Source organism: Denticeps clupeoides, chromosome 19 (assembly GCF_900700375.1).
Source record: "Denticeps clupeoides chromosome 19, fDenClu1.1, whole genome shotgun sequence".
NCBI lineage: Eukaryota > Metazoa > Chordata > Actinopteri > Clupeiformes > Denticipitidae > Denticeps > Denticeps clupeoides.
The window spans coordinates 955,269-1,082,277 of NC_041725.1; the positions used below are offsets into that span (position 1 = coordinate 955,269).

The 127,009-nt window shown below is 42.5% G+C and overlaps 4 protein-coding genes across 12 annotated transcripts; 1 reads left to right on the forward strand and 3 right to left on the reverse strand.

Moving 5' to 3' along the window:
* Nucleotides 1-1,477: 1,477 nt before the first annotated feature.
* grm5b (glutamate receptor, metabotropic 5b) lies at nucleotides 1,478-78,804 on the reverse strand. 4 transcript variants are annotated; one of them, XM_028962245.1, is made up of 9 exons: nucleotides 78,711-78,804; nucleotides 71,745-72,673; nucleotides 56,196-56,445; nucleotides 17,665-17,900; nucleotides 17,047-17,293; nucleotides 16,722-16,890; nucleotides 8,135-8,261; nucleotides 6,063-7,002; nucleotides 1,478-4,141 (listed from the first exon to the last, which is right to left on the reverse strand). In XM_028962245.1, the coding sequence occupies exons 2-9, from the start codon at nucleotides 72,454-72,456 to the stop codon at nucleotides 3,235-3,237; spliced, it is 3,588 nt and encodes a 1,195-aa protein (XP_028818078.1). In that variant the 5' UTR covers nucleotides 72,457-72,673; nucleotides 78,711-78,804; the 3' UTR covers nucleotides 1,478-3,234. The 4 variants fall into 4 exon arrangements, with proteins under 4 accessions (XP_028818078.1, XP_028818076.1, XP_028818079.1 ...); XM_028962243.1 differs by lacking the exon at nucleotides 78,711-78,804 and adding an exon at nucleotides 74,789-75,160; XM_028962246.1 differs by lacking the exon at nucleotides 78,711-78,804 and adding an exon at nucleotides 73,439-73,522.
* tyr (tyrosinase) lies at nucleotides 78,206-86,927 on the forward strand. Of its 2 annotated transcripts, none has more exons than XM_028962252.1 (5): nucleotides 78,206-79,121; nucleotides 82,377-82,593; nucleotides 83,017-83,164; nucleotides 84,292-84,473; nucleotides 86,464-86,927. In XM_028962252.1, exons 1-5 carry the CDS (start codon nucleotides 78,294-78,296, stop codon nucleotides 86,700-86,702), a joined length of 1,614 nt encoding a protein of 537 aa, XP_028818085.1. In that variant the 5' UTR covers nucleotides 78,206-78,293; the 3' UTR covers nucleotides 86,703-86,927. The 2 variants fall into 2 exon arrangements, with proteins under 2 accessions (XP_028818085.1, XP_028818087.1); XM_028962254.1 differs by lacking the exon at nucleotides 86,464-86,927 and adding an exon at nucleotides 83,264-83,285 and having other exon boundaries at nucleotides 84,292-84,414.
* Nucleotides 85,830-86,230, reverse strand: LOC114769334 (40S ribosomal protein S26-like). The gene has a single exon (XM_028962255.1). The coding sequence runs from the start codon at nucleotides 86,228-86,230 to the stop codon at nucleotides 85,886-85,888; it is 345 nt and encodes a 114-aa protein (XP_028818088.1). The 3' UTR covers nucleotides 85,830-85,885.
* Nucleotides 86,928-87,126: 199 nt separating the features above from the next.
* nox4 (NADPH oxidase 4) lies at nucleotides 87,127-116,649 on the reverse strand. Of its 5 annotated transcripts, none has more exons than XM_028962251.1 (18): nucleotides 116,439-116,612; nucleotides 116,209-116,304; nucleotides 115,408-115,518; nucleotides 115,190-115,274; nucleotides 114,627-114,724; nucleotides 114,466-114,493; nucleotides 114,269-114,341; nucleotides 112,481-112,561; nucleotides 112,035-112,203; nucleotides 111,784-111,846; nucleotides 111,254-111,316; nucleotides 110,385-110,445; nucleotides 109,198-109,276; nucleotides 108,162-108,281; nucleotides 107,571-107,679; nucleotides 92,801-92,869; nucleotides 89,015-89,115; nucleotides 87,127-87,878 (listed from the first exon to the last, which is right to left on the reverse strand). In XM_028962251.1, the coding sequence occupies exons 1-18, from the start codon at nucleotides 116,493-116,495 to the stop codon at nucleotides 87,758-87,760; spliced, it is 1,584 nt and encodes a 527-aa protein (XP_028818084.1). In that variant the 5' UTR covers nucleotides 116,496-116,612; the 3' UTR covers nucleotides 87,127-87,757. The 5 variants fall into 5 exon arrangements, with proteins under 5 accessions (XP_028818084.1, XP_028818080.1, XP_028818083.1 ...); XM_028962247.1 differs by having other exon boundaries at nucleotides 111,784-111,948; XM_028962250.1 differs by having other exon boundaries at nucleotides 111,784-111,948; nucleotides 116,435-116,547.
* Nucleotides 116,650-127,009: the final 10,360 nt, after the last annotated feature.

Genomic DNA, 127,009 nt, shown 5'->3' on the forward strand with positions numbered 1-127,009 from the left:
ATGTTTAGCTGGGGTGAGGGTGAGTGGAGATCTGCACAAAACCAGAGCACAGAGGGAAGGAGCAAACAAAAGGGGAAACCTGTCATCTAATTTGTGCCTTTTCCAGTGGATTTTTCAGCTACTGTAATGAACTTTCTGCATATTCAGTGTATAGATAATATTTTATATTCTCATAAAATTTGATTTAAGGGGGCGGACATTTGTTTAAGGGGTCATTGCCTCCTCTTGCCTCAGTATAGAGCTGGACCCATTTAAAAGGACTGAGACCATGATTCAGTATTATTGAAATATGAGATTGATTTGCTCTAAGCAGTGTGTCATTTTACATAAGAAAATAATTAAACTAAATTATTTCAGGTGAATTCCTTCACTTTCATCAATAATATCCTTTGATTCATGCATATTTTTTTAATTGGCCAATTTATGATATTCTATTATGGTTTTGATCAGTTCATTAAGTAATATTGTAATAATTAATAATTCTAATTAAATATCAATTCAAATTTACATGTAAAACAAACACCAATGATGATTTGAATTTTAAAGGCTTTTAGAAGGTTTTGTGATGCCCTGGTTCTTGTCCTGTTTTCGTTCTTCATTTTTACTAAGAATTAATTAAACCATCAATTTAACTAACCATTGTAAAAAGTTCAAAATCAACTGGAAAAGATTGCTGGAAGACATCATTGAAACAGACCCAAATAAAGTATTACCAAATATTTTTGAGCAAGGTTACAAAAAATTTCTTGAGCAAGGTTACAAAGCCATAACTACGTATTCCAGAAATATAAAAATTTCAGATGTAGGTCACAATTCAAGAATGTGAAAAATACTTTTTTTGAAGTCCTTTGAAATCCTTTGCTGGCTTGGTAATAACACAACTTATACATTTATTTTCCTCCCACTGATATTTTTTCAAATTGAAATTTAATTTCCACTTTAATTTCCATTGAGCTGTACATCTGCATCCAAAATATTCAAAAGCAGTATGCAAGGCAGGACTCTTTTTGTCCTCGAAGAGCAATCTCCCTCCTATTTGCTTTGAATGCAAGCCATGCTTGATGAAATGATTGGTCCTAGAAGGTTTGAGAGTAATTTCTTCTCAAAACCTGAAGCTGCAAACTCAGCAAAGCACCCTATTCTGTGCTTTATAAAGGGATTTAAAAATATTGCTTTACATTGGTGCATAACATTTAAAGGACATTTTTAATAATACAAATTACTCATCTCCAAATGTAGTGTCTAAAATCAGCCCCTCACTACACTTCCTGATAATTGTCCACCTTCATTGGTGTCTGAAATCCCTTACTTTGATCATATTCAGTTGGGTGGTAGTAGCCTAGTGGGTAACACACTCGCCTGTGAACCAGGAGACCCAGGTTCAAATCCCATTTACTACCATTGTGTCCCTGAGCAAGACACTTAACCCTAAGTTGCTCCAGGGAGACTGTCCCTGTAACTACTGATTGTAAGTCGCTCTGGATAAGGGCGTCTGATAAATGCTGTAAATGTAAATGTAAAATGTAATGATGGTTTATAAGGTTTATAGTACTATCCACTGCCTTCTTTCTATAGCGTATTACCATTTGCTCTCTGCATGATTTTAAGGAAATTATATTTTTCATCTATCATATTGCCCCAGCATGCAATTTTCATTGTGAAAGTTTGCAGCTATGTAGCCAAAACTAGTTGTATTATTAAACATATCCACCATCGTCAGTATTAAGCTAATTGTGTGTGTGTGGTCTTTTGGTATTTTGGTCTTGTAATAATATATAGCTAAATGTCACAGTCAGCAATGAGTAGTTACAAGGACACTCAGGGTCTTGCTCAGGGAAACAATGGAAGTAAGTACAGTTTGAACCTGTGACATTGTGATCTTCTGGTTCATAGCCAAAGAATAAGTAAAATAATACACTGGGGTTTGTTAATGGATAAATGAACCCTATCCCACTGACATAATCTATTAATATCTATAATATATTTTGTCACATTTTTCATCACTAAACATTTGAAATGCCTCACATTCAAGTAAACACAGTTATATATAAAACCACAATTGAAATTTACTGCTGGAATTCAGGGTTGAATTTATTAACTTTATTATTGAAACTGATCTTAGCATGCCCCTCTTATTTACATAATAAATTTCAATGACTAATATAAATATAGTTTTAACTGGCATCTTGGTGAAAGGATAGTATTGAATCCACTGCAATGTAATTCATTGTCAGTAGAGTACTTCCAAACATATCTACCTGCATCAATAGCCCTTCATAGCAAGAAGAACTAAGAAAAATTAACACAAAAACGATTACCTTTCTTTTAATTCACAGAAAGGACATTAAAAGTGATTTTATAACTCTGGATTTAACATTCCTCTGTACCAATTTTGATGTGTGACACACAACCCAACACACAACTCTGCATTTAGCAGAAAAGCATGTTCTCCAATTAAGGACCATGTGCCTGGGTAGCAGACTGGATTACAATTGATGTTTTAGGTTCTCTCAGGGAACTGACCTGCCCTGGCCAACACAATCACACAGAGGTACAATTAAAATTGATCCTGCTGTGGTAGTCCCATGGAAAACTATCATCCCCATCATCATCAGAAAGAAAATGCTATATAGTTAATGCAAAGACACATTCTCAATCTTAAACAAGCACACACACACACACACACACACACACACACACACACACACAAAAACACTCACACAATGAAAACACTCACACTGAAGCACAGTAAACTTCAAGCCCTTTTGGTGCATTGAATCTGGAGACAAAAAGCAGGTACACAGCAGGACTTAAATTAAAATGTGTGTGTAATTGTGTATCTCCATTTTTCCCAATTCACACAACACTATTTTAAGGCAACTACAGCAATAAACCAGCCAAGCTGAAATAAAAAGGTTTCTATTGTATTCTCTGTTTGAGGTTTGTCACAGGTATTATATTTAGCTGGATTCCTACATAGCTTCAGATTCATCTTTACTGGTAATCTTTATCAGAAGGTGACATCTGGAACACGATACATGACAGACATGATCCGATTCAACAGCTAGAAGTGGAAAGTTCAGATTCAGAAAGTAAGAAATCCTTTGTTCCAGCCTTTTTAACTAAATTGTTCAACCAGAAGTTTAAAACATCTGACCCTTAACTTAACTGCTGATTGTTTCCTATGAGCCATATATTCATCACTTCCCTCCCATCCCACTGTTTATCTGTCTTTCATAAGGAGGACGAGCTCTGGCTGTAGTGTCTGAGAGCCAGGCAGCCAAAGTGTGGCGAGCCTGGCAGTGTCATAGTGAGGGTAGGCTCTGGTGTGGGTGAATTGCTCCCTGACATCATTCCTCTCACATCATCTCGGAATGGTGATGGAGGTGTGAGGACTAGGAGCTCATCGACCTCTCCAGCCCTTCCTTCTAAATCCCCACTGCCACCTGTCTGAGGGGACTCCACTGCTGGGCTTGATGAAACCACCAGCCCTTTTGCCCTGGGCATTGGTGAGGTTTGAAGCCCATGAGCCCTGGAGGATGAATGGCTGACCACGGTTGACTCAACTGGTGGAATGGGAGGGATGTCGGCATAGGTGGTTATCTCCCGGGGCAGAAGATAAGCTGATGAAGCAGCCCCAATGGATGGGGAGGTTGATGACAGCATCATGCTGTTAAGCTCTGAGATATTAGCGGTGAAACGATTAACTACACAACTGATCTGCTCCATCAGAGATCCCTGTGAAGAGCTGCTGGTGGCAACAGTGGGGTCTGTGCTAGTTACTGAGATGGGTGCAGGTCCACTGGACCCTGAGGCTGCTTCTGGGGACATGAAAAGGGTCTTTGTGCTGCGTAGTGCTTGCTGGGTCACAGTGCTGATGGGTGGTGGTGTCTGTGGCCGATAGGTTGGTGGGTAATACTCCTCTGACTCAGTGACTTCATACAGCAACTTGCTTGAGGTATCTGGCGCGGTGTCAGTTGCTCCGCAATAGCGTCCCTCTGCCATTTTAGAGAAGGGCTTGATGATGGCCGTCTGATTGTTCTCCTTCTTCTTCATGTGGAATGACAGGCGCTGCCACAGATGGTTGCTGCGTGTATTACTATGTTCAGTCTGGGCCCAAGTCACTGATTTCCCATTGGAGCTGCAGAAAGAAAATGGGAAAATGAGAATTAAATTCCATGATTGTTGTGTTCAACTTCCATTCTTTCTTTTCACTCTAATCTCTATATCTGCATCTTTAATACGTCCTTTGGGCCATTGAGTGGTTTGGGTGCTCTGTGTTTGGTGTGTGTGTGTTTCCCTTTTAGGCTGTTTGCTGGGTGGAGTTAGGGAATTAATGGTTCCGCCTACCTATTTCCTCATCATCAGTATATCAATAAACTCATCAGGAGCATTAAAGGACAACTCCAGCCACCAGACGGGGGACCTTGTTGTGGAGCCGGAGGAGGATAGGGAGGAAAGTTTGGGAGTGTTGGAGAAAAGCTAAAGAAAAGCCTGTGTTACATGGTCAGTGTTGTGGTTTGGGGTTAGTTGTGGTTTTTTGTGTAAACTGTACATAGTCTCTCCTTTTGTGTGTGTGTTGTTCTCGCTGTCAGTTGTTGTTGTTATTTACAGCACTCTATGTTTTGGTTTGTTGTTCACTTCTCACTGTAAATAAATGCACAATATTTCACTTTGGCCTGGTACATCCCTCTCCTTCGTTGTCATGTTTCCCAACCCCTAGACAGGGACATGACATTCTCTCTTTCTCTGGTGTAGTGAGAGGTTAATCCGGCTGCCTTCCTGAGTGAAAAAACCTCAAGCAATCCATATTACATCATATTACAAGATATTAAACATATCTTGTCAGGCTAGATATTTTTCCATTACTATATATTTTTCCAGTCTATCCATTTGTGCACATTTTAACACCATATTTGATTTAGTAAGATCCTAAACTAAATAAATGCATGTTTTCCCCAATTTGATTTGGTTAATTATGATTAATATTATAATAATGTAATTTATAATTATGTAATACTAATGTAGTAACATCATATTATACCTGAAATACCTAGCACTGTAATAGTTACACTTTCAATAAGAAAATTCTAAGAATGTTATAGCTGGAGCAGATTCACTCACAATACAACATAAAACCAAAAAACAATGCAATAAAAATCAACCGAAAGAGCCCTGCTTCTTGTGTGTATCCTGTTTTTTACACACAGGAATTACTGGGCAAGCATTGGTCATTTTGGATGACTGATACCTCATGTGAGTCGTCAGAGCCAATAGAACTTTTTTTTTGTTTTTTGAAGTCTCTTTCTGAATTACAGAATGCAGAACTACAGCCACTTTTAGCCAGTCAAACAAGTCCCAAACAAGTCTTGTGACTTGTTTGGGACTTGCCATTTTGGTGTATGTATCTTACATGCAAATGAGGAGGTGAGAGGTGGGATGAGGAGGAGACTGTAGACGTGAGTGAGCATTTGTGGAAATTATGTCAACACCAAGCACAATGTTTAGTGCATGAATTGTGTTTCTGTTTCCTAGAAAAAGATCAAATTAACCCACTGGTTCTTCAGAGTCTCGCGTGACCAAACTAGAAAAATATATTTGTGCTATTTTTTACATTCAGTCACTGCAACTGCAATGCTTCACACGTTAAATAAAATCTCATAAAGTGAAGTTTCCATAATAGGGGACCTTTATCATAAACAATAGTGTCAGATTTCTTGGACATACTCCTACAGAGTTTTTTGCTGATTTATGTGCTTTGTGTTGGAGTTGTGTTATATTTAGGTAGAATTTGTTGGTTTGGACATCTGTTGGTTTGAAATTCTTCCCATTTTGGAGCACACATATGTTTGTACATGTTTAGCAGGCATTTAAACCATTTAAATAGCAGCAGTACTGGGACTCATTACTGATTGTGTTATATAAATAAAAACTACCTACAAACCTGATAACCATATCTATAAAACCAAGCACACCTCAGAAGAACCTGAGTATACCTTCATTAGACTCTTTCTATTACAATGCCACTACCACACTACCACATTTTGTATCACCACTCTCACCTGAGTGTTTCCCCAGATGATCCTCGTCGCTTCCATAGGTTCATGAGGCTGCTGGAACGGCTGGCGGCCGATGAGCTTTTACCATCACCGACGTGCATGCGCACCACTGTGGATGTAGTGAATGCACTGCGGACATTCCTCTCAGGCTTGGCAATGATGATATACACCTTTGGCACAAACATGCAGCCTAGTGCCACCGTGGCACTGAGGCTAACAGAGAAGCACATTGTGATGATCTTGTAGTTAGAGCCAAAGTAGATGGGCACAAATGCTAGCCAAATGACGCAGGTAGTGTACATGGTGAAGGCAATATACTTGGCCTCATTAAAGTTGGCAGGGACATTGCGTGTTTTAAAGGCATAGAAGGTACAGCTCATGATAAGCAGGCCATTGTAGCCCAGTGGTGCCACCACACCTAAGTTAGTGGTTTTACAGATGAGGTTGACCTCATGAATGGATGGATAATCATGGATAACAGAGGGTGGCTCCATGATGAAGAGTGTCACAATGATAGCCAATTGCAGTAGGATGAGGATGAAGGCAATAACCAGCTGTGCACAGGCACTCATGAAACGTGGCTTTCGTGTGCAGATCTTTTTCTTGCTACCAGCCAGGATTCGTGCAATACGATTGGTCTTGGTCACCAGGGCAGAGTAGCTCATGGCTGGGGATAGACCAATTCCAAGCCGCTGCAGGTAGCAGTGGATGGCATGGGGCTTGGCGATCAGGACAAATGTGGAAAGGTAGCCCAGGCAAATGCCCACTAGAATAATGTAGCAAAGTTCACGACTGGATGATTTCACCACTGGCGTGTCACGATACACGACAAAAATTGCCATGACAAAGAAGGTGGCCATCAATCCTAGGCAGGAGAAGACCACAGCTGCAATAGACTCTGGGTCACCCCAGTGCAGGAATTCCACAGGAATGGGGTCACAACCTGCAGGGAGATATTGTGCATTTTTATTGTGGCATTATTTTCAAAGGAAACAACAGCTATAGTATTTAATTTAGGGATATATGTAATGCCTAAAATAAACAATACAGTAAATAATATTTTTTCCGGATGAGTGTGTGGTGTGAAACAAGAGTACATAATGGTCTGGCTTTAAAAGAAGGTGTTGTGCAGTGTGGGTTGGGGGCTCCTCTTGAGGAAGGGGGTGGGTGGGCAAGCAACTGTGCTGGATCCAGTAGCCGGTAAGGAGGGGGCCTGGGTATGCCTCCAGAGATGCTGAGCACCACAGAACCTCCTGGGTGGCATGAGGGTTTAGTGTGGACGGGCAGGAAGAAGGGCCCAGCAGAGGCTGCATGTCGCCTGATGGCACAGCCCTGCAGGTGGCTAAGCAGTCACTGGGCGTTCCAGTACTGCCTCCGAGCATGCAAGGTTGTATGAGAGCTGGAGGCACCAGCAGGGACGTGCAGGGGCAGGGCCTGCACATTCTCAGAAGGCATCTGCGGCACGGTAAGTGGTCAGCGGAGGGTCTGGGACCGCCTCCCTGCACGGTGCAGGGAGTGATGCAGGAAGCATCAGAAGGGACAGCAGAGACAGGGCATGCATGTACCCTGTAGGTTCAACCCTAGTTCTTGTGTGCAGGTTGGAGGGACCAAGGGTCCGGGTCCTCTGGTGGGAGGAAGCACCACCTGCAGCAGCAGTGCCGGAGCCCTGTGGTTACCGCCGCCCACCCTGGATGTCCCGTTTCTGCACTTCCTTCCCCCACCAGCCCACGGACATGACAATAATGATGATAAACAGTGATAACACAGTGATAACACTACAGTAACGCAGATATGCTGCATACTGCAATTGTTGTTCTTCTCAGCAATTAAACCATGAAATGCATTTTAATGAAAATACACCCTTTTCAGATCCTCATTACAGACTGAACTCTGTTGCATTCATCACCCTATTAGTAAAAGTAAAACACCAGTCAGCCTTTACATTTTTCTTGTATGACACATTCTGTCTAATATATTGTGCTATTGTAACAACAGATTCAATGATATTCACCTCTCAGTATTTTGTTGAGGTTGAGACAGCACTAGAAGGCTTGAGTCTGTTTGTTTGTACTCACCCATCAGGTTATCAGTAGGCCAGGAGCCCAGCTGGCAGGCTCTGCATGTGTACTCATCATACACAAACTCATTTTCCTTACAGGGAGTGCAGGTCCAGCAACAGCTCACCTCACCTTTGCGAATTACCTGAAATGAACTTAAAATTCTCACATACACCCAAATTCTCACAAACAGCTATTACATCCCACACATCATACTGTAAATGTGCTTGCCAGTGTTGGGGAGTTACAAATGTAACTGTGTTATATAACTGAATTACAATTACATATTGAAAAAAACCATAATGATTACATTTTTGGTTACAGTTTAAAATTGAATACAAACCTTGCATACCGTGGTGGTATGGTGGTGTAGGAGCTATCATGGGAGTGGTATTTGTGTCAACCAATCAGTGCTCAGTGCCTATTAAAATATTGTTAGTTGAATCTGAGTCGCTGGTCCTGACATGGAAACTGTCTATTAGGGTGTTTGAACTAGACTGTCTGCTAGAGGGTTAAATTCAGTGTCTGCCATTAAAGTAAAGGGACAGGCAACAGTGTTTTTTTTTCCAGTCAGTGTCCGTCATTATGAAGTAAAGAGATATCAAATAAAGAAAGAAACACACTCCCAATAAATATAATTAAATAAAATTATTGCCATATAGAGCTTCAAAGTTAAATTATTTAGTGTTTTTGTTAAGCCTTTTTGCACTGTGATGCATTGTCATGTGACAAAAAAACAAAAAAACATTGAAGCATTTTGGTAACATCACAAAGCCCTACAGTCGATGATCCGTGATCCCTAGGAATTCAAGGTGGCAGTGCTCCAAGCACAAAAAGTGCTCCTTTTTGTGTTTTTTTGCTCTGTTAGTGTGTTATTTTACAAACTACTGCAAAGCCAAACTAAACTATAGCCATCTGTAATTATACAACATAACAGTCTGTCACGGATAAAACACGTCCAGCCCACCAGAGAGCGCCAGACCAGCCAGGGAGACAGCGACCCGTAAATGGAAGTGAGAGTGGGCAGCGCTGAGTATAAAAGCCAGGTGACCCAGAGGGGATGCTGCCCGCTCTTTGTTGAATTTATTCCCAGAGATGCTAGCCTTCCTTACCCATGACCGACTGATTATAACTTGTAACCAAGACCTTTGCCTGTCCCTGACCTCGAGCTTTGCCTGCCCCTTTTCTTGCAACGTTTGCCTGATGGATTTTGCCTTGTAACCACAACCTTTACCTGCCATTGATCTTGAGTTTGCCTGCCCCTCTTGCTAAGACGATCTCCCATGTTACCCCACCTTCCTGCCATCCCAGACGTCCTCCTAGCCAGGCTAAAGAAGCAGCCTTTCAAACCACCACTTCCCAGCATCTTCCTGACCAATGCTCATGCAGCTAGCATGCCGCACCGTAGCGACAGCTGGAAAGCAGGCTACAGCTGGAAAAAGCAGAGGTGAAGGTTTCAACACTAGGGCTGCACGATTTGGGGAAAAAGACATATTGCAATTACTGAGATCAATATTGCGATATGCGATTGCGATATGATAAAGGACACTTGCTTGTATATTAATGAAAAGTCGCATACAAATTACTAATAGTGAAATGTTTAATTTCAAAGTGAAACATACAAACTACTTATAACAACTTGAAATGCCCAGTGCTTTCAAAATACAATATTCTACTAAATAATCACAAAAAAGTCTTTAATTTAAAAAATATTACTGTTGAACGACAAACCCTGGTAAGGCTAAACAACTGTTTTGATTATATTTGGCCATTATATATTTTATTATATTAAATATTATATATTTACATATTTTGGCCACAAATACGGAAAACATGGACATCTCATTAGCAGAGGAACTAAATCACTTCTTTGCCCGTTTTGAGAGAAATGTAGACACCCCTATCATACAAACCACCCTGCCAATAGCCTCCTCTGAGCTCAGCCCACACACACTCACCCTCCAAGAACACCAGGCCACAATGTGTTCAGAGCAGTAAATCAGAGGAAAGCTGCTGGCCCTGACGGAATACCTGGGAGTGTGCACAAAGTCTGTGCCGACCAGCTGTCTCCTGTGTTCACCAGACTTTTCAACCTCACAAGCCAGTGTTCATCACTGCCTGAAAATTGGAACAATAGTCCCAGTCCCCAAATCCACCACCATCAGTGGCCTTAGGGACTACAAACCCCAGCTTTGACTCCCACCAGTTTGCCTATAAGGCATCCACTGTGTATGCAATTTTCATTGCCCTCCACTCTGCTCTGCATCACCTAGAGAATCCAAGGACTTCAGTAAGGATGCTCTTCATCTAGTCTAACTCAGATTTTAACACCATCATCCCAAAAGGTTCAGATCCATCAGGTGCAAAACCAACAAACTAAAGAATAGCTTCTACCCATGGGCAGTCAGAACTCTCAATGTGTGAGTGTGTGTGTCCTCCATACAGTAATTTCACTGCTGCTATTGACCCCCCGCACCCCATGTCTCTTGTACCTATATACTGTGTATGTACTGTTTTTATATAGTTTTTCTTTTTCTTATTTTCTTGCATCTTTGTGGTCTTGCCAGCTAATTTCATTTTCCAGGCGACTGTACAATGACAATAAAAAGTCTTGAAGTTGAAGTCTTAAAGTGACTCATCACAATCAATACAACAGCCTGTTTCAATATCAAAAATCAGGGAAGAGCCACCAAAGCATGTCCTAGACCGAGATACTCACACACATACAGTACCAACCATCTGAATGGTCACTATTGTTGTCTGTTCATCTCTCATTGCTACCCTGCAATCTGTCACCGCTTTACTGATCATTGCACAATCCATTTCATTGGAATATCTACACTGTAACTCATTATTTTATTTTTACTTACCATTGACCTTCTGCTACATACTGTATCAGTGCAATATCCACTCATTGTTTGCTGCACTATTTGGTGTGTTTGGCGTGAGCTGGTATTACTTCCAAGGACTTCCTGAATTACCTCGGAATTAAGAATCACCTAAATTCACCAAAAACATAAGTTATGGCACCCTCACTAATCCCCGGTGTAGTGTGTGATATGTACAGCTTGTCGAACTCCTGTGGAAATTTCACCTTTACAATATTGACACTGTGTCTTTACCTCGCTCTATTCAAACAAGAGATTCTAAAAGAAACAATATGCTGATACTGTGTCTGTTCCCAGGGCTGGGCGGGGTGTCTGTTTCAGCAATTTATTACCCATTACTATCATTCCCTCTGAACGTACCAACAGCACCTCCGATATAACAATAGGATTATTAAATGTTAGATCTCTCACACCTAAAACGCTCATTGTTAATGAAATTTGATATACTGTACCTGACCGAAACTTGGTTAAAACAAAATGAATTTGTAGCATTAAACAATTCTAGTCCTCCTGGTTGCAGATATTGTCATGGCCAACGCGCCTCCAGCCCGGCAGAGGACGCCGGACCAGCCTGGGAGACAACGACCCAAAAGAGGAAATGGAAGCGGGCGGCGAGGAGACACGCCCGCTCTTTGAATGAGATTACTCACCAGAGACGCTAGCTCGCCCAAGGTACTTCGCTCCACGAAATACGACCTTCGCCTGCCCCCGACTTCGAGAATTGCCTGACACCCTTGAAACCACGAACTTCCTGGCCACGACCTCTGCCTGTCCCTGAGCCTGCCTGATCCTTCGGTTAAGACGTGAATCCACGCTCCCCTGCCTTCCTCCCAACCAGTGCGTCCTCCCGTCCAATCCACGCTCCCGGACCATCCTGAAACCCGCTGTCTTCCGTCCTCGTTCCCGCAGTCTCTCCCTCGACGGCCAAGCGCCTCCGGTCCTCCCCCCAGCTCGTCCAGTGTTCTCTCCCGGTATGACGGCTTGTCCCCCCACACATAGTATGCCTGCAAGTGCGTCACCGAATTCCCTTTGTGACAGTAAGAGCGGGCAATCTCCTGATGCAGCAGACATAGGTTCCATGCAGGAGACACTGGACCAGCTGATCGCGTCCCTGCAGCTGCAGCACGCCACGATCCAGGACCAATGCGACATGCAGCTGCAGCAGCAGCGCGCGCTCATTCAGATTAGCTCCACGCTTGCTGATCTGTCGGCGCAAGTCCACTCGCTGCAGTCTCAATCTGGTGGTCCCGGTCCTCCAGTCTCCACTCCTGCGGCTGTGGCTCCCATGCCACTCCCACGTACGTCTGTCATTGTGGGCCTCGCACCGCCACCGCTTTACGATGGTAACCCCAAGAAATGTCGCGGTTTTATAACCCAGTGCCGTCTGCTTCTTCGGCTCCAAGCCACCCACCTCCCCGATGACGAAATGGCGGTCGCGTGCTGGAGTGGGTAACGCCGCTGGTAGAACGACATCACTGTGGCATCACTGCGACTCATGTCGCTACGGCAGGAAAATCGGAGCGTAAGTGATTACGCGATTGAATTCTGAACCCTGGCGAGCGACAGTGAGTGGACTGACGCCGCTCTCACCACCATGTTCTACCAAGGCCTTCGGGAGGCGGTGAAAGACGAGATGGTGAATCGCGATTGGGGAACCACGCTTGACAGTATAATCACGCTGGCCATGTCCATCAATCGACATCTCGCCGAGCGCGGCCAAGAAAGTCGTAACCACGCCCCTTTCCCTGGTACTCCCACAGCACGCTGGCCTGACGCTCCGACAACTCCGCCCCCCCTAGACCTTCTGCAATCTGAAATTATCTCAGATCATTTCCTCATCGCTTGCCTATGTCTCAGACACAATAAACTCAACTCCCTTCATTATAGAGACATACAGACAATTACATCAAGTACAGCGCAGAGGTTTATAAATATGCTACCAGATATATCAACACAACAACAACAACAACATTTATTTCTTATATAGCCCAAAATCACATGCAGTATGTCTCAATGGGCTTTGACAGGCCCTACAGTTGACACCCCCCACACTTAACCCTTCTGCACACAAGGAAAAACTCCACACACAAAAAACTCTAGGAGAGAGAAAAAAAGAAAGGAAGAAACCTTGGGAAGGAGTGATAAAGAGAGGGACCCCCTTCCAGGGTAGAGTGAGCCTGTAAATGGTGTCAGTGCAGGGTTGATGATATAATAATAAGTCCTACAGTTGTAGGGTTGGAGATGTCCAGGATGTAGTCAGTGTCATGGTCTAGATTACATGTCCATAATGATGTTACTGGTCCATTTGAAGATCCCTATAGCTGTAGTTGTAACGGTGGTGGTGGCTGTGGTGACCCTCTGGTTTGTTTCATGGTATGTCCTTGTTAAGCAGTTGTCAGACTGATCAACTCACCGTCAGACCCCGCTGAACTCGACCAAGCGACCAAATGTCTAGAATTAACATTGCATAGTATGTTAGATAATGTCGCTCCCCTCAAAAGGAAGATAGTAAAAGATAAAAAAATAATAACTTGGTATGAGGATCACATGTGCTCGCTTAAGAAGACTACCTGGAAATTAGAATGTAAATTTAAATTAAACGTATTCCGAATAGCATGGAAGGAGAGCCTCCTTAACTATAAGAAGGCTCTTAAATGTCTATTAAAGGCTTTTTAATAGACAAAAACAAAAATAATCCCAGATTTCTGTTTAACACTATAGCCAAGATAACTAGGAATAAGACAGAAACGGATACTACCACTCAATATTATCATAGTAGCGAAGATGAATTTCTTTAATACTAAAATAGTTATGAATAGAGACAAGATTAGAAGAAGAACAAAAATCTGATCTGATCGCAGCCTGATCTTGATCACAGTCAGCTTTCAAATTATAGACCGATATCCAACCTTCCGTTCATATAAATTTTTTTAGAAAAAGTCGTAGCCCAGCATCTGAGCGCATACCTAGTGAGTAACAATATCCATGAAGTATATCAATCAGGGTTTAGACCTCATCATAGCACGGAGACAGCGCTGGTTAAAGTGGCTAATGACCTGCTGTTGGCCTCTGATCAGGGCTGCATCTTGCTGCTTTTCCTGCTTGACCTGACTGCAGCGTTTGTCACTATCGATCACACTATTCTCCTTGCCAGGTTAGAGAATGTTGTTGGGATTAAGGGATAAGCCCTTGTATGGTTCAGATCATATCTGACCGATCAGTATCAGTTTGTGGACACCAATGGTGTTTCATCTTCACATTATAAAGTAGAGTTTGGTGTTCCACAAGGTTCTGTCCTAGGTCCGTTACTACATGTTACCTATAGGTGACGTCATCCGCAAACACGGCATTAGCTTTCATTGCTATGCTGACGACACACAACTGTATCTGTCAGCAATGCCAGATGAGAGGCAGCAGCTGAACAGAATAGAGAATTGTCTGAAGGAGATTAGACAGTGGATGCTCACCAACTTTCTTCTGTTAAACCCTGATAAAATGGAAGCTCTCGTAATTGGGTCTCAAGCAGCCAGACATAAGCTGGCTGACTATATCATAACTCTGGATAGCCTTTCTATCTCACCAAGTATTGAAGTAAAGGATCTAGGTGTTATTATTGATGCAGGTGAAGATAATGTCACTAGGATAGCATTCCTTCACCTTAGAAATATTGCAAAAACAAGAAATATCATTTCAATACACGATGCAGAAAGGTTGGTCCATGCCTTTATTACATCAAGGCTAGATTACTGCATTGCACTACTGTCTGGATGCTCTAGTAGGTGCATGAGTAAATTCCAGCTAGTACAGAATGCTGCAGTCAGAGTTCTAACTTTAACTGGGAAATTTGACCACATCACCCCAGCTTTACACTGGTTACCCATCAAATTTAGGATTGATTACAAAATCCTACTTTTGATCTATAAAGCCCTAAATGGTCTCGCCATGCAGTACCTGAGTGAACTTTTAGTTATTTACGACCCGCCAGCCAACCTTCAATCAACAGGTGCGGGGTCACTAATGGTATCCAAAGTACAGAAGGTCACAGCTGGGAGCAGATCCTTCTCCTATAGAGCTCCGCAGTTGTGAAACGACTTGCCAGTCACTGTCCGGGACTCAAGACACAGTCTTCTCTGGCCTTCTGTTAAACGCCTAGACACTCAGTTCACTTCACTCAGTTCACAGTGTCAATTATAAACTCCAGTTTATGACACAGTCACCTGGTTAGACACAGACAGTGTTAAATTCACCCTAGTTAGGTTGTCCTAGTTAGGGTACCAGGCCACTGTAGCACTAATATACCACTAATACCACATATTTCAGTATCAGTCGTACAATGCCACTGTTTGCCGCTGCTTCGGTTTGTTTTCTCTGAGACACTGAATCAAGCACACAGACTACTGGCAGACTCCAGTGAAGAGATCAACAGATAATTCCTGGTTCCTGACAACTGCTAAACGATGACTCAGCATAAAACCAACCAGAGGGTCACCACAGCCACCACCAAAACAACTAAAGCTTCACGGATTTTCAAATGGACCAGAGTAATGTACATCATGACACTGGACTACATTCTGGACTTCTTCACCTCTACAACTGTAGGACATTTTTTCTTATTGGACAATCACAAACCCTGCACTGACACCACTTGCAGGCTCACTCTACCCTGGAAGGAGGTCCCTCTCTGTATCACTCCTTCCCAAGGTTTCTTCCTTTCTTTTTTTCTCTCTCCTACATTTTTTTGTGTGTGGAGTTTTTCCTTGTGTTCAGAAGGGTCAACTGTGGGGGCTGTCAACTGTAGGGCTTGTCAAAGCACATTGAGACATACTATATGTGATTATGGGCTAAATAAGAAATAAATGTTGTTGTTGTTTATAACAACATATGTCATAGCCACCACCCCTCCACCAGGCCTGCAGGGGTGCAAACGGTTGCTGTCGTGTATAAAGACGTGGCAGCCATGTTGGACAATGTGAACTCATTGTTGAACATGTTCATGTTCACATTCACATCAAGCCAATTCTAATCATGACTAGCTTCATGCCGACTGATCTTGACTACTCTTTTGCATTCTGCTTGCCTGCTCCTGTTTGCTCCTGATGTCATCAACCCCTGGTTCCACCCCTTGCTCAATTCTGCTGCATCTGTCTCTGACAAATCACGACTCTCTGGTACCAACTGCTTCAATCCAACGATTCTCCAGCCAGCTGCTTTCCACTACAGTGATGCTGCTCACGCTCCCCATTCCCCTCCACTGCTTTGCAACAGTTCAAGCGCTGCCACACAGCCAGTCTTAGTCCCTGTGCTTCTTTTTCAGATTCCCATGCCTGTGTGCACAGACCTGGACTGTGATACTGTATGATCTTACAGTAAAACGAGGCCTGAAGTCTGATGTTGAGGTGGCAGTTATTATATTATCTTTATTTAATTGTTCAATTATAACAATGTTAATAGATGTATAATAGATGTAAAAGAGTTTGGAGTCAATGTTTAGTACTTCTGTTTATCTTCTTCTTTCTTTACCTTAAGGTTACAAACTTTTAAATGGTTAAAAGTTAAGAATATTAATTCATAATTTACAAAAGTTATCAAAAAGTAATCCAATGCAATTAGTTAAATTACGTTTACATTTTCACAGTAAACTTCCCAACACCGGTCCTTACAAGTATAACACATGTAATGACAGAAAGAAATAAGATAAAAATTAAAGCCACACACACCTTAATCTGGCCCTTGTCACATGGTTCACTGCAGATGGATTTTATTACAGAGTCTTTATTGGTCCAAATTTCTTCATCGTCCATCTTCAGGCCACTGCTGTCCCAACTACCAACGTTGATGTAGTCAAAATAATCTTTCCCCATCTTTTTAAAGTTCATTATCTCATACCTGCAGCAAATAGCACCTCCATCAGGAACAGGAGGATGAGTGTATAAATATATAAGCAGAAGAGACAGTGGATGGACAGATGGTTTGATGAAAAAACAGATGGATGGATTGATGCATATATGATGAATAGAATTTTAGTAGACTGTTCAGACGCACCGCCCTGGTGAATCTCCATTCTCATCAAACTGGATACCCTCACCGGAGACACCAGTAAAATTTGTCTTCATAAGGAAGTCAAGAAGTTTTGCACCATCAACAGGCCGCATTGCATCACAGAGGCCGGTGTATCCAGGACATAGTATCTGCTGCATGTTGTGCAGCCCATAGGCCATGGAGTAGATAGCATTTATCACAAAACCCATTTTTGTATCCTGAGCATACTGTTGCCGTAGTGAGTCACGCTCTGTCAGGCAAAAAAGCATCACAGACATCACAAACATCACAATCAACATTCAATTAAAACAGTGGTTTTACACAGACTGGTCTAAATTATTAAAAAAAGCTTTTTTGGTCATTCATTGGTATTTTGTATTTAACCTTCTGCGGATCCGGGACAACACTGTTGTGCCTCCACACTCTCACCCCCCTGAAATCAAACCATACCCATGGCCCAAAAACATAGTATGAACTGTACCGTGGGATGCCTGTACCTCTTTACATACATCTTTAAATTTTTTTTTATGATTTTATTATCTTTTTAAATGTGCCACTTATTTCATATTTAAAACATGACTTTTCATATTGTATGTTCAACTTTATACAGAGTATACTCACTGCTGCAAGTACGGTTGTATTTGGGGCTCTCCTGTGGGTGCCCCTTCAGTCTGCAGTGGAACCGATGCTGCCAGAACTCTGGAAACCAGGGGTTGCGCTGGTTGTTTTCAGGACGAAGCTTTAGGTAGTGTTCATCAAACCATTTTACATCTGCCGATTGCAGCTTAATGGTGATGCCTCCGGTAGCCTCCCGTGTATAGCCATCTGTGACATCATATCGGTCTGCCCAGCCATCACTGTGATAGGCACAAAACAGTTGAGACTTAGTGACATGGCAATGTAATTCTGAAGCTCTTTGTGTGTACAGTGCATCCAAAAAGTATTCACAGCAAATCACTTTTCAACATTTTGTTATGTTACTGCCTTATTCCAAAATGGGAAAGGTTACCTCCCTTTTCTAATGCTTTACCTGCCCAGAGAATTTTGCACCCCTCCCCTGAAAAATTTGCTCAACCGACTGTCATGACTTCAGTCCGCTGCTGTTGTGCATGCTTTAAACAGTAAATTAAAATCCATGTTAATAAACACTTGCTGAAAAAAAAATCCTGCGCAGCTTCCATACTACATTAAAACTGCCATCTTCTTCAAACTGTTCATCGGTTTATTTTTGTTACAATCGATTTCTAAAAATAATGCGGTAAAGATTCGGTGAAGTGGTTGTAATTAATGTAATTACATGCCGTTAGCAGCTTAGCAGAAACTTTCCTTAACTGACTAGGTTACATTAAATTTCAAATACAAGAGATCATATTCTTGTGACATTTTACCTCAGTTCAATTTTACACTGGCAAGCTTGGTACATGTGTACAGACAGGTTTAGTTCATGCTAGTTGATAGTAAATGGGCATATCAAATTATCAGCTGATTACTGTGAATGTGCTCATTTTAAAATGCTCTTGCCATTTTGGTTTACCTTTTGAGCATGACTCGAATGAATCAGTAATTTGTTCGACATTGTCACACCCGAGGTCGGAAGGAGTGGAATGACGGACGACGAGGTGAAAAAAGGCTGAAAACAGGGAGTAGGATACTCGGGTTCCACGCGTCGGAGATCAGCTCTTCAGACTTTTTTAGGGGAGCAGACGTGATCGATATTTCTCTGGCTGTCCTTTGCATAATGTTTCCCTGTCATTTCTGCATGTGCTACCCCTGCGACGCATGTGAAACACATGAGAATACACAGTCATGTTTCAAATAGTGTATTCCATTGCTGCATACGTAACTGTAACAGAAAGTTTAAAAAGCATGCAGGCTTGAAATCTCACGTGTACAGACACCATAAAAGATGTAAGTCAGAAACCACAATGTGCACTACACAGTCATTCGAATGTCATGTTGATTTGTGTGGTGCCAAAAGTTCTAGTTTACCAGACTTTATTTCTCATATCAAAATGCACATTAAAGAGGGTTGAAGAGTCACATGCCCTTTTATAACGTTTGCTTTTATATCTACATTTACCTGTCATTTATCTAGAAAACATAAAGACAATCAATCACCTGAAGCCCGCTGCTCACAGATTCAGGAGGATAAATTTCCATCTGATACACAGACTGATGAAGGTGAGAGCTGTGAGGAACCAGATGTAGATGATACATTGTTTTTAAGGAATCTTGCTCTGTTCTATTTGAAACTGCAAGCAAAATTATTGCTTCCAGCCTCAGTAATTCAGATAATCATTGAAGATATTCAGTCAATCCATGAAATCAACCTGTCTCATATGCTTTTCAAACTTCAGGAAAAGTTAGTTTCACTTGACGTTCCAGAGGCAATGATTAAAATGGTTCTTGAGGATCTTAAAGCTGAAGATCTTTTTATGACATGTAACAGTCATACCTTAAGATCAGATCACCGAAGAACAGTTTTCATTATGTTGAGCCGGTGCCTATTCGTCTAAGACAGAATGAAGCAGGAAAAGAGTGTTTTGCACAGTACATACCAGTTAAACAAACAATTGAATCTCTTCTTAACTGCAAGTCTGTAAGGGAACAGTACAGAGATGTGCACAGTCATGTCCCATTGAAGGGACATGACTGTGCACATGTGTGGGATGGTAAAAATGTAACTGCAAACATGCATAAAATAGACAAATCTGCCTTAGGCTTGATCTTATACCAAGACTCTTTTGAGGTTGTGAACCCTTTAGGGTCTGGCAAGAAAAAACATAAAATACTTGCTATGTACCTTACTTTGGAAGATCTGTGTCCATATAACAGATCAAGCACTGATCAAATGCAATTGGTGTTTCTCTGTAGAGAACAAGACTTCAAGTATTTTGGTGAAAAATTGATCATGAGGTGCTTAGTCGACGACCTAAAAGACCTTGAGACTACAGGTGTATGTTTTCCTGATGGAATGAATATTAAAGCAATTTTGTGGGCGACCGCTGGTGACAATTTAGGCTCACATAGCAAAGGTGGATTTGTGGAGAATTTCAGTGGAAGCACATACTTCTGCCGATACTATCAAATAGATAAAAAAACATTTCAGCAAGATCAACTTTCCAGGGCCACATTTCGTACAGTGCAGTCATACAAAGATCATGTTCAAAACTGTGCTGAGGGTTTGCCTCATAGTGGAGGCATCAAGTTCGACTCATCATTCAATAAGGTCTATTTCTATCATGTTTGTCAGCCAGGGTTGCCCCCACGCCTTGGACATGATTTGTTTGAAGGTGTTGTGTCATATGACATTACTTTATGTATACAACATCTTGTAAAAGTTGACAGACAGTTTACTTACCTGGAATTAAATCACAGGATCAGTCAGTTTAAGTTTCAGGGTAACAAAAACAGAGACAGACCTTGTGAAATTAACCCCAGAAGTGAGAAGGTTGGTGGCCACGCTGTACAAAACTGGTGTTTTTTGAGGATGCTGCCATTGTTGATTGGTGACAAAATTGAATCACCTGGTACAAAAGAAGTTTGCCAACAAATTTTACTGCTAAGGGTAATCGTTGCACTTGTTTGTTCACCAGCCATTTCCAATGGTCAGGTGGGGTATTTGAGAGTTTTGATTGACGAGTACCTACATTTTAGGAAACACATTTTTCCTGCCCACTGTCTCAGACCTAAACATCATTATCTTAGCCACTACCCTGACCTCATTATTCATTTGAAAGCAAGCATGTTTATTTCAAACAGTGTGTAAGAAAATTACATAACTTTAAAAATCTTTGCTTTACTCTTGCAGAAAGACATCAGCTTCTCCAGGCATTTCTTCATGCCAGTGAGTTCTTCCCTCCCACTACTCTAGCAGACAAGGCAACAGAGTTTGTAGTGAGTGACTACAATGGCGTAATTAGGGAAGCTGTGGCTGGATATGATTTTCAGCCTGAAAATACTACAGTTGCTCATGAGGCAACTGCTAAGGGAACAAACTACCAAAAAAAACATGTATGTTGTTATTCAGGAAACTGATGAAGGCATTATTGTGGGAAAGATTGTGATGACAGTCGTACAGAAAGCTTCAGTGTATTTCATTACTGAACTTTTCCAAACTTCCACTATCCATAACATGGGTGTTTACTGCTTGACAGCAAAAAATGGTTCCTACTCTTGTGTTAATCAGAATGACCTTCTGGATTATTATCCATTGTCCAAGTACACAGTCTTTGATATGTCCGTAATAGTTCTTCATCATTCCCTTCTCTTAATTTAGAGCAATGGTGGAAGAATTGAGGGCAATCATCCTCAGGGCTTTACCAACCAATGTTGAGAACATCACAGATCTTTTGATTGAGAGTCGGAAGTGGAATCCAAACATGATCTCCAATTTGTTCAAGAACATGACCTCAGTAGCATTCTACCAGCTATTAAAGTCAGAAAACTTCTCAGTGAATCCAAAGAATCCTTCTTTGTCAGATGGGTGCCCCTCACCATTGCCATGCTCTTCTAATTTGTCTGTCTCTACAGCAGTCTTGAATGCAGTAGGCCATCTACATCCTACAGTATATTAGGAAATCATGGCCTGACACCTTCAAAGTACCCTGGCAGCTCATGCCTGCAGAAATTCAGTCTGCTATTTCCTCTGGAAAAAGGCCTTCACAAGCAGCAAGATGACAAATTGTTAGGGTGCTTGCAGATGAAATGAAACAATTTGAGACAACCCCAACACATGCACAGTGTCTTACAATTTGTAAATCAAATGTCAGTCAATATGCCCATAGCTTTGCAGACCATCTTCATGAGGGACCAATTATAGGGGAAGGATACAGCTCACTTTTGGCCCAGGTCAAGACAAGAATTTAGAACCTCATTCGCACTACCAGATTCCGACAACACCGGTCATCAGTCCGTGGTGTTAAAAGAGGACCAACCGACACATATGGTTGTGTATGGTTTCAGCCTGCTTTTCCTTTAGAGGAAACGGAAGACTCAGTTGAGAATAAACGTCAAAAGCTTGAGGATACCTACTCTCGTGAAGGAACAAATGTGTGGGAGGAGCATTGTAGAGTTTTTTAAAACCAGGCCAACTAACTCAGAAGTTAAGGCAGTTCTTTCCAAGGAGGAAGCCATTGATTCAGCCCACCTCATTGTTCAACTCATAATGGCTCACTTTGCAGAGAATCAAGATGGGCTTATTATTCAAGAAAATTAAAGTTTTTCTTTATACACATTGTTATTATTTCTTACTATGAACAAATGTGCAGGAATCGTTCACTCAAATATGTTTTGTCATACTTATAGGATTTGATTGACTACAAATTAGGAAATTTTAATAAATAAATAGTTTGTCTACACAGTGCAAGAAAATAGTTACCTTCAAACTGCAAAGGCACCATTAAGTTAATCTGGCTTTCATGATTCATTGTCTTAAAGCAATCTAATTCCATATAACTGAGTGAACAACCAAAATAATTTTTTTTATGGTGCGTCTTTCATTTTGACCCCTATTCTGTGCACTGTAGAGACAAACAGATATTAAAATTTGGAAATATGTATTTTGTGACAATATTAACAAAAAGGAAAATAAACGTTTTTAGAAGTGTACATTTAAATAAGCTGTTCTTGTTTTAATAGGTACATTGTCGAATATTATTTTTTGGAGATGTTAATTTCTAATTCTTTATTAATAACTGGCCAACATTTAGGGGGAAGCCTGGTCTTTTTGTGCGAGACGGCATCCACCCCAACTGGGCGGGCGCCACTCAGTTGTCTAAAAACTTAGCTCATAGTCTTAGAATCAAAAAACAAAACTGACTCGCCAGAGCCGAGACCAGGTAGCAGACAGACTGGTTAAACCAAGCGTCTGCCATTTGCGTAGAGTCGCCACCCATCATGTACACTATTGACACTGTGTCTTTACCTCACTCTATTAAAACAAGAGATTCTACAAGAAACATTAATAATACAACTCATAAATATGCTGACACTGTGTCTGTTCCACAGGCTGGACGGGGTGTCTGTTTCAGCAACTTACTACCCGTTACTATCATTCCTTCTGAACGTACCACCAGCACCCCCGATATAAGAATAGGATTATTAAATGTTAGATCCCTTACACCTAAAACGCTCATTGTCAATGAAATTATTACAGATCAGGGGTTCGATGTACTGTGCCTGACCGAAACTTGGTTAAAACAAAACGAATTTGTAGCATTGAACGAGTCTAGTCCTCCTAAATTCATTCCATTGATTATTATTTATACACCCCCTGGACCTTATTCTGAGTTTCTTAGTGAATTTACAGATTTTGTCTCCAATTTAGTTGTATCTGTGGATAAAGCCCTAATTGTCGGCGACTTTAACATCCACTGTGATAAATTAGAAGACTCACTAAGAACAGCATTCCTGTCTTTATTAGACTCATTTGGAGTTAATCAACACATAACAGGAAGGTGGTAGTAGCCTAGTGGGTAACACACTTGCCTATGAACCAGAAGACCCGGGTTCGAATCCCACTTACTACCATTGTGTCCCTGAGCAAGACACTTAACCCTAAATTGCTAAATACTGATTGTAAGTCGCTCTGGATAAGGGCATCTGATAAATGCTGTAAATGTAAATGGTCACATGCTCGATCTTGTACTGACCTTCGGTTTAAATACAGAAGATATAGTTACTCTTCCGCAATCTGAAATGGTCTCAGATCATTTCCTCATCGCTTTTAAAATATGTCTCAGACACAACAAACTCAATCCCCCTCGTTATAGAGACAAACGGACAATTACATCAAGTGCGGCACAGAGGTTTATTAATACCTTACCAGATTTATCAACGCTAATAAACTCACCGTCAGACCCAGCTGAACTCGACCAAGTGACCAAATGTCTAGAATTAACACTGCGTAGTATGTTGGATATAGTTGCTCCCCTCAAAAGGAAGATAGTAAGAGATTTCATTCCTTGGTATAATGATCACACACGCTCGCTTAAGAAGACCACCCGGAAATTATAACGCAAATGGCGTCGAAGTAAATTAAACGTATTCCGAATAGCTTGGAAGGAGAGCCTACTTAACTATAAGAAGGCTCTTAGCACGGCTCAATCAACGTATCTCTCCTCGTTAATAGACAAAAACAAAAATAATCCCGGATTCCTGTTTAAAACTATAGTCAAACTAACCAGGAATAAGACAGAAACCAATACTACCACTCAATATCATCATAGTAGCGATGATTTTATGAATTTCTTTAATACTAAAATTGTCGCGAAAAGAGAGAAGATTAAAAGCACAACAAATAGCTCCACCGATATTTCCATGGAAAATAATCTTCTAATAGACGACCACCGATTAGAACGATTCAACCTTATTAAAGAGCATGAATTAATCAAATTAATCTCGTCGTCAAATCAATGTACTTGCGCTTTGGATCCGATTCCAACAAGGTTCTTTAAGCAAATAGCACCCGATATTATAAATTGTACCCTCAAAATTGTTAACTCATCGCTTAGCACCGGCCACATACCAAGTTCATTCAAGGTAGCAGTCATTAGACCCCTGATGAAAAAGCCGGATCTTGATCGCAGTCAGCTTTCAAATTATAGACCGATATCCAACCTTCCGTTTATATCAAAAATCTTAGAAAAAGTCGTAGCCCAGCAGCTGAGCGCATACCTAGACTGTAACAATATCCATGAAGTATATCAATCGGGATATAATAGCACTGAGACAGCGCTGGTTAAAGTGGTTAATGACCTGCTGTTGGCCTCTGATCAGGGACGCATCTCGCTGCTTGTCCTGCTTGATCTGAGTGCTGCGTTTGACAATATCGATCACGCTATTCTCCTTGCCAGGTTAGAGAATGTTATTGGGATTAAGGGAACAGCCCTTGAATGGTTCAGATCATATTTGACCAACCGATATCAGTTTGTGGACATCAATGGTGTTTCGTCTTCACATAGTAAAGTAGAGTTTGGTGTTCCACAAGGTTCTGTCATAGGTCCGTTACTTTTTTCCCTATACCTTTATGTGACGTCATCCGCAAACACAGTATTAGCTTTCATTGCTATGCTGATGACACACAGCTGTATCTGTCAGCAATACCAGAAAAAAGCAGCAGCTGAATAAAAATAGAGAATTGTCTGAAGGACATTATACAGTGGATGCTCACTAACTTTCTCCTGTTAAACCCTGACAAGACAGAAGCGCTTGTACTTGGGCCTCAAGCAGCCAGGCATAAGCTGGCTGACTACACCATAACCCTGGATAGCCTTTCAATATCACCACGTATTGAAGTAAAGGATCTAGGTGTCATCATTTATGCAGGTCTCTCATTCAATTCGCACATTGATAATGTCACTAGTATAGCATTCTTTCACCTTGGAAATATTGCGAAAATAAGAAATATCATTTCAATGCTTGATGCAGAAAAGTTGGTCCATGCATTTATTACATCAAGGTTAGATTACTGCAATGCATTACTGTCTGGATGCTCTAGTAGGTGCCTGAGTAAACTCCAGCTAGTACAGAATGCTGCAGCCAGAGTTCTAACTAGAAGCAGGAATTTTGACCACATCACCCCAGTCTTACAATCACTGCACTGGTTACCCATCAAATTTAGAATTGACTACAAAATCCTACTTTTGCTCTATAAAGCTCTAAATGGTCTCGCCCCGCAATACCTGAGTGAACTTTTGTTTCTTTACGAACCGCCACGCCCCCTTCGATAAATGGGTGCGGGGTCACTACTGGTACCAAAAGTGCAGAAGGTCACAGCTGGGAGCAGATCCTTCTCCCATAGAGCTCCGCAGTTGTGGAACGGCTTGCCTGTCAGTGTCCGGGACTCAGAGTCTCAGAGTTTAAATCCAATCTCAAAACCTGTTTTCTCTGGCTTTTTGTTAAAATCCTAGGCCCTCATTTCACTTCACTTTGACGCAGTGTCAATTATAAAGTCCAGTTTATCACAGAGTCCCCCTGTTAGACAAAGACACAGACAAAGTTAAATTCACCCTAGTTAGGCTGCCCTCTTTAGGGTACCGGGCCATTGTAGCACCAATATACCACTATAACCACATATTTCAGTATCTGTCGTACAGTGCAACCGTCTGCCGCTGCTTCTGTTTGTTTTTCTCCGAGACACGGAATCAAGCACCCAGACTACTGGCAGACCCCAGTGAAGAGACCAGCAAATAAATCCAGGATCCTGACAACTGCTTAACAAGGACATACCATGAAACAAACCAGAGGGTCACCACAGCCACCACTACCGTTAAAACTACAGCTTCAGGGATCTTCAACTGGACCAGTAACATCATTATGGACACGTAATCTAGACCATGACACTGACTACATCCTGGACTTCTCCAACCCTACAACTGTACGACTATTTATTATATCATCCCCAACCCTGCACTGACACCATTTGCAGGCTCACTCTACCCTGGAAGGGGGTCCCTCTCTGTATCACTCCTTCCCAAGGTTTCTTCCTTTCTTTTTTTTATCTCTCCTAGGGGTTTTTTTGTGTGGAGTTTTTCCTTGTGTGCAGAAGGGTCAAGTGTGGGGGGTGTCAACTGTAGGGCCTGTCAAAGCCCATTGAGACATACTGTATGTGATTTTGGGCTATATAAGAAATACATGTTGTTGTTGTTGTTGTTGTTATCTTTACCAATAGATGTCTGCCACTCCTGCTGACCTTGAGAAGACCTGTAATCTACCTGTGACTCCTCGATTGATCCTGCTTGGTAAGTATGTGAAATTTGATAGTGTCTTGTTGGCTAAAATATTGAAGTTTGTTGTCTTGGAAGACAATATTATATGCTTTTGTCAGGGCTTGCATAATTTTCTCACTGCCTTTTCTATGCTAGCTTTCCAAGAATGATAATTTATAACATAAATTGTACACACCTTTAAGGTCCAAGTGCTGCTTTGTTTTCACTGTATTACATCTTCAACCTGCAATATCAAGAGGAAGCAGCATGCACACTGGAATTCCTTCAAAGGTAAATTTATTTTTGTCTTTCAATACTATGGTAATAATGGTATTTTCTTTTAAATCTTGTTTTATTATTAGAGTTTTCAGACATTGATCACAGAAAGTCTTCCCTTATTTTTTTTCAGACGATTTGTTGGAATAAATCTGGAAAAAGGGGCCAAGGCTGCAAAAGGAAAAGTGACATCTAAAAAGACTGGGAAAACTGTTGTTTTTCATTTAATGTCAAGCTGAGGCATTTGTGTTTGTTTTCTTAAGCCATCTTTGTATTCCTCTGTTATGGGTGCTTATTTGTTGCACCATAGTTTATGCACTCATTTTATCTATTGACACAACAGCTTTAACAATGTTAAATTGAAATAAAAACAACTTTAAATAAAAAAAAAAACAATATGTTGGCCTTATTTTTTTCCACAAATATAAAATGCAGGGTATAATTTAAATTAACAGCTAAATACTGCTAAATAACAATTGCTAAATAACAGTTGAATGCTGTAGCTAACAAAACAGTATGTTGCTGCTAAATAACATTTGTATTCTTTTGCTAACAAAACAGCATCTTGCTGTTAATTTCAATAACAGTAACCCATTGTATTTTAACAGTGCAATGCTGGCAACCACAGCTGCCAGTAGATTACCCTTTTTTTTGACAGAATATTGTTTTACAGTGCACCTCTCTCCTCCTCATTATGATTTAAAACTACTGACACAAAAATGCCGTGTCCTGGGGATATCTCAATGTGGGACTGGCACAAAGTGGCTGTAATTCTGCACAAAGGCTTAATTTTGGAAAGAGACTTCATATACAGTATTAGGGGACACCTAATACAAAAAATGTCATGGGACCTTTAAAATGTTCTTCTACTATATCATAAAACAAATTGATTCAGAAAGTGCACATTGAGAGGATAGTGTCTGTTAGTTGTGCACAATTAATGGAATTTTAATCTCGATTTTTAAATCTCGATGATTAAATTAAGATGATCATAGGCGACATTTACATTTAAATAACCAACCACCAGGGGGCAAGCAAAAGCATAGACTGAGCGACAACCTCAAATTATGACAGAGTGAGACATGTGCTGCTTCGCACCTGCAAGAAAGTGTCCCTCATTTGGGGTGGAAAATTTTGGCAACCCTAATAGTATATATATTAGTGGTGGTCATAGATTAATTTTTTTAATCTAGATTAATCTCACTGTAATCTTGGAATTAATCTAGATTAATCTAGATTAATCTAGATTAAAATGGTTCATTTGAATTCTGCCAAAGGCATTCAGAATATGTGTGCTACCCAAATAATGAGACCAGGGTCTCATCTCCTGTTTCCAAAATGCATCACAAACTGCTTGAGAAAGCTGTTCTACTATGATAATTGGTGATGAAAATAAATTATGTTCAATATGATGTACTTGTGTTTACCAACTGTTCATTCAGTTAAATATCTGCTTCCATGTTACCACGTCACGTTTGATGTGGTCATTTCACAGTTCGAAGACTCGTTCTCGCCCAGTGCAATTCGGCTAGGTATACATCCACGCTAAAATATCAAGGTGAAAGTCATCATAGTGTAGCGGTTCTTCTGCTGCGTTGTGTAATTTTTTGATTTTGTTTCTTGAACCACAAATGATGAGCTGACACCCAAGAGATTTTCTGTGCAAAGTGTATTCTGTACAAAAAGCAAGGTTGCGTCAGAACATCGCGTCTTTCTGCACCTCTCTCTACAATATACAGTATTAAAAATACACAAAAAATACACAAAATATTCCTAATATGTACATTAATTAAAATGAAAGAAATAATATTTTGCACAAAAACCCCACGCACCTCTCACAACTCACGCCATGTGTTCTTCCATACTGACACCTAAATATATTTAGGGCACTATGATTTCCACAATGCAGAAAACGCAGACAGAATCGCAGAATCCAACAAATAAAACAGAATCTGCTATAAAACACCGAATTGTGTATAACTGCCATTAAACACTACATGTGTTTATGGTTGAGACGGTACTTTCGCACACCAACGCAATGTAAACAAGTGGTCAGCGATGGCTGTTTTGTAAGAACATATCTGACACTACTTACTTAATAATAATAATACACTACTTAATAAGTGTACCCAGGACTAAACTCAATTTTAGAGATCCTGCTTTTTCTGTAGCAGCATCCAAACTTTGGAATGAGCTGCCTCTAGAGATTCAACAGGCCTCTTCTCTATCAGTTTTTAAATCCCGTTTGAAATCCCTTTTTATTTATGTTTGAAATCCCATCTCTTCACCCAGGCTTTTGACACTACATCAACAACAACGACAATTATTTCTTATATAGTCCAAAACCACATACAGTATGTCTCAGCGGGTTTGACAGGCCCTACAGTTGACACCCCCCCACACTTGACCCTTCTGCACACAAGGAAAAACTCCTCAAAGGAAAAAGGAAACCTTGGGAAGGAGTGATAGAGAGAGGGACCCCCTTCCAGGGTACAGTGAGCCTGCAAGTGGTGTCAGTTCAGGAATTGTAATTGTCCAATAAGAGAAAAAGGCCTACATTTGAAGGTCTTATGAGATGTTTGATTTTTTTTTTTAACTTTTATTTTAGTATTTTAGTTGCTTAGAGATTATATGCTGTTTTAACTTTTAGCTGATTTTATGTATTTTATTTATCATGCATTTTATTTTGTTTTATGTGCTGGTACATTTTATTTATTTTTTATTTATTTTTCTAACTGAACTGTGACTTATTATTTATTTATTGCTGCTACACTATGTCTTCTATGTATCATGTTCTATGTTCTGTCTACGTGGGAGAGGTTTTCAAGTAAGAATTTCATTGTGCGCTGTACGCTGTACTTTGGACATATGACAATAAACTTCAACCTCAACCTCAACCTAATTTACCTACTGTACTCACTTACTGGGCCCTATATATTCCATAGTTAGTTCATTGTCTATAAAATTCCTCTGTTCCTTCATCTTTCATATAAAATATTTTTTCATAGTGACCTGCCTTCAGTCAACTCTTAAGCCAGAAAATGTTGACAGGCTGTTTTTCACCATACATCTGAAAGCCTTTTCACTTTTCAATAATAAATGCAATGTGTTTTACCTATAATAAGGAATAATCATGACTACAATACTGTGCAGCCCTAGTGTGTGTACATTGAACATAAATATGAAAACAGTGCTGTTTTGTACATGTGTGCACTATAGAACACACACACTGTTCTACTGGCCTTTTAAGCTGTAAAAAAATTACCCATTAGATACAAATTTTTAACTAGGTTAGTTAGTGTGTACACGAGAGAGGTAGATGCAGTCCATGTAGGTCAATGTGGGTTTACTGTGGGTGGTATTCGCTATTAAGACAGCACCAGTGAGGTAGAGAGGGTGCCATATGGGCAGAGAGAAAGTGTGAGAAAGATGTGTTGTGAAATCTAATGAAAGCAGTCTCCAGAGGCTCCTAAAGATGCTTTAGCAGGCTTACAAAAATTGAGTGTAACAGTCTTCCAAATCTGTCACAAATTGCACAAGGAGAGAGGACATAAGTAAGGAACTTATTTTAATTATAAAACAAACAAGTCATAGCCCCCAAAAGCCATAAAGCCATAAAGCAAAACACTGATGCAACCTGTACATGCACAATACATGGAAAAGATCAAGCTAGAACTAAGAAAACTAAAGGCATGTGTCACGGGTGGGCTGGACATGGCGATGAAGGAGGACGCATTCGCACGATTTCACACGACATGGGTTTAATACAAACTACACGAGACAAGGGAACATTAACATGCACAATGACCCGATGGTGAACAGACACGAACAGGATAGCTTTATACAATTATATAAATAGACAACAGGTGAACATGATCAGGGAACATTACACGAGACGAACATGAAACTCCGGTCCGAACTCTGGATCCGGAGTAACCCCTGCCGGTCCGGATCATAACAGTACCCCCCCTCAAAGGCACTACCTCTGGGAATGCCACACAAAACGGTCCATGAAAGGGGGGGGAAGTCCATAAGGACGAGTGGTGGCTGTCCTGCACCGGCGGCGTCAGGCCCGGGCCAAAGCACGGCTTGTCCGTGGGGGACCGGCATCCTGTTCGCTGTCCTCCGGTCAGTCTCCGGCACACCCCGCTGGAAAGCAGTGACAGCGGGCGTGTGGGGATGGTGCTCTGTGGCACCGCAGTGGCTCGGGATTCGAACTGGCAACCTTCTGATTACTGGGCCACTTCCTTAACTGCTAGGCCACCACTGCCCCAACATCTGGATATGTTCTGTTTGATTATGTGCATGCATAAAGAACACAGGATACAGACCATGGCAAGGATATTTCTGCCTTTACTTTAGTATTATCACTGTTTGGTCTTAGATTGTTATGCTCTGAAATTAAATGAAAATTCATAAATGTAAGTAGTTTTTGTAATATTTTTTTAGAGCAAAAACAGGTTTAACAATTTAGTTGAGTTTTATAATCCTAGACAGACAGAGACAGAGAAAGGCAGTTAGAATTGTATGCCTTATTAAGGTGCCATACTGTGTGACTTACTGTAAGGAATACTGAAGGAAATCCAAGGCTAATTTGTGGTTTGTAATGAGAGTGTGTCAGGGCACACATGTGAGCAAAATGTTGTGATGGATAGGACTGTAATTATTGTGCTGTAGGTTTTTAGCAAATACACATACACACATTGCATGACTGTATAGTAATATAAACCCCTACACACAGTATTTTGCAGAGGGCTATTTACTGTTATTAAGAATATATATTTTGATTTAGACTTAAGATAGTTACCATACCATACCATGTTTATTTATAAAGCACTTTAACACAACAAAGAAGCTGACCAAAGTGCCGTAAATTAAAATTTAAAAATAAAATGAAATAACCAGGGACAGAACAGACATGTACAAAAAGTTAATTAAAAATAAAAGATAACAGGACATTTCAGACAACACAGTAAAAATAGTTAAAATTGCATAAAACACTGTATAAGAACACCATATAAGAACCACCTCACACTGCGATAAAAGCCAGGGTGTAAAAGTGAGTTTTTAAATGAGGTTTAAACACAGTGATTGACGGAGCCTTCCTGACACTAATTGGTAGGTCATTCCATAGACGTGGGGTGGCCAATGCAAAGGCTTTAACACCTCAGAGCTTGTAATGGGACCACGGAACAGACATTAGTCTCTGGTCTGAACACCTGAAAGAATGGGGTGGAGTGTAGGAATGCAGCAGATCTGCCAAAGGGCTGGAGCTGAGCCATTCATTGATTTAAAAACAAATAAGAGAATTTTAAAACAAACTCTAAAACAGACAGGGAGCCAGTGTAGTGAAGCTAAGATCGGGGTTATGTGATCTTGCCTGTTTGTACCACTGAGAAAACTAATTGAAGGCGAGCTAGAGATGTCTGGCTGATCCCAAAAAGCAACAAATGACAGAAGTCAAAGCAAGACATAATGAAAGCATGAATAACTGTTTCCAAATTTAGTTTAGAAAGAACTGGCTTGAGTTTGGCCAGGTGTCTCAGCTGAAAAAGCACAATTTTACAATATTTGTCATGGCCAACGCGCCTCCAGCCCGTTAGAGGGCACCTCACCAGCCTGGGAGACGACGATCCGGAAGAGGAAATGGAAGCGGGCGGTGGCAAGTATAAAAGTGAGGTAACCCCAAGGAGACACGCCCGCTCTTTGTATGAGTTTACTCGCCAGAGACGCTAGCTCTCTCACCCACGACCTACGATAATAGTGATTTCCTGAAATACGACCTTCGCCTGCCCACGACTTCGAGAATTGCCTGGAAACCACGAAAGGAACCCCGACCGGAAATTCCTGGCTACAACCTCTACCTGCCCCTGACCTTGAACCTACCTGACCCATCGGTTAAGACAGGATTCCATGCTCCCCTACCGTCCTGCCGCCCAAGACCTACTCCCGTCCATTCCAAGATCCCGGACCATCCTGAAACCCGCCGTCTTCCGGTTCTCCTCTGCCCCGGTCCTTCCCAAAGATCCCGAACCAGCGCGTCCATTGCTTCCTCATTCCTCGCCGGCCAGGCGCCCTGGTCCTCCTGCCCCGCTCGCCCAGTATCCTCTACCGGTACGACGGCTTATCCCCACGCCCAAAGTATGTCTGCAAGTACGTCATCGAATTCCCCCTGTGACAATATTGTTAACCTGTGCATCCATTTGAGTCAATTTTAACACCTAGGTTCATAATCAATGATTTTTTTGGAAGGGGCTAGGAAAGCGAGGTTAACATGGGGGTCACCACTACCAAAAAGCATACATTCTGTCTTACTCTCATTTATGTCCAGGAAATTTAAGGTCATCCACCTCTTGACATCAGTCAGACAGTCAAGACAGTCAAGTTGGATAGATTCAAGATTGGCCTTGAAGCAAGAATAACATGATAAACTGTATCAAAAGCTGCTGTTAAATTTAGTCCCCAGAATCATTTTCTAAGAGATTGTCATAAAAGACTCTTAGCAGAGTCAATTCTGTACTGTGATGCAATTTAAACCTAGACTGAAAAACTTCCAGGATGGTTTTTTTGGTGAAAAAGGTCTGTAGGTGGACATGAACAATCTTAGAAATAAAAGGTAACTTTGAAATCAACCTAAAGCTTGTTTTTTAAACCTGTTTTTTAACAGGGGTTGAACAACAGCATAGTTAAGTGAATGTATAAATGAAGGCATGAGGTACAATTACACAACACGGTGAACAATTTAAAAGAAAATGCACAAAACATGAACAGAAAGACAAAAATTGAACAGAAGTAATTTCTCAAGCATTTCTCTTAACTGAAAGGGAACAACATGAAAGCATAAATGTAGGGGCATACACAACAGACAATCAACAAATGAGAAAGCATGGGAATGAGAAAGCATGGGAGCTTCAAACAAAGTGTAATTGGGACCTGTTTAGTCCTGTAAATTAAGGTTGTAGATACCGGAGCCCATCCCAGGACACTGGGCACAACTAGGGCAGGGCACCAGCCCACCACATATTTAGCATTTACATTTACATTTACAGCATTTATCAGACGCCCTTATCCAGAGCGACTCACAATCAGTAATTACAGGGACAGTCTCCCTGGAGCAACTTAAGGTTAAGTGTCTTGCTCAGGGACACAATGGTAGTAAGTGGGATTTGAACCCGGGTCTTCTGGTTCACAGGCGAGTGTCTTACCCACTAGGCTACTACCACCTTCTAGCACCCATGGGGTGTTAGCACCCATGGGGAAGCTAATAAGGGCTGGTGCACAGATTTTACAGGATATTACATTTACAGGATATTACAGTTTGTTCATAAAATTATCTACTGAACTTCCAAAAAACAATTCCTACTTATTAGATTGCTTTCACTTTGTTGGACTAAGCAATGACTACTCCAGAGTGAAATGAGTTCCATAGTGTTCAGTGCTGGGCCCTTTGTTATTCTGATACTACACGTTGCCTCTCAGACCCTTTATTCATAGTGTTGCATTCATTCATGGGTCACATTGTCATGTCAGCAGGAGGCACGCAAGACCACCAAGTCGCCATGAAGGCACAGAAGAAGAGGATGTCAAAATGATTGATGACCTGTCAATATGAAACAAAAATGTTTTGATGGATTATGTCTTCTCCCTCTCCACTCATCCCTTCCCCTTTCCTTCCCTTTCCTTCCCACCACTCTCCATTTCCTCTCATACCTCCCCCTCCCCTCTGACAATCTCCATCACCTATGGTGGTGTGTGTGATTGTGTGTGTCAATAACTCTAAACCATGGCTGAAAAACTGAATGGAGAACCATCCGGTGCTGATGAAGACTGCGGTTGGGTCGACAAAGTGGCTGACTGCCTGGGAGAGGAGAATTTGACATACATGCCATACATTGTCAGAGGACAATCCGCCACTGCAAACCCTGGATGAGGAGCCCCCAGTGGTGGTGGCACATTCGTGTCAGGACTTAAATCCATGGGATGGTGATGAATTGGATTGTTTGGCACTGAAGACTTTTAAACTCATAAAGGCTTGTATCCTCCAAAGCATCATTGGTCGATTGCTACAGGAGAGCTGTTACGCCTGCATGGTGGATAACCCGAGTCAGACTCAGCATCCTTTTCCCTATGAACCGGAAGCGTATTTTTACATGTCCAACATTTTGCAAATGAGTGCAAATTCAAGGACAGTGTTTGTCGTGCCTGTAATAAAGTGGGACATAGAACTGTTCAACAGCCCAGAGCAACAGCGAATCATCTGGAAGGTACAGTAGATCAAATGAATAGGGATTAGTGGTTGTTTTCCTGAACCATACTATGCTGCACTGGGAAGTAAATGGAAAATCCATTACTTTCAACATTAATTCAGGAGCGACTACTTCTGTCATTAGTGAAGAAACCAACAAATTAACATGGGGAGCTTATCCTCCTAAGATCAAGTATTCAAAATTTTACCTCAGGACATACACAGGTCAGTCCATTCCACACTTGGGAGTGTCATATGTGGATATGCGTACTGGAGATCAGAAAGCTTGCTTGGGTGAGATTTGCTGAGAACAGTTAAGCTGTATTGGCAGGAAATTAAATATGTGCATTCAGTGCAGAAATTTTCTGATGTTTTTCGGGATGAGTTGGGCATGTTGACCCAAATGCCACCCCATGTTTTTTCAAACCCAGACCTTATGCTATGAAGACCAAAGTACAGGAAGAATTGGAAAGGTTGCAGTGACTTGGCATCATTAAACCAGTACAGTTCTCCAGGTGGGCAGCACCTATTGTGCCAGTTTTGAAACCAGACAAAACTGTGAGAATCTGTGGAGACTACAAACTCACCAGAGGAAAGTCAATTTTTCAGAGGACTATGAACACAGTGTTAAAAGGACTTCACCATGTGGCAGTGTATCTGGATGATATATTAAACACAGGAACTACAGAGGAATTTATGGTAAATTTGGAGAAAGTGTTTGAAGAGATTTGAAGAGATTCAGCAGGTGGATTATGACTCAAGAAGGAAAAGTGTGTTTTCTTGCACCAAGCGTGACTAGGTCATGAGATCACTGCAGATGGAAGTAGAGGGCAAAGTCAAGGCAATCAGAGATGCCCCAAGCCCGAAATGCTAAGTTTTTACCGGACCTGTCCAAGGTGCTGTCGCCTTTGTACAACTTGTTTAGGAATGACACGGCATGACACTGGCAGTCAGAGAAGTGAAAACACTGCTACACTCAGACAGATTGTTATTTCATTTTCATCCAGATAGAGAATTTACTTTGGCATGTGATGCATCTCCTTATAGCATGGGAGCAGTCCTGGCTCACAAGATGAAAGATGTATGGCTGCATAATTTGGAAATGTTTGTGAACTTTACCAGAATGCTGGTAAAGTTAAAGTGATAAAGTGTAGGTCGAGGTTGCCAATCTAGTGGAGAATCTGTGTAGTTCATGTTATATAAGTGAGAGGTGATTTCCGGTTGTGTTGTGTTGAAGTTCCTTGTTCAAGCCTGTTCTGTAAAAAAGCTATAGTCAAGTTTTATGCCAGAGTATGTGCAGAGTATGGCACTAATCAAATTCCAGTACCCAAGAACATGTGTGGCATTTGGAGAGGATGACAAAACCTTCTTTTTGAGCAAAAATATAATCGTCCAGACAACGTGTGTCACAATACGTGTGTGATATTACACAACCATTGCAGATATAGTCAAAGAGATCAACAGTCATACATTGGTACACAACGTTATATTTGCTTATGACTATATTACTAATAAGGCTTATGTTGATTCTGTTGAACCTGTTACCATAGTGATATCTGGGAACGTTTTTGACAGTTCCATTACAGTGGGACCGTTTGGGCAGTCAAATGACAAATATCCCGCCAACCTGTATGGTGGTGAATACTCCCTTTTTTTCTATACAGACATTATAGAATATATGGTGGTGGGTGACTATTTTGTAACCCTGCTACGATGTGTACATATAATCTGGAAAAACAAAGGGATTGTCATAATCAAGTATGACAGAGTACACTATGTATGTGTTTCAAAATCACGCATCAGCGATTTAGCGATAGAAGTGAAATCAGATCAGAACCTTGTCATACCATTTAAATACGTAAATGTGGTTACAAAACTCCATTTCAGATCCACAAATCAATTGTAAAGAAGGAACTATGAAGACGTTTAACCCTTACTCATCATAGCAGGGGTACAAAAAAGTTTCCCACCACCTGATATTCTATAATGTCTGTATAGACAAAAAGGGAGTATTCACCACCATACAGGTGTCAGGATTGGGTGCACCTGGAGATGCACCTGGAACCGTCAGAAACAACAGGTAAGAAGTGTAATTTCCCACATGTGAACAGACCTTTATACCCCTGGCCTACAGACCAATCAGACCAATCAGAACCTGTTGTTTCTGACATCAGAAACTATGCACAACAAAGGCACAGGAATGTCATGTCTCCAAGATGTCCCATCTTACAGGGTCATAGTATGTGTTATCTTATTTTGTTCTGTGTTCAGGACCTTGGATTATTTAATTTTGCACTCAGGATCCTTTTTGATTTACATGACATTTTGTCCATTTAAAATCCTTAGGCCCATACATACGGGGCAGTGGTGGCCTAGCGGTTAAGGAAGCGGCCCCGTAATCAGAAGGTTGCCGGTTCGAATCCCGATCCGCCAAGGTACCACTGAGGTGCCACTGAGCAAAAGCACTGTCCCCACACACTGCTCCCCGGGCGCCGGTCATGGCTGCCCACTGCTCACGCATCAGCGATTTAGCGATAGAAGTGAAATCAGATCAGAACCTTGTCATACCATTTAAATACGTAAATGTGGTTACAAAACTCCATTTCAGATCCACAAATCAATTGTAAAGAAGGAACTATGAAGACGTTTAACCCTTACTCATCATAGCAGGGGTACAAAAAAGTTTCCCACCACCTGATATTCTATAATGTCTGTATAGACAAAAAGGGAGTATTCACCACCATACAGGTGTCAGGATTGGGTGCACCTGGAGATGCACCTGGAACCGTCAGAAACAACAGGTAAGAAGTGTAATTTCCCACATGTGAACAGACCTTTATACCCCTGGCCTACAGACCAATCAGACCAATCAGAACCTGTTGTTTCTGACATCAGAAACTATGCACAACAAAGGCACAGGAATGTCATGTCTCCAAGATGTCCCATCTTACAGGGTCATAGTATGTGTTATCTTATTTTGTTCTGTGTTCAGGACCTTGGATTATTTAATTTTGCACTCAGGATCCTTTTTGATTTACATGACATTTTGTCCATTTAAAATCCTTAGGCCCATACATACGGGGCAGTGGTGGCCTAGCGGTTAAGGAAGCGGCCCCGTAATCAGAAGGTTGCCGGTTCGAATCCCGATCCGCCAAGGTACCACTGAGGTGCCACTGAGCAAAAGCACTGTCCCCACACACTGCTCCCCGGGCGCCGGTCATGGCTGCCCACTGCTCACTCAGGGTGATGGGTTAAATGCAGAGGACAAATTTCACTGTGTGCACCGTGTGCTGTGCTGCTGTGTATCACATGTGACAATCACTTCACTTTACATTATTATCCTCCAAGAGGCATTCCTACATACCGGTCAATTTGGCACATTAGCGAAAAGATGGATTGATCTAATATTTTGTTCTAATTTGGGGTTGGAGCAGGAGGCGTACCAATACTGATTAGGAAGGGTATGCTCTTTATTTCTCTTCTCAAGTTTTTTTGGACACTAACAACCAAAATCGTAGTCTCTGGAAAATACGCCTATACACACTGTTCAGACCATCTTGATTCATATTTACTCATTAAGTAGTGGTAAAGCGGTTGGCCCTGACAGCACCTGCTCCCCATTCTGATTTAGCATTTAGATTATGGCAGGAGAGGGGGGCATTGTGTTTTTTATTTCAAGACAATACCTTTGTCTGATTTTAGATGCTCAAAAAAAAACAGCAATATTCCTCAGACACATTTTTTTTAGATTTCTACAGTTTTTTTCTGCAAAAACCAATTCCCACATTTGTCTGACAATTAATTCTTGTTCAGATAATTAGATGGATCCATTGCATCGGGGCAATATATTTTTTAAAAATGATACTCAAGTAGATTCTCCATAGAAAGGACAAGACATGCCTGGGAGAAGGACCTTTTAATTCGGGATTCAAACCGACAACCTTCTGAATACGGGTCCATTTCCTTACCTGCTAGGCACCAACACTTCACATTGGAAAATCGAATATATTTTGACCAATTTCACATGCACTGTATGAAGCAGTAAACTGGTAAATGATCTGGAACAATATATGTGACCGAGTTCACTCGCAAGCAGTGGCACACTGACAGTACTGTGGTGAATGGGTTTAATTGCTAAAATAGTATAGGTGCACAGCAAATCATGTAATTCCATAGTCACTTAGATCTACATATCTAAAAAAAATACAGCAGTGTGAAACTGATCATCACAAAGTGGACAGAGGGGAAAAAATGTTATGGCTGATTTTTGTAAAATATTGGTGCATCCCACCCACAGCTCAGTGGAACTGTCCTTTACATGCACTGTCATGATCCGGTCCGGCAGGAGTTTCATGTAGTCTTGTGTAATGTTCCCTGGTTGTTATCACCTGTGTATGAATATAAAGCTGCCCTGTTCGTGTCTGTTCACCGTCAGGTCATGTTTCCCCTGTCCTGTGTACTATGTATTAAACTCCTGTCTTGTGACGTCGTGCGAATGCGTCCTCCTTCCTCGCCATGTCCAGTCATCGTGACATGAACATATATCACGCACACTTTATATCTCACTTAGTGTGTGTGTATTTCTGTAATGCAGAAAGAATCACAGCTACTCAGCAACAGGTTGATGTTCCTGTTACCACAGCAACAGCCATTGCGGGGGCTGGGATTTCAGACAGACATTGGTTAAGAGACAAGAGAACAGAACTGTGAAGCATTGGGAGAATTCTAAAAAAAATAAGGTCTCTTTTTTTTTTTTTTTTTACATATTTTTAAATAAACATATATACAAAATGCATTATTACCTATTTTCCTATATGTCTGGTCCCTACACAATCATAACTGCAATTTTGCTCTTGTTGTCCACATTTTTACATATGGTGTCTAAAAAGCCCAAATCTCTAAAATTATGTATATATGTATGCATTCATTATTGAATTCGAATGGATAAAATAGACACTTTTCATTGAACTGCAAGTCATGATTTAATGTTTGGTTTCTTGCCAATGTCTTTATCATTTCAATTAGATGTTTGAACAAAAAGGTTTACATTTCTGCTGCCTTGCTTGTAATTTTTTTGATTTATCATTTATTGTGTCAATACAGGCCATTGTTATTACATTTTGAAGTCTTTCTCTATTCAAATCTTGAGACTGAGAGCATTAAAAATGGTTCAGTCTTTCTCTCTCTCTCTCTCTCTCTCTCTCTTCCTGTCTCTCTTTCTGTCCATCTCTGCTGAGTCTGTTGGATTCTGATGAATGTGGAAATGAGCTATCACCATAGCAACTGCTGGCAGGATGCTTGTGAGTTTTAGACAGATTCACACCAAACTGTTTTTTGTGCACTATGTCTGTGTCTTTGATTGGCTCTGCATTCAGAAACCTGTGCTTGAACCTGTTTCATTTATTTTAGACTGGCAAAATTATGCAATTGTGTGTGTGTGTGTGTGTGTGTGTGTGTGTGTGTGTGTATATATATATATATATATATATATTTTTTTTTTTTTTTTTTGTTCTGTCATTTATTTTCAAAATCAAAATTTTGCAGGAAATAATCAAACTCAATACAACTATACCAATACTACTATAATTATCCAGACAATTTAAAATATATTATAATAAGACTGTCAGTAAGTCGGTTATAATGCTCAATACACAGGAAGATGAGCGTCTCCAGTTGTTCAATGGAGTAAAAACTGTAACGTCGAGGAATAATGCATGGTTCCCAGAATGTTGTTAGATAACTTATGCTTGTTAAGTGCATCAACGGTTCAAATAAAGATGGAGTTGTTCCAATTGGTAGAGCCATCTACTCCTTCTGACACCATAAGATTCTACATTGGTGTATGAAGTGGGATCCTGGGTGATGTGTGCCCAGAAAAAACGTCTGCAGAAAGCATAGCCAAGTCTTCGTGACCTTGATGGCTGGGTCAGGGAGGAATTGGACAAGCATGCGAGCTCTGTGGTGGTGCCAGGAGAAGCAAAGCACATCCTGAGGAGCAAAAAGCGATCCTGCCCACTGGGTGCATGCGTATATATTTAGTGCAACACCAGATCGACACAGGTGGGGCTGTTCCTGTTCGCCTCCAACTCCACCGGCTGCCACTGGTGAAGCGACAGGTGTCGGAGGAGAAGGTCCGAGAGATGGCAGAGGCAGGCATTATTGAACCATCATGCAGTCCATGGGCCGCACCGGCAGTCCTGGTAAAAAAGAAGGATGGTGGTTGACGGTTTAGTGTCGACTATCGGCACCTTAATGCCGTCACTCGGACCGACTCCGACCCACTACCCCGCATAGACGATGCCCTTGACATGATGGCGGGATCCAGGTGGTTTTCCTCATTAGATTTGCACAGTGGGTACTGGCTCTGGAGGCAAAGGAAAAAACAGCTTTTACACTAGGGAGGGGGCTTTGGCAGTTCCATGTCATGCCGTTCGGACTGTGCAACGCCCCCACAACACTCAAGATGCTGATGGAGCGGGTGCTAGCTGACATGCTCCCGAACCACTGCATTGTCTACTTAGACGACTTGCTGCCAACTTTCAGGTGGCTTTATACAATCTGAAATTGGTATTCATTGCTATTTGTGTGGCAGGCCTAGGATTAAACCCGGCAAAGTGCAAACTACTTTGTCAGAGTGTTAAATTGCTGGGTCATGTGGTGGATGGCAATGGCATTGAGACCGTCCCTGAAAAAGTGACAGCGGTACGGGACTGGCCAGACCCGAAGACGGCAGCCGAAGTGTAGAGTTTCCTCTGCCTCGTCTCATACTACAGGCATTTCGTGAAGGGGTTCGTGGATACGGCAGCACCAATGCACGGCAGAGTGCGCAGCATTCAAGAAGCTGAAACGGGCACTGACCACTGACCACTGACCATGGAGGGAGAGGAGAAGGTGGTGGTCTATTACAGCAGACGGTTAAGTAAGACGGAACAAAATTATTGTGTGACATGCAGAGATCTGTTAGCCGTAAATACTTTCACCACTACGTATATGGAGTTAATTTCACACTACGCACCGACCATGCGGCATTGACGTGGCTGATGAATTTTAGAGAAAAGGAAGGCCAAGTGGCCTCAGCAATACACTCAAGCGCCTGCACTAGCGATTCCAATGGCTGAGTTGCAGATGAGACATGGAGTTATTTGTTCACTGCTGTGATGACTCTGGCAACCCAGCTGGTGATTCTGATAGCAGAACATCAAAAAGATCAGGACAAGCACTTGCCGCTTGTGTTGTGGGCGTGCCCAGATTCCACTGGATTTAAATCCAGATTCTACTGGATTTACCCCTGCAATGCTCTTGTTTGGCTGGGAAATTCAAACTGTGGTGGACCTGGTGTTTCACTTGCAACCAAAGTCAGAAATTTAGACGGCATCGGTCCCAGGGTATGTGCAGGAGCTACGCTGACGATTGGAAGCAGTCCATCACCTGACTCGGAATCACCAACAGGCCGCCAGCGGTAGGCAGAAATGTGCCTATGACACCCGGTGCCAGAGAACACCCCTGGAGGAGATGTACAATCCCAAAAGCAAAAAGGCACTCTGCCCCAAATTGTGCAGGCAATGGCAGGGGCCGTGTACGATCTTAAAGAAATTATCAGAGGTGGTGTACCGGGTGTGAACCGGACCTGGACAACGCAGTGTTGTCGTACATCGTGATCGGTTGGCGCCCTACCAGGCCAGAGTACTGGTTGTCAACTCTGTACCAAACACCCCCCCCCCCCCAGCAGCGATGACACTGGAGGCAGGAACAGGGAGTAGAAACGCGGCCGGCAGACTTGTCAGACTTTGTACTGGACTGAATGAACCCTTTTCGGAGCATACAGGTTGGACAATGGAGAAAGATTCATTGTTTCAGTTAAGAAAAAAAAATATTACTGTGGATGGGATAGTGGGTCACCGGGACGCTGACCCTTGAAGGGGGGGCTATGTAACGTCGAGGAATTATGCACTACGTGCCCGGCTTAAGCTAGGGCCGCTAGTTGGAGAGTTACCCATTGTCTTGAAGAAGACATGTTGCTTTAGTGGGCTTGGGGGAATGTGTGTTGTGAAGTTGTTAGGTGACTTACGCTTAATAAGTGCATCTACGGTTCAAATAAACATGGATTTGTTCCAATTGACCGAGCCATCTACTCCTTCTGATACCCGGTGCTGCAATACAGTATAGGACTTTGCTGTAATATTTAGTAAAGAATTATTATATTGCTCAGAGACACTGTATATTTTGCAGTCTTATTAAAATAAGGAAGCGGCCCTGTAATCCCTGAGGTTGTCACTCCCTGGCAGAACAACAACAACAACAACATTTATTTATTATATAGCCCAAAATCACATACAGTATGTCGCAATGTGTCACAACCATGCGGGCATGACGAGGCAGGTGAACGGAGAGGAGGACAGAGAGGTGACGAGGAAGGAAGGACGCAATCGCTGACATCATGAAACCGGGGTTTAATGAGTGAAGCACAAGACAGGGGAGACATCCGAGACACTGGTGAACATGGAACATAACTTCAAAGATCTGACAGCAAACAGAAACGAACAGGGCAGCTTTATACAATTGACACAGGTGAAAACGATTAGGGAACATTTCACATGACAACAATGAAACCCCTTTCAGACAGATTCATGACACAATGGGCTTTAACAAGCCCTACAGTTGACACCCCCCACACTTGATCCTTTTGCACACAAGGAAAAACTCCACACAAAAAAAACTCTAGGAGAGAGAAAAAAAAGAAAAGAAGAAACCTTGGGAAGGAGTGATACAGAGAGGGACCCCCTTCCAGGGTTTAGTGTGTGAGTTGTACTTCGTGGGTGTCACCGGTCTAACAAACCAGCAGAAGATCAATACCATTCTGCAACGACTATAAGGACCGGCACTGGAATGGGGTGGGGCACTTTGGAGGCGGGGTGGCGAAGAGGTAAGGTAGTGTTCGACCGGCCGGAGCAGGGGCGGTCCGTGGGACAGCGCCTCCACACTATCCGGCAAGGCAGATCTCTTGCGAGCGAGTACACCCCATGTTTCCGGGTCCTGGCAGCGGAGAGCGGTTGGGGAGAGGACACCTTGTTGACAATATTCCGGGCCGGCTAAGCTTAGTTCTTTTACAATTGTACAATTTACAATTGGAGATGGCGTGTCGGGATGCTGGTCGTGGCCTGGATGACGTAATCACGCTCGCCATCTCCCTAGAGAACTACCTCCTAGACAGGCACGTTAGGAGCTCCCTCCAACGCTCTCCAGTGGCTGGTGGATCAGGAGATGTGGGCTTTCATGCCGGAGATCACCATCCGCAGGGGCGCCAGGCTGCTGAGAGAATGGTGCAGGAGCTAAGCGGGTTTTTAAAAGGTACTGCCAGTACAATCAACACAATTGAGTACTTTGTGTGGACAGAATACGCCCAGAACTCCTTGCGTCACTCCATCCCGAGCCTGACTCCTTTCCAGTGCCTGCTCGGGTGTCAGCCTGCTCTATGTCCCTGGATGAGGAGCAGTTAGAGGTCGCTCGTGTAGACGAGTGGTTCCGGCGGGCAGAGCAGGTCTGGGAAGGGGCACATACTGCCTTGTGGTCAGCGGTTCACTGCTTTAAAGTCCAAGCTGACTGTCAGCAGTTAGCAGCCCCATGTCATTTAAACTGAAACTCCCCCTCAGATATTCACATTCACCCTGTGTTTTATGTTTCCCTACTTTCACTAGGGGGCGCCTGCTTGACGCGGACGTGACAACCCCAGTTTCATGTTTCCCTACTTTCACTAGGGGACACCTGCTTGGAGAGATTGGATGGGCGTAAAATCCAAAACCGAGTTATTTATGGAAGTGCACAAGGTGATGCAGGAGGTGAGCATTGACAGAACGGTTGACCAGATCAAAACAAGGCGGAAAATTCTGAAGACTGCGTACCCCAGCTCAAAGAAACAAAACAGTAAAATTGTCTCCAGTCCAGAAAATTTTCCATTTTTGGAGGCTATGGAAGAATTGCTTGGAGGTCGACCACTGGCCAATGTCTGCCGTGTTGACGTGGGATTTAAGCCTGAGGAGAGCTTGGGAAACGTCACCGGTAGGTATAATAGTTTTAGCCTAGTAGTAGTAGTAGCAGAAGAGAGAGAGATTGAGATTAATTTTGTGAAACGGTGGTGGTAATGTCAAGCTAGTGCTAGCAAAAGCACTAGCAGCAAAGTAGTAGCCCTACTGTTATGAAAACCCTTAAAGAACACACAAGAACTCTGCCTCACCTTAAAGAGCACAAAAGTTCAGAATAATGTTCAGAAACGTCTTTGTACTTGACACATAGGTTAGTCCTATGCTAGGAAAACAAAAGTCTTCAGCCAAGGCCGTGTTCGTTTTTTTTTTACCTTGATTTACTAGGCTATAACAGCCTGACTAGGCTATAACAGCCTGACTATCAAAAACCATTGACTTCAACGAGATTACTTCTGGATTTCTAGACTAAGGCTATCATACACACAATACAAATAAAAACATATTAACTCAGTATATCTTGTTATAAACTGATCCCAAGCTGTGTCACAGGGTGAGCCACTGTACAAGTTAGCCACAAACTCCATGCTACATCCACAGATATGATATGAGTTTGTAAGTATAGTGTAGTCTGAGGCATCATTGCAAGAATACCTTGGATAATCCCAGTTTAAGACTTTTAAACTTATCTGTCTGAAATTCCAGACAACTATAACTAATGTGTGCATGCATGCAGGGTGGTAGTAGCCTAGCGGGTAACACACTTGCCTATGAACCAGAAGACCCAGGTTCAAATCCCACTTACTACCATTGTGTCCCTGAGCAAGACACTTAACCCTAAGTTGCTCCTGGGGGACTGTCCCTGTAACTACTGATTGTAAATCGCTCTGGATAAGGGCGTCTGCTAAATGCTGTAAATGTAAATGTAATGCATGAGAGCGAGTGTGAGCATGCCAACTTTTCTAGACAGTTGTATGGTTTAGCCTATAATTAAGAATAATTATAAAGCATATCATTATAATTAACTGGGATGCCACAATATTTAACCGCAATCACGTCCTGATTATGATGGGTGTTCCCATCACTCAAGTGATTCGGATGAAGACCGTTGAAAACCTTATCTAATACTTATGTTTATTGATCATAACAGGTATGACCAATAATTCATGTATGTATTATTTAAATATATATTTATTGACTTGATGTTGTAATGCACTATTGTATGTGTGCTATTTAAGTATTTATTTATTGACTTGGTGTTGGACATTTTCGATTGTCCAATAAAAGTGCTTTGTATTATTATTAGCCATGTTCCAATGTATTTGCACAGATTTTACACACTCACCTTACAACAGATGTAGTGGGTATTGCAAACTGTTGGTGTTCTGAGTGTTGTAGACCACATGAAGTGAGAAACTTCTTTCCAAATAACTTTTAATATTTTTGATGGCAAACGTCATCAGAATAAGAAAAAAAATTGGCATGAACCAAAGCTGAACAATTATAAATGCCAACAAATAACTATTGGCTACTATGTTAACGCAGATTCCCTGTGCGAAGTGGAAGGTGAGTGGCCATATACAGTGGTCTTCCTGATTTCTTAATCTTTTGCATGTTTGTCACACTTAAATGTTTCTGCTCATCAGACTGTGTCAGGATTGACTGCAGCTGTGCTAATCACTGGTGGCCAATCCTGACAGCGCTTAAATACCCTTGTTTTCCGCCCCTTCAGAAGGGACTGCATTTTCGTGGACGTTAGTGCACGTATAGTATGTGAATGTGTATTTTCAGTTCTGGCAATTGCCACACGCCTGCAGGCAAGTTTATGTTCTTTAATTAAGTTAATTTGCTTTCGGCCACTGCGCCATTGTTTCTTTGTGTTTAGTGTTTGTTTATTAATAAAACCCCATTCCCAGCATGTCCTGCTTCTGCGCTTCCTTCCCCCGTAAGTCCGCAGTCGTGAGAGAATGCAGTCCCTCCACCCAAAAGCGCAGAGGTAATAAGAAGCAGAGGAGAAGAAACACCGCGAAGGACGCAGCCCGGCGCGGCGAACGCGGACGCCAGGGGAGAGGCGCGCCGCCCGTTCTGGTGGAGCGTTTTCTCCCCGAGAAGCCGTGGTACGCGGCGCCGCGTGATGACGTCACCCCCGGGAAACTCCGTGAAACGCGGAAGCGACAACGTCGGCGGGTGAATAGGCGGAGCGAGGACGTTGGCGTCGGCAGCAGCGAGGAAGTGACGTGGGCAGCGAGCGCAGAGGATGCGACCCCCACGATCTTCGCCATGTCGAGCCAAGAAGTCTGCGCTCTGCTGGCAAGGCTCCCCGTGGACTGGGACGACACGGACGACGACGAAAGCACGGGAGACGAGAGTTGGGCTCCGCCCATCGCGCCCGTCCATGATCGTCGCGAGGTCCGTGGGAACCCACGTCACTTCCAGGGGGGTGAGAAGCGACAACGGCGGTGTCCCTCCAGCGAGGAGGTGGGCAGGCTCCAGCCCGAATGGCTAGAGTACTGTCCATGGGAGTTGATCGTACCCTGGGTCCAGGATGTCCGCAGGGTGGACGACCCTCGGAGTCACAGGTGGGAGGACACGGATGATGTGAGCGACAATGACGTGGATTTTCGTTGGGCGGTCGGGGCCGGGATGGCTCCGCCCAGCGCGCGCGTCCGAGATTGTCGCAACATCCGTGAAGATCCATGTGACTTCCGAGGGTACGAGGTCGACACGGACTACGACGAGGATCTTGCCGATTGGGCAGTCGGTGCCAGGATTGCCCATTGTGCCAGTCCAGGATCGTCACGAGGTTCGTGGAAACCAACATCACACCCAGAGGTGCAACAACAGCGAGGAAGAAGACAGCGATGCGGGGGTAAGCTGGTGGAACAGGGTGACAGGAGATCGCCAGCCAGCAACTGCACTGCCGGGACTGCCTCGCAGGGAAGACGCCCTTCCAGCTCCGGTCGCCGACCCGCCTTCCCTCTGCCCGGACATTCCCCAGCTGATCGGCAGCGCAGCACCAGCGCCCCCGCATGCTGGAAAAGACGTCCACCACCCCCCACACCACACACCTACCACCATCTCCACCAACGAGCCCAGCCCCGTATGGGACAGCCCAAGGGTCCCGGGACCCTGCAGTGGGGCAGCAGACACAAATGAGATCACCACCATCCTCACGTGTCTGACTGGATCAGCATGGGGCTGGGGCGCAGCCCTCTGGCAGCAGGGAGAGACCGACAGAAGGAGTTTTCGGGACTTCCAGCAGAGACTGAGCACGGAGTTTGATCGGCCTGAGCCAGGGATCGAACTCTGCCCCTCCATCACATCCAGCACCAGTCAGGATCCGGGGCAAGAAGACCCAGCACTGGTGGGCGACGAGAAGGTCGCTCCCCCCGAGATCCTGGCTGTGCCCCCTGAGGAGGTCCCGGAGAGCCCAGAGAGGGAGCCAGACGACCCTCTCTTCTGTCTGTCTCTGTCTGTGTGTGTGTGCGTGGTATATGTGTCTGTATGTCACTTCCCCTCTTTGTGTCCACCAGATGGCGACCCAGCAGCAGAGCCGAACCCCAGGGAGGGAGTTCCCAGCCTGACTGCACCGGTCCAAGGCGAGGTGGACGAGCCCCGAGGTACCTTTAAGTCCAGCCGGGGGGGGGGGTGCAGTTCGGGTTAGGGGCTCCTCCTGAGGGGAGGGTAGGTGGGGAAGCGATTGAGCTGGGTCCTCCGGTAGCCGGTGAGGAGGGCGGGCCAGGTACTGGCCTGCGTCCGCCTCCAGAGGGGTGGAGCGCCATAGAGCCCCCGGGTAGGCATGAGGACCCAGCTGGGACAGGCAGGAGGGCCTGCTTGTCCCAATGGACGCAGAAGGGGCTAGCCAGATGGTCTGGCAATGCCCCCCCCTTGGCACCAGGGCTGTGCAGCGAGAGGGGCTGCATAGTCCCAGAAGGCACCAGCCTGGGGCGACTGGAACAGTCGCCGGAGGCTCCAGGACAATCTCCCTGTGCAGTGCAGGGGGTGACACAAGACGTGTCAGAGAGGACGTGTGGAGACAGGGCCAACACGTACCCAGATGGATCGTACCCAGGAGCCCTGTGGTTGCCGCCGCTTTCGGCCACCGCGCCATTGTTTCTTTGTGTTTAATGTTTGTTTATTAATAAATCCCCATTCCCAGCATGTCCTGCTTCCTTCCCCCGTAAGTCCGCAGTCGTGACAGACTGTTAACTATTGGTCAAAGATAACATAATTGAACACAAAATGCAGTTTTTAAATTAAAGTTTATCCAAATCTACATGGCCCTGTGTGAAAAAGTGATTGCCCCCTTGTGAAAAAATAACTTAACTGTGGTTTATCACACCTGAGTTCCATTTCTGTAGTCACCCCAAGGCCTGATTACTGTCACACCTGTTTCAATCAAGAAATCACTTAAATAGGACCTACCTGACACAGAGAAGTAGACCAAAAGCACCTCAAAAGCTAGACATCATGCCAAGCTCCAAAGAGATTCAGGAACAAATGAGAACAAAAGTAATTGAGATCTATCAGTCTGGTAAAGGTTATAAAGCCATTTCTAAAGCTTTGGGACTCCAGTAAACCACAGTGAGAGCCATTATCCACAAATGGCAAAAACATGGAATAGTGGTGAACCTTCCCAGGAGTGGCCGGCCGACCAAAATTACCCCAAGAGTGCAGAGACAACTCATCCGAGAGGCCATCTAAAGAACTGCAGGCCTCACTTGCCTCAATTAAGGTCAGTGTTCACGACTCCACCATAAGAAAGAGACTGGGCAAAAAAAACATTAAGGCTCGTCTCAATTTTGCTAAAAAACATCTCAATGATCGGGTAAATTTTTACCCGATCATTGGGTAAATACCTTGTGGACCGACAAGACAAAAGCTGAACTTTTTGGAAGGTGTGTGTCCCGTTACATCTGTCCCGAACATCATACCAACAGTAAAATGTGGTGGTTGTGTGATGGTCTGGGGTTATTTTGCTGCTTCAGGACCTGGAAGGATTGCTGTGATAGATGGAACCATGAATTCTACTGTCTACCAAAAAATCCTGAAGGACAATGTCCGGCCATCTGTTCGTCAACTCAAGCTGAAGCAATCTTGGGTGCTGCAGCAGGACAATGACCCAAAACACACCAGCAAATCCACCTCTGAATGGCTGAAGAAAAACAAAATGAAGACTTTGGAGTTGCCTAGTCAAAGTCCTGACCTGAATCCTATTGAGATGTTGTGGCATGACCTTAAAAAGGCAGTTCATGCTAGAAAACCCTCAAATAAAGCTGAACAATTCTGCAAAGATGAGTGGGCCAAAATTCCTCCAGAGCGCTGTAAAAGACTTGTTGCAGTTGTTGCTGCTAAGGGTGGCCCAACCAGTTATTAGGTTGACTTCCATGTAGGTTTTCTCCCTAAATAATAAAAACCATAATTTAAAAACTGCATTTTGTGTTTACTTGTGTTATCTTTGACTAATAGTTAAATGTGTTTGATTATCAGAAACATTTTGTGTGACAAACATGCAAAAGAATAAGAAATCAGGAAGAGGGCAAATAGTTTTTCACACCACTGTATGTTGTCAGTGCTTCTCTTGTAAGTACTGAATGACTCCTGTTCTGGAGATAGACACAGGGTGTTCTTGTACCCCTTAGATAGCCAGTTGAGTAGGGGATATGCCAGGTCACCAGTAAGGAAGAGTGGTATTTTAATTTATCGAATTCAATGGCATGCTACACAAAAATGAGCAACTTAAACTGAATACATTACAGGGCATTTCATTTGTCTTACCGGCATCTGTCGTGAACAACAGCCTGCAGCACATAGGATGGCCAACCTTTACGGTTTACAAAGTCTCTATAACCGTCTGAAGGATGATGTATGGGAATATGGGTTCCGTCATTCAGTCCCATTACTTGGGGCATGTGATATGTTGCCTCAAACCTTTGTTTTATTAGAATAAATTTTTTTACCACCATCAATCAACTAGCCTGTCTGTTGTCTAGGCTACATATGTAGGCCTATAATTGGAAAGTTTGAGATTTCCACCGTTTATTGTTATATGTATTGTCATAAGGAGTTTTTATTGTCACATACAGTACATTGAAAGGTTAAGTGAAATTGCATTCTGTTAGCTGCATGGTGGTGGTTGTCACATCTAATCTAATCTTCCAAGTAAAATACAGATGAGCAAAAGGCTATGTAGGCCAACCTTCTGGCAATCTCCAGTGCTTCACGATCAGTTGGCACACAAATAAGTTGTCTTATTGGTCCTTCGTTCATGCTGATACAAAACTGGTACACAATTTTTTTACTGTAAAATTGATTGGCTACCACACAGTATTCAGCACAGCTTCCCAATTTATACAACACAATAGCCACTGGCATCACCAAAGTAATCGGCGCCACCACAGCACTTGTCAAAATAATGTATGATCGGATTAAATGGCTGGAACATGTAAATGTGGAACAAACACGGATCTCTTTATTTGACGCTCATGTAAACAGATAGGTTGGGTTCTTTAAATCTGATTAAATTCAATCAGATTGAAAAAAAAGTGTCCATGTAAATGCAGTAGTTCCAGAGACATTTGCACTTGTCTCTCATTGTCACGACTACGGACTTACAGGGGAAGGAAGCGCAGAGGTGTGACATGCTGGGAAGGGGGTTTTATTAATAAACAATAAAAAAAAAAATAAAAAATTTAACTTAAATAAAGAACATAAACTTGCCCGCAGGCGTGTGGCGATTGCCAGAACTCACAAACACACATTCACATACGTGCACTAGGTACACTAGTCCCTTCCGAAGGGGCGGAAATCTCTGGCTTTTAAGTGTTGTCAGCATTGGCCACAGGTGATAAGCCCAGCTGCAGTCAAACCTGACAGAGTCCCCCCTCCAAGGGCTTTGTCCTCGGAGGCCCAGCAGTACCATCAGCGGAAGCGGCAGGGCGGACGGCGGCAACCACAGGACACCTGCCCTGCTGTATCCTCCCCTTGGAGGACCCTGTCCCTCGGGCTGGCTCCCCGGCGTGGTCCCGCGTGGTGGCTCCGGACCCTAAGACCTGCACCAAAAAAATCAGGGCCGATCCATCCATGCGTTCGGGCCCTGTCTCCGCATGTCCCCTCTGACGCGTCTTGCATCCTTCCCTGCACCGTGCAGGGAGTGTGTCCCGGAGCCACCGGCGACTGTTCCAGGCACCCCAGGCTGATGCCTTCTCGGCACATGCAGTCCCTCTCACTGCACACCCCTGGTGCCAAGGGGGGGCATTGCCAGACCATCCGGCTAGCCCCTTCTGCGTCCGTTGGGACAAGCAGGCCCTCTTCCTGCCTGTCCCAGCTGGGTCCTCATGCCTACCAGGGGGCTCTATGGTGCTCCACCCCTCTGGAGGCATACGCAGGCCCATGCCTGGCCCCGCCCTCCTCACCGGCTACCGGAGGACCCAGCTCCATCGCTTCCCCACCTACCCTCCCCTCAGGAGGCATTCTGCTGGCATTCTGGACCCAGGGTGCAATCAACTCCCATGGGCAGTACTCTGGCCATTCGGGCTGGTGCCTGCCCACCTCCTCGCTGGAGGGACGCCACCGTTGTCGCTTCTCACCCCCCTGGAAGTGACGTGGGTCCCTTGCGATGATCGGCGGAGCCCGACTCGCGTCTCCAGTGCTTTTGTCGTCGTCCCAGTCCACGGGGAGTCTTGCCAGCAGAGCGCAGAGTTCCTGGCTCGACATGGCGAAGATCGTGGGGGTCGCATCCTCTGCGCTCGCTGCCCACGTCACATAGGGTGGTAGTAGCCTAGTGGGTAACACACTCGCCTATGAACCAGAAGACCCAGGTTCGAATCCCACTTACTACCATTGTGTCCCTGAGCAAGACACTTAACCCTAAATTGCTCCAGGGAGACTTGTCCCTGTAATTACTGATTGTAAGTTGCTCTGGATAAGGGCGTCTGATAAATGCTGTAAATGTAATGTAAATGACATTGTCGCTTCCGCGTTTCGCGTATTTTCCTGGGGGTGACGTCATCACGCGGCACCGCGTACCATGGTTTATCAAGGAGAAAACGCTCCACCAGAACGGGTGTTGCATCTCTCCCCTCCTTCGTGGCGTTTCTTCTCCTCTGCTTCTTTCCTCTGCGCTTTTGGGTGGAGTGATGGCATTCTGTCAGGACTACGGACTTACGGGGGAAGGAAGCGCAGAGGTGTGACATGCAGGGAAGGGGTTTTTATTAATAAACAATAAATAAACATCAACGCGGCTCGGTGGACGAAAACAATTTAACTTAAATAAAAAACATAAACTTGCCCGCAGGCGTGTGGCAATTGCCAGATCTCACACACACACATTCACATACGTGCACTAGATCCACTAAAATGCCGTCCCTTCCGAAGGGGCGGAAATCTCTGGCTTTTAAGCGTCGTCAGAATTGGCCACAGGTGATAAGCCCAGCTGCAGTCAATCCTGACACTCATCTTTTTTATGTAATGAAGCACAGGACAGTTGCAGTTGGATTTTAGACAATTGAATCAAAGACAATTGAATTTTTTTCCATGCAATATTTTTGGAATTCTGGAATTTCTAACAAACTGGATAGATTAATGAGTCCAGACAAATGAATACATTCTAAATGTAACCAGGTAACTATTTGACTGTATCTTTCAATTTTCTTATTTCATCCAGATGTTGGAAGTGTTTGTTGATAAGTGGAAATCAGATCACACAACTAACAAAAAAATTCATGTTTATGAAAATGAAGTTACATCATATGTACAAGGACATTAAAACAATGTCATATCTAAATGTGAAAGTGAAGTAATTGTCATTGTGAAACACAGCACAACAAATGGGGCACACAATGAAATGTGTCTTCTACTTTTAACCCATGGTCAGAAGAGGGCAACCATGAAAGGCACCCAGTCTGTCATTCATTGCATCTCTGCAGTCATCCACAACTTCCGTTTTGGTCTTGTTGTGATGGACTTGGAGACTATAACGTCATAAGTGCATTTGCTGATGTAGTTGTTCACTGAATGTTGTGTATTACTTCAAGTTAAAGCAGGTGTTGTCGCCATTGGTTGCAGCCTCCCTAAACATTTGCCAGTCAGTGCACTTAAAACAGTCTTGAAGTGCAGAATGGCCTCCTGCCAGCCAGGTTCTCACCTGCTTCAGTAAAAACAAAGACACAGCAGTCTATATTCCCGCTGGGTAGTCCGCTGTAGTTTGATGTAGTCCAGTTCATTGTCCAGGGAATGGACATTCGATAAAAGGACTGACTGGAGAGTCAGCTGACTAGGATTAGCATTTAGCCTAGCCCGGTTTCCCGGCATCAGGCGACCCCGGGGCCTGGAGGTCTTCTCTCCGCAGCAGTCAGAGTGTGCACAGTTGTTCATGTAAGTCATCCTCTTTGTCAGCAGGATGATGATGCTGGAAGAGTTTTTTCTGATTGAAAAGGCATGGACATTGTTTTCCCTGATACCCACGTGTCTTTTTCGGTGCGCAAAAAAAGAAACTCCATTGCGGAACTGGAGAGGCCGCTGCGAGCTACTGTCGTGCCGCCATCTTAAATGGAATAGTAATTGTTCGTTATAGAGGGAAGAAAGACATCAATGATCTTCTCAGCTGTCCTCACTATCCACTGCAGTGTCTTGCTGACCTCCATGGACTCTGTTGGAACCCCATCTGATAGTCACCTACTGGGACTACCTTGATGCTACTTTATAATACACAAGTGGACTGCAATAACCTTCTTCTGGATAAATTTCATTTACCATGTAATTCAGTGCTGAGGAGGATGGGTTCCCCTTGCTGAATATATTCCTTCTTCCTATCAGAGAAAGTTTTTTCCTTGCCACTGTTGCCACCGGGGCCTAGAGCACTGTTGTATTTGTTAGGCACTTTCTAAAAATGCCATATAAATAAAAAATAATTGATTGATCAGGCAAAGCCAAGCCATTACCAGAAAAAAGTCATATAAAGTCATAGGACATAAAAATTTGCTTTGTCAGACGTTACCAGAAAGCAGTCCTCCAAAGTCATACGGCAGAGTAGGCAGTGTTGTCATTTCACCTGCTGGGATAATGGTGTCCAAGTGGGTAAGGAAGTATTTGGGGTGCCTTTCGTGGCAACCGACTACTCACTAAGGGTGATGGGTTAAATGCAATTGTGTGCACTGTGTGCTGTGTTTGCTGTGTATCACAATGACAATCACTTCACTTTCATTTTAAAGCATCAAAGTAGGCTGTGAAACCAAGGTGGAGGACAGGTTGATTATAATAGTGATCATAGTGCTGGTTTGCCACAACTGAGGTTAAATAAGCAGAGGAACCCCAAACAAACATAAAAAACACGACGTCATGAGACAAACCGACACAAACAATGACCCGACGACAAACTGACACAAACAGGACAGCCTTATACAATTAAACACAGGTGATGACAATCAGGAAACATAACACAGGACCAACACGAACGTCTGGTCTGAACTCCTGTAATCAGTATTAATCAAATGTGATGGGTTACATAACTTTTATATAGTAAGTGAAATAACTACAGTACTATTACACTTTAAATGGAGTAATTTGTAATAGTAAGGCATTACATTTCTTAAGTAATATTCCCAACACAGCCTATAGGACCAGTAATATATTTCTATGCAGTCACATAGAATTTGTTATTAGATTAAATAATAGATTTCCATAAAATATTTTAAGGTCTGAAGTTATATCACTATGTGATACATAATGATTTTTTGGTGCTTTACAATTTCAGGGCGATTCCTCTGCTATTCCATATGTGGAGTCTGATACTACTCTCAGTAGTTCCACATTTTGTTTTATTTTGCAAATAGGCCCAAAACCCTTTGTGTTTCTCCATGTATCTGACCATTAAGGAATTTGAATACATTAACAGGTTCTTGCTTTTACAAAGCAGCATTTTTCTATGACTTAATGATGACTTACCTGCCAACCAACAGGAATTCACCAACAAGATTCTGGCGACGCATAGCCATGAGGATGCCTCGAACAGTCATGCCCTCACAGAAGCAGGCTACCACACGTGCCTTTGGCAGGTGGCTGCGTAATTTTATCAGGAGACGGTCAAAGTTGTGCTCGCCTGCATTGCTCCAGATCTTGTCAGAGTGGGCAATGCAGATCCCCTCCTTATGTGCCATTTCCTTAAAGGCTTCCATTCCACTCTCCCCATAGTTCCCTACAAACAGAGAGAGTGATGACACTGAAAAAGATGATACATAGGAAAAATAGACATTGTGGAGCCTATTTTGCACAAACGCAAAGAGCAATATGCTTAGTCATCAAAGACAGGAATATTTAAAAGACATACCAACACAAAATGTTCAGGCATTTTAGGGAATGTTTGCACATTTCATGTCAGGGGACCTTTCAATAGTGAATGGGCAAAGGAAATAAAATAAATAATAAAATAAGCAATAAAATAAATCATTATAAAATTAATATCTAAAATAATAACAACAGTTTAACCAATTTTCTCAAAAAAGATGTTAGAGATATGAATAATCGGTTACATAATTTCATATATTACTATCTTTGGGGCAGTGGTGGCCCAGTGGTTAAGGAACAGGCCCCGTAATCAGAAGGTTGCCAGTTCGAATCCCGATCCACCAGGTGATGGGACGGTGGCCGTTACACAAGCCCAATCTTAGACATAATTTTCCTTGTGTTCTAGGCTGCCTTCACGGTAATCCGCCATGCGATGCGACACGAGTGCAAAATTGAGGAAATGCAAAAGAAACAATAGATCGCCAGAACCCCCCAGCAGTGCCCCAGGAGAAATCACAAAGCAATACTATGGGCTTCTTCGTTTTCTGGGGGCTTGGCTGCTTCATTTCCAGACCCTGCACAGCGACACCTGAACCTGCACTCATCTGATACTCCAGCTGCAGAAGGTCCAGGGTCCAGAAGCTTGGAATCATGAATTTTGAACCACCACTGAGCAATGTACCGTCCCCACAAACTGCTCCCCAGGTGCCTCTCAGGGAATGGGTTAAATGCAGAGACAACATTTCACTGTGTGCTGTGTTGGGTTGTGTCAACATGTGACAACTAATCACTTTCACAATGGTACTAATTGGGGGTTGAACCTGTTGAACCCAGTAGAGGAGGTGTCTGATGTAGGGCTGAAATGATTATTCAAGTAACTCGAATGATTTGATTACAAAAATGTTCGAGGAAAATTCTTTGCCTCACAGCTTCATTTAATTCGTCACAAAAGTCCATCTATTATCGTATCACTCCGTCGGAGCTACGCAGTGCGGAGCTGATATGTGATTATGTGATCGAGATATGTGATTTAGTGAGTAAACGGATGGAAGCATGTTTTGTTCCTGGTACCTTTAAAACAGAGGTTGAAAAGGAAAAAGTGTGGATTATTTCAAAGAAGAATATCAAATCACTGCAAGTGTAATCAAAGAAGAGCCTGAGGGGTTTGATAATGCATCTGCTGCTAACTCCAAGGCCTGTGTATTTTAAATGACTGCAAGGAAAATCATAAGGTCTTGAGAAAATTGCCAGATTGGATCGTACACAAAATGGAGTAGGATTGTTGTAGAAGAACTTGACACATTAGGAACATATCCAGCCTTCGACCGCTTCACAGAGTTTGTTTTAAAGGAAGCTTGTATAGCCTGTAACCCCATCACCTCCACCTTCCTTTTAAATTCAAGAACAGCAGAGGAGAAGCTGCCTAAAAGGGCAAAGGCCTTTGGCACAAGTGTTTAATAAAAAAATACACATCAAAGAAGTGTGTCTTTATATAAGCCAAAGTTACCATGCCTCATATGTAAGGATGAATTGCATGGCATTGCTAAGTGCTCAGCCTTTGCTGTCAAATCGATGGAAGATAAAAGGGCATTTATACAAATGATATACATGTATTGTTCCTGTTTACTTGTCATCTGTGAATGAACCTGAAAAGGAAATTCTCACAAATGCTCTTCTTGACGTTTGTCTTGGAAGATCTTGTTAGAGAGTTCGAGGTAGAAGCTCAGTACAATGACAATCTGCAGTACAATCTGTAGACACTTAAAGCTAGCCAAAGTGTGGGAGGCTTACAAGTTAGAAGATTCTTTTCAGGAAATAATTCTGTTTCGGCAAGCATATACACGTGATTTTATTCTTGTTGATAAATCTTGTATACCAACAGCAGTTACAGCTATGCAGTGGTCTCATCTTAAATTAACTGCCAGCACTCCATGACTGTGATGTAGGACTGCTAATCGGATGTGACTGTCCTTCAGCATTAGCTCCCCTTGAGGTCATCATTGATCATGAAAATGAGCTGTTTGCACAGAAGACTGAGTTGGTATGGAGTATCATTGGAGCAGTAAACCCCCATCTGCATAGACAAGGAAACCACAGGTTTGTGCACAGAGTCACAGTGAAAGAAATTGCTGTTCCATCCACTACAGACATTTTGAGAGTTCTGGAGTCAGACTTCAGTGAAAGAAACTCAGAGGGCAAACTTGTCTCTCAAGATTATGTACACTTTAAATCCTTGATGCTTGGGGCTGTAAATGGAAGTGCACCCTCTTATATCAACACGCCCTCTCAGATCTGCAAAGACTAAAAATTCCCTCTTCATGGGGTCACCCCTGCCTGAACTCTACGGGACTGTCTGAATTCTAGGGTTGCAACTAACGATTATTTTAATATCTCAATTAATCTGTTGATTATTATTTTTTAATTGATCGGAGAATTGGATAAACAAAAATAAAAAAACAGAAATTGCCAACCCTTTATTCAAAAACAGAAATAAAATCTTGAACTAAAATGCACAAACATGTTGCTCCTTCAGCTGTTATAATAATAATAAAATTAAATTAAAAAAGGACTAACACAAAAAATACACACATGCATGCTTTACATCTGCCAAATATATAGACGTTTTTTTTATATATAAAGTAAATATAGTGCCACTTGAGCTGCCAGAACAATAAATAATTTATAAAAAAATAAAGAACAATACAAATCAATACTTGTTCTCTACACTACACTGCAGATGCACTCACTCACAGACACACACACTAACACACACACACTTACTTTCTCTCACTCCCTTTGTTCAGACACTGCCTGCCTCAGAAAACAGCTGCTCAGATGGTGTTGATGTGGCAGGGATGCAGAGGTAGGAAGTGAAGTGATTGTCATTGTGAAACACAGCACAGTGTTTTAATCATCACCCTTGGTGAGCATTTACATTTACAGCATTTATCAGACAACCTTATTCAGAGGGACTTACAGTCAGTAGTCGATTAATCTGTCGATTATTATTTTTTGATTAATCGTAGAATCAGATTTAAAAAAAAAAAAGAAGAAAAGCATTCATTTCCAAACCTTTATTCAAAAACAGAACCAAAATCTTTAGAAAGTGCACAAACATGTTGTTCCTTGAGCTGTTATAATAATAATAAAATAAAATAAAAATTGACTAACACAAAAAACATACACATGTATGCTTTACATCTGCCAAATATAGACTTTTTTTTTAAATAAAGTGCCACCTGAGCTGCCAGAATGATAAATAATTTATAAAAAAATAAAGAACAATACAAATCAGAAAATTTAACAGGATTTGTTTGAATGTCAGAACTTGTTCTCTACACTACACTACAGATGCACACACTCACAAACTCTCACACTGACACACACACACACACTGCAAAAAATGCTTTTCTAACTTAGTAGTTTTGTCCTGATTTCAGTCCAAATCTCTAAAAAATCTTAAATCAAGATAAATTTACTAGACACATGAAATAGTATAAGAAATTGTCTTGTTTTCTGAAAAAAAATCTCAAAATTAAGTGATTGTTTGCTTAAAACAAGTAAAATTATCTGCCAATGGGGTAAGAAAACTAATCTTAATGAGATATAATCTCAAACAGAAGTTTTAAGCATCACTTAATTTTCTCATGCCATTTTTCTTGTCTAGTAATCTTGAATTAAGATTTTTTAGATATTTGGACTGGAAACGAGAAAAAAATTAGTAGGTAAGAAAAACTTTTTTTGCAGTGTAGCTGTACATGACAACAGATTGAAAAATTAATGGTCCAAAAAAGGCTAGTGAATAAAAACATGTCTTTAGTCTTTTAATGCAAAGTAACTATAGCACCCCTGCTTTACTACTGTTATTAACGCGTTAACGCTAACTTGTCATGCTTGTCAAGCTGGATGACGGGTAAACATTTCCATTTCCATTTACAGCATTTATCAGACGCCCTTATCCAGAGCGACAATCAGTAGTTACAGGGACAGTCCCCCTGGAGACGCTTAGGGTTAAGTGTCTTGCTCAGGGACACAATAGACGAGTCATCCACGCGGAGACGCGGAGACAGTCCGAACGCTGTTTAATCCCCCCTCCACACCTATAGGTGGCGCTGTAAGTTCTCCTCTGCGGCTATTTAAACACCAGCACCAGGGACATTACGTTCTTCACTTCAAAACGGAACAAAAGTAGGATTCTGTAGCGACTTATCCTGCTGCTGAACTCCCTTCCTCCTCATCAAACACGCGTTTCAGGTGCTGGATCATTGCGGTGGTGCTCCCGTGCCGTGCCATGACGCTTTTGCATATTTTCACGCAGATTTCTCTGCCTCCGCCATGTATCTGTCCTCTACCTCCGCTTGTTTTTTTTTTGGGTTTTTTTTGCTCCACGCTGTCTATGAGTCGCCAAACTCTGCTAGCATCTGTGCGCGAGAGAGACCGAGTGTGTTCACTCCGCTCCACGCTCAAATAGTTTTTTTGTTTAATAATCGAACGTCTCCGCGTCGCGCGACATAGCCAACTCATAGCCAATTCGTTGCCAACTCTTTTAGTAATCGATTTTTATCGATTCAATCAATTCATTGTTGCAGCTCTAGCAGTCTTCCCTCAAATTTTTCCTTTACATATGTGTATGCTGCTTAATAAGAACCATAAATACTACAACTGATATATTGACTAGAGGTGTAATCCTTCTCTGGGTCTCATGATTCAATTAGATTACAATCATCAATGCCTCGATATTGATGCATCGTGATGCATCCCATACATTTTCTACATCAGGGCAATGTCAGCATTTACCTTGTAACAGTTAAATATAGTGATAGTTTTCACTATGCTGTGGGCAGAGTTAGTCTTCTGCCCCGGTCCTGATGCAGATATCATGATAGAAAGACGAAACATCCTGAAGCCATCTGTTTCAGACATCCATGGCGTCAGAGGAGCACAGACTAAACACTTGGGTTGGGCATCGAGAACCGGTTCCAACTTGGAACCGTGAAAAAAATAACGATGCCATCGGAATTGTTTATAACATTTGTTTTCGATTCCGATCATCGGTGCCAAACACACAAGTTTTGTTTTCCAGTGTGGCCACCATATTTCTGGAAGTGCTTGCCGCGCGCTTGTTCAGTTGCTGCTATGGAGCACGGTAAGTGCCGCTCAAAAGTGTGGCTTTATTTCAAACAAAAAAAAGCCTGGGTCGGCACAGTGCAACACATGTGACAAAATGATATCTTGCACGGGAGGATGCACTGCAAATATGACGAAACACCTACGCCTGCATGATATACAAATTAAGGAGTGTAGCGTGTTTGACATGCTGTGCAGGTCCACCGTCTCGTCCACCTTGGGCAACCCTGCGCTAACCAACGTTAGTAACGTTACCTCGTTACAACAATCAGGTAAGTTTAACAATAATGCGTTTGACCAAATTTGGTGAACAACAACGTTACTGAAATAACGGTGACACAATCTGTGCTGAACGTTCACGGATACAGCCTGAGAAGGCAGACATGCTCATATTTCTGAACAAGAACTGTTTTTAACGAATTAAGTTTATACATGTACAGAGAGTCCAGACCAGTTTGCAAGTTCTACATATATAAATCAGTTTTTTGGTCTGGTGTAGAGGCATTCCTAATTTTCTCCTGCATGGGCTGCAGCTCCTGCAACTCATATTGAATCAAAATAAAATTATCCTCTGTGACATGTTTTGACTCCAGCCCACAAAGCATCGGAATGAGAATCGAAAAGAACCGAAATCGAAATCAGAATCGTTCAAATCAAAACGATGCCCAACCCTACTAAACACAGACCGTTTTTCTGCTCATTGGAGAAAATCTAAAGCTGCTTTCAGACTGAATGCAGCAGCGAGCATGCTCGCCATGGGGCTCAGTGCAAAAGAATCTGCTTAGTTTTCTAAACTCCCTGTAAGACAATAGTCGTGTTGTAGTTCCCTGGACACTCAGAGATTGTTAAGATCCATTCCTCTATTCCCACTTTGTGTGTGTTTTTCGAATTGGCAGAAAGAACACTCAACCTCTTTGATTCTATTGGTCAAAAATGTTCAGAGAACATCGATGCAAAATCATCTACATCTGCATCAGGATGCATGGATTATACGATTTATTTCAACACCCCTAATATAGACAGTGTACTGTAAGAAGCAGCAGGGCACACCAGAACATGCAACACTGGAACAGATCCTTCTGAATTATGATTTCTTCCAGTTAGAAACAATCACAACCTATAGAGAGAACTTTTCTATAATAACACAAACATACATAAACTAAATAAGAAAACACATTCTCTCTTTCTCTCACTCCAGATTTCAGGTAGATGAAAAAGTACAGAGAGAGAAGTGTGAAAATAAATGTGAGTCAGAAAGAGGGAGAGGTGATAGTGAGACTGCAAAGTAATTTCAGGGTGGCTTCTGTCCTCACATGCTGCAGATGAGATACAGTATTATGCTCATGACACCCAGACACACACAAGCAACAAGTTTATCTTCTCTTTTAAATTCTATTTAAAGGCCAATTCTGACATAATTCATAACTACCTTCTTCTTCAATTAATGTGTTAACTTACAATTAATGATAAAATGGAATATGGAAAATGGAATGACAAAGTGATAGTTTAACCATCTCAATTATTAGCAATATTAAATATTTGTCTGAAGAACTAAATTTATTTTGCAATTAGAATTATAGTGGTTCACTCAAAACTGTACATATCTCAGTTCATGCCTACTCATCCAACCATATCTTCCAAAACATTACTCTGCTCTTCTGTATCTGATCTCCTCACCTGTCCGAAAACAAGTCTTTGTGTCATGGGTGCCTTTTTCCTGCATCTGTAAAATGTTCCTCATTAATATATTCTTACAGTGTTCAACAACCTGTCATGTTACTATAACTTGTAATGTAAATGTTATTATACAGGAGTAAGGCTCAAGATGGCAGTGCGCACGAATGCAGCTCTCTAATCATATGCCTGTTTTTATTTAGTTAATGTAAATCATTGTTTCCACTTAGTTTGACAGTATACCGTGTTCAGCCCAGAAGACATCCTAAGGTAGGTTTAAGATAGGTTTAAGGACTCTCCAAATATTTATGTAAGCAACTCTTGGTGCACCTCAATTGTGGCGAAATCAGATTAGCGCGTTCGGCTGTTAACCGAAAGGTTGGTGGTTCAAGCCCACCCAGGTACGAAAAGTGTCTTTGTTACCATAGGGGCAGTGTTGGCCTAGCGGTTAAGGAAGCGGCCCAGTGTTTTTTTTTGAGTGCAGTATTTTATTTCCACTGGGGACTGCTGTCATGTCAACCTCAAGTCTGTACTGCCTACATTCTACCAATTTGTAGACTTTCCATAATCTTCGTAAGGATGTGTGCAGTGATTGGTCTCCTTTCCAACAACAGTGAGACTGTATACAAGGAAGAGGTAGGGAACCTGGAGTGCTGGAGCCATGAAAATAATCTCATCCTAAACTCAAAAAAGACAAAGGAAAATATAATCCTAGATTTCAGGAAGGTGAGTAATGGTGGCAACTAAGGCAGCTACAGTCACGTAGGCGAGCTGACGGGGGATGGAAACGCAGAGTCGGGACATTCTGGAAACAAGGATTTATTATGAAATAGGAACAAAACCAGCACGATGGCCGAAAACAGGAAAGGGGAGAATAAAAACTAGCCCGCAGGCGTGTGGCGATCGCCAGAACTCAGAACATTTAACACACAGAACAGTTGTCTGGGTTCACGAACAAGGTCAAGTTCAAACATGAGTTCACAAAAATGCTGTCGCTGCAGAGGGGTGGAGTCACAGGCTTTTAAAAGCCATCCGGATAAGCTACAGATAGAAACTGCACCTGGAGCCAATTCTGACAGAGCCCCCCTCCAAGGGCTATGTCCTTGGAGCGGGCAACCACAGGGCTCCTGCCCTGCTGTGTCCTCCCACTGGCTGACCCGGACCCTTTGGCTGGCTCCCAGACGCGACCGTTCATGGCACCCCTGTTTGGTACCTTCTGGGATCATGCAGCCCCTCTCGCTGCACGTCCCCGCTGGCTGAGCGGCCAGCTTCCCGTCGTTCCTCCCTGCACCGCACAGGGAGGCAGTCCCAGAGCCTCCAGCGACCGTTCATGCACCCCTGTCTGGTGCCTGCTGGGATCATGCAGCCCCTCTCACTGTACGTCCCCCAGGACGTACAGTGCTGGTACATTCCCAGGCTGGTACATTCGCTGCACGTCCCTGGTGCCAGTGTGGGGGCTTTGCCAGACCATCCGGCTAGCCCCTTCTGCGTCCGTTGGGACAACCAGCCCCTCTTCCTGCCCCAGCCCCATGCTGACCCAGACGCGTGAGGATTGTGGTTATCTTGTCTGCGTCTGAAAGGGGAGAACAAAAACTAGCCCGCAGGCTTGTGGCGATGGCCAGAACTCAAAACAGTTGTCAGGGTTTATTTATTTATTTATTTTAATCAGATCAGATCGGATAAAAAAACAAAAATAAAAGCATTAATTTCCCTTAATTTCTGTTTTTTATTCAAAAACAGAACAAAAATCTTTAGAAAGTGCACATATTGCTCCTTGAGCTGTTATAATAATAATTAAATAAAAACGGACTAACACCATCAGTACACCAGCAATGGCCAAGAATTTCCTGAGGACACTGTGGAAGGCTCACCAACCCCAGAAACTGCTCACCAACTTCTTTAGTTGCACCATCATCTCAAACTGCATAACAGCATGGTACTCTAACTGCACATCAGAAAATAGCACAGAGAATAGACCTAGCACATCCCCTCCTCTGGGGGGATCCAGATGCAGAACGAAGAACATCATCAGAGATGAGGCACAAACACTCTTCACACTGCTGCTGTCTGGCAAGCGCCACAGGACTTTGTTCACATCCCGAACAGTTTCTAGCCCACCTTCATCAAATTGATTAATTCCCAACACACACTTACCTCTTAATTGGCCCCGGGACTTTTGCAAAGGCGCAAACACAGACCACATACACATGCTGTTACCCTGGACTTGTACATGGAGACACACCCACTCTGTACTTATTATTATTTGGTGTAAAGCTCTGGAGGTGGCAGCAAGTGCACGGTGGAGAGTGTTTACCCCAAGCCACTTTCCCACCAATCATCATTGGCCTCGCTAACATGTCTGTGTCATCCTAGTTGACCTGGATGATGTTGAGTTTGGAGATCTTGGCTCATCATTGCTGGCAGTGATGCAGGTGCTTGTTGTGCCATCACCTGCAGAAACATCATCAATGCTGACTTCCCATCTTGCCAGAACTTGTGCTCGCCCGTGATCGGCCATCTGCTTGCCCACGGGTTGACCCATTTCCAGGTGTTATAGACTGCGCTGGGGTCATTCCTCCACCACTCCTAGGGCCACTCTTCAAACCGCTGTGGTGGACCCTTGCTTCAGATGGGTGGCACCTCTCCTGCAGCTCGCAGATGTCATAAGTTCGCCACAGCTCGTCTCACCATGGTGCGACCTTCTCCTGGAGCCGGACCTACAGCACTAGTGTCCACTCTCTCACTGAACTGCGGAGCTTTTTCCTTGTCTTCTCCTCTGCTGACTTATTTGCTTGCTTCTGCGCTTTTTGGTTAGGTGGTTTGAGTCTGTCATCTCTCGGGCTGCAGGGGTGATGGAGGCGTAGAAGCCAGACATTGAGGTACAACAAAGAGATTTATTATATACAAAAAGGCAAACCCTAAACCAGGTACAATGGCCAAAAAAGGAACAGAACAAGCAAAAAGAAATGTAAACTCATAGGTGTGTGTCAATCTGACTGGATGGGACTCAAACACAAGATAAGAAGTTCAGATCCACATTAATGTTTGCCTGTTTCTTATGGTGTGACCATTTGAATGGTTTCATTTGTTTAATTCATCCATTTTGTTTAATGTTTTCACCAAAGAATCCACTGTTATGCAACATCTGAACTAGGGCTGCAACTATCAAATTTTTTTTTTATCGAGTATTCTGTCGAGTTTTTTTTTTATCGAGTAATCGGATAACTCATTCTTTTGTGTTTATAAACAACTCTATCAATAGTGTGTTATGCAGCATGAAAATCCTCTTAAAATGAGCAAATTCAAACTCAATACTTTTATTAGATCAAGGCTTAAAACCATTGGGTTACTGGCTCCACAACTAAGTCAATTTAATCAATCTTTCTGTGAAACATTCATGATGTACATGAAAAAAAAAAAAATGAAACAGGTTAGCATATTTGTCCTTAGTTTTATTTTAATTTAAAAAAGGAAAAAGGGGTGTACCCCCTGCTATAGCCCATCTGAGAATAAAGAGAAAAAAAAGTATAAAGGTACAAAATAGTAAAAAGAAAATATAAATAAACAATTCAGGTATTACTAATAATCCAACAATATAGTTCAGTTTCCAGTGTATCTAGATGAGGTAGGTAGAATGTTTGTCTTTGTGCAATGTTATGTGCAAAATAGAGAGAGAGAGAGAGAGAGAGAGAGAGATGAGGGATGGTAGTAGCCTAGTGGGTAACACATTTGCCTATGAACCAGAAGACTACAGAGTCACAGGTTCAAACCCCACTTAATACCAGTGTGTCCCTGAGCAAGACACTTAACCCTAAGTTGCTCCAGGTTGACTGTCCCTGTAACTACTGATTGTAAGTCGCTCTGGATAAGAGCGTCTGATAAATGGCGTAAATGAGACACATTGCATGTGTGTGCAATGCATGTGCAATGCCTGCACCGCTGTGATGTACAACAAATGCTATATGCTAATGAATTTTTGAGATGTAACCTATCAGTGTGTGTGCGTGTGTGTGCGTGTGTGTGCGTGTGTGTGTGTGTGTGTGTGTGTGAGCGTGTGTGAGCGGCGTGGGTGGGAGGGATGAATTACATGAATGAGATCTCATGCCTTATCATGCCTCGTCACTCATAACACAAATAATTAGAAATCATGTACGTTCTAAGAAGCGCTAAAATTAGTTAGCAATCATAAAAGTACGATACCTTGTAGACGCTCCGAGTCCACTTGGAGAATTGCGGTTTACGTGAGGATATTTTCGGTTAAGGTGCTATAGATTTGACGAAGTACTTTTATGGTAAGCCAGGTCTGTTTTTCAGTGTATACACCGCACTAAGTTGTCCTTGAGGCAAAGAATTTTCGCGTCAGGCAAAGAATTTTCCTCAAATATTTTTTGTGTTCAAATCATTCGAGTTATTTGAATAATCGTTTCAGCCCTAATCTGAACCAGCACAGGTGTTTAATATGTTTATTTTGGCTTGCCCTGTTAATTGTTGACAGTTTGATAAAATTCATGCAAGTGTAACCTAAATAGACTCTCATGGTATTGACCAGGGATTAAAAATGCTCAAACAATGAAAACAAAAATTGTTTTAAAAATTCTTAATGAAATGAAGAAAAACAGTGAAGTATATGATATGTACCTTGCATGCTCAAATGTGTAAAGCAGACCTAATATTCTATTAATGTTGACGCTGATGTACAAAAAGTAATTCACCACCAGGTACTGCAACAGAACAAAAAACTAATAATTTGGAATTGTTTCAAAGATGTATTAATTTTTGTATTACTACATACATATATAAGTATTTACTATTACTGTTCACATACTGTAATGGAATCCATTCAATACAAGTAAGGACTACAGTGGGTCTGGATTTAGGCTGCTGTCAAAGATATTGGCTCATCATTTTATGTTATGGTAGCACGGCGAAACAAGGCAGGTGGAAAGATGAATGCAAACATATGAGTACTATAAAAGGGGGTTTAAATGACATGACTTACAAGGACAGGTAGACAATCATGGACCCGCCAAGGATGGGAAACAACAAGCTGTCACAACCACGTGGCATGACGAAGCAGGTGAACAGAGACGATGACGAAACTGGACAAGGAAGAAGGACGCAATCGCACAACATCACGAAACTGGGGTTTAATAGGTGAAGAACAGGACAGGGGAGACATCCGAGACGTTGGTAACATATCAAAGAACTGACAGCGAACAGAAACAAGGACAGCTTTAAACATTCGACACAGGTGAAAACGATTAGGGAACATTACACATGACGACAGTAACCCCTTTTGGGCCGGATCATGACACAGGCAACCAGCAAAGAATCTAGTATCTTGGGATGACATCGACACACGCACCTCCGGGGTTGCAGGTCGACCGACCATGTTCTGCAACATGCAATTTGACAGTAAAGGCTAAGTTGAGCAGCATTCCTGTCATGTGGTCTCTTCCCACACTGACACAGCAGTGTCAGTACACCCTTATGACTGCCCGGTAAACCCAGTGAATATTTAGCTGTAGTAGCCATTATAATGAGAACAGACACGCAACAATAGTTTACACCCACTTTCAGCAGAACACTTGGAGACAATGCTTGGCAGAATTTTTTTAGTGTGAATGAGCAGCATTCCTGTCACACATGTCTGCATCTTCATTAACACAGAAGTAAAACTGATTATGTTTGAGTGATACATCTGGAAAGCAATTGCTGCAAAATTCGAAAAAAGTGCAAAACACAAATAAATCGCTCTGATTGGCCAAATTTGCATTAATTGTTGCAATCATAATATTGCTCATTCCTGGAGGGACAGATTATTATGATTGTGTTAATAATGTTATTCATGCCAGTGGGGTACATCCCACTGCCTAAGTTGCCATGATACGTTTTGTATGAAACAATAGATCCAAGGGTTCATTCACATTTTTACAAAAGAATTTCCTCTAATTTTTTTCACATATGTTCTCTGAAATTTCTGTGCATATTTGAAAAAAAAAATCTGTAACATTTACCAAAATATTGTTAAATTAAAATGACAACAAGCCTTAACCCTGAAAAGCTTAACTTAAATGATAAAAAAAAAATACAGAAATAAGCAAAAGGAATTAAAAGTAAGCATTACCACTAGTGCTGGGTGATTTCTCACGATCACAGACTTATTGTAGTGCGGAGGTTGGCCAACATGACTGTCCCAGCATGCTTGCCGCGTGCTATGACCACTATACTAAGAGGGAAAGGAAATGAGCAGGTGTGATGTAAATAGTTGAATGTTCCATGTTGAGATGTGTTTGAAAAAAACAGTTTGAAACTGTTTAGTGTAGGTGGGTGGTTAGGCATTGTCTCCATTTTGCGGTTCGAGAGAATAAGAGCAACCAAGTTCTCAGTATTCAGTAAGCAAAAACTGTATGTGTTATTATGTATAATATCCATCTACCCCGTTACACATAAAAACCTTTTATTCCAGCCAGAGGTTTTGCAAAAGCTCGTTATATTTTAAAATTTAAATGTGCACACAGCTACTTTGCCTTCACTAATTCCACACATAAGACTTTGCTATCAATCACCAGAGGCTAGTCTCCGTCTCACCCACTTATCCATTTTCCAAGACATTAAATGTTTATTTTTCTTATTACAAAACTTTGAGGACCTGGAAAATTCTCTTTTTAAATTCAATGTCTTTTCCATGTTTTGAGACCATCAGTTCCATATTTGTCATTATGTTGAAACAAATTGGTGTTTCCCATTGGTATTGGCACATTCCAATGTGTGATTCGATCAGCTGAAACCCATTGAGACATACTGTATATGATTTTGGGCAATATAAGAAATAAATGTTGTTGTTGTTGTTGTTGAACGCATCATCTGTACCAAGCTGCCTGACCTTCAATCAATCTACAGCTGGACCAGGGCCATGAAGATATTGAAGGATCTCAGTCACCCCAACAATGGTCTGTTCTCTCTGCTGCGATCAGGTAAGCGCTTCTGCTCCCTGAAGTCCAACACAGATAGAATTAGTAGGAGCTTCTTCCTGCAGGCTATACGAGCTCTCAACAACAACAACACTACATAGAACAGAACTGTAATACACTCCAGCACCTTCAACCACTTCTGGACTCTATCCCTCCAGAATCTTGCACAAATTTCACTTTACACATTTGCACACCTTCAACCTACCTGTTACACATATTTTATGTTAAAAGCATAAAAGTGTAATATTTGGTTATGTTTGCAATATTTGCATATTGGTTCACTGTATACTTGCAATATTTGCAATATTGGGGTCTATAGCAATCACTAAAGCATTTCACTGCATATCATACCATGTATGACTGTGTATGTGACAAATAAAGTTTGAATTAGATATGCAACACTTAAGTAAATGACATTTCATCTCACAGCAGTGGGACCAGCCAGAGAAAATGTTCACACTTACCATACTCTCAGGACAAAAAAAACAGAGGAAATGGAGAGAAGAGCAAGGAGGTGATAACTGAAGAGAGAGTTTACATTTTTAAAAGCTCTTGAGCCAGATTAAGCATTAAATGATGTTAGAGAAGAGGTGAGTACTTTTCAGATATACCTTATCACCCAGCTCAACTCATTCAATACAGAACTCTAACACTGAGTGCAATCAACATGACTAATCAAAAAGACCCGGTACTTTGGTATCATAATAAAGTTTCTTGATTAACTATTTAATGCTCCTATAGCATTTAAAACAGGATATAATAGTGGACTGTTTTTACACACCAATTTCCTGGTGGAAAAGAAATATGAGTACACTACCTCAACTACCAGAGTTTGCCAAGAATTATCTGTGTATTGCTGCATCAAGCAATATGAATGAGACGAGTTTTCAGTACTGCAGGGTACATTGTAAGCCTGAGACGCTCAAGACTGACTCAGAAACACGTTTGTTATGTTAGTGTTTCTTTCAGAAAATCTGGAAATTGCAAAACAAAAAAGAATTTGGGGTGAAAATCTAAGCACAGAGTTAGTGGAATTGTAAAATTTATTTTTGTAAACATGTTCTTTTCAATGCTTGTCATTTATTTAGTTATTTAATTACTCAAATGTTTAAAATGCCTTGGCTTTGTTTTAGTTTAATAATATTAAAGTATTGTTCAGTCATGATATAGTTTATAAATAAGAAGACTGTGTTATTCAGTCATGTTTGTTTAATTATTGTTTGTTATTAATAAAAACAGCTTGTCGTTCAATTCATGTTTTTGTGTTTTGCTTTGCTAGCGAAAATGGTACTGTGGATTTTCACTGGTATTGGTACCAAATACTGAAATTAAGGTACCGTGACAACACTAATGACTAAAAAAGGTCCCAAAGGTACTGATTTTGCAATCCTGTGATGAAAAATGCCCATGTATGTGTTTGAGATGGGCTGCTCACCTTCAGTGTGTATAGCTGAGACGTAGGTCCAGTTGTATCTCTTGACAATGTCCACCATGGCCCTGGCCTGCTGGGCATCAGATGGTACTACTCTCATGAAGTACTTGTACAGGGATTTGTCACTCAGGTCCATGCTGGTGGCAGAGTAAGCTATCTGGGGTATGTTAAACAGCTGCAGGAGGTTCTGCACCTGAATGGCCACCGAACTGGAGCCAGGCCCGATCAGGCCCACAATAGGCTTCTTCCCTCTCATGGGTGTTGTCCCAGCCTCAGAGCAGCGAATCCCTCCGCCTCCAGCCCCTGCCTGCATCCCACCACCTATTCCCCATTCGTCTGGATCATCTGCAGCAACGAGGGAATCACGGATGAACTCTATGCTCTGCTCAAGCGCAACAGCAGAGTGCCAACAGGAGTCGCGGATCTCACAGCCCAAAGAAACGTTGGGCAAAATATGTGGGTCAGCATTAATTCGGTCCAATGTCAGCATCATGGCTTCCACGCGCTGGATCCCATATTGTTCTCGGACCGCTCCACACTTCCGTTCATGCACCTTGTCAGCTGGTGGCTGATGGTGCACAGAAAACAGTGCACCAATGATGATGTCACCTGGAATGTGTGCCACCACACGCCGCTCACTGGACTGTGCCGCTGTCACCACTGGCAACAGGCAAATCCACAAAGCAGTGCAGTGAAGGGCCAGAAAAAAGAACATGGCCGTGTTGATTTAAAAACAAATGTTTTCAGTAAAATCAGTGCGGACACACTGGCATAGTCAGGAATGTGGTGAGGATGGTGTTAGAGAAGCTGGATCATTCTGAAGCAAAGAAAGCTATCACTGCACCACAGACCACAAAGAGATCTTGGAAATAGGTGGGAAGATTCCTGGTCCACAGATGAAGGGAGATCACCAAGTTGACAGACATCATAACCTGTGGATAAAAAAGGTTTGTTAAAATTGATGATGAACACTGACACTGCAGATATTTTCACATGCATCTACACATAAGCATCACCATAATTTAAAAAATGCAGTCTGTGTTTAGTAATTTGTGGATCTCAATTAACCTTTTTCATGGAGGTTATGCAAATAATCCATGACTACAAATACGGATCTTATGAGAACTGCTATTTTAATCATCCTAAAATACACAAAAGCCAGTATTACTGTATTTTGATCGCGTTCATGAAAATGCTTCTGTGACAACGTGGACCGAGGCAGACACTGACTAACGGTAGAATGACAATGAACCCCGCGGGGAATTATCAAAATATTCCAGCCAAGTAGCAGAGCAAGCAGTAGGCTCACCAGGAGGATGAACATGCGGAACGTGAAACATAAAAAGGTCTGTTCCCATATGGCTGGATGTCGGTCTCTACGGAGGTGCCAACATACAGTACACACATACAAACCGTGCACACACACGCACGCACACTTCCGTGCAGTACGGATTGAGGTACCTAACCGGTAAGGTGTTCGTTTTGACACGAATGACCTTGTCGTTCCGCGAACCACTCGGAACCTTGCCCGGAACGCGCTTCAAACCGCCACGAGCTGTCCGTGGTGCTGAAAGTCCGCCGCTGCGTAGCCTCAAAAGATCTCGGGATATTTCCAGCAGGTTCACTCCGATCACATTCGACCCATAAATTAACCTACTGTCTCACAGCGCTGCAGACGCGTCCGCCCTCCCACCCACCACAGCGCGCCTGAAGACGTCTAAGCGCCACCGGCATCGATTAAAGCATGAATCAAACTGGGGCTGAATTGAGGAGATTTAAGGATCCCTCTGGTCTCCTGTCCCGTGCGTTTTCACAATGCCAGTCACGGTACTCTGCCCACTGATAATGCTCATGCAGAATGGTCGTTCTCTTGTCATGCGGCAACACTACTGATGCTGCTGCTGCTGCTGCTTTCCATTCTGCAAGCAGGCACTCCAGGCGGCACCCTCAGACCTGTCAAAATTCACATTTCGATCGATCACTCTGTCTGTCCACACAAGAGACACGTGTCGCAAATTGAGGATTGACAGGGACATATAAATGAGCGCACATTTTACCAATGATATATTATTATCTAATGTTTAAAAATAATATTTAACATTTTAAATATCACTTAGAGGTGTCAGTAACGTAATAACAACTTGATTGTATTTAGTTTGTGTCCATCTGAATCAACGTGCTCTTGATTCCGTAAAAGTTGATTCCAAACATGTTTAACCAATATGACATTTAAAACTATATGAAACATATATAACGTTACTGTACCTAGTTGGTATGACTCAAGAATCGGCAATATACGTAAATGTTACAAATATTCATTAGAAATATGTAAAACATAAAACGTCTGTCTGTCGTTGTTCATTCGTAAGTTCCCTTGACAACAAAATGAACTTAAATTTTAATGAACAAATTAATGTACAGGGCGTCGATTGCTCCATTAGCGTAAACATAAGTATGGCATCAATGAAACACCAAAAGCACTCCCACTAGAGGCCATCCAGTCTTGAACACCACCTTGTGTCATCCTCAGCAAGGGGCCTGCATGTGGATTTGGAATTTTTATTGTAGACGCAGACTGGAACTGTAGGACTACAGAGGCTCCTAATAAAATTCAAAGTGCATTTTCTCTTGCTGAGAGAAGCAGGAGCTACAAATATTTCCACGCGTGATGATGATTTATTTATGTATTGTTATTATTTGTATTATGGTTTTAGTTCAAGTACAAGATGCAAAATGAGATATGACAACTAGCGATGGCTGATTCGGCAGCTGCATTTCGGCTTTCAGGCGATGCTCATTCCAGCACGCAAACCAGCGCCAAATAGAATTGCGTGAAATGGCTCTGGCCCAATTTTAGGAATCAGCGGTGGGCGGTTCCCAAACTTCCCAGGTTCAGCATCACCTCAGGTCCTGCGCAGCTCACTTTCATCTGCCACTGAAGTAGTGTCACTGACCACGAGAGACTGGATATAGGGTTAGTTATTTGGCAGTGTTGTTTGTATAACTACGCGCGAGCACGCCAAGGCTACATTCAAATTGTAACGTACCGTAAGCAGTTTGATGATGGTTTTCCTGTCCGTGTGCAGAAGAGGTTAATAATCCACTTTTTACTATAGTCCTTCTCGCGCCTGGCGACGTTCTATGTCTTCCTCTCTCGCACGCCCACGCTCGCCGTTCATCTGGCGCATGAGCAGAGGGGTACGGGGGGGGGGGGTCTTCGTGCCTTAACGTCATGGGATCGGTGGACAGTTTGATCCGCGGATCGTTAGCGTTTTGCTCCGCCTAACGAGGCAGACAGTAGGTCCGGCCGGGATTAATATGCCCGGTAAATGTAGGCAGGATTAAGAGTCCATTAAAAGGCGGGACTGTGCTCACGTATCAAATCCCCTACATGTCTACACCCAACTGCCATCTCTACATGAAAGCAAAGGGGCAGCTTTATAAAACCGTATGTAGTTCAAAGCAAACCCTTTACAGTTTCTTAAATACTGACTAAATTGCACAAGAATAAATACATTGTCAAAGTTATCAGAAAAAAAGATGAATTCCTATTATGTAAATAGTCATTCTGAAATGCAGAAATCTCAGCATTAGCTAATGCATTCCAGGGTCATGTCGCTATGGCAACCACTGCCAGCTGCCACAGAAGGGATGTAATGGCAGCATCACACACAGGGTATATCTGCACTCTCAAAATGTACGAGTCTTATCCAGTGATAAACTTCCATAAATGTAAATGTAAACCGCAGGACCCTACTGCAGATATTGCTCTCTTCCCATCCATAACGTACATTTACCACATACATAAGGGACATTTACCGCATCAGGAAAGCCACCAGCATTGTGAAGGACTCTACGCATCCTACACATGCACTCTCCAACCCTCCTACCATCCGGCATTCAGGCCCTCACTGCCAGACTCTGCAACAGCTTCATCCCACAAGCCATCAGACACCTGAACACTCAGGGACTCACCCCTCTGGAGTGACACACTCACACACACACTTGCACTACCTCAGTTATATTTTAATATTATCTACATGTAATATAGTCTATTAATGCACAATTCTATTTTGCACTGCAATATTTGCACTATTTTACTTTGCACATCTATTATTCATTTGACCTGTTTAGCGCTGTCTGTCTCATTGTTGTCTACATTATTTTCTTGTGAAATGTTATTCCTGCTCTGCCTGTGTCCTCTGTTTGCACTTTATGTTACCCAGTTTGTCTGTGTCGCACACGTACACTTTATGTCAGTATGTAACTTTGTCTAATCGTTCAAATGTTACACGTAGCACTAGGTTCCAGAGAAATATTATTTCGTTTCACTATGTACTGTCTAACATGTATATAGCTGAAATGACAATTAAACTTCAACTTCAAACTTCAACTTCAAGAGTTTATTCATTACCACAAACCCAGACTTCCCTCAAAGTAATTCACATTCACTTTCAAATACATACAGAATGGAGCGTGTGCCCTGCGTAGGATGACTGAAGTGTCTGTGTCTGATGATTCAGTCTCTTGTCAGTGAGTGTAGATATGCTGGAATAAAGAGATTTACCAGACCACCAGCAGACATTTATCTTTCTCTCCCATGCAGCTTGCAGCACCAAATTAATTGCAATGAGGTGCACTGAAGGTTGAACCTCTGTTTATATGGCCAGTGTTTTTGCTGAACTAGTGCCCTAGGCAAACTTGATCTCTATCACCCCCTAATCCATCTGCTGCCCACCCAGTCAGCAGCAGAACAGTCATTAACTATTTGACTAATTTTACATTAAAGTGTGAAAGTGAAAGTGAAGTGATTGTCACTTGTGATACACAGCAGCACAGGTGCACACAGTGAAATTTGTCCTCTGCATTTAACCCATCACGCTGAGTGAGCAGGGTGGGCAGCCATGACAGGTGCCCGGGGAGCAGTGTGTGGGGTGTTTTGCTCAATGGCACCTCAGTGGTACCTTGGTGGATCGGGATTTGACCAGCAACCTTCTGATTACGGGGCCGCTTCCTTAGTTAGCAGTGGGCAGACATGAAAAGTGCTTAGGGAGCAGTGCGTGGGGATGGTACCTTGATCAAGGGGACCTCAGTGGCCCCTTTGTATGCCCCTTGTGATCAGATCACAAATACAAATCCTGCCAACGTTAACCCCCACCCATTTAAAACTCAGAAATCACCTATTTTAGCCACAAGGGGGTCACCTTGCCCCATCATTATACCGTACAGTGGCCATTAAACATTAAACATTGTTTTACATTAATCTAGACACGAAACCTTTCAAATTTGTTAAATATTAACAAAATTTTAGATTAGTTTAAAAGTGCATCTATTGGAATGAGAAAAAAATTATTACACAAATGACAGCTATGGTTTATTCTTTTCAGTGCAGTAATGGCCAATGAGAAGATTTAAGCATTTAACATTTATTGTCATTTCATTAATAGCAGAATGGAAAAACTGACAAATTGGCTTTTTATTTATAATTTTGGCATTGTAATGTTTGGAAACCTCCTCTGCATGTATACTAAGTGTATATTGAAATATTATTGAAGAGTAGGCAGAAAAGAGTGAAAAAGGCTGTGGTAATCCTGTGACGCTCATCGCTATGTTCCCCTCAGGGATTAGCTCTACCTCGTGCGCTAGAGCAGGAACATGTGATGGGCTTATGAGCCAGGCTTCCCAAAGCACACACAGGGCAGCACATGACAAAAGGGTTCATCTCCATTGCTTCCATTTCCATTACTTCACTGTAAACAACAAATATGTTCATTTCCATCCACTATGTTAAACTGGAATGCTTTAATTCTGTTCAGCTGTTCTGTTCAGTCAGGAGAGCAACTAGTGTTTGGTTTTAAAATAGTTAAATGTGAATAACAGTTAAATAGTATGAATTAAATCCTATATCTGTTAATGTTGTGATTATCACAATAATGCACAGCTGTTGAGCTAGTTGGGTTGTGACAGGTCAGTGAAATTTATAGACCAGTGTGTAACTTGATTCTGAATACATGAGTACAAGAAATTAGGTGCGTATATAAGGGTAGCTATTTATGATATATGAGTTCGAGTAATGTGTATCAACCATGATAGATATGCAAAAATAAAAGTGTGAGCCACCCATTCCTCAGATGAAATTGAGTTGGACCTGAATGAAAAGCAATGAAAAGATGATCAGATTTTGCAGGGTAGTTATGTTAATCGCGTTAACGCGACCCGCGGGACGAATCAGCACGCTTTTCATTTAGCTCGTGTCCGTTTCATTAGACCTCAGGATGGCCTGCTTCGGCACGGCTCCTTATTGCTGGTGTTGAAAAGCAGGAGCAATTAGCAACGCATTAGTCCCGCAGTCTCGCTTCATTAATATGCGCGCATTCCAAGAGATCTTGAGGGTGGGGGTGATCTCGGGACGGAATAAGAGTGCATGTGACGAGCCTCACGACATGGTGTGTGTAAGGGTGGGGGGTTAGGAAAGGAGGGGTATATACTCATTTCTAATAAATTTCCCTCGTCGTATAATTTGCGCCAACTGTCTGCCCATCAGCAGCGGAGATGTTGCGCCTCGTCCTTCTCGCGGCCTCCGCGTTCTCCATCATCCCGCTCTCTCGCCAGCAGTTCCCCCGACCCTGCGCCACAGTGGAGGCTCTCGGTACTAAAGAGTGCTGCCCGCCCTGGCCGGGGGACGGCTCGGCCTGCGGGGCGAGATCGGGCCGCGGTTTCTGTCAGGACGTGAGGGTGTCCGACCTGCCCAATGGACCCCAGTACCCGTACAACCGGAAGGACGACCGGGAGCTCTGGCCGCTCGTCTTCTACAACCGCACATGCCAGTGCGCGGGGAACTTCATGGGCTACGCGTGCGGGGAGTGCAAGTTCGGCTACTTCGGGGCCAACTGTGCCGAGAGGCGCGAGTCGGTGCGCAGGAACATTTTTCAGCTGTCGGTGATGGAGCGGCAGAAGTTCATCTCCTACCTGAACCTGGCCAAGACCACCGTCAGCCCGGAATACGTCATCGCCACGGGCACGTTCGCGCAGATGAACAACGGCACGGCTCCCATGTTCAACAACGTCAGCGTGTACGACCTGTTCGTGTGGATGCACTACTACGTGTCGCACGACACCCTGCTCGGCGGGCCCGGTAACGTGTGGCAGGACATCGACTTCGCGCACGAGGCGGCGGCCTTCCTGCCCTGGCACCGCGTTTTCCTGCTGCTCTGGGAGCACGAGATCCGAAAGCTGACGGGCGACTTCAACTTCACCATCCCCTACTGGGACTGGAGGGATGCGCCGGACTGCCAGGTGTGCACCGACGAGCTGATGGGCGGCCGGAGCCCCCTGAACCCCGATCTCATCAGCCCTGCGTCCGTCTTCTCCTCCTGGAGGGTGAGTATGAGCAAATAGCAAATGAGTAAACTCTGCACTGTAAAACATTATGAAATGTACTGAAGAAATGACTGACTGATAATAAAATAATAAGTTGATCTGAATAACAATGCCAAAAATAACAAAGTAACAACCACTGAATGCTGATTCAGATTAAAAGCCCCTCTGCTAAAGTTAAAAAGAAAGTGTTTGTCTGAGCTCTTGAGTTAAACTGTCCAGATCACATGAGTAAAACCGAAATTAGTCAGCTCTCCATTCTATATGCTGACATAAGAATGTATGAATTATTTCAAGCACTGTCAGGGGTTATAATATACGCATCCTAATTTAGAAGCTCCTTATGGCAAATTTCCAAAAAATCTGAAATTTAAACCAAATCCATTATCACTCATATACAGGGAAGTGCATGTTTACTTGTAGCAAACATTGTTACATTGCTTGTTGAATTGCTTTTGTTCAGTAGCCACTCTGAGGCTGTGGGTCCCTGAGGCTCCACTGAGCCCAATCCAGATACATAAGAGGTGTGGCAGTTCTAGCACAAAGCTCCTTTAATAAAAGGTTGCCCATGTGATGCTTGTGCCTGTAGAGAAGATTGTGGGTGGGCTAGGCCCAGAGGATGAATTGCCCATAAAATTCAGTTCAGGCTAAATTTTTTAAGAAATATGTAGTATCTGCAATGGAAAAAATGTTTGACCTTATGCAAAGGAGAAGGATTTACTATTATTTACATTTACAGCATTTAGAGTGACTTAAAATCAGTAGTTACAGGGTTATCCAATCAGGGTTAAGTGTCTTGCTCAGGGACAAAATGGTATGATACGAAGTGTGTAATTTGTTGAAGACAAATTAAGATCACATACACATTGAGAAATACATTCAAAATCACAATGAAAATCAAGGGTAAAAATTTATAAGAAATTATGAACTGGCAACTTTTGGACAGTAACATGGACTGTATATCTCTGTTACTCAGAAAAAGTGATACTGGTCCTGCTGTTGCTTCAATGTGTGGCCACCTGCTGATGTCTCTACCATGGTCTTCTAGACTGTGATGGGAGATATACCATATACTTCTAATGAAGGCAAACATGGATGTGCCATTCTGGAACTGGATTACTTGTGCAATCTAAACGGGTTACAGGTACAGCTTCATCGTACTAGGAGGGAAAAGGGCACTAGTCAGTCAATGGGAGCATGTTGCAAAAAACCTTTATGTTTATTATGAATGAAAGATTGAATGACACTAATTGTTCGTTGATTTAGGGCCATCTTCCAGCCTGAGACTGAGGCTCAGGGCCTGCCTGGAAACTGGTGTAGCGCAGTCAATTAACATACAGCAGGTGTCAGATGCAGGGACCAGGCCATTGGCTGAAAAAGAGACAGAGACTAGCTTTTGAGTCCTCTGAAGGGGACATGGCCATGGAGAAACTGGGCAGCTGGTTGTGGACCAGTTCAACCAAAGCAGATGGCTGAAACAGATGGTCAGGCTGTTGGAGCAGTAGCATCTTAGGTATATTTCCAGGTCTTGGCTCAATATATCGGTCTGGCTGTTTGTCTGAGAATAATAAAGGGATGACAGTTGAATGGTCAGCCATATATGTTACAAGGAGTGTCCTGAAGTGGACAGTGACCTGAAATGCCTGGTTAGAGAGCAATTCCTCTAGGAAACCATGGTCTCAGATGTCAGGTCTCTGTGCATGAAGTTAGAGGTATTCACAAGTCTGCAAATGTTCAGTATAACCAGAGTATGATCTGACATGAGTGGCAACCGTGTCTTGATTAGGCACACAGGGCATGTTGCAGATGGTTTACTCAGGCAGAGGGTCTGTGGTTTAAATCTTAACTTAATAAAAAAGTGGACCTTACAATACCTTGTGAAAATTCTGAAAGTGTGACTGTAACAATATCAACATTTATTTCTTATATAACCCAAAATCACATACAGTGGGTTTTGAAAGGCCCTACAGTTGACACGCACACTTGACCCTTTCTGCAAGAAAAACTCCATTAACTCCATTGGGAAGGAGTGAGTCAGAGAGGGACCCCCTTCCAGTTTAGAGTGAGCCTGCAATTGTCATCAGTGCAGGGTTGGTATTGATTTGTCCAAGAAAAAATAGTCCAACCGTTGTGGTGGAAGGAAAGTCAAAAGTTCTGGTACAGTTGTGGTACATTTGAGCAATACTGGCCCAATGTGACTACTGTACTTGGTTGTATCATAGGCTGTAATTCAGCATAAAAAGTAGACATGGAAGAGGGCCACTAATAGAGGCACAGTGATCCCTCCACACTCACTGATAGAAAGTAAAAGTCATGGTTGGAAGTACTTTGTGTTTGAGAGTTGATAAACATTTGGCAATGTGTGGAACTGTATTTGTGTGTGTACATCTTGTGCTGTTATTTTTTTTAAGATAACAGTTTACAGTTCTGGATAAAATAAGAATGTAAAAACTGCCTTTTTGTTTCCATGGTAGCTATTTCATGTTTGTTATTTGTTTGAATTTCAATACACAAATGATGTTGATTATCAGCTCAAACAGATTTCACAAAAGTAAAGTTTCAGATCTATTTAATCCTGGTTTGATGGTATTATATGATATAATAGCGGGTATAAACATGGGACAGAATCCCATCAGTGTGGAAATTGGGAAAAGAAAATCATGTGGTTTGATCATGTGGTCTAAAATGGCCTTAAAATGGTCATATGCTGGATATGCCATGTGACCTTTGAAGATTTATACAGAATATCATTATCATTGATCATCATTATATTACCATAACCCTTCACTCGAATATCAGATATTATTCTTCACTATTTTTACACAAATTACATAAAGGGATGAGTTCTAGAAAATCTCAGGAGACCATTCTTACCCACAGCTGCGCAGTTTTAACAACTTTTCAGTGGTGGTATTCTGAAGACAAAATTTGTGAAATTCTTTTTAGTATGGCTCCTAATCATGGGAACATTAGTACTAGCAGAGAAAAGTGATGTTTGCAGTAACATTCTGTGTTTTTGTGTGTTCATAATCTGTGTGTGTATGTTAATCCTTTGATTATCCATGCTTTAATGCTGCTGTGTGTTTGACAGTGTTTTTGTATGTGCAAATGTGTATTAAGGGCTTATGCATGTATTAATGCTCTGGGAACTTGTGGATTTTAAGACAAATGTCTGTGTGTTATTTGTATATACAATCTGTACATCTTTGTGTGTTCTGGTGGTATGTGGATGTGTCCATGATAATTTGATGTGTGTAGGTGATCTGTACACAACCAGAAGACTACAACAGTCGGGAGGTGCTGTGTAATGGCACATCAGAGGGACCTCTGCTGCGCAACCCCGGCAACCATGACCCAAACCGCACAAGACACTTACCCACATCAGCAGATGTTGACTTTGTGCTCAGCCTGTCTGATTATGAGACTGGCCCTATGGATCGCAGTTCCAACATGAGCTTCCGGAATGCTTTGGAGGGTAAGAGATGCTCAGATAATGCTTAGTACTTCTAAGAGTTAAACTGCACTTTTTAGCAATCTCAGCTGGGCTATGTGCCATCAAATCATTTATCAGCATCTGAAAACGGTATGTAACTATGCAGCCAGCTCAAGGCTGAGATTGATTTGAAAAGCATATTGAAGTAATTCATATTGCAAGTCCTGAAACCTTCAGAGATATGAACTACAGGCATTAGAGTGTCTAGTGTCCATCTGTTTTCTGACTTGCTTCATCATTTCTCAAATTAAAAAAGCTGGCCAATCTTTTGCTATGATAATTGGACTATTGTGTGTGAAGTTATGTAGTGATGGGAAGGAAATAACAGAACAGCTTCTAAAAAAACAGAGCAAGCAGGTCTAACACATAGGGGCACATGGTAATTGACATGTTCTGCATTTGTAGGCTTTGCAAGTCCAGAGACAGGTGAAGCCATTCTAGGTCAGAGCACAATGCACAATGCTCTTCACATCTTTATGAATGGATCAATGAGCAACGTACAGGGATCGGCTAATGATCCAATATTCCTGCTGCACCATGCGTTCATTGACAGGTAAAAATACACACACAGGTTTAATTACCCACTGTACACACAGGGATAAGACTATAATGTATATTCTATGTATTCTCTATTCTGTGGTGGCTGACACAGTTGGATCCTTCTCTTTTTAAAGGTGAGTAGACCGGTAGGGTTTGCAGCATTTTCTCAGGACTACGAAGATGTCTTGTGTGCTTGAGTCAGAGCATTTCATTAATTACTGGTTATTGTGATATTACATTTTATTGTCAGAGCAACATTCCATAGAAATATTGTGAAAGCCAAGCATAGTAAGTATTGCACTATGCCGTTTGTTTTGTCGTAGTCCAAATCTGATGGTTTTCATTTTCAGACCTTAATCTCACTAGCACACACACAAATTACAAATATAGAACATAGAATATAAATAATTAAGTTTAATAAACATAGGACATGCTGGAGCCAGGAAAAAATAATTTTGAATTGATAATTCAAAAAAATGTATCAGGCATTTTGATAATTTGAAATACAATTGTATCAAACTGTTAAAAAAGTGCTGTTGTAACTCAAATTGCACCTGATAATTTGAACTGCCAACATAGTCTGTGAAACAGATAAAGCCATCTTGATTAAGTGTGTAATATATAGAATAAAATTGTATTAATGAATACATGTATTTGTTTATTTATTTATTAATTAATAATTTCATAAATATTTGCACACCTATATAATACGCTCTTATCTAGACATCACACACTTTTTTGATTACCATTACACATTTAATGGCCTCACACAGGAATGTCCTCCATGTGCTTATATGTACTGCATGAAAAGTAGCTTGAGATAAATTCATTAAATATATTAAAAGAGACTCCATTTTCACCTCTATGAACAGATTGTGTGGGAATATTTTAAAATTGTTGGGTGACTATCAATGCATTATTGAGCAGGTGTCTTTTTAATTAGTTTTTTTGTGAATTAATTATTGTACTGTATTATACTTCTCATAATAATATTTGATATAATTATAATTAATATGTCATAGCAGTGGCTATTCAGTGGGTTCTTCCTTTTCATGGAAGGGTACAAATTTCCTTACAACTTCTTTGTTTCTGTTTTGTGTTCAATAACATTTGTAAATTGTGTGTCTGCTCTCTCTGCAGTATTTTTGAACAGTGGCTGCGTAGGCACGAACCGCCCCGCTCCATCTACCCCAGCACCAATGCACCCATTGGGCACAACGACGGGTACAACATGGTGCCTTTTATTCCCCTGTTCCTTAATGGGGAATACTTTCGCTCGTCGAAGGCTCTAGGTTATGAATACTCTTACCTCCTTGACCCCAGTGAGTTTGCCTGACACCCTTCTCAATGCAGCATTAGCTGGCATGTCATTAACATCTTACCTCCCAAAGCTGTGTGGACATAAGACATATGATCTAGTACCTTCAGATTAATATCAGTGTGATTAACACTACTATTACCACAATGTTATCCAAGTAAAAATATGTCACTTCATTTATGGAAGCCTGAATTGTAACTAGGACTTGCATACTTCCTAATCATTCATTTATTCAGTAATCAAGAAACAGTCACTCTCTCCTTTTGGGTAAGCAGTGATGTCTTGTCAACATGAAATTAAAGGAAGATAAAAATATATGACCTTTTCTGGAATATATTTCCATCAGTAGTGCTGAATTCTGGGATACCTATGAACTGACTAAGTTCATTATAACCACCATTATGATACACTGTGCAAATACAGTGGGTTGCAAAAGTATTCTGCCCCCTTGAACTTTTTGTCACATTACAGCCACAAACATGAATCTATTTTATTGGAATTCCACGTGAAAGACCAGTACAAAGTGGTGTACACTTCAGTGGAACAAAAAACATACATGATTCCAAACACTTTTTTACAAATAAATATCTGAAAAGTGGGGTGTGCGTATGCCCCGAGTCAATACTTTGTAGAACCACCTTTTGATGCATCGTTTGTGAACAGCAGTTTTTAGATCCTGCAACAGATTCTTGATTGGATTTAGATTTTGACTGGGCCATTCTAACACATTGTTGCCCTGGCTTTACATTTAGGGTCATTGTCCTGCTGGAAGGTGAACCTCCGCCCCAGTCTCAAGTCTTTTGCTGAATCCAAGAGGTTTTCTTCCAAGATTGCTCTGTATTTGGCACCATCCATCTGCTCATCAACTCTGACCAGCTTCCCTGTCTCTGCTGAAGAGAAGCACCCCCAGAGCATGATGCTGCCACCCCCACATTTGACAGTGAGGATGGTGTGTTCAGAGTGATGTGCGGTATTAGTTTTCCGCCACACATTGCGTTTTGCATTTTGGCCAAAAAGTTAAATTTTGGTCTCATCTGACCAGAGCACCTTCTTCCACATGTTTGCTGTGTCCTCCACATGGCTTGTGGCAAACTGCAAACGGGACTTCTTATGGTTTTCTTTTCACAATGGCTTTCTTCTTGCCACTCTTCCCTAAAGGCCAGCTTTGTGCAGTGCACGACTAAGTTGTCCTATGGACAGATTCTCAGACCTGAGCTGTAGATCTCTGCAGCTCGTTCAGAGTCACCATGGGCCTCTTGGCTGCATTTCTGATCAGCACTGTCCTTGTTCGGCCGCAACTGACTGTACTCAGACCAAAGGAGGCTGAATAATTACGCACACCCCACTTTTCTTTTTTTTTTTTTTTTATTTTATTCCATTTTATTTGTACACAAACGTACATAAATGGGAAAAGTTTCACATGGGCTTTGGAGGGGTTCGTGGTGCACCACCAGTTGGCCTGAAACGTGGCGGTGGGGTTCGGTCCTTGCGAGCCTCCCGAGAGCGGTTCCTCACCACTTTACTGTGGATGGCACAGCTGACACAGTAGTGCAGCTTCACGTAGAGCTTGGGCAGAACATAGGAGTCGAACACGCTGGCCTCGGAGATGTCCCGCACAGCGGGCTCCACGATGTTCCTGATCACAAACTTCTTGATGGCCTTGTCCTTGGGCACGCAGCGGGCGCAGTTCGTGCAGCGTATGGGCTGGACGTGTCCGCGGCCCTTCTTGGCGCAGCCGTTGTTCCTTCTCTTCTTGGTCATGTTGCTTCGGAGGCTGGAGGACACCCCACTTTTCAGTTATTTACTTGTAAAAAATGTTTGAAATCATGTATGACTTTCGTTCCACCACTTTGTATTGGTCTTTCACATGGAATTCTAATAAAATAAATTAATGTTTGTGGCTGTAATGTGACAAAATGTAGAAAAGTACTTTTGCAACCTATTGTACTTTGATAAGGTAAATAAACCAATAAACTATATATTTCTTTCTCTAGGTCAGAGGTTTGTTCAGGAGTTCCTGACTCCATATTTGGAGCAGGCTCAGCAGATCTGGCACTGGCTACTTGGAGCTGGAGTTCTGGGGGCAGTAATAGCTGGGATCATAGCAGCAATGGTTGCCCTGACATGTCGGCGACAGCAGCAGAAGAAGAGGAGAAGGGCATCATATGGAGAAAGACAGTCACTCCTCCACAGCAGTGAAGAGGCACCATCAGCCTACCAGACCAAACTTTAAAAATATATAGATATTGATGGTCACATCTACCAATAAGTGCCATACTGATCACCTCTGTCAAAATCAAAATTTAGTCATTAAACCTATTCCCTACATTACATGTGCCGCCAGCTCCAGGGAATCAATTCTTCCCAGATTAGGAAGCTTTGCTGGTGCTAGAAAAGCTGGTTACTGTCTTAATGTACAGTTTATTGTGCATTAAATCTGTATTCATGACCTACCAGAGAGATTTTTGCCATGTCGATTCTTCCAATTGAAGATTAGTAGAGCGCAAAAGACTTACTAACAATTTTTTAATCCCATCCATATGGTGCATAGTGTTTGGTGCAGGTGAGGGCAAACAAAACTTGAAGTTTGTTCATGGTGCCATAGTGTTTTTATGTAGCCAAATATGTTTTTAATATTTTCTCTGTCAGTCATCACATGATAGATACATTTTTATTAGCTTTTATGTAAATGTAAAGAACAGAAGTTGTAGAATTCTTAAATCTTGCTGCAAAGTAGTATGAATAACATTCAAAGCACCTACTAATACATATGGATAATTCCCAATATATGTTGAATTGCTGCATTTCACTCTCAATTTGTACCTGCCTCTAAAATATTCATATCCTGCAGTTAGATGCATTCATAAACAACTGCATAAAGAACTGCCTTTGGCTTTGGTCACAATACTGCAGCAGACATAATCTATATTTTGGGATTTCAGTGCATATTGCCCATTGAGAATTGGCATAAAAATGTGTGTGTTCTATCTGTTGTTTTGTCTGCCTTTTATACAGAGTGGGGAAGTCATGCAATTAAACAGGAAAATAAAAGAATAACATTCATGAAAACATAATATGAGCAACTTAAATATCAGTAAAACAAGAATACATTGGGCTCATGAGGTCATAACAGCACCTCACTGCTGTCCATTGTGTGATGGTTTGTTCTCCATATTTCTATGTTTGGCTCATCTGTGGGTAGCCCAAAGGGACAGCATTCAAGAAGCATCTCCCATTTGTCAGGACCGGGTGGGTGGCAGGGTGCGCCCTTAATGTTTCACTGATGGATCAGATGAAGGACTCCGTGTTAAACTCAAAGGTAACACCAGGATGAGGGTTGGAGTTACAGAGCGAGTGTAAGGCTCTGGACATTCCCTTAGGTCCACAGCAGAATACACCAATGCGTTTACTGAAACACACACAAGCACATTTATTGTAGTGTACACTAACACCCTTACATGTACACACAAAATTACAACAGTGCACACACATACTTACTAGCAATTATACACTTAGACACAAATAGCCCAAGTTCAGAACAGAATAAACCTCATATAATGGAACATACTAAGTATAATATAAAAGTATGACAATATATAAAACATAATTATTATTAATTAAGAACCCCTTTAACCAGAACAGATAAATGGTGTTTGTTGACAGGGATGACAAACACAGGGGTGGATGTTATAGAGGCAGAATTTGTTTATTGGACAATGAACATTTTTGGACAAAGAAAATCCAAAACAACCAAATCCATTTTTATTTTAGTCTAGTTTCAGTCAACTAAAAGTCTGAGCATTTCAGTTTTATTTTACTCAGAATTATCCATAGCTAATTTAGCCTAGTTTAATTCAAACTAATTTTAGAAAATTGTATTTTTTATAGACTCAACAATATTAATTCATACTAAAAACAACTGATTCAGGCAATGGCATAATACACAATAATGTAGATTTAATTCATTCATTCTATTAATTATTGACATTTTATATGGTTTATTTTTATACAACTGTTATATTCTCATTTTAGTATATTTTCTTCTAATTTCTAATCAATAAATATTGTTCTTGATCAGCCAATTAATTTACATGTTGTTATTTTGAATGGGGAACATATATATACATATATGTGGAATATACATATGATGTTTGGTGCCTGAGAAATCTCAAATGGCACATATGGTGTGACCAACGTGCCCAAATGGATAGTTTGGAAATTTCTCTAGTAATGGTCCCTGTTCCCTTTTTTAGCAAAATGTTTGATGCAGGTTTATTATTAGGATGTAATACTATGGGTTACTTAAGGAATATTGCTTCTATAGCCTCTCTCAGATGGGTAAATCACTGATATGTCAATTAAAAAAATGGCACAGGGCTGAACAAGTTAAAGAAAAGCTGTGATGCGTTGCTCCAAGTACCAGGGGTTTTCGAGCTCAAGAGTTTCAACTTTGACTGTTACACAGAATATGTAATATTGTATTAAAAAATACAAACAAAGTACAAACTGATGACACGGCTTCACACGCCTTGCCCCAAGACTCACTGGTTATTGCTTCTTCCAATCTCATCAAACAAGAGCTCCCATTGGGGCCGGCCAATGCGAAGCCTGGAGCTAAGTGGTTTATACCGCTCTTCACATAGGTGCTGCAAAAAAAAAAAACACAAGATAAATACATGGTAAAGCATAGAATTCACTAATACACTGACATGACATCCATGACACAGGTTAGTAGTTTGGGTCCACCCTATCATAAAATACTTACCTGCTGTAGCAATACTGGGAAAGCAGTAGCACATGGAGAAAAATAATGTACACATTAGTTTTCTTTATGTAGATGAACAAACCTTAAACTATACTTCAACCTTGTATGGATAAGGAGTAAGTCAGTCAAGTAAAGCTAGACCATAACCAATTCCTAGGATCCTTAATACCTGCCCTTCTCTTTTCAGTGTAATATACAGTGTAATCTCAGGCACTAATCAGACTCTTAAATAGCATTCATTTGTATGAAGATGGAGGATCAGACACACACCCAGTGCTTGGCCTAGCAGGTAAGGAAACCCATAATCAGAACATTGACAGTTGGAGTCCCAAACTGCCAAGGTGCCGCTGAGGTAGCACTGAGCCCAGGCCTGGCATTGTACGACTGATACTAAAATAAGTGGTTATAGTGGTATATTGGTGCTACAGTGGCCCGGTACCCTAACTAGGACAGCCTAACTAAGGTGAATTTAACAATGTCTGTGCTTAACAGGGGGACTGTGTGATAAAGTAGACTTAATAATTGACACTGTGTCTGGGGGTAGGCCAGAGAAAACAGATGTGTTTTCAGTTTAGATTTAAACACTGAGACTGAGTTTGAGTCCCGAACACTGACTGGCAAGCTGTTCCACAATTGCGGAGCTTTATAGGAGAAGGATGTGCTCCCAGCTGTGACCTTTTATACTCTGTTGATCGAAGGGGCATGGTGGGTCGTAAAATAACTAAAAGTTCACTAAGGTACTGCGGGGCGAGACCATTTAGAGCTGTATAGGTCAAAAGTAAGATTTTGATTTCAATCCTAAATTTGATGGGTAGCCAGTGCAGTGATTACATTAGATTCACTGCACTGGCTACCCATCAAATTTAGGATTGAAATCAAAATCTTACTTTTTACCTATACAGCCAGAAAGGCTACCCATCAAATTTAGGATTGAAATCAAAATCTGGGGTGATGTGGTCAAATTTCAGACAGCATTCAGACAGTAGTGCTTTGCGGTAATCTAGCCTTGATGTAATAAAGGCATGGACCAACTTTTCTGCATTGGGCATTGAAATGATATTTCTTATTTTTGCAATATTTATAAGGTGAAAGAATGCTATCCCAGTGATATTATCTACATGCGAATCGAATGAGAGACCTGCATCAATGAGGACACCTAGATCCTTTACTTCAGTACTTGGTGAGATAGAAAGGCTAGCCAGAGTTATGATGTAGTCAGCCAGCTTGAGACCCAAGTACGAGAGCTTCTGTCTTATCAGGGTTTAACAGAAGAAAGTTGGTGAGCATCCACTGTCTAATGTCCTTCAGACAATTCTCTATTCTGTTCAGCTGCTGCCTTTCATCTGGCATTGCTGATTGATACAACTGTGTGTCTTCAGCGTAGGAATGAAAGCTAATACCATGTTTGCGAATGATGTCACCTAAAGGTAACATGTATAAAGAAAATAGCAACAGACTTAGGACAGAATCTTGTGGAACACCAAACTCTACTTTACTATATCAAGACAAATCACCACTGATGTCCACAAACTGTCACCGATCAGTCAGATATGATCTGAACCATACAAGGGCTATTCCCTTAATCCCTTAAACAACATTCTCTAACCTGGCAAGGTGAATAGCGTGATCAATAGTGTCAAACGCTGCACTCAGGTCAAACAGGATAAGCAGCAAGATGCGGCCCTGATCAGAGGCCAACAGCAGGTCATTAACCACTTTAACCAGCGCTGTCTCAGTGCTACGATGAGGTCTAAATCTGAATTGATATACTTCATGGATGCTGTCTAGGTACACACTCAGCTGCTGGGCTATGACTTTTTCTAAAAATTTTTATATAAACGGAAGGTTGGATATCGGTCTGTAATTTGTAAGTCGCTTGGATAACGTTGTAAGTCGCTCTGGATAAGGGCGTCTGCCAAATGCCGTAAATGTAAATGTAAATGTAAATTTGAAAACTGACTGTGATCAAGATCAGGCTTTTTAATCAGGGGTCTAATGACTGCTACCTTGAACGAACTTGGTACGTGGCCGGTGCTAAGCGATGAGTTAATAATTTTACTGAGTGTACAGGTGCTGAAATAAGTATATAAGGGAAATTGGATTCAGAAGAGAAACATGACAGGCTAGACAGATAATACCGACAAAATGTGATGAAAAACCAATTGTATGATAGATTTAGCCTCTTTTCTGTTTTTTTTTTTGCCTTTTTTTTATTTTACAATATTTAACACAGGCCTTTGTACATTGATTCTAGTTACTGGGCAAGCTATTTTAATAACATATAGGACAAATAATAAGACACATTATCGGGTATCATGCACACCACAAAAGAAACACAAAAAAAAATACATACTCTCATTGGTTTTCACTTACACACTACTGTTCTGGCTATGGCTAAAGCAGTACCAAGATTCTCTGTCTGTCTCTTTTGCTCGTTCTCTCTTTTGGTGTACATTTTCTATCTTCAACTAATTAAAAGTCCTTAAAATTGGACCATCTCTTTGGTAGTAATTATGTGACTTCTGAAAAAGTGGAGGAGGATTCCAGTGGCAACCTATGATCAAAAGTAAATTCCATGCCAAGAGAGTTAAGGCAGTGCTGGAAAATACTGGTTTGGAAGTGGGTCTGTAATGTGTGGGGTGGCATTTCTTTGGGGGGAGCCATACAACTCTCCATGTGCTCGCCAGAGGGAGCCTGACTGCCAGTATGTACCAAGATGAAATCCTCAGGCCCCCAGTGAGAACATACGCTGGTGCGGTTGGACCCTGGGTTCCTCCTAATGTAAGACAATGCTAGACCTCATGTAGTTGGAGTGTGTCAGCAGTTCCTGCAAAACGAAGAACGAGCACTGGTGCTACGGACGAGCCTGCATGTTCCTGCATATGGGACATCATGTTTCAATCCATCCACCAATGGCACTTTGCTCCACAGACTGTCAAGGAGTTGGTGGATGCTTGAGTATAGGACTTGGAGGACCGTAAAGAGACTATATGCCACCTCATCAGGAGCATGCCCAGGCATTGTAGGGAGGCCACATATTCTACTGAGCCTCATTTTGACTTACTTTAAGGGCATTGCTCAAAGTTGGATCAGCCTGTATTATGTTTTTCCACTTTAACTTTGAGTGTGACTACAAATCTAGTCTAAACGTCTGTTCTGACTTTTTAAAAATATTTTTTCTTCATTAAAAAAAGTTCCTGTGTTTGTTTTTTCCTTCCCCTGTAGTATCAAAAATAGTAGCGAATACAATCCTTATTTGGTTTGAAATTTCGGGGGCGAGAAGTCCCATTCAAAAGTTCTTGTTGCCTTGTTGATGTTTGGGGCAGTGGTGGCCTAGCAGTTAAGAAAGTGACACCATAATCAGAAGGTTGCTGGTTCGAATCCCAAGCTGCCAAGGTGCCACTGAGGTGCCACTGAGCAAAAGCACCGTCCCTACACATTGCTCCCCGGGTGCCTGTCATGGCAGCCCACTGCTGTGATGGGTTAAATGTAGAGGGCACATTACGTTGTGTGCACCGTTTGCTGTGCTGCAGTGCATCACAATGACAATCACTTCACTTTCTTACCTGAAATTCTGTCTGAGTGCTGAGGTAGAGCTGGATGTTAAGATAATCTGGCCGATTCTCCTCCCAAAGCTAGGTAAGGAGAAGAGATATCAAGGTGATAATTTAGAATATAAAATGTTATTAATAATACTAATTTTATTAGTAGTTAGTAAAATTAACAATCAACACACATTAAGAACATTATGTAGTGCAGAGTTCTGCAGAGGCTGAAGGGAAAAGATTAAAAGTTTAAACAGGTCCCTTGACTGTGCCATCCGAACCCAATGACATCTACACAAGTTGATTGTTTTACCAAAAGGTTAATTGGAGGAAGAATTACCTAAAAATGCCAAATGGGTAAAATTGGTGTACATTGCTGAGAAAAAGTATTTGCCCCCTTTCTGATTTTTATTCATTTGCATGCTTGTCACATAAACATTTTTAATTATAGCTAAAGTAAACATAAAATGCCTTTATTTTGGGCCAAGCATTATTTGCAGCACAAGATGCTGCAAGGTGTTATGCACTAACCTATTTTATAAAAATACGGAACGTAGAAGGAAGAGGTAGATTCATGTTCTATTTGCACCACGCACGTCCATCCATTATAAAAAAGTGAGCATAAGTTGGCGGCAGAACCCGTGTTTTGCTATGGAACAAATAAAACTAATTTAAAATATGAATAAATACACTGATGAATGAAATGTACTTCTTTGCCCATTGATAAGGGTGTCGTTATATAAATAATATAATTGTAAAAAAGAAGAGTAAGATCCAAAACACACAAACCTCAGATGTCAGTATGTTTTTACAGTATACAGTGCATCCTAACATAACAACATTGCAAGGAGACCGGTCGACCAGGAAACTCAGAAGCCTTCTCCCATCCATTCAACAGGCAGGCTGGCCAGTATACTCTCTGCACGACAACACAGCAGTGCAGTACTTTAACCATTTTTTGTTTTTGTTTGCTCTCTGCACGACAACACAGCAGTGCAGTACTTTAACCATTTTTTGTTTTTGTTTGGAACCCACCCTCTCTTTGTTTCCAGTCAATAGGATTTTGGGCCTGCTTCGCTCCTCTCCATGGTCTGCCCCTTTGCCCCTCCTCCTTCTGGCCTTTGGACAGAAGCCCCCAAAAATTATTTCGACTGAGCACCTCTCCAGGCTGGAAAAGGGGGACGCTTTGGACCTGCCATTCCTGGTTTGGCAGAGTTTGATTGGCGCATTGGGAACTTGAACATTGGGAACTGGTTATCCTACCACTGCTATGCCGACAACACACAACTCATCTACATGCTGCTTCCAAAATCTCTGCATGTCCAAGACAGCCCATCACCAAAACTGAACTAATGTTCATTCCAGCAGATTCTTCACCACATCAGGATCTTGCTATTTACCTGGACAACTCACAGCTCTCTCCTTCTACAACAGCCCTTATCTGTCAACCCAGGCCACCCAGCTACTGGTTCAGTCAAACAAGGAGTAGCCTCATCCTACCTCACAGCCCTTATTACACCTCGCACTGCACCTTGTATACTCCGAGTCTCCAGTACTGCTCGCCTGGTCCCCCCATCGCTAAAGGTAAAAGGAAGACATTCATCTAGACTCTTCTCCATCTTGGCCCCTCAGTGGTGGAATGAACTTCCCCTTGAGGTCAGAACAGCTCAGTCACTGAGTATTTTCAAACGGCAGCTCAAGACCTTCCTCTCTAAAGAATATTTAGATTAACTTGTAACTTTCTTACTGTCGAACTTGTGTACAGAATCTACAACAGAGTTAATAAAAATGTTGTATTCATAGTTGGGGTCCTAATGAACCGGAACTGATCACTTCATCAATGGTAACTTGAAAGCACATTGTAAGTGGATTAAGGCTTCTGCCAAATGCCTTAAATGTAATTGTAAATGTATGTAAATGACACGCTATCACATGGGGTCAGGTCACCTGAGTTTGTCTCTGCTGTAGGAAGACATGAAGGGGTAGGGTGGAGACAGCGGCAAAGCCAGAAAATTTTCAGTGGGGTGGCCAGGAATTATCTGTGATAATTTCAGGGTGGCATACATGTGTCACAATGTATTTCCTTATTCATGCAGAAAAAGTAACAGAGAAGCTTACGCTATACAAATATAGCACAATTTATAGCTAATTGTACTGTTTATTATATATTATAATGTCACGGTGGGCTGGACATGGCGATGAAGGAGGACGCATCCAAATTCAAATTCAAATTCAAATTTTATTTGTCACATACACAGTCATACACGGTATGATGTGCAGTGAAATGCTTTCTGCAACTGCTACAGACCACAGTATTGCAAATGTTGCAAGTAAACAATGAACCAATATGCAAATATTGCAAACATAACCAAGTATTACACTTTTACGTCTATAACATAAAATATGTGTAACTGGTAGGGTGAAGGTGTGCAAATGAGTTACAGTTTTTACAATGTTTAAAGAAAGAGAGAAAGAGCCATAAAAGAAAGAGCAGTAAGGACCTAAAAAGCGCAGAGTCATTTTGTGCAAAGTGATTTTGTGCAAAGTGGTTTTGTGCAAAGTGGTTTTGTGCAAAAGAGTCCGGAGTGATTGGAGGTGAAAGTGCATGAGGTCTATGTACTGTTGTTGAGAGCATCCGCACGACTTCACACGACAGGGATTTAATACATAACACGAGACAGGGAAACATCAACACGCAATGACCCGACGGCGAACAGACACGAACAGGATAGCTTTATACAATTATATTGCCGGTCTGGATCATGACACAAAATTCCTGTTGCTTTGGATAAAAGCATAAATATAAATGTATAAGTGGTAACGCTATCAAGAAGATTGCCAGGGTCTTTCAGCTAACCTTTTTTTTTTGTATACCTTAAAAAAAAATAAAATTGTTGTTTTCAAAAACTGCTTCTCTCGAGGCTCTGTCGTAAATTCATGTCTGGGCTACCCCCAGCCACCCCACCCCTCCGCCACTGGGTGGGGGTGAGACAAAGATGCATAAACAGAAAGAAAACCGGGGATCCTCCGGCTCTTGATCTGCCAACCCTACACAACCTGGATGCACAGCTGAGGGAGGCTGGAGCTGAGGGTGACACTGGACCTGCTACTGGTATCAGAAGACTGGCTTACTTGACATCATGTAGAGGGAACCAACCAGGAAATTATGTCAATGAAGAAGGTGGAACCGGGTCGGTATATGAGGTGTGGAAGCGCTGACCACAAGCACAGAAGTCGCCACACCAGTATCAGACTTTACATATGCGGGGAGCTTTTCTTTTTGGTGATGAGGTTGGAGTGGAGGTGGGTGCACCCAGTAGTGGATTTTCGAACATGGGTCACACTCATTGCTATCTTCCATCTCCCACCTGTATTCCCACAGGTAATCATAAGTCTAGCCCTCATTATAAGACTCCAGCCAGCATAACATACTTGCTGCGCTGGCCTGGGAACAGGATGAACTCCAGCCTGCCCAGCAGCTCCAGCTTGCTGCATTGTCCTGTGAACAGAGTTACCTCCAGCCAGCCCAGTAGCTCTGACGTACTGTGCTGGATTGGGAAAAGGATTAACTCCAGCCAGCCCAGCAGCTCATACGGCCTGCGCTGGAATGGGAGCTGATGTGGGCATCGATGGATGTGGGCAAAATGTGCTCACACTGAGGAACTTGAAGACTGAGGTCTACCTGTTAGGAAGTCCAAGATCCAGCTGCATGGTGGGGAGATTATTCCCAGCATGTCCAACTTCATTAGCAGTTTCTGAGGGATGTTGAATGCTGAGCTGAAGCCAATAAACAGCATTGTGGCATTAGTGTATTTTTCCTCTAGGTGAGAGAAATGGCATCTTCTGAGTAGCGGTTTGGACGATATGCAAACTGATGTGTGTCAAGACTCTGTGGAAGTTGGGTCTACATGTGACTCTAGAAGTACTTCATAATGATTGATGTGAGTGCTATAGGCCAGTAATCATTGAGGCAGGACACAGTTGATTATTTTTGGCACTGGGAAGAGGCATGCAGGTACCACAGCTCAAATCAGTGCTGTGTTGAAGATATCAATGGCTAACTGCAGAAAAAACGAGCCATCTAAATCAGACCACAGTAAACATTGGTCTTCTCCTGAGCTGGAAGTTACTCCACAGTTGGACACTAATGAAAGTCTGTTGCTGGGTATGAGACAAATTCGATTCCAGTATTTCCGAAATTGTCCGAAGGCAGATAACGGTGGCTCTGGAAGTTTTTGACAGCAGGCTGGCTGCACAAGGAGAGACAATTGCTAATCTCAAACGTTTGATGATCATGATGGTAAGCTAACCGAGCTACAAGCTAATGTTAGCATACTAACAGCACAGAGATGTGAAGACCTGGAAAGTCGCTCCAGATGGAATAATGTTCGCTTGGTGGGACTGCCTGAGGGCCCACCAATGAAGTTTGTGGCCCAATTCCTGCAGGACCTACATGGACTGGGTGAGAAGCCTGTGCTGGATCGTGCCCACCGTACTTTAAGTCTCAGGCTCAAAGATGCCGAACCTCCGCGTCCACTCATTATTAGAGTGAACCTTTTTCCGGACTTTAAAGTGGCGAAGAAAAGAGCGGCATTCGCTAACGTGAAGAAGGAACTCCACTGCTGCACGAATATTACGTTTGGACTTCTCTACCCAGCTATGCTGCGTATTACACTGGAACACATAAGGAGGGACACATGTGGGTGTTTTTATAAATATTGAAACTTAGATTGTGTTTGTAGATATTTTGTGTGAAGATATACTGTGCCTCCTTTTAGGTATTGTGAATGTAAATTAATATGGCCGGTGTCTTCAAGTTGTAGGTTTATGTTTCCTTTACTAATCCAACTAACTTGTTGTTCAGTTTTAATATATTTATTTTTGTGCACGGTTATTGGATTTACAATTTGTCACTCTTCATTAGGAACGTCTTATAGTGATGGGCAGTTGGTTACTTGCACCATCCATGGATGTGCCAAGAAGATGGTGTGTTATGGGGTGGGTGGCGCGACTTCAGTTTTGGGAGAGGCTTCTGCTAGGTTGGGTGGGGCCTTGTTTCTTATTTCGTTTTTTTTTTCCTTTTTGCTTTATTATGCTTTTTTTAAATGTAATTGTTCACTCAGCTTACTTCACTTCCCACTTTATTGCGGAGATCTACTTTGAGATAACATTCCTCTTTTTTTTTTTATTTATGACCAAGGCTAATTCTGTATCGATGCCAGGTGGGGGCAACATTTTATTTACTCGTCTTAATTGTAGGGGACTTAACAATCCAAGATTTTTCATTCATTTTTTCATGTGGGTGCCCATGTAATATTTTTACAAGAAACACATCTCTAACCCTCAGACAATGTCAGACTTAAGAAAGTTTGGATCAATCAAACCTACCACTCTTCCTTTTCAGGGAAAGCAAGAGGAGTGGTCATACTACTGAATAAATCTGTTCCTTTTGTACATACAAGTGTAGTATCTGACCCTAATGGGAGATTTGTTATTGTTATTGGTCAAATTCATTATACTTGTGTGGATCTAATTAATTTATATGCCCCCAATTACAACGATGAGGGATTCTTCAAACGTCTCTTTCAATGATTCCCGATTTGTCTACACATTATCTAATATTAGGGGGTGACTTCAATTGCTGGCTGAATCCACACTTGGACCGCTCTTCTTCTGCAGTTTGTGCTTCTAGGTCGGCTAGGTTATTTTATCTTTTATGAAAGAATATGCGGTTTCAGATGTCTGGCGCTTCTTTAATCCTACTGAAGGTGAATACTTTTTTCCTCAAGTTCACCATACTTTTACACGTATTGATCTTTTCTTGGTGGATAATAGATTACTCGCATCTATATCAGACTGTAAATATGAAGCCATTGTCTTATCAGTCCAGGTGTCAGGATTGCCTGCAGCTGGGCTCCACACCGGAATGCAATCCTGACGCCCCATAAATGCCGGAAGTTTTCGCCCGTTCGGGGTCGCTGGCATTTTCGTGAACTTCAGTTGGTAACCCTGTTTGTAATTTGAGTTCTGGCAATCGCCACACGCCTACGGGTTAGTTTTAGTTTATCTGTATTTAAGTTAAATCGTTTTCGGCCACCGCGCCATTGTTTATTTGTATTTCTTTGTTTGTTAATAAAAACCCCTTCCCAGTATGTCAAACCTCTGCGCTTCCTTCCCTCGTAAGTCCGTAGTCGTGACAGAATGCCAGCGACCCACCCAAAAGCGCAGAGGTGGAAAGCAGAGGAGAAGAAACGCCGCGAAGGACGCAGCCCGGCGCGGCGAACGCGGACGCCAGGGGAGAGACGCGCCGCCCGTTCTGGTGGAGCGTTTTCTCCCCGAGAAGCCGTGGTACGCGGCGCCGCGTGATGACGTCACCCCCGGGAAACTCCGCGAAACCCGGAAGCGACAACGTCGGCGGGTGAGTGGGCGGAGCGAGGACGTTGGCGTCGGCAGCAGCGAGGAAGTGACTTGGGCAGCGAGCGCAGAAGATGCGACCCCCACGATCTTCGCCATGTCGAGCCAAGAACTCTGCGCTCTGCTGGCCAGGCTCCCCGTGGACTGGGACGACACGGACGACGACGAGAGCACGGGAGACGAGAGTTGGGCTCCGCCCATCGCGCCAGTCTGCGATCGTCGCAAGGTCCGTGGGGACCCACGTCACTTCCAGGGGGGTGAGAAGCGGCAACAACAACAACGGCGGCGTTCCTCCAGCGAGGAGGTGGGCAGCCTCCAGCCCGAATGGCCAGAGTACTGCCCATGGGAGCTTATCGCGCCATGGGTCCAGGATGTCCGCAGGGTGGACGACCCTCGGAGTCACCGGTGGGAGGACACGGATGACGAAAGCGATGATGACGTGGATTTTCGGTGGGCGGTCGGTGCCGGGATGGCTCCGCCCAGCGTGCGCGTCCGAGATCATCGCGGCGTCCGTGATGACCCATGTGACTTCCAGGGGTACGAGGTGGACACGGACGACGACCAGGATGACGCCGTTTGGGCAGTCGGTGCCGGGATGGCTCCGCCCATCGCGCCCATCCAGGAGCGTCACGAGGTCCGTGGAGACCCACGTCCCTCCCAGCAGTGTGAGGAAAGCTGGTGGAAGAGGGCGACGGGAGGTCGCCAGCCAGCAACTGCGCTGCCGGGACTGCCTCGCAGGGAATCCTCCATTCCTGCTCCAGTCGCCGACCCGCCTTCCCTCTGCCCGGACGTTCCCCAGCAAAATGGCAGCGCAGCACCAGCGCCCACACCTGCTGGAGAAGACGTCCACCCCCCTCCACACCACACACCTACCACCATCTCCAGCGACGTGCCCAGCCCAGTGTGGGACCGCCCAATTGTCCCGGGACCCTTCAGTGGGGCAGCAGACACAGACGAGATCACTACCATCCTCACGTGTCTGACTGGATCAGCATGGGGCTGGAGCACAACCCTCTGGCAGCAGGGAGAGACAGACAGGAGTTTTCGGGACTTCCAACAGAGACTGAGGGCGGAGTTTGATCGGCCTGAGCCAGGGATCGAACTCTGCCCCTCCACCACATCCAGTGCCAGTCAGGATCCGGGGCAAGAAGACCCAGCACTGGTGGGCGACGAGAAGGTCGCTCCTCCCGAGATCCTGGCTGTGCCCCCTGAGGAGGTCCCGGAGAGCCCAGAGAGGGAGCCAGACGACCCTCTCTTCTGTCTGTCTCTGTCTGTGTGTGTCTGTGTGGCATATGTGTCCGTATGTCGCCCCCACTTCCCCTCTTTGTGTCCACCAGATGGCAACCCAGCCGCGGAGCCGAACCCCAGGGAGGAGGTTCCTGACCCGAATGTGCTGGTCCAAGGCGAGGTGGACAAGCCCCAAGGTACCCCTAAGTCCAGCCGGGGGGGGTGCTCCCCCAAAGAATTTTTTGGGGGGGTGCAGTTCGGGTTGGGGACTCCTCCTGAGGGGAGGGGAGGTGGGGAAGCGATGGAGCTGGGTCCTCCGGTAGCCAGTGAGGAGGGCGGGCCAGGCATGGGCCTGCGTCTGCCTCCAGAGGGGTGGAGCGCCATAGAGCCCCCGGGTAGGCATGGGGACCCAGCTGGGACAGGCAGGAAGAGGGCCTGCTTGTCCCAACGGACGCAGAAGGGGCTAGCCGGATGGTCTGGCAATGCCCCCCCCTTGGCACCAGGGCCGTGCAGCGAGAGGGGCTGCATAGTCCCAGAAGGCACCAGCCTGGGGTGCCTGGAACAGTTGCCGGAGGCTCTGGGACAATCTCCCTGCGCGGTGCAGGGGGTGACTCTAGACGTGTCAGAGGGGACATGTGGAGACAGGGCCCACACGTACCCAGATGGATCGGCCCTGATTATTGTGTGCAGGTACGGGAGTCCGGGGCCGCCATGCGGGACCACGCCGGGGAGCCAGGCCGAGGGTCCGGGGCCGCCATGCGGGACCACGCCGGGGAGCCAGGCCGAGGGTCCGGGGCAGTCATGCGGGACCACGCCGGGGAGCCAGGCCGAGGGTCCGGGGCAGTCATGCGGGACCACGCCGGGGAGCCAGGCCGAGGGTCCGGGGCCGCCATGCGGGACCACGCCGGGGAGCCAGGCCGAGGGTCCGGGGCCGCCATGCGGGACCACGCCGGGGAGCCAGGCCGAGGGTCCGGGGCCGCCAAGCGGGACCACGCCGGGGAGCCAGGCCGAGGGTCCGGGGCCGCCAAGCGGGACCACGCCGGGGAGCCAGGCCGAGGGTCCGGGGCCGCCAAGCCTGACCCCGCCGGGGAGCCAGCCCGAGGCACCGGGGCCGCCACGCCTGACCACGCCGGGGAGCCAGCCCGAGGCACCGGGGCCGCCACGCCTGACCACGCCGGGGAGCCAGCCCGAGGGACCGGGGCCGCCACGCCTGACCACGCCGGGGAGCCAGCCCGAGGGACCGGGGCCGCCACGCCTGACCACGCCGGGGAGCCAGCCCGAGGGACCGGGGCCGCCACGCCTGACCACGCCGGGGAGCCAGCCCGAGGGACCGGGGCCGCCACGCCTGACCACGCCGGGGAGCCAGCCCGAAGGACCGGGTCCTCCAAGGGGAGGATACAGCAGGGCAGGAGCCCTGTGGTTGCCGCCGTCCGCCCCGCCGCCTCCACTGATGGTACTGTTGGGGCTCCGAGGACGTAGCCCTTGGAGGGGGGGCTCTGTCAGGATTGCCTGCAGCTGGGCTCCACACCGGAATGCAATCCTGACGCCCCATAAATGCCGGAAGTTTTCGCCCGTTCGGGGTCGCTGGCATTTTCGTGAACTTCAGTTGGTAACCCTGTTTGTAATTTGAGTTCTGGCAATCGCCACACGCCTACGGGTTAGTTTTAGTTTATCTGTATTTAAGTTAAATCGTTTTCGGCCACCGCGCCATTGTTTATTTGTATTTCTTTGTTTGTTAATAAAAACCCCTTCCCAGTATGTCAAACCTCTGCGCTTCCTTCCCTCGTAAGTCCGTAGTCGTGACACCAGGCATCAATCTCAATCTGAACAGAGTTTAATAAATTCATTTTACGACAGATTGACTCATTTGTTAGCTTCAGTAAAACCCCAGATATATCAGTCTGTTGTGGGAAACCCACAACAGGGGGGAGATTATCTCTTACTTAGGCTATGAGAAAAATTAGAAAGCGCAACCAGACTGAGTTGTTGCAGCATATTTCTAATTTGGATAATGAATATGCCATCAATCAATCCCCAGACTTATACAAGGAGCGTCTCTCTGTGCAAGCAGAGTATGACGCTCTTATGACACATCAAGCTGCAGAAAAGATACTTCAATCCAGATCTAACAATTATGAACATGGAGTGAAGGCACACCAGATACGTCAGACAGCAGCATCCCCTTAAATACTACATTTTCAAACAGTCTGATCGCCTGGATATTAACAAAGTCTTTAAGGAATTTTATATTTGTCTCTTTACCCCTCTGATCTTACATCTTCTCCTGCTGAGTCCAATCATTTTTTGGACAAACTGCATATTCCCTCCATAGACCAATCTGTTGCTGAGGATTTAGAGAAACCAATTACTATTGTAGAACTTAGATCGGCACTGATTTAAGCAGAAAATGTCCTGGACCTGACTGATTTCCTTGTGAATTTTATAGAAAGTTCTCGGATAAACTCACCCCATTATTACTAGACATGTGTCAGGATTGCCTGCAGCTGGGCTCCACACCTGACTCAAATCCTGACGCCCCATAAATGCCGGAAGTTTCTGCCCGTTCGGGGTCTCTGGCATTTTCGTGAACTCTCTGCACGAACTTGACCTGGTTTAGTTTTATGTGTTTTGAGTTCTGGCAATCGCCACACGCCTACGGGTTAGTTTCAGTTCTTTATTTACGTTAAACTGTTTTCGGCCACCGCGCCATTGTTTCTTTGAGTTTATTGTTTGTTTATAAATAAAACCCCTTCCCAGTATGTCAGACCTCTGCGCTTCCTTCCCCCGTAAGTCCGTAGTCGTGACAACATGTATAATGAATCTTAGACTTTCCTCAAACCCTTTCACAAGCTACCATCTCACTGCTTTTAAAAAAGGGCAAAGATCCTTTGTGTTGTTTGTCCTATCGGCCAATCGGCTTGTTGAATGCTGATTTTAAACTGTTATCAAAATTGTTTGCTTTAAGACTAGAATCTACCCTTCCGAGCATCATCTCTACAGACCATAAAATCGATTACCAAAAGAGTTGGCAACTAATCGATTCGTTATGTCGTGCGACGCGGAGACGTTTGATTATAAAAAAAAAAAACTTTATTTGAGCGCGGAGCGGAGTGAACACACTCGGTCTCTCTCGCGCACAGATGCTAGCAGAGTTTGCCGCCTCATAGACAGCGTGGAGCAAAAATAAAAACGAGCGGAGGTAGAGGACAGATACATGGCGGAGGCAGAGAAATCTGTGCGAAAATATGCAAAAGCGACATGGCACGGCACAGGAGCACCACGGCAATGATCCAGCACCTGAAACGCAAACATGTTGGAGTGTTTGAGGAGGAAGAAGGGAGTTCAGCAGCAGGATAAGTCGCTACAGAATCCTACTTTTGTTCCGTTTTGAAGTGAGGAACGTAATGTCCCTGGTGCTGGTGTTTAACTCGCCGCGGAGGAGAACTAGACAGGGATTTACAGCGCCACCTACAGGTGTGGAGGGGGGATGAAACAGCGTTCGGACTGTTCTCTGCGTCTCCGCGTGGACGACGGAGGGTGGTAGTAGCCTAGTGGGTAACACACTCGCCTATTGTGTCCCTGAGCAAGACACTTAACCCTAAGTTGCTCCAGGGGGACTGTCCCTGTAACTACTGATTGTCGCTCTGGATAAGGGCGTCTGATAAATGCTGTAAATGTAAATGTTTACCCGTCATCCAGCTTGACAAGCATGACAAATTAGCGTTAGCTCGTTAATAACAGTAGTAAAGCAGGGATGCTATAGTTATTTTGTATTAAAAGACTAAAGACATGTTTTTATTCACTAGCCTTTTTTGGACCATTAATTTTTCAATCTGTTGTCATATATAGCTACACTGCAAAAAAAGCTTTTCTTACCTAGTAATTTTGTCTCGTTTCCAGTCCAAATATCTAAAAAATCTTAAATCAAGAATACTAGACAAGAAAAATGGCATGAAAAAATTAAGTGATGCTTAAAACTTCTGTTTGAGATTATATCTCATTAAGATTAGTTTTCTTACCCCATTGGCAGATAAGTTTTAAGCAAACAATCACTTAATTTTGAGATGTTTTTTCAGAAGACAAGACAATTTCTTATGCTATTTCATGTGTCTAGTAAATGTATCTTGATTTAAGATTTTTTAGAGATTTGGACTGAAATCAGGACAAAGCTACTAAGTTAGAAAAGCATTTTTTGCAGTGTGTGTGTGTGTGTGTGTGTGTGTGTCAATGTGAGAGTTTGTGAGTGTGTGCGTCTGCGAGTGTGCACCTGCAGTGTAGAGAACAAGCTCTGACATTCCAAAAAATCCTGTTATTTTCTGATTTGTATTGTTCTTTATTTTTTATAAATTATTTATCGTTCTGTCAGCTCAGGTGGCACTTAATTAAAAAAATAGTCTATATTTGGCAGATGTAAAGCATACATGTGTATGTTTTTTGTGTTAGTCCATTTTTGTTTTATTTTATTATTATTATAACAGCTCAAGGAGCAACATGTTTGTGTACTTTCTAAAGATTTTGGTTCTGTTTTTGAATAAAGGGTTGGAAATGAATGCTTTTCTTGTTTTTTTTTGTTTTTTTTTTATATCAGATTCTACGATTAATCAAACAAATAATCGACAGATCAGTCGATTATTAAAATAATCGTTAGTTGCAGCCCTACTGTTTAATACAATTTATAACACTCCGGATCCCGAAGCTCAGGAGGCCCTCATATCACTGGATGCTGAAAAGGCTTTTTGATAGAGTGGAATAGCCCTATCTTTTTCATACACTGGGGAGGTTTGGTTTTAAAACAAACTTAATTTCATGGATTAGGATACTTTACTCCTCACCGCAAGCATCTGTTAGAACAAATAATAAATTTCCCCCTCTATCGTTCAACTAGGCAGGGTTGCCCCTTAAGTCCATTATTATTTGCACTTGCAGTTGATCCTCTTTCAATTGCACTTAGTTCTAACACTCAGATTACTGGAATTGTTAGGAAGGGGCGGGAGGTGAGAGTGTCCCTTTATGCAGATGATCTCTTGTTATATGTCTCTAACCTACTGGTCTCAATTCCTGCTGCTCTTACTACCCTTCAATCATTATCTCAGATTTCTGGTTATAACTTGAATTTGAATAAAAGTGAATTATTTCCCATTAGTATTGCTGCTGAGAATTACCCTCTTTATATCTCTTACCCTTCAAAATTGCCCATCATAACTTTACATATCTTGGTATCTGTGTCACCACTAAATTTAAGGATCTTTTAAAGGCAAATTTTGTTTCCTTGCTGTCTAAGGTTCGAGACAATTGTGAACGGTGATCCAATCCTTAATATTTCCATGACTTCACGTGTTAATATGGTAAAAATGAATATTATTTCAATGCATACCAATATTTCTGCTTCAGTCATTTTTTCAGAAAGTTGACACTGTGATCTCTGAGTTTATATGGAGTCAGAGACTACACAGGCAGTACTTACAAAGACCAAGAAAACTTGGTGGGTTAGCCTTACCACATTTTAGATTTTATTATTGGCATCTAATATTAGGATCCTCAAATACTGGATTCAGTCAGATGCTCAAATCAATTGGTTTGCAATAGAAGCAAATTCGGTCAAACTTGTACCTGTGCGTAGCTTTGCTCATCGTACTTTTCCCACATTTGCCAATCTACCCCCAGACTCTGTTTTAGATGACCGGTTTCTTATATTTATAACTCACATTAGAGAAGAGAATAGACTGTAGTGTCAGTCGGATGTGGTTAGCTTTTAGCCTAGATGGATCCCTTGCTTGCTTTCAACAAACTTCCAAGCGGCAACAACATCTTTGGCACTGTGATCTGCCTACTTGGAGCTCAGAGAATGTATCTCCAGTGTGTTGATTAAATGGTGATCTTCAATGTTGAGAAATTAATAACAACTGTTAAAAAAGTCTTTCTCCATGGTTCTGACTGTCATAACCAATTTTTATATAAATAATTTACGAAAAGCGCACTACAGCCTGTCCAGCAGCTCAGACTCGCTACGCTGGCCTGGGAACAGGGTTAACTCCAGCTTGGCCAGTCCGGGTGAACTGTCTGCAGGTTGCTGATGATGTTGTACCAGTTGTTACTGATGTAGATATTATTGATGTTGTGTGAACACAATAGAACACAGTACAGCACAGAGAATCAATGTGAACTGGATACAAGCAAGAGTATCTATACATATGCTAGGGACAGGGCAACTGGGAACTTAGGTTCACGTAAGTGAAAAAGAAGACATGTAAAGGAAATGGTGCCATCTGTTGGGCCAGTGGCACCATAACATGACATTAAAGTGAAGTGATTGTCACATGTGATAATCCACCTTTTCCACAGTCCTGGCATCTTTCTTTTGTGCATGCACAGTGCTACACTCAGCCTGGTTGCATGACACACAGCAACAACTAAAATCAAATTGGGGGATAACTGGCAATAAAGTCTTTCAAATTGCTGTGGGGGAAATTTTGCCGACTCTTCACTGCAGAATGGTTTAAATTTGGGTTTCCTGACCATGAACCACCTTTTCGAGGACATGCCACAGCATCTCAGATGGATTAAAGAGGTCAATACAAAAACATTCATTGTGCTAGAAGTTCTGCGCTTGATCTTTAGGTCACAAACTGATGGCCGAACATGGATTTTTTGTTAGAGAGAACAGTTCCATCAAACACAGCAAGTCGTCCAGATCCTGAATTAGCAAAGCAACACTACAACCCCAATGTTGGACTGTTAACACATTTTGTTTTTATCAGAACTGCACTGTTACTGTTAGGCCAGATATAACAGGATATACACCTTTCAAAATGTTTTGTTTTGTAAGGCAACAGAATATTGTTTCATTAGCCTTGGTGATCATCAAGATGTTTTTGACAAAAGTGAGATGCGCCTTTATGTTCTTTTTTTCTTTATTTAAGTGATCTCTTGATTCAACAGGTCTGGCAGTACTCCGTCTTGGGCATGGCTATTTACTTTTTCACATAGGGCCATGTATGGTTGGGTTTAGTTAATTCTTGGATTGTATTAGTCTAAAATTTAAATTTGTTTAATGATCTGAAACATTGAATTGTGACAAACATGAAAAAAAGAAATCAGGCAAAAGGCACAGCATTGTATGTGACTATGGATGGCTGTGCATTTTCATTACCTTATTGTGAAGGGTGCACAGCAGATCAGCAAACCAGTAGAAAGACTGTAAATCTTTGCAAGCCCAAACAAAGTACAGCCTTCTCAATTTATACTGCATCCAACCATCCCTACACACACAAACACACACACAAAAAGCACATTATCCTCTATTTATACGACGCCAAGTATGAAATACAAGGCAAAATATAACAACATTTCTAACCTTTATTTAAATAAGTGCAAAACAGAAACCAAACAGACATGGGAGCGAAAGTAAATCTGCAGCATATATGAACACATGAGAGTCAGGGACCAAGGAAGCTTAAGTCAATAAATAATTAAGAATTATTACTGACATAGGGGCACAATTAAATTACATACTGCCTCCAGCAGTATGCTGTTATACTGTTTTTTTGCTAGAAGTTTGCCTCCAGCCAACAATAGTTGTACCTGTCATGAAAAATAATAATCCTGTTCCAGCATTCTATGGAACTGTGTTTTTTTGCTACACATTTCAGATAAGAAATGATATCTCAGCAACATCTCAAAAACAAAGAGGATGGCATATGAATAGCATGCCACACACAGGACAATTACTGTAACCACTCACAGCAGAGCATGCAGTATGCAGGCGAATGGTGTGACACCAATCCCACCTGCGACACACACACTGATCTTGTAGTTGAACACCTCTTCTGATGGGCTGCCAAAAGGACCATCAACAAGTAGCCTAGAGTAGGACAAAAAAAAAAGACAAGTAGTGAGATTACAGCTCTGTTTGCAATACCATGTGGAAAGAAATTTCAGTAATATGAGTAAATTGGTTGTTTGATTTGCTAGTTTTTATCATTAGGACTTTTATTTTACCATTAACCATATGTTTGGTGATATTTGCTTTTATTTGCATATATGAATGCAATAAAACTTTGTCAAAGGTTCCACATGGTTCCTAGATTTATCAAGCTACCATTCACCATCAGCGCTACTCTATCACTCTCTATCTTCTTAAAAGCTAATCCATCTATTCAGAGAGCATCTTCACTCACTTGAACTAAAACCATTTCTTTTAAATCATCAAAATGAGCACCATGTCTACCAAGCTTGAATGTCAGTCCTCATCTTTAAATAAAAACATCTGTTAACAGTATGTGGATTTAGCCCTAAAAACACTATTCTTATTCTATAGCTAAAAGAATTAAATCTGAGTGTGACTGTTGATGTTGTGTGGGCTAGACATAATTTCCCATGACCTGGAAATACATCTGGGTCAAAGGACAAGAACATTTGACTTGAACATTATGTGTTTCGTTCCTCTCACTCCACTGCACTGAAAGAATTCCCCTCTGTCCTGAGGCTTACTCTCTCTCTCTCAATTTCACATAAACCAACTCGTAAATGTCACCTACTATGAAAATTTCACTTGTGAAATTAGTAGTAGTGTCCTTGGTCTTTGATCCTGCAGTGGCTAGAAATGGCAATATGTATAAAGTGTGCTTTGGCCATTCTGCTTTGACGTTCAGTGAGCGACATCTTGGACGATTTTACTTACTGACAATGTGTGATTGCTGTTATAGTATTAGTCCTCCTACTTTCTTACACTGGTCATCTATCACATTCTAAAACATGTTTAAAAAGCTAAATCTCACTTGGGATATCTGGTCTGGTGCACCATGGGAAGAACCTCAGACTGTGAGAATTCTGTTAGCAGCTGATGAGTCAGCAGTTCTGTGGTAAAGCAAAAAGACACACATTCACATACAGGGGTAGTCAAAAGAACATGCTGTGAAATTTGTGAGTTTCAGATTTTTTTCTCTTTAATTTGTCTAAACCCCAGACTAGCCACCCTTGCTGAAAGGCTAACACACTTCACCTTTAATCAGGTACATGTAGATCAGCAAGAAAAGGCTCAGGGCATAATTTTCTAGGTCTGCCAAGGAGTTTGAGTGTATGCCCTGTCTGTGATATGTGCTGCAGTATCCATCCATGCATTCCTGTGAATGGCCAGTTGTTTACATTTACATTTACATTTACAGCATTTATCAGACGCCCTTATCCAGAGCGACTTACAACCAGTAGTTACAGGGACAGTCCCCCTGGAGCAACTTAGGGTTAAGTGTCTTGCTCAGGGACACAATGGTAGTAAGGGGGATTCGAACCCGGGTCTTCTGGTTCATAGGCGAGTGTGTTAGCCAGTTGTTTATTCTGGGATCTTCCTAAAGAAATGCAGAGGACACTTCTCATTGTGTGCACTGTGTGCTGTGCTTGCTGTGTTTCACATTCGCTTCACTTTCATAGGCATAATTTTTGGAGGGGCCGGCAAAAAATCGAATCCAGCTTATCTAACCACCCCAATATAATCACATAATTCTGATTAATAAATATATCAATCATCTTACATTAATAACTTTTTTCATTCATATGTCAGGAAAAAAATTGCATGTTTAACCATCTGTTAATGTTACTCAACCCCTGCCAAATGCTTAGTATTGCCCAACCCCTTTGTTTTATGGCATTTTGTTGTGGAAAAAATTACATATTTTATGCCACTGTTTTATAAACCTCGCTTTGTAAGTGGTGAAATATGTCTGCTTGGTGTTTCATATAATCTAACCCACCCTGTTTGCCCATACTGAATCTACACTAGCCTCCCAAGCACCTCCCACTCCCATTTTACATCTTTGATCCTACCCAATCTGTTATTATGTTATTTTACTCAGTTCACCTGCCGTTGGTCATCATTCAACAAGGGATGTATACACTTAATGGCATAAAGGTTATGAATCTATAATGATGAGTGTGTAGGTGCACGCGTGGGGTGTGTTTGAAGACCCACCAGTCCAGTCACCCACCACACGGAGATGGACACAAAATGTCTCTTTCTTTTTCGTAGGACACTACAGTGTGCAAACAGACCAACAGACAAACACACACAGGAGGTAATTAGGTATTAGTTAGTGTAAATAATGGTACACATTCTGAAACACTATGTAACATAGCTTTTAGCAAAAATAACCCTGGCTGGGAAGATCAAACCTAGACAACACAAATTATTAATATTCATATCGGATGTTCATGTTACAACCAGAGTGCACCTAATATTCCACTATATAATGCTAAAATTGATGTGTGCTAAACCTGCACAAAATTAAAAGTGGCCATCCTTTTTGGACTAGATGTCATTAACACATTAGAAAATGCCTTGCATGGCATATTTCCTTCAATATTGTGCTCAATATTCCTTTCAATGGGAAACAACTAAAGCTATATTTGAATAAGATTATCATTATTGAATCATTCTAATCTGGCTTCAGACAACACCATATGACAGAAACAGGAATAGTTATCTACAGTTATCTACAAATGTCCAAGTGCATAATTTTACCTACATGTGACCTACTGAACACCATATGGTGCAGAAAAGATTTGACAATATTGCTGTGCTATGCAAACAAGAAAACAAATTATGAATAGGTAGTTCTTGTTAAATATGAAGTATGTTTTAGTTTTCTAGTGTTCTCCTTATTCTTGTGGATACAAATCTATGCACAATTATTTGTTTTCATAATTTAATACTAAAAAAGTAAAACTTTGTAGATGCTTTATTCATTAGATGTAATCTGGAAATACTTGTAGTTTTACTCTGATTATGGCTAATCAGAAATCCAGGATCAGTCCAACAACTGGGTGGATGGGTACACTTACCTTTGTTAAAGTAAAGGGGTGACTCTCAAATGATGACACACTCGAGCAGCTCAGCAGAATATACTGCAAAAAACAAAGACTTAAGGCATATTTTTATACACACTACAATATACAATGCAATACACTATCAATCCATGTCATCCATACCTATTTGTGCCCTAATTAGCCCAAAATCCCTTAGTCATTTATTATCAGTATGGAAAATACAGAAGAACACACAATCCAAAGAGAAAAGTTCAGAAATGAAAGTAAAAAGCTTTTGATAATAATCAGTTTGCACACACACACACACACACACACACACACACACACATATATGTGCGCAAACTGATTATTATCAAAAGCTTTTTACTTTATTTCCTCAAAATGCCCTGGCAACCTTGTAAGGTATATGAGGAATACCAGTAAACTAAAACTGGATTTGCATAAATACATCTCATAAATGTATTTCAGTAAAAGTGTGAATTTATTTTTCTCAACTTCACAAAGGTTCTCCTTCTTCCATTCAGTCAAGAGTGTGTGGCACTCACCTGACCTGGCCTGGCTTTGAATCCATTCTTCATCATACACACCTCAATAACATCACAGGGATGCTTGACAACAGAAACAATGGTAACCGGAATGCTGCTTTGAACATAACGACACAACCTCTCAGCACAGTACAAACAGAGAGGAGCCGACACCCACAACCATGTCTGCAAACATATTCATTAAACACACAAACACAAATTATGTACAGAAAAACAAAACAGCATATGGGTGACTTCACACTGATACAGACCACAGGAAAATGGGGTGAAAACCGAGCTTCTTCTCTGCAGAATGTCTCTGTCGCCCCCAAAGAGCTGTCTTTCTGATTGTCTCCTACTCCATCACTGAGGCTGGTATGATTGCTCTGTAAACATCCGGGTGGGTGCATGTCCACATTGCTCTGGTATTTAAGAGCCCCACTACAAGGCAGGAAGACACCCAGCAGTGAGAGCCATGTCAGCCATTCTAGCTGTGTGAAGAGTCTTAGAAAAGGCTTGTCAGGTGTGTAACAAATTCATTTACCTCAAGCTACCCTTACATAAAGACTGCCTGAATCCAGGAGCTATTATAAACAATGCAGGATCTTTCCAGAAGCTCTAAATTGATATGATGTCATTAGACCATATCAGGTAATATCTAATGGTAAAGGGCACAACCTGACTCTTTTTTGTGTGTGTGTGTGTGTGTTTTACTCACCCGACTACATGGAGCATCAGAATGATGTAGAAGATGATAAAGAGGTTGTGTGTATAAAAGAAAATCTCATAACTGCTCAGCCTATGAGAGAGACAGATACAGAGCCAAAACATGAAGAAAACATGAAGAAGAATACATGAAGAAGGATTGCGGGCATAAATGAGGCTTATATCATTTTCAATTAGTAATGCAAATGTACTTCCACCACATGTTTCAGCATGACAGTGGGCTGTGTGTTATTGTTCTTTTGAATATTTGGGTCAGATCACATTGGTTTTAGAACACTCCAGTTTTCTACTGAAATTCACTGAATGGCTTGAAATGGTATTACCAGAGGTTTAAAAAAATACTGAACAATTTTAAGGGAACAAAGTTCACAAGGCCAGGCTGTAGACAAAGCATCACACCAGGCCTGTCCTGAGACTAAACAACATTTAAATGACAGTACATGGACGTAGCTCAGCGTTCAGACAGGAGAATACAGTGCATTGGGAAAGTATTCACAGCACATCACTTAATGTTATGTTACAGCCTTATTCCAAAATTGATTAAATTCATCACAGCCCATATCGACTACATTAATAAAGTTTACTTGAAGTTCTGGCAAAAGTATTAAAAATAAAAATAAAATAGAAAAATCACATGCCTTTGCTCAATATTTTGTTGATGCACCTTTGGCAGCAATTACAGCCTTTTTGCAAAGTCTTTTTGCATTTCTCTTTGCAGCACTTCTCAAGCTCTATCAGGTTGGATGGGAAGCGTCTGGCTGGGTCACTCAAGGACATTCACAGAGTTGTCCTGAAGCCACTCCTTTGATACCTTGGCTATGTGGTTTTTGTCCTGCTGAAAGAAGAACCGTTGCCCCAGTTCATAAATGCTCTGGAGCAAGTTTTCTTACAGGATGTCCACCATGATTAGTCTCCTAGTTCCTGCAGCTGAAAAACATCCCCATAGCATGACACTGCCACCACCATGCTTCACTGTAGGATGGTCTTGCCCTGGTGATGAGCAGTGCCTGGTTGCCTGGAGTTCAATCTTTGTCTCATCAGACCAGAGAATTTTTTTCTCATGGTCTGAGAGCCCTTCATGTGGCTTTTGTAAAACTCCAGGTAGGCTGCCATGTGCCTTTTACTAAGGAGTGGCTTCCATCTAGCCACCCCCAATACAGGCCTGATTGGGGATTGCTGCAGAAATGGTTGTCCTTCTTGAAGGTTCTCTTCTGTCCACAGAGGACCTTTGGAGCTCATCGTGTTCTTGGTCACCTCCCAGACTAAGGCCCTTCTCTTGCTCAGTTTAGGTGGCAGGTCAGCTCTGGGAAGAGTCCTGGTGGTTTTGAACTTCTTCCGCTTACGTATGATGGAGGCCACTGTGCTCATTGGGACATTCAAAGCAGCAGAAATTTTTCTGTAACCTTCCCCTGTCTCGGAGATCTGCAGACATTTCCTTAGACTTCATGCTTGACTTTATATAGACAGGTGTGTGACTTTCCAAATCATGTCCAATCAACTGTTCCAATTAAGCTGCAGAAACAACTCAAGGATGATCAGGGGAAACAAGATGAACCTGAGCTTAATACATTTGCCAAAACCTCAAATTAACCTTTTCATTATGAGGTGTTGTGTGTAGAAATCTGAGGAAAATTAATTTAATCCATTTTGGAATAATGCTGCAACATAACAACATGTGGAAAAGTAATGCGTTTTGAATACCTTCTGGATGCACTGTACATAAAGAAAAGAACAGCTGGATGTTGTAAGACTGGAAAGACATGTCTATGGATATGCCCACCTGATATAGTTGGAGGAGGCGGTGAACATCAGAAAGAGAATAAGAACCAGCAGCACTCCAGTGATGCCTGGAACTAACAACACATCAGTCATTCAATGGGGAGAAACAACAGTGAAAAGGTTACAAAAATGAGGTTCACACCCAGAAAAATAGCATAATGAAATGTGACAGTAACTCAATGACAAATGGAAACTAACCTGTAGTTAGGATGATAATTCTAGGATCCTACAGAAAGACAAGACACAAACACACACACACACACATACACATTCGAATTTTATGAAGTGTAGAGGCACAAATAAAAAAAGTGTTTTATGATTGTATGTTTGGGAGTAAAAGCCCCAAAACAATGTAATACCTGTCCTCTATGCTGGGCCATATTGAGAGATGGGAAGTCATCAGAAAACCGCACAGAGAAACTTACAGCATTTATCAGGTGAGCTGAGACATGGACAACTGGCACAGAGACGAACAGACACACATGCATGGAATCACCACCAAATAACCAACAATACATTATTGTAGATGACACTAGGTAAAACTAAATAAAAGGTCAGCTTGTAGGAAAAAGCAAGACTATATGAGTATGTAGTGAGATTGAACAATGGCCCACTCACACACACAGAGTTCCTGTGACATAATGCAGTAAAAATGCAGCACCAGATGAGTCTTCAGCAGCTAATATGTTCCACCTCTTAAAACACAATGCCTCCCTCTCTTTCCTCCACACTGCCCCCCACCCATTACACCCTTTGTAATTAGAAGCTATGCAAGTCAGTGTGTGTCTTCTGCATTTACAATTTATTTGGTACCAAAAGTAAAAAGCTTATGTTGAAATACAAATGTTGAATAAAAATACAAAAACTATAGAGGTCATTTTTATCTTTGTCTGTCTGAGTGAGCATGTGACTGATTTTATACCTGACATGAAGCATATGGTAAAGCCACAAGTGGTGTGAAAGCTTCTGCTTTGGTCAAAAACACGCCGCACCCCCCGACCCCATACCTGCAGAAGATGAAGAGAGTCACCTACAAGGAAGCTCCATAGGGTGAGAGCTGTGGTAAATCAATGGGAGGATATGTCCATATTTCTTAGGCAAAAAAATACTGTTCCCCCTCTCCTCTCCACACCATCTCACCTGTTTTTTTCCCCTGAGGCAGGTGAGGACAGTCCTGCACATAGGCAGCAGCACCAGGCAACAGTTCAGATTCAAAAGAGTAGCTGAGGCCCGACTCACACATAGCCCCAGCTGTTACAAACACAAAAAACACACATTTGAGTGACAGTCCAACCTGACTGTCCAACACAAACAGTCCAACATAACCACGAGGTGACACATCTGCCTGCTTGTGCACACACACACACACCCACACACACACACAGACACACACAGAAGTGCACACAGACACCACCTCAAGGCAAAATCAGACAAGTCATCACATGTTAGTTTTTTTATGAGGGAGCAGGATTCCCACAAACTCCACACATATACACACACATGCACACACAATGACACTTTACGGTACAATAGCCTTCAGTTTAGGATTTTGAGGGTTTCCGTGTCAGCTAGATTCTTATTAATTCCATAATGCAACATGGTCAGATCTAATTTTTTCCTCATTCTCACACTTGTCACTTCATGATGAATCAGGATCCCTCCTGAAATTATTGAACATCCCTCAGGTTGTGGGTCATAATCAGGTCTGACATCTTGGTGACTGGTATAACAATGGAATGAATGAGCATAACAGTGCCATAAATCAGCATGAAAACTTCAAAGAGTGTTGTGTGGGTGTTGCACATCCATGGTTGTAAAGGGTGGACACGTGACAACAAATTACATCAAACAACAATGGTGTGCTGCATACTGTGCTGAAGGGTCCTTGAGGAGCAGTTGGTTGTGGTTATTGGAGTAATCACTCGCTTATCACTCACTTACCCCCAGCATCTGATGGAGGTAGTTGTACTGTGGCCCAGAGTAGTATGTCATGAAAGTCCTCCAAAAAAGAGCCACATTTGCCACCAACCACAGGACCTACAAAGACACAAACGTACAATCCATAGCCTCCAGGCACTCCCGCGATCAGCTACTACCTAATGTGAGAAGTTCCTCAGTTAGCGCCCCCCACCCCACAAACACACACATCCAAAGAGTAACAACTTACTTACCAAAACGAGCCGCGCCCATCCGTCGTTGGCCACCCAGCTCCTGAGCGACAGAGCCATGGTACCGAGCCGCTAACGTCCGCCCGTGCTGCCGAGACTCCGCGCTGCTCCGCCGCCGCGAGATCGCCGAACCGGAGCGCATCTGCACCCTGCAGTTTGCCTCCGCATAAAACAAAGAGACCCCGCGCGGCCACCGGAAACCTCGCGCCCTGAGATCCAGCCCCCTCTGCGCGTGCCACGGCTGTTTAAATGCTTAATGCATGACATGCCAATGCCAAATCATTATTATTTTAAAATTGATTTATTGGAGTTATATATATAAAAATATATTTCAAGGCAATAAAACATGAATGAACTATAAAAGCCTATTTTTTCGGGTTGCCGGTTCGAATCCCGATCCGCCAAGGTACCACTGAGGTGCCACTGAGCAAAGCACCGTCCCCACACACTGCTCCCCGGGCGCCGGTCATGGCTGCCCACTGCTCACTCAGGGTGATGGGTTAAATGCAGAGGACAAATTTCACTGTGTGCACTGTGTGCTGTGCTGCTGTGTATCACATGTGACAATCACTTCACTTTAAAAATAATAGTAAATATAATATTATCACCTACAAATGAATCCTATTACTTTATAATAATATACAAATAAAAACCTTGAGTTGCCAAATATTTTGCTTTTGTTGTTTGAAAAAAAATATTACAAAAATATTAAATATACATATTAAATATACATTTTGCATATGTACTTCTTATACAAACAAAGCTCTTATTATTTGTGAAGCATAATAACTGCAAACTCTTGAAATAGCCCTCAACTAAACATTAGACTCCTGAGTATGGCAAGCCATCTGGGCCAGGTTCAGGATGCAGTTTAAAAGGTAAAGCAATAAAAACAGCATTAATTTGCAAGAAAATGGTGTAAAAGACACCGTTCAAACGTGTATTGAAACTTTCCTAATGTAAATGTAATGTAAAATAAGAGGCTGGAATTTTGACAATATATATATTTTTTCATACATTTCACTCTTCTTCATTATCGCTTGTGAGACTTTCAGTTACACTGTTCCTTTTCACAGTTTTGCTGGCTTTTCGGACACTCCGCCCCCTCTCCATTGCTTGAGGATTTGGTTGGACTTCTTGCAGTTTTCTTGTATGGGAAGTTTGGCTTTTTCATGATCAACTGCACAATAAATCAGTAGTAGTATCGATTAAATACACTGATTATGATGTGATCCATTTGTGATGGCTAATAGCTGATGCTGCTCTGCATGTTCTTGAACTGCATGTTCTTCTGGGGAACAGAGCTGTCATACCTGCTGGCCAATGAGACGAAGCCCCACCCACATGAGAGAACTGTTCCGGAAGTCTAACCAAATCCTCAGGCAACGTAAACATAAAATGAGCGGAGTGTCCAAAAAGCGGATACGGATGAGGATCCGGTCGGGATGGCCAGGAAGAGGGCCTGTTCGTCCCAACGAATGCAGAAGGGATTGAGCCATGAGAGGTCATGCGAAGCCCCTACACTACCAAAAGGGGCATGCAGTGGCTGGGGATGCACGTCGCCAGAAGGCATAGCCCTTCAGAGGTGGCTAAGTGGTCACCAGAGGGTCTGGGACCGCCTGATTGCATGGTGCAGGGAGGGGAGCTGGAGACTCCAGCAGAGACGTGCAGGGGCAGGGCCTTCAGTTTCTCAGAAGGCACTACCCTGCAGTGCGGTGACTGGTCTCCGGATGGTCAGGGATCGCCTCCTTGTGCAAGTGCAGGGAGGAGAGCTGGGGGCACCAGAGGGCACCTACCTGTGGTATGGTAAGCAGTCACAGGAGGGTCTTGGACCACCTCCCTGGAGGCAGCAGGGAGCGATGCAGGAAGCTTCAGAGGGGACATGCAGAGAAAGGGCCTGCACGAACCTGGAAGGTCTGGCTCTGATTAGGTATGTTTTCAGTTCCTGGCAGTCACCACATGCCTGTGGGTTTGTTTTTGTTTGTTCCCTTTGTTTTGGCCCTCGCTCATGCCGCAAGAAGGGCAAGAAGGCAAAAAATCGGGTTATGTTGAAAGGAAATGTCGTAAAATACGTCACTCAAACCACCACGACATCGTATTTTACGCCGCTTAGTGGTAAAACTGTGTTAAAAAGTGTCACCCAGGAAAAAGTTTTCACTTGTGCACTTCACATCCACAATATTAAATTATAATAGGAATATTACATATATTGTTGTGTCTTTGTGAGTGTTCTTCTGTTTTGCTTTGGTGAACAAAACTCTGGAAGTCTGGGTTTGTCGCCTTCACTCCCTCGTCCCGGCATGACAGGAATGTTCCTAGAGCATTCACTTTTTTCCATTTTTGTTAAAAACTAAGTTATTTTTATCCAGGAATGGAACAGCTCATTAACTGAAATCATCATTAATACATACTTTACTACAAAAAAACATTGCTGCCTCTCTGCCTACACAGCAGGAGAGTCGTAATCCAGAGTCTTCTTGTAAAGGTCTTAAGTCAAATCCCCATCACCAGGGACTGTTCTTGGACAAGACAATTAGATTTCTCTTACGCCTCTCTGTGGGCCCATTGTAATCTTTTACTGTCAGCCCAAACTCTTTATTTAGAGCTTGGTTCTCTTTGCTCAATGCCTGGTGTTTTCTTTTTGTGCATCATGGAATTCAGGTACCTTAGGACATGGAGCTGTATTTCCAGCAGACTCTGCCACAGCCGCTATTGGTGATGAGTTGTTATATGGATCTCTCTTTTTCACAAATACATGGTCTCATACTGACATCTCAGGACCATGGCCACTACATAAGATAAACATGCAGATTATCAGCATTTTAATGGAAGCATGGAGGTCAAATGAACAATTCAATTATTAAGGCACTAAAAATGGATGTTAAATATCGACCAGCCAAGTGTAGTTACACTTCTTCTTGAATAGCCTGAATACCTATTGTATATCCACTTTGGGTTCTCGTACCCAGTAAATTGAAGTGTGCCTTGCAATCAGAGAAGCATCGACTTTTAGGTCTTTGTTGCATAAGCTTCCACCTATTAAACAAATTGCAACCACAGATGCATCCATTAAATCCCAACAGCATATGGTTTCGGTTTTTCTTAGGTGTCCATCTGCCAAAGAGCATTGGGCATTTCAATGTTCCTGCAAAGCAAACACTTTGTTATTTAGTATGTCCATTTAATGTGTCCACCATTACCACATTTTTCCTGAAAAAGGGAAGCTAATGCTAGTTAATGATTAACTAGCTACTATAGTTAAAGGAAGTTACTGGTCACATTTCTCATGATGTTGCATTAGATTTTTCCCAGTTTAATATGTAATTTTCCTGTTCAAACATAGTTTAACATAGGACAGTGTTAGGATCAGAAGGTAAAGATAGAATTTTGTTTCAACCATGAACATGGGTGGCTACCATAATATCCATGGATATTGCAATGATGACTTATTGTGAAATGTCCAGCTCTGTATTTCAATATTACAGTAAAGGTTTATTTATGATGCCAACCACTGAACCAGTCAGGAGCCAGGGTTTTATCATATTTGAAAGCAACGATCTGTTATATTTTCAAATCTTTGCCATTCCTCTTTTATGACATATGTCTCACTATTCCATGTTCCTGAGTAACTCTCTTATCTAAAAGAAAGAAACAGAAAATGTATTTCCTAGCATTAGAAGCACCACTTTGATGCTTAAGAGGAAGTACATAAACACTCAAACAGAACTAATTAATTGTATATAGTTCTGATGACCAGAAAAGAGAGAATACTAAACTATAAAAACAAGGACTGTACTTTTGAAAGCACATTGCCTGAAAACATAAAGTTTTCATCTTATTGTAATGGTCTTTCAGTTTTTGCACAAAGACTAGTTTTTATGTATTCTTGTGAATTCGATAATTTGAGGACAGATGATTGTTGTCCGGTTACGCCTTATATTCTGGATCATTCCCAACACTGTAATTACACTTGTAATGTTTATTACATTACAAGTGTCTGCCTGACACATAATTAATGAATTCAATATGACATTAATTATAAAAACTGAAAAAAAAACATTATTAATTAATTAAATATGCAAATATTTCACAAATTATTTTTTGGCCATTTTCAGTGCATCATGAACTACCATCAGTCTAACCCATCAACATGAAGTAGTGGGACTAATGCTAATCTAGACTGATCTTGTACAGATGATTGGTTTGTTCAGAAGAATGGGTTGATATTTGTGTCAGTAGAAAGTAAATTTGAATTGAATATATTTGAATCTGAATTGCACAAACTGAATTTGAATTGTTCGAGTTGAATCCAAATGTATTCATTTGAATCTGGACATATTCATTTGTATCTGAATTGGGGCAGTGATAGCCTAGTGGTTAAGGAAGTGGACCCATAATCAGAAGGTAGCAGGTTCGAATCCCGAGCAGCCAAGGTGCCACTGAGCAAAGCACCGTCCCCATAGACTGCTCCCCAAGCGCCTGTCATGGCTGCCCACTGCTCACTAAGGTTGATTGGTTAAAAGCAGAGGACACATTTCATTGTGTGCACTGAATGCTGTGCTGCAGTGTTTCACAAGGACAATCACTTCACTTTCATTTCACTAAAATCCCTCAGTTCTCAAATTCAATTTCAGTTTATTGCAACACACAATCCGGGTCCTTATTGAAAAACAATGGACTGCAGATTCCCAACAGAGCACATTTCCATGTTTACAATTAAAAAACAAGAACTTCAAGATTAAATTAATAAAACTAAGAGAATAAAGTAATTTATGCCGTTCAAATAGGTTATTTTGTCTCTCAAGAGAAATTCAGCGTAATCTTAAAAATGATTCATCCAGTAGAAGTAGAACTCCCGTGCACACAACAACTTCACCATTGCCAGTACAACAATGAAGCATCATATATGAGTGCAGCATTACCAACAGCATATAGAATCGTGGTGGGGAATCCTATGTGAACCAAGTGGCTGGTTTTGGAAGGACATTTTTTATACACTGAAGGATGATGGATATTTCTTGAAGCACAAGTAAAAATGTAAATGTTTAACCAATAAATGAGAGAAAGTTGCTCAAAATATCTTTATTTAACACCAAGGATACAAATACCACCAAGTGTGGTAGAATTCCTTAATCTAAAAACTAAATTATGCAGCATGATGGTGATGGCATCATCTGTGGAGTGGTTCGAGGATGGAGGGCAGCAGGGTCTTGTGTTTAATGACCAGCCTCTCAAAGGACTTCATCATGATGGGTGTAAATGCAACGGGACGGTAGTCATTGAGACAAGACAATGAAGACTTCTTCGGCATGGGCAAAATGGTGGTAGCCAGCGAGTGGCAAGGCCGCCAAGTGGCAAACCATTGTTGGGCTGTGTGAAACCCTAACCGTTGTGCATGTGCTCGCGGAACTGATCAGCCATTTCAAAGTGTTTTTCAAATTCGGCACTGACAGCCGCTCTTGTGCTACGCAAGCCATATAAAATAAAGGGTTTCAGAGCAAATCACAGCGCATGTAGCCCGCCAGGCACGACGACACATGTCACACATGTGCACCTACACTTGATTTCTTTGCCCCGATTACATGAACTTGTTGCCTTGCCCTCCTCAATTAAGCCATCACTATCATCGAGCCAATACCTGCATCAGGGGAATCAGTATTGTTTTTGATCAACTCGTCCATTGGTCTTAGCGATGTTCTTTTATGTCTAAAATGTTTATGTTTTTTTTATGTTATGTTTTTTTTGTTGTTATTTTCATTGTACATGCACTAGAGACTACAAAAAAGGACCTGCAAATTGCCCTTATCCAGAGCAACTTATAAAGCTTTGCATGGTCTTGCTCCAGTTTATCTTAGTAATTAGTCCCTTATAACCCACCACGCACCCTTCGCTGTCTGGTAGAAGGCTTACTGGCTGCCCCCCATATCCACAAAGTCACTGCTGGAAACAGAGCATTTACTTATAGAGAATCCAAATCTTTGGACAATCTTCCGAGGAATGCACAGGATTCAGACATAGTATCATTATTGAAATCCAGGCTAAAAGCCTACTTATTCAGGCTAGACTTTAACAATACTTCCCTCACCATTAGTAATGCTGCAGTATTTAGAGCCGCTTAAATTATTTTGTAGTTCTCTTTTCAGTTACTGTCTTTTGTTGCTAACTCATCACTACCTCACTCTTCTCATTTCTCTATCCTTCACCATACACACATTGTCGATGGTAAATCCTACCTGGGGAGATTCCTGGTTCGAAGTGATCATGTGACATTGCTAACCTCCATGGACTGCCTAATTTGCCCTCTGCTGACCCCACCTGATAGTCACCTGTTGGGACTCTAACATGCATGCGACTTTATTATACACAACTGGACTGCAATAACCTAATATAAATCTAAACTGGCCTTCTGTTAAAGAGCACCAGAGGGATCTTAGTCCCTAGGAATGAACTGTGGACGAAATGACTCAGCATGATATGTACCAGAGGGTCACCACAGCCACCACCACTGGAACAACTAAAGCTTCAGAGATCTTGAAATAGACATGTAGCCTTATAATGGACATGCAACCATGACACTGCACTGTCCAGTACTTCCAAACATGGACAGATGTTCTATTATTATCATATCTTGCCAAAGCACTACTTCTACCATTATTATCATAGTATATCATATACCATATACACTATATACTAAATATATGCAAACACTGATATATTGTCATATTGCTGCTACTTGTCTGTCTGTTTTATCAAATTTGTCTTGACCTGCACTATATTATGGGTACAATTTCCTTTGTCCTTTGTTTTGTGTTGTGTAATATTCCAATTATGTCTTTTTGCACACTGTGAGTCCCCAAAGCTTCGCTATCTCATCTCTCTGTGTACTTGTATATGGTGAGATGACAATAAAGTTGACTTTGACTATACTACACTTTGGACTTTTCCACCACTACACCTTGAACAAATCATCACCAACCCTGCACTGGCACCAATTGCACTGGCACCAATTGGCTCACTTTACCCTGGAAGGGGGTCCCTCTCTGTATCACTCTTTCCCAAGGTTTCTTTTTTTTGTCTCCTGGAGTTTTTTTATATATAAGAAATAAATGTTGTTGTTGTAACTTTCTAGATTTATTTCATTGTAATCCAGTGCTGACCAGAGGAGGGTGGGTGCCCTTGCTGAGCGTAGGTTCCTGTTAGGATTGATGGCACCTAGACACATCACCTGTGCCCAATTCGGACAGCCATTAAAAGCCTGTGACTCTGCCCCTTTGCAGTAGCAAAATTTTTGGAAACTCCATTTGGGAACTTGATGTGAAATTGACCTGGCAACTTGGTATAGTTTGAGTTCTGGCAATCGCCACATGCCTGCGGGTTTTTTTTTCTGTTTTCCCCATTATTCCCCATTTTCGTCCATCGCGCCTTGTTTTGTTTGTTTATAAATAAAATCCCTTCTCTGCGCTTCCCTCCTGCGTCAGCTTGCTGTCGTGACAGTTCCACTCAAGGATTTGTCCTATTAGAGGGATTTTTTTTTCCTTGAGACTGTTGCCTCTTGCTTGCCCACCTGGGGCTTTGAGCACTGTTTTATTTGTTAAGCGATTTTGTGACAATGTACATTGTAAAAAGCACCACATAAATAAAGATTGATTTATTTGATTGATACTGTCTACCATCTGTGATTCAATTTAAATCACAATATGAATATTATACAATATCACACAACCTTCTTTCCAGACATTTCACATCATGTCTATAAAATTTTGGATGAATTGGATCAAATTCTCTACTCATTCTAAAGGTCATACCTTGGGTTTAATCGGTTCTTCTGGTTTCACCCCCACTCACTGCAAAGGCTATTTGTTCCCTTTTCCTGATCATATAATTATTTATTTTAATTATAATGTAAAATATGTACTCCTTATGATATCATATTTAGGAAGATTACTGATATTAACCATGATACATTCTTATCTGCTATATGTGATTTTCCATTTACACGCAACCCCTGATGAGCTTGTTTCTGACTATGGCAACCTTCATAATCTTCTCAACACTTTTGCTCTACTCAAACGCCGGTTTGTTTAATTTTCTGGCTCAACACTTTTGTTTACTCTCAACTTGCACCGTCTCAAAGGCAAAGGACATCAACTGGAATGTCTGTTCAAGAAAACTGGACTCATTATACAGTCATGGGCAAATACTGTTTTTTCTGTTTGTTGCTTCAGTCTTTTTAGGTCTTTTTGTCAGCTGTTTCTGTGGTGTTCTGAAGTATAATTACAAGCAAAGAGTCATATTACATTCCCAAGGAGGAACACACAGGCCAAATCAAAGTTCAATTAAAGTGTATTTATTTACAGTCCAGGAAGTTATATATACAACCAAACAATTTAGAATTTAGTTCAAATACTCACCACAATAAAACCCCTAACCAAACACACACAAACTATATACAACACTGGCACAGAGCCAAATACACTAACAGAGGGGAATCCAAGCACTGACAAATACACACATGGGTAGATGACCAGAGGAACCAACTCTAAAGATAAGAACAAAGCACAATAAACAACAACTCCACTCTCTCTTTCTCTATGCCAAACAACTCCACTCCAATCTCATGAGCAATAAGACACTGTCTTCCCGTTTCAGGCCTCCTCATATAGTGGGGCAGCAGACATGCCTCCAGACCGTGGGTGAAGCCAGCAAAAATAAGCTCCTCCTCTTCAGGTCTAAATAAGAAAACACAGGCATAGAGAGACAGACAAGCAGAGCTATTCCCACTAACACACTCCCTGGTGTAAAAAAATTGTGAGTGAGCCCACTCCCTTGGATGAGCAGCCTCAGATATAAATGGTCACAGGATGCTTTACCATTGGCACAAGACAGGACTGATGGTAGCACTCACCTTTTGTTCTCTGGACAATATTTTTATCTGTTTGCTGGACTTTCTTGGGAAGAAGCCTTCCTTACAACACTTGAAATGACAGGTGGTCATCAATCATGTAAATGTTCAAGCCAACACATTAGGTCTGCAGTAGCAACTCCTCGCCAGATCTGCTGAACGACTTCTTTGTTCAGCCGTGGTACCTACCTGCCTCAAAACCACCAAGATCATCCCAGTACCAAAGAAGTCAACTGTGTCCTGGCTCAATGATTATCGGCCCATAGCACTCACACCCATCATCACAAAGTGCTTTGAGAGTATGGTTCTGAGGCACATGAAGACCCGACTCCCACAGAATCTGGACCCACTTTAGTTTGCCTACCGACCAAACTGCTCCACAGACGATGCAATCTCATCTGCCCTTCATACAACCCTCCCTCACCTAGACAAAAAATACACTAACACTATAATGCTGTTTATTGACTTCAGCTCAGCATTAAATACTGTGATCCCTCAGAAGCTTGTAATAAAGTTAGACCTGCTGGAAATAAGTTCTCCACTCTGCAGCTGCATCTTGGACTTCCTAACAGACAGGCCTCAGTCTGTGTCTATAGGAAATAATGCCTCCAATGACAGAAGAACACCGACGACAGGTGCGCGGCTGATTAATACGTCACTCATCTCTGTGTTCCTAGTGCATGTGAGCGGCATCTAGAGGCTGATGATCTTGAAGGGACCGATGAACCGGGGGTCAGCTTCAAAGCTAAACCCTGTTACCAACCCGAAAGCACAGCCGCCCAAATTGTCCTCTGTTGTACTGGGCGACGGTGCTTTGATTGGCAGCCTGAATGGTGGACCGCACTTTGGTCCAGACTCATCTGCAGTTCCAGATAAGCGGCGGGGACCCATCCTGCTGGTACCTGGTAGGCAAAGACGTTGGTATGTTTGGGGACATATAAGTACCCCTTGGGCAGGATTGGTGAGAAAGTGGAAGGCTTGGATGGTGGCCGCGAACGTGTGCTTACAGTGTGGGTGAATAGATGAGAACATCATCAAGGTATGCATACACTGTTTGCATACACTGGCCTGTTTGCTCTGGAGTTTGTTACATATCTCATGCTTTCCAATCATGTTCTTAATGTCATTATTTATTCCTGGCCAATTCAGAGTGTCTCTGGCTCTCCTTTCGCACTTCTCTATGCTAACACACTCCAGAAGACCCAAGACTCTATGCTAACACACTCCAGAAGACCCACTTACTACCATTGTGTCCCTGAGCAAGTCGCTCTGGATAAGGGCATCTGATAAATGCCGTAAATGTAAATGTAAAATGCATGATGAGCTGCTGAATTCTTGGTGACATCTCATTCAGACCCTTTTTTATGATGCCCACAAGAGGTCTAGAATCTGTCTCAACTGTAAAAGTAGGAAGCCCGTACACATAACAGTGACATTTTTCTAGTCCATAAACCAGACATTCTTTCTCCATCTGTGCATAGTTTGTTTCTGTCTTTGTCATGGACCTAGACGCATATGCAACTGGTTTCCAGCTGTCACCAGCAACACTGCTCCCAGACTGTCTTTTGAAGCATCTATAGACACTTTCAGTCTCTTGGAAGTATCATAATATGCAAGCTATGGGGCGTTTGTCCACTTTAATTCTTTAGAATCCTGTAGTAGCTCTCTTAGT

Bases quoted from the DNA above. Each gene is read 5' to 3' on its own strand.
- grm5b (XM_028962245.1), bottom strand. From the start codon at position 72,456: ATGTTCTTTTTTCTGGCCCTTCACTGCACTGCTTTGTGGATTTGCCTG. The intron at 8,262-16,721 runs GTGTGTGTGGCT...AGTTCATTTCAG, and splicing joins GTGACAAGGGCCAGATTAAG to GTAATTCGCAAAGGTGAGGT. The intron at 7,003-8,134 runs GTGAGTACAAAC...ATCTCCCTGCAG, and splicing joins GCCTACTGATAACCTGATGG to GTTGTGACCCCATTCCTGTG.
- tyr (XM_028962252.1), top strand. From the start codon at position 78,294: ATGTTGCGCCTCGTCCTTCTCGCGGCCTCCGCGTTCTCCATCATCCCG. The intron at 82,594-83,016 runs GTAAGAGATGCT...CTGCATTTGTAG, and splicing joins CTTCCGGAATGCTTTGGAGG to GCTTTGCAAGTCCAGAGACA. The intron at 84,474-86,463 runs GTGAGTTTGCCT...TTCTTTCTCTAG, and splicing joins CTCTTACCTCCTTGACCCCA to GTCAGAGGTTTGTTCAGGAG.
- LOC114769334 (XM_028962255.1), bottom strand. From the start codon at position 86,230: ATGACCAAGAAGAGAAGGAACAACGGCTGCGCCAAGAAGGGCCGCGGA.
- nox4 (XM_028962247.1), bottom strand. From the start codon at position 116,495: ATGGCTCTGTCGCTCAGGAGCTGGGTGGCCAACGACGGATGGGCGCGG. The intron at 114,725-115,189 runs GTATAAAATCAG...TCTCTGTGCCAG, and splicing joins TACCATATGCTTCATGTCAG to TTGTCCATGTCTCAGCTCAC. The intron at 112,204-112,480 runs GTGAGTAAAACA...CCTGCCTTGTAG, and splicing joins CTGATGCTCCATGTAGTCGG to TGGGGCTCTTAAATACCAGA.